General features: G+C 37.9%; 9 protein-coding genes and 1 long non-coding RNA gene across 14 annotated transcripts; 3 read left to right on the top strand and 7 right to left on the bottom strand.

Moving 5' to 3' along the window:
• Positions 1-5,606: 5,606 nt before the first annotated feature.
• Positions 5,607-8,399, top strand: LOC148842457 (GDSL esterase/lipase APG-like). The gene is made up of 5 exons (XM_088957726.1): positions 5,607-6,113; positions 6,430-6,560; positions 6,679-6,912; positions 7,105-7,360; positions 7,996-8,399. Exons 1-5 carry the CDS (start codon positions 5,855-5,857, stop codon positions 8,190-8,192), a joined length of 1,077 nt encoding a protein of 358 aa, XP_088813852.1. The 5' UTR covers positions 5,607-5,854; the 3' UTR covers positions 8,193-8,399.
• A 31-nt stretch (positions 8,400-8,430) lies between these two features.
• Positions 8,431-11,846, bottom strand: LOC148842458 (polyadenylate-binding protein 6-like). The gene is made up of 8 exons (XM_088957725.1): positions 11,539-11,846; positions 10,858-11,167; positions 10,412-10,668; positions 10,000-10,296; positions 9,631-9,905; positions 9,393-9,518; positions 9,070-9,249; positions 8,431-8,749 (listed from the first exon to the last, which is right to left on the bottom strand). Exons 1-8 carry the CDS (start codon positions 11,744-11,746, stop codon positions 8,654-8,656), a joined length of 1,749 nt encoding a protein of 582 aa, XP_088813851.1. The 5' UTR covers positions 11,747-11,846; the 3' UTR covers positions 8,431-8,653.
• Positions 11,847-16,202: 4,356 nt separating this feature from the next.
• LOC148842459 (protein CHUP1, chloroplastic-like) lies at positions 16,203-20,154 on the bottom strand. 2 transcript variants are annotated; one of them, XM_088957728.1, is made up of 5 exons: positions 19,432-20,154; positions 19,052-19,292; positions 18,832-18,944; positions 17,501-18,265; positions 16,203-17,410 (listed from the first exon to the last, which is right to left on the bottom strand). In XM_088957728.1, exons 2-5 carry the CDS (start codon positions 19,194-19,196, stop codon positions 16,454-16,456), a joined length of 1,980 nt encoding a protein of 659 aa, XP_088813854.1. In that variant the 5' UTR covers positions 19,197-19,292; positions 19,432-20,154; the 3' UTR covers positions 16,203-16,453. The 2 variants fall into 2 exon arrangements, with proteins under 2 accessions (XP_088813854.1, XP_088813855.1); XM_088957729.1 differs by lacking the exon at positions 19,432-20,154 and having other exon boundaries at positions 19,052-19,332.
• A 4,601-nt stretch (positions 20,155-24,755) lies between these two features.
• Positions 24,756-31,274, bottom strand: LOC148842460 (glutamyl-tRNA(Gln) amidotransferase subunit C). Of its 3 annotated transcripts, none has more exons than XM_088957731.1 (6): positions 31,024-31,274; positions 30,914-30,954; positions 27,748-27,803; positions 26,721-26,772; positions 26,522-26,607; positions 24,756-25,078 (listed from the first exon to the last, which is right to left on the bottom strand). In XM_088957731.1, exons 1-5 carry the CDS (start codon positions 31,189-31,191, stop codon positions 26,532-26,534), a joined length of 393 nt encoding a protein of 130 aa, XP_088813857.1. In that variant the 5' UTR covers positions 31,192-31,274; the 3' UTR covers positions 24,756-25,078; positions 26,522-26,531. The 3 variants fall into 3 exon arrangements, 2 of the variants coding, with proteins under 2 accessions (XP_088813857.1, XP_088813856.1); XM_088957730.1 differs by having other exon boundaries at positions 30,866-30,954; positions 31,024-31,259; XR_016103257.1 differs by lacking the exon at positions 27,748-27,803 and having other exon boundaries at positions 30,871-30,954; positions 31,024-31,259.
• A 1,247-nt stretch (positions 31,275-32,521) lies between these two features.
• LOC148842461 (Tetratricopeptide repeat (TPR)-like superfamily protein) lies at positions 32,522-48,005 on the bottom strand. Its single transcript, XM_088957732.1, has 19 exons — positions 47,821-48,005; positions 47,583-47,657; positions 46,285-46,404; positions 46,155-46,195; positions 44,436-44,647; positions 39,972-42,064; positions 39,214-39,429; positions 38,447-39,121; positions 38,085-38,320; positions 37,733-37,943; positions 37,428-37,583; positions 37,123-37,280; positions 36,837-37,029; positions 34,674-35,068; positions 34,350-34,530; positions 34,002-34,234; positions 33,258-33,921; positions 33,035-33,113; positions 32,522-32,942 (listed from the first exon to the last, which is right to left on the bottom strand). Exons 1-19 carry the CDS (start codon positions 47,821-47,823, stop codon positions 32,698-32,700), a joined length of 6,186 nt encoding a protein of 2,061 aa, XP_088813858.1. The 5' UTR covers positions 47,824-48,005; the 3' UTR covers positions 32,522-32,697.
• Positions 48,006-60,574: 12,569 nt separating this feature from the next.
• Positions 60,575-65,399, top strand: GGT4 (gamma-glutamyl transpeptidase 4). The gene is made up of 7 exons (XM_088957733.1): positions 60,575-60,797; positions 62,045-62,379; positions 63,203-63,721; positions 63,867-64,102; positions 64,245-64,509; positions 64,643-64,780; positions 64,914-65,399. The coding sequence occupies exons 1-7, from the start codon at positions 60,689-60,691 to the stop codon at positions 65,190-65,192; spliced, it is 1,881 nt and encodes a 626-aa protein (XP_088813859.1). The 5' UTR covers positions 60,575-60,688; the 3' UTR covers positions 65,193-65,399.
• Positions 65,400-66,063: 664 nt separating this feature from the next.
• Positions 66,064-66,764, bottom strand: LOC148842464 (oleosin Ara h 15.0101-like). The gene has a single exon (XM_088957736.1). The coding sequence runs from the start codon at positions 66,762-66,764 to the stop codon at positions 66,333-66,335; it is 432 nt and encodes a 143-aa protein (XP_088813862.1). The 3' UTR covers positions 66,064-66,332.
• On the bottom strand, positions 66,064-81,184 carry LOC148842463 (SNARE-like superfamily protein). 2 transcript variants are annotated; one of them, XM_088957735.1, is made up of 5 exons: positions 80,796-81,171; positions 80,210-80,296; positions 69,622-69,690; positions 69,315-69,470; positions 66,064-68,444 (listed from the first exon to the last, which is right to left on the bottom strand). In XM_088957735.1, exons 1-4 carry the CDS (start codon positions 80,934-80,936, stop codon positions 69,336-69,338), a joined length of 432 nt encoding a protein of 143 aa, XP_088813861.1. In that variant the 5' UTR covers positions 80,937-81,171; the 3' UTR covers positions 66,064-68,444; positions 69,315-69,335. The 2 variants fall into 2 exon arrangements, with proteins under 2 accessions (XP_088813861.1, XP_088813860.1); XM_088957734.1 differs by lacking the exon at positions 66,064-68,444 and adding an exon at positions 69,054-69,196 and having other exon boundaries at positions 80,796-81,184.
• On the top strand, positions 81,137-82,197 carry LOC148842465 (uncharacterized). Its single transcript, XR_016103258.1, has 3 exons — positions 81,137-81,207; positions 81,390-81,518; positions 81,665-82,197. It is a non-coding gene; the product is annotated as an uncharacterized LOC148842465 (long non-coding RNA).
• A 15,644-nt stretch (positions 82,198-97,841) lies between these two features.
• LOC148842466 (uncharacterized) lies at positions 97,842-98,294 on the bottom strand. The gene has a single exon (XM_088957852.1). The coding sequence runs from the start codon at positions 98,292-98,294 to the stop codon at positions 97,842-97,844; it is 453 nt and encodes a 150-aa protein (XP_088813978.1).
• Between the last annotated feature and the right edge of the window lie 12,907 nt (positions 98,295-111,201).

The raw sequence follows: 111,201 nt of genomic DNA on the forward strand, positions 1-111,201 counted from the left end.
AAGGCAATGAATATGATTGTTGGTTAGTGGTTACCATATAGCCTGTCCTAATCTCCTCTCAACATGGTTTTTAAAATCGACTCGGTGATTGAACCTGTTAGGGGTCTGGTTACCGGGTTGAACGGTCCGATTGTTCTTATTGAACACTTAGCCCGTTCTGACATAAAAAAGAAAAAAATTCAAAAAAACAAAAAATGGTCAAAATCGTTCGAATGGTTAACCTCTTGGTTCAACGATTCATTGACCAAAATCAACGATTTTGGGGGGAATCTAGTTTTTGGGGGAAAACAAAACCGGTCACCAGACCGGTTTTTGATTTTTTTGGTTCAATCGTCCGGTCCTATCCGGTTTTGAAAACCATGTCTCTCAGTCTTAAGGTGAGATGTGAGGATACATATCATGTTGGAACATGGAAGTGCATTGGGACAGATTTTGGGAGGAGACCCCAACTTTTGTATAATAGTCAATGTTTGGTATGTTACCGTTTTTTAATACAGGTAATATTTGAATAATTCACCAATGACCATTAAGGGTTTTCCCTTTAGGCTCAGTTTGGAAGGAGTACAAATACAAATATAGAGTGCAAAACATTGTATTTTATATTAGTAGTGAACATGTACGTGCATTTGCATGTGACAATATCTCTAAGACAAAACTATTTACAATTCATGAACAGTTTTGAACAGTTATATGTAAGTGGACAATTTTTTAACTATTATAAGTGAGCAGTTTTTGGAGTGAAAGTAAATGACATATATGCTATTTTTTATGCCCATTGTATGTTGCTTAGATAAGGGGTAAAAATGTGTAATGAAAATTTCAGAAAATAAGATTATTCACTAATATAGATTTTGTATGTATTTGCACCGTATATATTTATATTTGTATTGCCCTCATAACTTTTCAATAAAGACAAGGAAACTACAATAATCTCTTTTGAATCATTGTAACTAGTTCTTGACATCGTATTCATTCACTTCTGTGGGAGTTGAGATGTGTGGAGGGGCATACGGACTCTCGAATTGACTAGATGGCCATGATTGTCTGATTGAGAAGCTGATGGTGATACTGGTACGATATCTTTAAGTTTTCTACCATATTGACCATTTGAGTTGAAAACTTTGGGAAGCCCCCAAGATAGTCCATTTCCATTGCTATCTTATGATATATATACAAATTCGATCGAAGTTCTTGCTCCTCAAAACTTTCTAAAAACCAACTGCTAATCCAAAAGAAAATACAGAACTTCTAAATCCTAACTGTATAGGGAATATACAAATCCGGGATGAGGATGAGCCTTGTCTTCGTCCAATACTCCCCCTCAAGGTGGTGTATGAGAACTGCGAATGCCCAGCTTGGGAAGGAAAAAATCAAACTGTTTTTGTCCAAGAGCTTTTGTGAAAATATCGGTAACTTGTTCACTGGTACGAACATAAAATGGCGCAATTGTGCCGGCTTGGAGTTCATTGCGAATGAAACGACAATCAACTTCAATATGTTTGGTTCGCTCATGGAAGACAGGGTTTGCAGCAATGTGCAGAGTAGCTTGATTGTCACAAAACAAGCGTATAGGTTGAGGATGAGATATACCCAAGGACGATAGCAGACCTTTTTAGCCACTTCAACTCACAACCGGCAGTAGCCATTGACCGGTATTTAGCCTCGGCAGAGGAACGAGAGATAGTATGTTGTTTCTTAGTCTTCCAGGAGATGGGGGAATGTTCGAACATGACAAAATACCTAGTAAGAGAGCGATGAGTTAGAGGACAATTCGCCCAGTCGGAATCACAATAGGCATACAATTGCAGATCACTATCAGAACGCAAAAATATTCATTGACCAAGACGTCCTTTCAGATAACGAACCACACGTAATGCTGCCTCCCAATGACAAACACGAGGACACTGCATAAATTGAACCAGGACATGGATGCAATAACTGAGCTCCGGCTGTGTAATGGTTAAATAAATCAAACAGCCGACAAGACATCGATATCATTTAGGGTCATCCAGGAGTGCTCCGTCAGCAAGGGCAAGTTTATGATTCTGAGTAATGGGTAAGTGAGCAGGTTTGGATCCCAATAACCCAGCTTCTAGAATAATATAAAGTGCATTTTTTCTATGGCAAAGAAATATCCCTGTTGATCCGCGAGTCACTTCGATGCCCAAAAAATATTTAAGAACACACAAGTCCTTCATGCGAAAATACCGGTTCATATACTATTTAAATTTGCGTATGAACTCTGGGTTATTCCCACCAACAATTAAGTCATCAACATAAACCAGGACATGCAAGACAACCCCATTCTTGCTATATGTAAATAAGGAATAATCGAAGTAGGACTGTTCAAACCCAAAAGTTTTCAAGGCAGCACCTAACTTGGAGAACCAGTTCTGAGGGGCTTGCCGCAGACCATACAAAGATTTCTAGAGTTTGCATACCTTTCTAGTCCCGGAGGTCGAAAAACCTAGAGGAGGTTTCATATAGACCTCCTCATGGAGATCACCGTGTAGAAAAGCATTGTGGACATCCATTTGATGCAATTCCCAATGTTGGGCCGCAACAACTACTAAGGATGTTTGAACTGTGACCATTTTAGCCACAGGAGCAAAGGTCTTGTTATAATCAAGACCTTCAACTTGAGTGTTGCCCAGGACTACCAATCGTGCTTTAAATATTTCAATGGATCCATCAGAGTTGTACTTGATTCTATAGACCCATTTACACCCGATTGCCTTTTTTCTAGGTGGGAGGTCTTCCAAGGTCCGTGTCCCATTGTCTTCCAAAGCCTGTATCTCTTGGCGCATAGCCTCGCACCACCGAGCATAAGTCATTGCTTCAAAAAAACGAGTAGATTCTCGACCTACGGTAACAACTACCAAGAAATGTCTATGTTTCACAGAAAAATTATCATACATCATATAATGAGTTATGAGATAAGGAGTACCTGAGGATTGAGATGATGCATGAGAAACAACGGAGGGGTCTACACAATGAGCTGAGTGTGTGACAAAATCCTATACATAGCTGGGGGTCCGCTTTTCTCGATATTCGTGGCCTAATACCTCCATGGTGGGCTGAGGAGTAACTGGAGTTTCATTATCTCTGTAATCTGTATGGTTCATTGTCTCATCAAGAGGACCTGCCTCCTCATCATTACCCGTGTTCGGATGTCCTTCATTGATCGTTCGCTCCCTCTGACTTCTATATGAGGTGACTCAGATACCATGTCAGGAGGAGTGGCCCAAGACAATCCAATATTTTCTTTGGCTACGGGAGGACTGGTTACAAAGGGTTGATGCTCCGGAGTGGCAAAGGGAAACTTGGCTTCACTAAACACCACGTCTCGTGAGACGAAGTAATCACCAGACTCAAGATCGTACAATTTCCACACCTTTTTCCCAAAAGGGTACCCAATAAAGACACATTTCCTACTCCTAGCGGCAAACTTGTCATGATCCCGAGTATGCGAGAAACATAAGCAACCAAAAACTCTGAGATGTTTATAAGGACTTTGTCCAAATAGCATCTCGTAAGGTGTTTTACCACCAAGAATGGTCGAAGGTGTACAGTTAATCAAGTACCCTCGATCAAAACACTCTCACCCCAGAAATTGATTGGAATATGTGCTTGAAACCAGAGCGCTCTGGCCACATTCAAAATATGACGATGCTTTCTCTCCACACCACCATTTTGTTGTGGTGTCCCAACACAAGAAGTTTGAAATAAAATTCCTTGTTCGTCAAAGTATGACTTCAAGGATTTAAACTCTGTTCCCTTATCACTTCTTACCACCTTAACCTTCTTATTAAATTATCGTTCAATCATGACAAAAAAATTTTTAAGTGTTCTACCAACTTCACTTTTTTCAGCCAGCAAATAAATCCAAATCGCTTGAGAATAATCATCAACACTTGTCAGAAAATATACCGCACCACAAGATGTAGGTACTCTATAAGCACCCAATAAGTTGCAATGAATTAATGCAAAACAATCAGTCACCTTATTGCTGTTTTGAATAAAAACATCTCTACTTTGTTTTGCCTTCAAACAAACATCAGAGGTTTTGTTCTTACTATTACTGATATTAAGAAGTAAGCTAACCGTTTGATAAGAAGGGTGTCCCAATCTCCGATGCCACAAATCGCATGAACCAATTCCATCTGTCTTGTAAGCTCGAACCGGCGCCACACCCTTGAAGACATAGACCCCATCAAGCTGTTCACCCGCACCAATCAGAGTCCTCGAGATGCGGTCATGTATCACACAACTTATTAGTAAAGGTCACAATATAATCTGTGTCACGAAGTAACTGACCTACTAACAATAAATTACAATTGAGTTTTGGGACATATAATACGTACAACAATTTAAAATTATTTCCAAGTTCAACAGTGCCTTCTTTCATGGCCTCGGTGTGCGCACCATTGGGTAATCTAACAGGACAATGTGCAACATAATAGGTGTCGACGAGCACATTTAAATTCCCTGTCATGTGATGCGATGCCCTAGAGTCAACAATCCATTCAGTGGAGTAATTCTTTCCAGAGAGTTTTTCTTTAGTCCTGGTTTTATAAGCATTAAGCATGCTTACAAGAGTCTGCCATTGCTCGTCATCAAGCCCATTCAGTCCGGTCCTGTCTCCGTCAGTCACGGCTGCATTGGCAGCTACCTCACGCCTCGAGCTCTCACCGTTCATCTCGGTGTTGGCAGCCATGGTGACCGATCAACAAGATTCGTCTGAGCAAGAAACACGTCTAGATGGACGATCCTAATGAGGCTCATGAAGAAATCAGAACAAGCGAGCCCACCAATTCCGAGTCAAACCCGATCTCCTTCTTGTTCAGCTCTTCCTTCTCCCTGAAGGCGTACGACAAGCTCTTACCTCTCTATAAAATTGTTGGATTTGAGCATTGCTGTGGCAAAATGGAGTTATTCTCTATGATCCTTGAAGTCAACTCAATCAGCCGTTTATGGCATCCTCGAACGCTGCTGTCGCAAAATGGAGTGTTGGAATGGGAGGGCAGCTCAGATCAGTCGTTCCATTTCCAGGTGTCGATCGAAGATCGATTAAAGCGGCTTGGAACGACGAGAAAACTTTTGGAAGCCCCCAAAATAGTCCCTTTCCATTGATATCTTATGATATATATACAAGTTCCATTGGAGTTGTTGCTCCTCAAAACTTTCTAAAAACCAACTCCTAATCCAAAAGAAAATACAGAAATTCTAAAACTTCTAAATCCTAGTTGTATAGGGAATATATAAATCTTGGATGAAGATGAGCTTCAAATCCGAGATGAGACGAATTCAGATCTGCTGACCACAATACATTGCTAGCCATCCTCATCCAGCCGCGCGTTAAAATCAGTGAAGAGAGCACAACCGATGTTTCATATATGTGGATGGATGAATGTGTTGTGGTTAGGAGAGACTTCCTTAAGACACTGAAATAGGAAACTTATAAAAAACAATTATGCACCATGACTTCAATTAATATGCACTTGCAGTTTCTCGTGGTTCTCACCATCCACAACTTCCCAACTACCACGGTAAAGCCACGCCCGTGCGAAATAATGTTCCGCTTTTATGGTTAGAGTGGGAGAAAGCTCACATTATATGTTAGTCTATAGATAAGTCCGCGGAGTCTGAACTAATTGGACTATAGACTGAAAATAGAATCATCCAAACTTATCTATATACATATATATTTCTCTGTATGTCGTATGCTTTGAATGATGCTTGACAACACAATTCCATTGTGAGTTCTCTCGTTATTATAAATTCTTTGTTCAAGCGGAAGAAGTATTCTTCTCTAGGGTGTGAATTTCAGCCGCAGCACCCGCTTCAAGAGAAGATGGGTCTCTACCTTGGTGGAACCCAGGTTCCAGTCTTGTTGATCTTATCATCGGTACTCGTCATCGGTGTGTATGGACAAGGATCCACCACACTTGTTCCGGCTATCATCACGTTCGGTGATTCGTCAGTGGATGTGGGCAACAATGACTATATTACAACCTTCTTCAAAGCTAATTACCCTCCCTATGGCAGAGATTTCATCAACCGTAAACCCACTGGAAGGTTCTGCAATGGAAAACTAGCCACTGACATCACTGGTGATTAATTATGCGAACCTCTCTCTCTCTCTCTCTCTCTCTCTCTCTCTCTCTCCAGGCTCTTCAATCAGTGGATCATCTCATAAATGGTGGGTTGTATTTGTATCTCAAAAATCATACCAACCCATCGTCCTCTATTATGCAACAAACAGATTTTTTTGTTGATTGAAGAGTCAATGTGGTAATAATATGCATTGGGACTGAGTGTTCATTATCAACCTCTATGATCGATGTTTCATAATTCATAGATATCCTGCTATATATCTCTCTAAGAAGCTAAGTTATCCTTTTCTTTTCGAACTTTTGATTGCTGCAGCTGAGACTCTGGGCTTCACCACGTACCCTCCAGCCTATCTTAGCCCCCAGGCGTCCGGGAAGAACCTTCTAATTGGAGCAAACTTTGCCTCCGCTGGATCCGGCTACGATGACAAAACCGCTTTGTTAAGTGTAAGATTCATGCCCATTCTGCTCCAATCTACACGACAAAAACCGGTTTTTTTTGGATCCTGTTTTCTTTTTTTCGTTGGTTGGTTAAGCTGTTAATGATTATGATTGTGGCGAGCAGCACGTGATCCCATTGTCACAACAATTGGAGTATTTCAAGGAATACCGGAGGAAGCTAACCAAGGTGGCTGGTATCGGAAAAGTGGCGTCCATAACCAAGGACGCACTGTACCTAGTGAGCGCCGGTCCCAGTGACTTTCTTCAGAATTACTACGTCAATCCCTACGTTAACAAAGTTTATACTCCCGATGAGTACGCATCGTACCTTGTCGGCATCTTCTCCAGCTTCATAAAGGTTTTTGTTTTCTCTTTCTATTGGTGATAACTGTGTGTGTGTGTGTATTTGACATTTGAGAGAGAGAGAGAGAGAGAAAGAGAGAGTTATGGCCTTATGGGTTACTTCTGACTTGACATGCATATTGGCATACTGTAATATTTTGAATTATTAGATGGATGTGTTATTGGGTTGTTTTTGTGTGACGAACAGAACTTGTATGGGTTGGGAGCTAGAAGAATTGGCGTGACTTCACTCCCTCCGTTGGGCTGCCTTCCAGCTGCGATCACTTTGTTTGGGTTTGGAAACAATGGGTGTGTCACGAAGATCAATACGAATGCCCTTGGCTTCAATAAGAAGATTAATGCAGCCATGACACAGCTTAAGAAGGAACACTCTGACCTCAAAATTGCCGTCTTCGACATTTACAAGCCTTTATATGATGTCATTCGATCTCCTTCTAAATATGGTACTAATTAATGCTTCTATGTCTAACTGCTGCCTGCCTCTGGTCTTAATTATCTGTTACTAATTTAATTAAACAGGTTATGTAAATTTGATATCAGTTCTACTCTGAACAGTCTGGTCATCGTTCCGATAGTACGTATAACTGATCTGAACCACCACTCTGGCAGGGGGGGAGGGGGGAAGCCGGACATTCACTATTTCCGTTCAGACCTTTTCTGAAATGCAGCTAGGGAATTTAATTTAGAAAAGCACACATTTCAACCACTCTTCACCTATCTGTAAACAAATCACCACTTAAACTATGTTTATGTTGATTCACCCAGGAAATTAGACTGAGCTCTAAGTTAGATAACGTACATGTGCATTAACTAGGCTTGACCTCCCCTATGTATGAAATATGAATAGCTTGATGGTGACTATAATTAATGTCCATTATTATATCATACATACAACCATTACATATGCCAACCCTTGTTATTTTTCTTGTGCACCACCTACTAGAAATGCAATAAATATATAAATGAATTGAATTCGATGGTTGGTAGCATTATGTGTTAATTAGGTGGCACTCAATAAATAATGGCGGGTCATGATGATCCGCTGCTGTTGATCCTTGTGTTGGGGGTGTATGAACAGGATTTTTCGAGACAAGGAAAGGTTGCTGTGGAACAGGAATCATAGAGACGACATCGTTTTTGTGCAATCCCAAGTCACCGGGGACATGCCCCAATGCCACCCAGTACGTGTTCTGGGACAGCGTCCACCCATCTGAGGCTGCCAATCAGGTTCTCGCAGATGCGTTGGTTCTCCAAGGCATCTCACTTATCGGATAACCCAAGTCCTAAATTGATTATATTATTTCTTAGTGTACTGCTTTCCTTTTCTTTTTTCTAGTCTGCTAGCTGGGTGTGAATGTCTTTAATTTGTATGAAGAAAGATGTGGAAATATCTTTATATCTGTTTGTCTCTTTCTTTCTTTTTTATGAAAATCTGTTATTGTCTTTTTGGAATTAAAGATGAAAATCTGCTATTGTCTGTTATCGTCTTTTTGGAATTAAAGATGTGGAAATATCGTAATAACAGTGGAATTAAAGATGAAAAAAGAATTCTACTTGGGATATGATGATACATTTGATACTGTAACGTAACTGAACAATGGTATCCGTCCCCTTCAGACAAAATAATAAACCAAAACGAACGAGTCAAAATGGAAACAGCAAAGTCGCCAGAAGTCGCTGACAATCGGAATACAACAGTAGAGGGTGGAATTCGGTATGTCACTTCTGACCTTAGGTCAGCACCGTGATGAGGTGGTATCTTGCAAAGCTCCACTACAGCCCAAACCAACCCGAGCATTTCCCTGCTTCAGCATTCGAACTCCTTTATCAGCCTGCACAGAAATTCCATCGAGTCCAGTAATTTAACAAGATCAAAGTAATTAAGTCCAGTACTGTTAGTGCTTTCCTCCTTCCTGGTGCCAATTATTAACTTTTGGCCTTGAGAAATCAGGCCGACTAATTGCCCGACACTGCTTTTTGTACACACACAGAGAGAGAGAGAGAGAGAGAGAGAGAGAGAGAGAGAACCCTCTCTTCAGTTAATTTGCTGTGAAGGCGGAATTCTTAAGTGAAGGATTCCGTTCTAAAAATTACTATATTTGTGAAGTGCACAAGTGTTTTAAACATGAGGGCGAACAGAATTCCCAATAACCTGTTTGTGGTTCCAAGGATCAGTAGCATCAACCAGACTTTTTATCTTCCGTTTTTCTTCGAATACTGTTTCTACACGGAAGTTGCTTTTCTTCCTCACTTTCTCAAACAAGTGCGGTTTCTGATTCTCAGAAGCCCCATGTTTCAGCTCTTCATAAGGGATATTTGTAGTTGCAGGAGCCTTCACCGTTCGCAAAAGGAAAAGGTAAAGTGATAATTAAGAAGTGCATCAGAATGTAAACAATGGAATGCAGCAACAGATGACATTTGCGGAACATGGGTACAGGACAGGTTGACAATAAAATTGAAGAGAAATTAAGTTACAGGTTGTTTCTGAATCCCTTGCAGTGTAGTAATGGGTTGAATGCCAGAAAGCAAATAAGGATCATATGGACCATGAAGAATTGATGGGCCCATGGTTTGCCTCTGCTGTGTTTGCTTGCACTGAAACTGAGAAATGCATTTAATTGGTTCATGTAAACGATTGAAAGAAAAACAGATTGTTAAATACAAAGTAATTGTTAGTAATTGTTTGGAAATATACCAATTAGATAATCCTTACCGACGTGGGAAGCATTGTTCCGTAGTACTGTTCTTTAGGGGGAAACAGAGCAGCCATATTCATACCAATTTGTTGATACATAATCGGCTGATGTGGTATTTTGTAGGAGACACCATGAAGGGTTGGAAGTAATTCAGGAGCAAAATTAGAGACAGAAGAGGGCAAAAATCCAGAAGGATGTTGGGCAAATTGAAGGTGCGATGCAGATGAAGTACGATGGTTTTCCTTGCATTGAACCATGGTAACATAGAGTGACCTCCCTTCAAACATTTTTCCTGCACAGATAAAGAATTAAAGATTCAGACTTAACAACTAAGAAATGGTTGCATTTATATTATCAGCAAGAGAAACAAAGAAATTTAAGCTTACCATTAAGTGTATCCAAAGCCTTCTTTGCTTCCTTAGGAGTGGAGAAGCTTACAAAGCCAAACCCCTTGCTCCTCCCATCGTCATAGTGCATCACTCTTGCTGAAGTTATTTTACCACAGCTACTGAAAAGTTCTTGAAGCTTGCTATCATCAACAGACACATCAAGATTCTTGACACATACGTTTGAATTCTTCATGTTGTCAGTCTGTTTATTTTGCAACTCCTCATACGTATGCTTTAGAATCTTCTCCCGTTCAGCCTTCTTTTGAGCCCTTCCTACATAAAGGGTTTTTGATCCTAATTCACATATGGAAATGGCATTAAAACGATCATACAAAAATCAGTCTATTATGAATCAACAATCCAAATAATTATAAGTGAATAAAAAAGATTAAAAGAAATGTAGCATTACCTAGTTTTGCACCATTCATGGCCTCCACAGCCTTTTTAGCATCTTCTGCTGATTCAAAATTTATGAACCCAAAGCCCTTTGATTTCCCTTGATTATCTTTCATGATCACAACATTGCAGACCTTCCCAAAGTCAGAGAACTTGTCAAGAAGAAGATCTTCAGTCAAATCGTGATCCAGATTCTTCACATATAGATTTGTATATTTGAGTTCGCATGTGTTTTGCCTGTCGCTCTTCTTGATAAATTTAGATACGTATCTGGGAGGGAAGTTGAACAAAAGGCTCAAGACAATAACAGAGAAAAGAAATAATGGAATAACGTAAACATAACAGAGAAAAAGAAAACGAGAATTCTTAGCCTACAATGTTGTTCAAATAATTAATAACCAATAAATAATGGAAACTAAGATATTATACATGAAGACAAAAGGAGAAAAGAAATCGTACAGTTTCTTCCCATGAAGTAGAGTATCATGAAGAGCCTTGATAGCAGCTAGGGCAGATTCCTCTGAATCAAATTGAACAAACCCAAAACCCTTACTTTGCCCATTTTCCTCAGCCACCTTGCAAGAAAGAATATTACCGAATTTGCTGAAGATCTCCTGCAAGCCAGCACTGTCTACAGAGTGGTCGAGGTTCTTAACGAAGAGATTTGCGACTCCACTTTTTCTTGGAAGAGGGTCTTTCTGCGACCACATGATCCGCACTGGTTTCCCAATCAAGTATGTGTGATTTAGAGAATCTAAGGCCTTTGAAGCTGATTAGAAGAGAAGGGAAATCACCATTAACGCGATAGAAGATAGAGAAAGAAAAAAAAAAAAAGTTTAATAAACAACAGCAAGATTTTCTTTTAAAAATGACGAGCATTACAAAATTAACAAAACATGATAATAAGACCGAATTCACCATAAAAGGAGCAGAAACGAAAACGAGACCAGAAGAATGATGGAGTGAAGCAATCTAAAGAGAGAATAAATAATGCACAGTTCACCACAAAGACGTACAAAACCAAAGAGACCGAAAAAAATAATAACAAGAGCTCGAGAGCTCAATGTAACAGAAGAAACAACACCATATTAACGATAGACCATCCAAGAAAGAGATGGAGAATAAAGAATTCGAGATTACCTTTATCATGGGAAATGAAGTTGACATAGGCGTATCTAAGGGATCTCCCGGAGGAATCCCTGCAAAGGTGAATAGAGGTAATAGAACTGGAGAGGCTAGTGAAGGCCTCGTAGAGCTCCCTTTCAGACACTCGGGGGTCAAGATCTCCGACATAAAGCGAAGTAACCTGCAGATGAGTAGGAGGCGGATGAGCTTCCGCGGCCGCCATATTTGCTACTCTTGTTCTCGTATGAAACTCTAATGTTTGTAGAGAGAGAGAGAGATGCCGAGACAAGTTTTTTGAGCGCCAAATTAGACTCTTTTTGCTTATTTGAGAGAGAGAGAGAGAGAGAGACGATGCATATATAACTGTCACGAGGGGAAGCAGTTACTTTGTAAATTACGAATTTGCCACTATTAAACAAATAAATAATTTAGGCCGCGTTTGGTTTTTCAGAAATTAATGTAAGAAAATATTGTGAAAAAAAGGTAAAAGACTTAAGCATACCCTCAATTTTCATAAATTGAGTTAAATATATATCTTATGACTCTTTTATCTGTTTTTTTCTTTCAAATTTTTAAAATACTCCCTGAAATTTTCAAATTCATGTGAGTAATGGGCATATGGATAAAAAACACCAAAAGCTAACAAATGACATTTTGTTCATTTCAATGGGTTACTCTGTCTTAGAGGGGGAGAGAGAGAGAGAGAGAGAGTAAAACGCATTTCTTGGGGCAAGGAGTACCCAATTTGAAAGTTGAAACAATCCCCTCTCTCTTTTCTTTTTCCTCCATGTTCTTTTTCTACATCACTTCTCTTGTTTCCTGTCTAAAAGGGCACAATAGCATTTTAGAAAATTTAAATGAATTCATGTGATGTTTTATTGATGGAAGCTATGTTTAATTACAACGAGATCAGCCCACAAGGTATATTTAATTCAATTAATGAAAACTCAAGGTATTTTTAAGTCTTTTATCCATGGTTTTTAAAATCAAACCGGACCAAATGGTTGGACCAAAAAAACCAGTTTTTCTTTTTTTATATTTTTGTTAAAGTGGGCCAACTGTTGGGTTCGAATGGTCGGACCATTCAACCCGATAACCAGACCCCTAACTAGTTCGGTCTTCAGGTTGATTTTAAAAACCATGCTTTTACCCCAAAAAAAAAAGTAAAAGACCTGAAGATAGTTATTGAAATCCCTTCCCACACAACTTTTCGATTTATTTATACGAATACAATGGTCGGTTGGAGCATGGTTGGCATTGTGTGTTGGTTAGCTGATTTGAACTCTGAAGATACTACTCAATTAGAAGGGCAAAAATGTCCTTGAGAAAATATATTCAACTAAGGAGTAAGGCCATGTTTGGAAATGCTTATTCAAAATAAGTGCTTATTTGGGCCATTAAGCACTTATTGGCATTTGGGAAATAAGCCTGAAATAAGTGATTATTTTAAAAATAAGGCTTATTTTTTAAGCCCAAATTTCCAGCTTATTTTAAGCGCTTATCGTATAAGTACATTCAATTTTTTCTTTCAAAATTATCCCTACTTGGATTTTAAAATACCACTTATAAAATTATCCATAGTTGAATTTTATAAAAATACTTTTATGAAAATAATAAAATAAAAGTGTTTTCATAAAAGTGCTTTCATAAAAGTGTTTTTATAAAAGTAATTTAATAAAAATGCTTTGAAAGGGTATATTTTGAAAATTTGAAAGAAAATGAAGAACAAAATAATTACAAATGCTTATTTAAGTGCTTATTAGAAAAAAAGACTACCAAATGCCCAATATAAAATGAGTGCTTGTTTTAAAAAGTAAACACTTGAAAATATTAGGTGCCAAATGCAAATAAGTGATTATTCGAATAAACACTTATTTTTAACTTAAATACTCCCAAACATGACCTAACTGTCTTTGTTGTACTATTTTGTACGAGTTAATTAGAAATATCAATAAATTCACTTTTTTCACTTAGTATGAACTCAAATGGAGTCTCCGAGTCCCTCTCCTCAAGTCTTTAGGTACAAACCACATTTCCACATTTGAAAACTGCCCACTCTAGAAAATTAGTTTTGTACATATCAGAGAGCCCGGGAGATGAATCATGTCAGGGGACTCGGACGGTCAAGTTAGCACCAAATTGACAAAGTAGAGAGAATTAGGTGAAAGAAAATCAAAACAGATGTAGTAAGTTTGTTAAGAAATGAGTGTACCTTATGAGGGTAAGGGGTCGCCCTTATATTAGACCTATGAGGTCTGGTGTAGCAGGCCCAACAAGTTTGGAGATGATAAGACTTATCCGCTCGTTGTTTATGGAGAACTCCCACATGGCGCCATGGTTGCCCTTATTCGGTTCCCCATGAAGCAGAGGAAATTGGGCTTATCGCTACTAGAAGGGCATCGTGTCCGCATGCTTTTTGGAGGCGTTAAGTAGTGCGAACAGATAAAGGAGAACATGCCACATAGGTCAGAATGGTCCTGAAGTCAGCATGATCCCCTAGGTTGTGGGTTGTCCAGGTCAGAGAGGTAGTTCGACACTCATGGCAATTAGTGGACGTACGTGTCCGGTCACATGGACCCTGTTATATTAGTCTACCTTCCAGCCAGGTCAGGTCTTGTTCAAGCTGCATGAGCTGATCTGTTGAGGATGTTCGAGTGATGTTGTCGAGGTGTCGTAAGACGATTCTTGGTCACCACATGACAGTTCATGATTGGAGGGTCATTTTACCCTTCATCAATACAAAATAAGCTTATTTTTATATTAAAAATTAAAACCTTAATTGTTTAATATTAGTTTTGTGAAAACAACATTGTGAAGTGGGCCATATACTCAATATGGATTGTGGGGTTGAACATGTGGCAAATCCAAGGATCAAAATTTCGCAATGTACAGGTTAATATATATTGTATCGCTGGGTCACTTCCACCAATACATAAAATATGAGAAGTTTTGGAGTATGACCAGTTTCAAGGTGTATCCAGGCCTTATACTGACCTAGTATTTTGAACCTCGCAAACCTAATGTTTGATTACGATTTGGATTGGCCACAACATCCCTCTACACATAGCAGAAACAATTAATGAAAAAGCTATTTATGAGTAAGGAAGACCCTAAAAACAAAAAGAGAATCTTTTTTTTTTATATTTACATATATACATATCTTTCACTATAATTGTTAAAGTAAATTAAAACTATTTACGAGTAAGAATGTTTTTCCTTTCTTTCATTTTTTATTATACTAATTACTGTCGATACTAGTTATATATCATCATTTGTTTCATTTCTTATATCTCATATTTACTTAAAACACCATAAAACAATTGTTCAACGATATTTCATGACTTTTTTCTTAAATTCTTTCATGGTCCTCTGACACAAAAGTTATTGGGTGGAAGGGGGTCTTTAGACCTTGGGCCCCCAAACTTTTTTTTTTTTCCAATAAGAAAGAAAGAAAGAAATATATATATACCTCCCCCCGATTCGACTTGTTGAAACATCAATTCCAACTTTAACCTAATTCATTGTTATTTCTGAGTCAATCCAATTTATTTGGATTAGATTTTCAGGTTGGGGTTCAATTGGAACGACTTATTTAGTTTATTTTGGAGGATCGGACGATACCTCAATCTTAACCAGCCCGAAGTTAAATAGGGATCATATTTATATTTTTTAATATTAACGTGAAATAATAATAATAATAATAAAAAAAAAAAAAAACTTTAAACCAATTTTTTTGGACTGGATTTGAGATGGACAATACTTCAAAGAGAAAATTCCTAGCTCCCCACTGCTCAGACAACTTTTTTATCAGTCCAAATGCGCATATCTAAAGCCTCTTATCAAATTCCTATTCAACTTCACGGATCACTTGCTACTCACTAATAACAAGAAGATGTCTTAAGCGCTTGTTAGCAATGCTTATTCGTACCCAAAAGAGGATATTCTCATTTTCTTTTAGAACGGTGAATCATACTCACGAATCATGACTCCTATGGGCTGAACTGAAAGTGTTGGTAATTTAGATGATGATTTTCTCATCTTCATTTCCTATGAAAAGCTAGACATGGAAATACGTTCAACGACATTTAACTAAGCTCCATCTCGTCGCTAACAAAGCTACCTTAGCCGTGGTGAGCTTATGGACCGCATATTAACAGAAGCTTGAAAAAATTCAAAAAGCTTACTGTTAAATTAAGCTAATGAAGCCGCTCTTTTTGCTCCTTTGCAATTGCAATTTTAGTAAGAATCAAGGTTTCTAAGGCGGATTAAGCAACTTGGGCTGCGAAGGAAACGGATTAATACTGTTATCTATAGTTCTGTACTGCTAGAACAATTCCTGGACGGTAATGTTTGTCTGGTTATTACCATAGCAACCAATGTATTTGTAGAAACATCGCTTTTTTTTTTGGCATGCTTCATGGGGCTACACAACAGGGGGTAGCCCATCCCCCATCTCCTTAACCCCCAACCCTGGTGGCAGCACGATTTGATCCTAGATCTTCGATACAAGTCAGAGATCCTACATTCCTACCAACTGAGCCACCATCAGTTGGTGCAATTTTTCTGACAATGTAGATCAAGGAATTTAGTAGCATCGTTATGTTCCTTAACAATGTTAAATAAGAATGATTTCTATCACATAAGTTTACAATGGAAAATGCTATAACTTAGAGCTACAGTCATGGTCGAGTGGATAGACTGGCTTTTATTGCAAACCAGGTTGTTTTAGGTAAATTTGAACAATGAAGTGATCTTTCAGTACTATCGATTCATTACACTAGAAGATTTGAGTGAGTGTATTTTGTAACTCCCAGGATTCCCCAACTATCCAATGCTATTAAAATAAATACAGTGGCAATGGAGAAGGGGAAAAAATTCAAGGCAATCTTCTGCTATAGAGATGGAGAAAGGTTGAAGCCTCTACTGCACATCAATGACAACTGAATGATGCTGCCTTTCGGTGTGAGGTTTGAGTCCCATGAGAACTATTCAAAATTTCAGCAAGTTCCATAAACTCTAACTTCTCAATCGTATCTTGGTCATGAACAAACTGATCTTCTTGAGCCAAGACAAAAGCACTTCCATTACCCAGAGCAACCTTGTTCCCCCATGAGGATCCTAAATCACTGTTGCTCCGTAGACATTCTACTTCACTTGCATCTTCCAGGGACAAATTCCTTGACCTTTGAATATCCAAAGAATTCCTTGATGAACCCTGAGAATGAAGGATTCTATTCCTCTGTCCATAATTTCTTGTTTCAGTTGCTCTAAGAGGGGTTGCCACAATACTTGAGACGTGGTGAGGAGAAAGGGTGTCACAAGAATAAGTCCCCATCATATCCTCAAATGTAGTGGTGGAGACAGATTCCCTCCTTCCTGATGCAGTAAAACTGACAGGATTTCTGTCCATCGAGGAAGTCTGCTCACTGTTATTCATGCTGTTTCCCAGTACTAAATTCTTAAGCTTCCTAAAGAATTTCCTTTTGGATGAACTGTTGGTCTTCGTGGCAGATGAAATGTCACAGGAAGAATCATCAAAATCACCACATTCTGTGTTATTGGAGACCTGGGATGATGACCAATATTCAGCATCAAAGTCTACAGGGATGCTCTTTTCACGAATCCCCTCCGAATTCGCATATTCAAGTACAAGCTGCTTAACCTTTTCCTCTGACTTAGGACTCAAAGTCTTGCTTAGGTCCCTTGCTACTGTTTTACCATGAGGCTGATAATTTCTTAACTCATATCGCAGGCAAGCATTCACCCACCTGAGATAGACCAACTCCTCAACATCTGCATAGCGACCTGTTTGGAGTCTCTCAAGCTCATTTTTTAAATCTTCATTTTCCTGTCTCAAGCGGTGGTTATCTTCATGCAATGCTTCAACCTGTAATGAAAAAATAGCTCAATCAATACAAGACTAATAAAAAAACAAGAAAACTGACAACAAAGATCAAATAATGAATGAGTTAATTGCCTCTGGATCCTCTAGAACAGAAGAGGCAAGTATTTGAGTGGACTCCAACTTCCTAGCCAACTCGGAATTCTCGCACCATAGTCTTGAGTTATCTTCCTTGAGCTTTGTTAATTCATCCTCTAAATCCTCTAACCTCTGCAGCTTCTTTTGGATATCAACATCAATCTGGGTGGCATTTTGTTCCTGGTCTTGTAAATTGGCAACCCTCTGCTTAAGAGTGTAAAGCTGTTCCCTATATTGCTCTGCATCAGACCTTATCTTCCTTTTCAGCAACTTTAATTGTGCTCTTGCAGATTCAAGCTCAGATATCACTCTTGCATAATCAGCCACTTGTGCCTCCAGGCTCTTGTTATCGGCTTGCAAGGACTCAATCTTGAGAGTGAGAAGCTTGGACTCTGTGTTGCTAATCCTTAACCGATTCTGGAGCTCCATCACAATAGCCTCTTGTTCCTTAAGGCCATGGTACTCCAATAATTGAATCTCAAGGTTCTTCTCTCTCTCCCTTAGGACTCTGACCATATTTCTCAGGTTGATGATCTCATGCTCAGTTTCCTCCTTGTTTTCTGCTTTTTTAAATGTTATAGCTGACTTTTCATCATTCCTTGGAGAAATACCAGAATTGGTGGCAGGTAACTCAAACGCCTTGAGCACAAGCTCGTTAAACCCTGGCAAAAGTAGTCCCTCTTCATCTCCAGAATGTCTACTGCTTGGAGAGAGGTCAACAGTGTAATTATCAAATATTATCTTCTGATGAGATTGGGCCTCCTGTAACAGGGCTGATGGTTAGTAGTTGATTTGCATCAACCAGTTATATGTGCAGTCACAATTCACTACTGTCTAGGTGGTATTAACCAGACGAAAAGGAAGAAGAAACACAACTTTTTTATCAGTTCAAAGAAAATATAACTTTATTACTTTGTTTTAATCAGGCCAAGATTCTTGTTTTTTTGGAAATTGAGTAGAAGGACAAGAAAAAAAAGGAAAAAAGAGAAACCTAAATCTCTTACTTTAATTCACAGTCTCAGCCAATAATTCAGGTTTATTTTAGAGAAATTACTAAAGATGGTCTGTGCTAAAAACCAAGGTTGATAGTCAAAAGTCCGGTAAAAGTCGCCCTATAACGTTTCAATGTAATTGAGTAATTCCTTGCTGAACACAGAAAATTCCCTGTAAACTCGTATGGCAACCAGAACCACCCATAATTGGAAACAATCTAGAAACACAATTGAATCTATATCCATTCACAGTAGCTAATTGCTCCAAGAACAATAACGTAATTGAGTGTGTTGCCATTGATTTCGAAGGGGTGGTAAAAAGAAAAGGAACCTTACATGGTTTTGGGATGCAACAACAGCAACATCACAGGAACTGAGCGTTGTTTGAGCGCAACAAGTATCATCCTCCATACCGGCTTTTCCACTTGAATTAACTTTTTTCCCGTCAACTGAACGAAAAAAAAATTATGGGATCATCATCAGTAATGGGCCAAAAAAAAAACTAAAAAGCAAAGACATAAATAGATATCAAAGGATAAACATAAAAATAAGGAACCTGAAGATGGAGAGGAGGGAGGAGAGGAAGAGGGACGGATCCTTTTAGTTCTGAGATGGGAATAGAGAAGCCCAGCAAAAGAGAGAGCTAAAGCCACTCCGAATTTCAAAAGCAGAGGACTTATGCCCCTCTTATCATTCATCATCGCATAATCATCACGACAGCAATCTCCAGTTATAGTTAATTGTTACCATATAAAAACCAGATATCATATACCCTTGTCGCCTTCCTCGTCGCCCATCTACATACGCAGGAGTAGAAATTTCTTACAACCTATTCTAAATTAAACCAAAACTAGCGGAGAAAAAAAAGAGAATTATATTCCCCCGTTGATTCTGTACTAGAGAGTAGAGAAGAGAATAAGAAGAAAGAATATTCACCTTTTTACACACTGGCTAAATTAAATGGAGATGTACAGTAAGAGCAAAAAAAAAGCAGGAAGAGAGGCCTCTGAGTCTAGGGTCGATCACGATCACTTGGGTATGGATTCTCTTGTCTTTACAATATGATCGTCGTCCCTTCCTGTCTCCCTTTTTATAATTTGGTAACTTGGAGGCAACAGTTGGGTAGGAACTAGAAAGTCCCAAAATAGGAGAACCAAATCAAAAAAGAAACAATAACAACAACTATTGGATGTAAAACGTGAATGAAAAGAGTTACTTCACGGTGCATCACATCTGCTCTGAGTTGTCAACACTCAACAGCATCTAAACAAAGATGGCAATCAACTTCCAGCTCTTCTGTCTTTCTCTCTCCTAATTTTAGTGAAGGGGGAACCGTTTGGGGTTGGTTCTAACTTCTAACTTTCAAACGCGGGGAAGGGGACGCCAACCTACATGGCTGCACCGATCTCTCCATTCCTTCCTCCACTCTGATAAAGTTTATATGGAGACATACACGGGTCCATCAGATCCGACCCACATCCAACAAACAAAATTAAAAAAAGAAAAAATAAACAACCAGGCGAGGCAAGAGACAGCCACAGCCAACTATATGCAACTTTAAAATGTATGATGGGCTCAGCATCAGGCCATCATCAGCTATGCATGAAAATTTTGTCTATCCCTGAAGTTTTGACCAAACTGTATCAACTCAACTCCCGTGTCCCTAAAGCACTCTGGAATCTGGATTCTGGGATTAATTCTCTTCTCTACTTCTTTTCTAGAGTTATCGCGAGATGACTTTATACTTCCCAATCAAACCGAAACTGCAATAATGTAAAGTTATCATCATCCTCTCCCCTGACGTTTGTTGTATTAGCTTTACTAAAAAAAGACAAAAGGAAAGACGGTTAGGGCACGAGAGAGAGAGAGATTCCAGGTGCGAACTGTGAAGCAAAGGGATAAAATAAAAGCATAAAGAACGCAAATTTTTGAGTGAGACATAATCTGCTGCTGCTGCGACCGTAGTCGGTCGCACGCGGCTCCCGGTGAATGGCGCAAACGCCCACGTTTAAAATTAAAAAAGCGTAAATTACACCGTACTATGGTCTATGGCGCGCAGTGACAGACAGGTATCCCTGAATTTTCATTTGCAATAAAAACTCCTGAACTTTTACTACATCATAAATACCTTCTTCCATTATAGTTCCATCAATTAACTTTCATAGAGATTTTTATTCAGTTGTTTATTTTTTTTTTAAATTCATAAATTATCTTTTTGTTATTTATTTAAATGATTTATTATTCAATTGGTTTTTTTTTTTAATATAACATTGAAATCATCTTGGTTGCTCCAATAGATTCTTATAGATTTTTTGTGACATTCAATATTTAAATGAGATTTCTTTTTTTATAGGTATAAATTTATGGTTTCATTTGGTTTTATTTGATTCAGTGAAATGAATCAAGAATTAAAAAAAAACAGTAAAAATGATTTTAGAGAAATGGAGATATTTGCTTAATGAAAGTTTAAAAGAAAAGGATAAGAAAAAAAAAGAAGAAAAGTTTAGATGGATATTTTGATAACTTTAACGCATTCTATAATTTGATTTAACGTTTGGAAGGGAGAGGTCATTATCGCAAATAAAAATTCAAGGGGATATTTCTCATTTACACAATTTACCCAATGAAAAACCTATGAATGTGATGCCTCAAATTTGCATGCCCATGGTGTTTGCATGCAACTACAGTCATATCAGATTTCTTCACGGCCAAAGCCTGATATGAATGAGGCTGGCTACATAAAATTGGTTTCAGAAGCGATTTGAAAATACCTTTGACCTCTCCATGAATTTAGTGTATATAAATAGGATTTTACTAAGTTGAATAATTATAGGAGATTTGTGCTCATTCCAGGAAGGAGGAAGGAAAAGTAATAGCATATTCCTTGATTATTAAAAGCTCTAATATTACGTTACATATCGTATCGTATCGTTATCATGCTTTGTAAGCTTCTTTGGCCAAAAGTCAAATTAACCAGAATAAATAGCGGATCACTGCAATACTGTATGCTTCCGGCCCATAGATCATATTTATATATTTCCTTCGACTTTTTTTCTTTGCACCAAATGGTTGTGATCTTCTGATGGTTGACCTTTACTTTGACCAGTCGGTTGCACGAGTAGGACACATTGAGCTCATCCATGGCATCAGACGGACCCGATAAAAATCTAATTCTATATATAAAACTCCAATTAGGGTTTTAGGATTTACCCTAAATGTTAATATTTAAGCAAAAGAAACCCACTTCATGGATTAATACTAATTTGTTAAATATTAACAGTTGTCAACATTTATTGTTAATGGAATTTAATAAATAAATAAATGAAGTGGACAGAAGGATTATATAGTTTCACGTGTAGGCCACCTACTTACCCTCCACGCCAGTGTTTCCAATCCCTCAAGTTGTTAACACCCTTAAAATGAAACTTGCTTGACCTACCTCAAATTGAATGCTCACGACAGCACAACATGCCATCACCAGGTTCAAAGTAATTATAAGAGACTAGTGTAAGAGAATGTGATATGCATGTATCTAATTATCGTCTTTTTCGTTTTAAAAAGTCATTTTACATTTTACATGGAGAACCGTAAAATGTCATTATTAAAAAGGGGGTAATATTGTCTTATCCACCCAAGGGCGGAGCTAAGAAATTTTTGGGAGTAAAAACCTAAGGTGAGTTGGAGGGAAAAATAAATATGGATGGTCATAGGGGGGGCCAACCCATTGGGGTGGGGAGTGGGGGAGGGGAAAATGTACATAGAACAGTGTATTGCAAGTGGGGATTTTTGGAACCATAAGGGGGGCATGGCTCCCCTGGGTCCCCCTGGCTCCGCACCTATATCCACCTAAGATAGGTAAAAGAAACTTACCATGGATTCCATAGGGTAATTGCAAAGGAAACCAAAAAATACACAAGGATTGTTGGTCAAGGGAAACCACAATCCATTGACCAACTTCCACCCCCCTTCTTTTACTGAAAAACCAAATGGGACCTAAGGACTAAGCATATATGATATATGGTATTTGGATTTAATTTATTACACTCAAACATTATGCATGTGAAAGTGAAGAGTAAATATATAAGTTAATGTTATATAATGGAATTTAACATTTTATGGTCTGCACCAAAATTGAGGCAAGCATTCACTTTATTTAGTCTAAATATCTGAATAAGCTTTGGAAATGATAAAAATAATTCATAAATATAAATCTTTTACTCAAATTCTACAACACAATCAATTGTAAATAAGGTATAAATATATAAGAAATGCATGCTTATTAAGTAACAACATATAACCTTAGCTATCACAAGAAAACTAATCTTTGGCAGTGTATGTTCAACAGTTTTGGCTGTGAACAGGGCTCTTCCTATATTGACATGCTAGTAGTTTGCCCAGTCATGCATTCGTCATGAATGTTGTTTTTCTTTTTTTTTTTTTTGTAAGCTTGTCATGAATATTGTTATACTGAGTTTACATGAACTAATATGAGGGTGCTTGGTTCTGTTTACGTCTTTTCAGTAAACATTTTGTATTTGTGTGACTGCAAAACCGAAAAACATATTTAATGAGGGCGTTTATGACACATAGGTGCCATTAGGCACCATATCAGCAAAATGCCAATAAACACCAACCTGCTTCAGGAAACTCCAAAGTGAAACTTATTGAAATGGGAGAAACGCACAGAAACCAAAGTTTATTTTTACAAACTTCAATACACACAAATGCAATTAATGAGGCATTTGCTGGCGAGTCACCTATGTGGCACCATCAATAAATGTAAAACCAAACATTTACTATGTCTTAAGGGGGAGTCCGTGGACAGTCAGGCTGTCAAACTTGGACAGCCAAATTTTTCTCGGCTACGGCTCCATCTTATTTGGAAAGCGAAATGCATAGATTTGATTAGGTTCAATCATATATAGGACCTACTAGCTGGTCACAGCTTGCGTCTCCTTGTAAAATCCGACGGAGAAAGGAAAAAAAAAAAAAAGGCTGTCTAAATTCAACAGCCGACAGAGCTTTTCCTACACCGTAGTTCACTCTCTTTGACCTTGTAACGGTATCAATGTTGAATACGTTGCTGGAGCTCACATTACCTAGATCACACAACAATTCAGCTCCAACCCTCAGTGAAAATGGAACATGCCCTGGTCTGAAATAAATTCAATATATCAGATCAGTTAGGTTTTTTATTTCAAATGAGAGTGGTGGCATAGCTGAGCTATTGATCAGTGATCAGAAGATCTAGCTATTAAGCATGGCCTATAGAGTACACCAACACAATAGAGATGGTGGAGCGGAATATCACTATATCAGACAGTTGAAGGAAATAGAGAAATATCACATTCCAGAGATATCTCAAGAGGCAACATTCGTTGTATTTCTTCCAGCATTTACTACTGTTTTGCTTCAGGATAGACATAGTAGAACACAAAATGGGCTAACTTGCGTCACGGGCCTTGCATTTAAATTGTTGATGTTACAGACCAAAGTTGAAATTTATACCAAATTCTGTGGCTCCAACTACTTCATTTATGAGCTTCTTCTCATCAACCATAATTGTCCATCGCCTTTCCAAGAACTCTTGTGATCCAGGTTTCTTCACGTTTGCAGTGGAGAAGGCAGAAATGTTGTCGGCCAGATTGTGCTGCTTAATTAGCTGAGTGATTGTATAACGTCAGGATCATTGGGGTTTGTCAAGAGTAAAATCCAGATTTCGTCCTCACAAAAATGTTCTCACAACACTTCACAGTTGTGCATTGATAATAGTCTAATATCTTCCCATGAATGAAAACATGTAAGTGCGGAGATGTTTCCAATGCACAGCTGCAAAATGTTGTGAGGAGGATGATGAGAACACCATTTTTGTGAGGATGAAATCCCATCTCTCCAGAACGTGGCAGCTCCTCGCCCCTCGGTAGCCATTTTCTAGTCACGTAGGAGCAACTTAAATGAGGATAGTTGGGTCCAAGCCTTACAAAGCACCCTTCGTTTTCCTAGAATGATAAATGAAGACGGTGTTTTGCTTAGATTGACAAACAATACCAACCAAACTTTTCATCTAAATCTAATGCTGGGACCGGAAGACCCATCAAATCTAACCCCAACACAAGGGCAATTGAAGCATCCCAGACAGATACTTCAACAAACCCATGTTTAAGCAATTGTGCTTGCAAAGTAAGAAGCCTAAATCCAATGGATAGAACAAAGCATAGCGGTAGGTATATTTTAAACCCTAATGGATAGAACCAATAAAGTAAGAAGCCTAAATCCAATGGTCCCTTAGTCATATTCAATTGTGCTTGCAAAGCATACATAAATTCGATTACTAAACAAAAAAATTCAATTTCTAAAGAACCTGTACGCTAATTCTGGGTGACTCAAACAATTAAACAGATCAAAATGTCAAGATTTTTCAGCATTAATTTCATGGAAAAGGAAATTGAAGAATGAGGCAAATTGTGAACCACGTAAATCAAATAGAACCAAGTGCTAGGTTGCGGTAGATCAAGAGATTGCAACCTTCATCTCCATAAATGTTTTTGTTGTGGCCCAGTAGTTGTGTCTTCCGGATGAAGACCTGACAAGTGTTCACATGATACAAAATGAATTAAGAGAAATTAGTTCATCCTCAAAGACAAGAAAAGAATAAAAAACAATGACAGTGGAAGCTTCACAACAAAGAAGTTAAAAAAACCGTACATCACTATTTTCCAAATTAAATTGTCTTAATGATCAAAATATGTGAATTTCAATATCCAGAACATTATAATTGTTTAAATATAAGACACGCTTTAGTAATTCCTCAGATGTTATAACGAACATAGACTATTCTGGAGACAGAGAATTTGGAAAGATGACACAAATAAATCAAGTAGAACCTAAGTCCTTTTCCACAAAGAATCACAAATGTGATACAGTGATAACTCCCAGATACCATTCAAATGTGTTGAGAATTCCAATTTCTAGGCCATTACTAATGCAGGCATTGACACAAGTAGGGGTGGACATGAATCAAGCTTTTCACGAGCTATTCAAACTCGGCTCGTAAAAAGCTTGACTTGGCTCACAGTCAAGCTCGAACATTTGAGATTTTGAGCTCAAGTTTCTAGCTCAAATCGAGCCAAGCCTCAGTTTTTTTATGAGCCGAGCTCGAATAGCCAAATTCAGCTCAGCTCAGCTCGAATCCACCCCTAGACACAAGGAAGAACCAATGTAGAGTTTTTTTAGGTACTATATAGTACACATTAGAGGGGAACCAAGTGTCAGGATAGAACAAAGTGCACGTGAAGCCCACTGGCCATACCACAAAGGGTTTGCAGTTCTGCGGGTTTGATCCCACACCTCCTATTTTAGAGGGATACTAACTGGCCATCTCACCTACTGGGTCATTGGAAAAGAACCAATGGAGAGAGAAACCAGTTTTCCCAATTACCCAACCAATGGCAACTTTGTAATTTTAGGATGTTTTGAATTTAAGGTTTTTTCAGTTTTTAATTTATTTTCTATTTTTTTTGTCTCGAGAACAAGGCTTTAAGTCCTTGAAGTTTTCTATTCTTGGGAAAAATTAAAATCACAACTTATGGTAATTTACCATTGATTGTCATTCCCATGATTACTACTTATAGTAAAATTGTAATTTATTATTTTTAGTGATTCCTAGGACCAACATTGGGTAATGGCCTTTTAATTTCTGGTTTCTATAAAATAAGCTAATTGCGGTAGAATTAGTGAAGTGCTATTGAAGTTATTTTAGGTGTTGGAGTCCTTATTTGAGTTTCCCTATGGGTTATCTATTGGATTACCTAAGCAGTTGGAATTGGTCTTAGATCAGTCTCCCTCCCTCCCTTCCTCTCCTAAAGGTGCATCTTTCTTTTCTTTCTCTATATTTCAATCTAAATCTCTACAGTTCAGGTCATTAATTCTCCAGTATTTATTTCAAATTTCAAGGACATAATGTAAGAGCTAGAGCAGAAAATGTGTTGATTACGGAATGGAATCCAAGGGAAAAATGAACAGTTACCTAAACAGCACTATTCTTTGTTCAAGACCTTGGGAACTTTGATATATGGCTCCTCAAAGCTTGGAACTGCAGCTAACATGGCCTCCCTGTTTCCCAAAAGCGAAGTTACATTGAGCTTGATTAAGGCATAATAATGCTCATCAAATTATGCTGGTAACGTGTTAAAGTGCTCAAGAAATAAGATTAAAATCTTCACCACCTATTCTCAAATGTTTCAGGCACATCATTCCGCAGATTGTCACCTTCAGTATCTGTAAACAAAGAATATAGAAGCTTAGCATGAGGGACCAGAGCCACATCAAATTGCTTGTACATAAGTCACCTAAGGCATTAATTTTCGTGAATGCATAAACACAAAACAAACTTTGGCAGGGTGGCATCAGATACATAATAGAACATAACCTGGTGTAATCTGACCAAATGAACATGGAGAAGACAATGACAAAAAATGGGGATGCTTCACATGAAGGGCACATGGTATCTGATTTGTGTCTGAAGTCTAAACTATGGAGACAAATGAGATATGAGCCATTAGCTAAAGTTAAATGAATCACAAGATTATATTATCTCTGTTAGTATCATAATGAAGAAGGCATTCCTTGTTCAAAAATGACAATGGGCACCAATTACTTCTTGAAAAATCAATTGACAAAAGTTAGTGCAAATTATCCAATACCATATTCCCTTCAAAAGAAATCCATGGTTTAACTAAGCTGTCAAGACAGACAAAACCAGACAGATGGACCAGAACTGGGAACCAGCAGCTAAAACAGATTTTAGGCTGGCTGGTTTTTAGAAATCTTGATCAAACCTACCTCATCATCACCATCCATGCCTTATCCCCACTATATGGGGTTGGCTATCAAACCTACCTCATATAGGTTGGTTAATACCTATTATAAGCTGGAATTATTTGCTATTTTTTCCTTTTTTTTATGCTTATTTTGATATAAAATAACTTTAAAAGATAATCTGGAATTATTTTATTTTTTTTCCTTTTTTGCATTTTTTATTTGAGCAAGTTGAATGGTTGAACATGACAATTGGACAGTTTGATACCATGATCCAGTGATCAAAACAGTTTCACATCCAGTCCAATTCTGACATTGGTATGTAGTTAACAGAATTTGTTACCAACAGGAGGCAGACACCCTTGTCAACTAAAACTGAGTTCCTAATCAACTTGTGCATACGTAATATATGAGCAGAGTTGATTGTCAAAAAACCTGCTCTAAGTGCAGGCTCAATGCTTTGAAGATCAACAGCTTGGAGTTGTCCAAACCTGTCATAAGAAGCAAAAATCAGTGATAATAACCATCACAATTGTAAGAATGAGCCAAAATTCTTTATAACTGTGGCAAAGGTTTAAAATAATTAGTAATGACCATAAGTTCTCCCCTCAACAAGTTCCCATTTTCATTTTTTAATGCAATTAGTTCTTTTAATTATTTTATGTATTTTACCAAGGTTTTAAAAGGCAAGAGGCCAAAGTGAAGCAGTTGGGCTCAGAGTGTCAAAGCATAAATAAGCGTGAACAAAGTTTGGAGTGCCCCACTCCTGGCCAGGGGAGCCATGCCCCCCCCCCCCCTGGTCCACAGAAATGTCCACTTTTAATACAGTCATTCATGTACCCTCCCCCCACTCCCCATCCCAATGGTTGCCCCTCCCCCCCCCCCCCATGGTCCACAGAAATGTCCACTTTTAATGCAGTCATTCATGTACCCACCCCCGACTCCCCATCCCAATGGTTGCCCCCCCACCCACCCACCCATGGGCACGTCCATATTTATCCCCCTGCCTCCCACAATCCACTTTAGGTTTTGGCTCCCCTCATGAAAAATTCCTGGTTCCACCCCTTCTCCTGTCCCCATTTCCCCCACAAAGAACTTCATATGCAGCAAATTTTTGAATTTTTGTTTCCATAAGTTTCAAATCTTGACATTTGAATTTGAGAAGTTTTAACTGCTTGGAAAGCATGAACAAAATTTGGAATGCTCCACTCCTGGCCCCATTTTCCCCCACAAAGAACTTTATATACAGCAAAATTTTGAATTTTTATTTCCATAAATTTTGAATCTTGATATTTAAATTTGAAGTTTTAACTGCTTAGGATATAATCCTAGCTCAATTGGACCTGCCCAGGAATTTGCATCTAATAAAGAAGTGGTCCAAAGTCCTATCCTTCTTGCCACAGAAAAGGCTTTTTTTGGGCCATCCAGTCCTATCCTCCACCGTCCTCATTGGAGAACAGCACTTACAGGAAGTGCAATCAAGAGAGTTTATATCAAATAATAACTTGCAGTTTTTACTAGCTAAAAGTACCCCAACACATTAGAAATTTTCAAAATCTTGACAGAGTATCTGCCACTTAAATGCTGTAAATATGTCTCCTTGCAGGGGGTTGCACAAGCTATTTTTCGAAACCCCACCAAGGAGATTTTGTGTAGGTTAAAGGAAGCAAAATATAATTAAGTACTAAGCAAATTAACAATAAAGCCAATCTTTACACTGCCAACCCCTATTTTTGTCTAATAAGAGCAAGATGAAGTAAGGGGTGTAGACCCTTCCCCCAGATTCTTGTTCTAAAGGAGAACATAAAAGGGGCAGCACCTCCCTGTTTTTTCTTATTTGAAGAAGAACATGAAAACTCTGGGTTTCCACTCAAATCTCAAAGTCTCAAATTCCCAAACTCTTGGTCAAACAAGAGATCTCCAGTTTATCAGTAATCCAGTTTCCTTCTTGTAATCAAATGAAAATTACATTTTCACCTTTACATATATAATCTAACCATCAGTTTTGTTTTACAGGGCCATCCATTGAGGCATCTGTGTCCTGCAACCTGAGGCAAAAGGCACAAGGCATATACCTCTTCTCATATTATCATATTCTTCAATTTTACCCTTGATTACTATGGTGTATACTCACAAAGCAAGTATGTCCTGAGAAGTATAGAGTACCAAAATTGACGAATCAACATGGTCATGAGTCAATCCATGTTCAAACAAGAAAGAACTAAAATGTGTAAATTGCACAATAGAGATTCCTTGACCATTGAGTTGGTGTACTGTGGATCAACAAAACCTAGGAATTTGCATGTAGAGTATCTCAAATAGCCATGTCAAATGCAATTTACAGACCAACAGTGGATGCAATGAAGAGAATAGATCTGGTGGTGGAGGTAGACAACTTGATTGAGACTGAAGTTCCTCCAAAACAGAAACCCATTTGTTGGACATACTTCTAGGCAACAAGCTTTCCTTTGAATATTTCAATGAAGCCATTGGAATTTTATTTTAATATGAGTACCCAATGGGAACCTAGCATAGCCTTGGAGGGAAGAATTGCCAATACCAGTGATGGTACACGCTATTCAGGGTGTTGAGAGGGATGGACCGATGGAGTGGGTACAACCTCACCTCAGCATTGTCTTACATTAATTGGAAGTTCTCAGACGTGACCCATATTCTCATGCTTGTCATCCCAAGAATCAAGACACAAGTTATATATAATTTTCCCAATCATGGATGAGAAAAGAACCAATACACTTTGCGGTTTGCACTATATTCCAAAAACAACCTGATGAAATTTAGGTAGGATTTGGAGCATGACCAATATTAAACATATAGACAAAAGGGAAAAGGCAGAAATATAAGTTCTCATTAACACAATCAGTTTGAAGAAACTGAAGGAGAATTTAAGTCTTTGAGATGACTTTGTCGACTGCAATTTAAAGGTGTAAAATTATATATCAAAAGTTACATATTCTTAAAACACTGAATACAATTTACAATCATGTAGACTGACATAACTGGCCACATATTAATGTAAATAGTTAAGAGCCTAAACCATGCAGGATCACAAAGTTCATCCTAGTCTAATGCCCTCAGTAAACATATTCACTAAGAGGGTATTCGTCAATGTGTATGAATTTTGTTTTTTCAAACAATAGTAACTGCAACATCAGCAAAAACATGAAAAACAAAATCATACATATTGGAAAACACCCCCTAAGACCTAAGTGTATAAAAAGTGTAGGTATTAACTCGGATCACATTGCGTAGAACTGAGATGGACTTCTAATACGCTCAATTAATCAAATACAGATTGATGGGATTTGTGTATCATAATAGGAAAAACAAAATCCCTCCAACCCGATTCTTAATTAGTGGAACCGTCCATTATAATTACCACGAACCAGTTTCTATCATCTTGCCATGGTGGTGATAGTACGATGTTTTATGACATATATTTCCGAAGCTACTGAAGTATGTGATTCTATATAGACTATTGTAATCAAATAGTATTTAAAGGCAATTCATAGCTATCAAAGAAAATAAGAAGTACCATACATATATAGCTAATGATGAGAGATGAACCACATAAGAGAAGTACCAATCTATAACTTGTCGAATCTTGGGGGCGAATTCCTCCACCTGCAGTTTCATGGAAGAGTTCATAGTTAAATTTAAGCGAGTGGGAAAAGTTTAGTTTGAAGCTATTACCTCTTTGGGAGTGAGAGAGATGCGAGCGGTCTCTGCTAAAAGAGGCAAGTCAGGGGGAAGAAGAGCGGAGCGAACAGAGTAGTTCCGAGCTCTCCACTGGGATGACCAAAGGCATCTGCTTTGTAGAAGAGATGATACTCCCATTACAAATGATGCTCTGGTGCTCATTGTTGGGTGAATGACTCGCTCGTCCAAGGCCCAACTACAGTTACTAAACGCAGGCTATTATCCGAAACAAAGCATAAGTGCTCACGGTTCGGTTAAGTTTTTTTTTTTTAACCGAACCGACCAGTTCGGTTTTTTTTCAAAAACCAAACCGATGTACCGGTAACCCACATTACAGTTTTCGGTTTTTTATACTAATATAACTTTGCATTCAAAAATTAAAAAGAAAAATAAAAAAAAAAGTCTAAGCGAAATTTCTGACAAGTCGTAACTATAATTACATTATAAAACATTAAATGTCTTAAAAACATTAGGGATGAAGGGAAAATCTATGATACTAGAAAGACGTGGTACTAGAAAAGCTTTGATCAATCAAAGCACTCTCATGAATTTTGATTAATACCACCTGATTGATCACCTCTTTTGTGATACCAGCTGATTGACCATAACTTTTCTGATGTCATATCTTTTTGGTATTATAGTTGAACCCTTCAAATTTATAGCTGAATAGGAACTAAAACATTATTTGATGCATTATTAGTAATGACATTACAAGGTGTTTACATGAACATGTGATTCTTAAGAATTTTAGGATTTACAAGAATCGACTTAACATGCGTATCTTAATTTTTCAATCTACATCTCTTAAAATTATCTTTCTAATACTCTCTTTTTTTTACACTTCCAATAATTTTAACGTTAATTGTATTCAAATTTTATTGATTTTGGAGGAAACCATAAGAAATGGGAGATTCTTTTGGGTTGAGACAAATATAGGAGAGATTTTTGGGTGTGTTATTTGATTTTATTGGTATTAATCTATAGTTAAAGATCACATAACCAAACAGCCAAGTATAGAGCTTTCTTATATTTAGTTTCCTGAGAAAAACATACATTGATATATTTTAAATGTCTTTTTTTTTCCATTTTATTTGACTAACAAAATGAGGCTTGTGCCTCGACAAATTGAGGCCAAAGGCAGAGAGCCCTTTGCTGATTGGGAGCCGACCTAAACCAACAAAATGTTTAGGATGTATACCTTTTGCTTGATTCGTATGGGGTACAAATCCATGATTAAACCAAGTTCTAAATATCAATACGCCGGCATATCAGGTGATATCGATACTTTTTTTTACTTTTTTTATTTTTTTCAAAACCGGTTTATGGGGGCAGTTTAAGACTCCACCCCCTGAACCAATCAACCCCGATACATTCTCTGTAGGGGCATATCAGGAAGCTCCCGAAATGATATGTATTGGCCGATACTTTGAACCTTGGATTAAACTAATGAAAAAAAAGGGTTGGTAATTATACTGAAATTTCACACTTCGTATACGGGATTGATTTTGCTTTTCTCTGAATTAGGCCGCTTGTTACAATGTTTTGTTGCTTATCTGTACATACAATGAGACTGAACCGTCCATAGAACTTTTTGACGTGCATACTGCACGAGAGCCCCACCATTATGGCGCCATCCAAACGAATCAGTAACCTGACAGCGTTTGGCAGTCACTGTTTTAAGCTGTCATTGTCTCCTCCCTCTTGCAAGTTGGAAGTGTTCCTTTCACTGATGGTGTTGCTACATTGTTGGAGTTGTGGAGCAACCAGTGAAGTTTTATGGGACCCGCTGGAACAAGAGGGCTTTGAGTCTCGATCACCCTCAACCTCAGGCAAAGTAGCAGAAACCACTTTAGTTGACTGGTTATCCTCAGCTTCAACACATTCCTCATGACTAACTCTCTCTTTACCACCACCTGTATGCAATTTGTATAGATGCCAACATGCGTTTAAGTGTAAATCAACGCATAAAGGGACTGACGAAATTAATTTAGCATACTAGGGATACCTGTATTAGCAGCAGCAGCAGATGGAACCGTTGTATGTGAGGACGCAGATGATGCCCCAATTCCCCTTTTCATCCTTGACTGTGTTATTGCCACCAAAGCCAGAATAATTATAACTTAGATGACAAGTTTTAAATTCTTCCATCAAACTTGTGGAAGATGTCACTGTATAACTCAAAGAAGCATTAGAGTATTTTATTAAACTTAAGATATTAAGTCACAAACCTTTGCATTTTCTTCGCAATGCTTTACAACAGCCAATATGTTTGAGTAACGACCATGCACCAGCGTATATGCCCATAGAAGAAGCTTTCTAGGGATGCTGAGATCAACAATGTCAACCCCATCCATGCCTGGTTGAAATGGGCCTTCTACTGTCAACCGAGATGGCACTGTATACAGGTTAATGCCTGATGGAAGAATACCACAGGAACTCTCCCGATAGAAATTGTATGAACATCTTAATAAAGCATTGGCAGTATCCATATTTTCCTCGGATGCTTTCTTTATTATGATGTTCTTGATTTTGGACAAGACATGGTTCCATTTTGTTTCAAGGTCCTTTAAAGTAGCTGGGTCTTCAAATGATGAATGCCATAGCTCATTCTCTTGAAGATCAACACAAAGGTGTACATTATTTTCTGAGCCACCAGCTGCTGGATCAGAAACCTGAGCTCCATTTGAGCCTTCAGCACGCAATGGAGTGATCAGGACCAAGCTCACCACAATAGATCGACACCAAGCTACAGAAGCATGCCTGCATACTTTAGCACAATTACTATTTGAAAGTTTAGGGTTCTTAAAACGCTTCCGGATCTTCTCATTTATTCCTTCAAGAATATCCAATTTGACATCCCTCTCTAATGACTTGATATACTGATGGAGGTATCTGCCATGAGGAAACAGCCGTCAAAAAGCATATACACCAAATTGAACCATAGAGGAATGCATAGCATTCATGTCACTTACCCATAGAAACTATTCTCAAATAACTCTGAACTCTTGATTTCAGGTAAACTGCTTATATCTGTACACAAGTTTCCCTGGTCCATGAATAAGTTGAACATCCTCTCCATCAGATGCTCAACAGAGCTACTGACAGCACAAGATCCAAGGTTCTCAGCTTGACGAATAGCTGCAATTTGTGCTTGAATATATCTTCCAAGGGCAACTGGAACAATATCTTCAAGACACAATGAAAACTGCATTCAAACATGAAACTGCTTGGTGAAATTTTCTAAACTGAGTTGCCGTTGAACCTTCCTACAAAACCTTCTGCAGTAAAACATACTTGAATAGAAGTAATTCATCCCTTACCCTCTTATCTGACCGAAGAGATACGTAAGCGCGGTCAAGGGTACACAAGTCTTCAGTCTCTTCCAACAATTTCAAATAGAGCAATGTGTACTTCCGAATGCAGGTAATAAATTTCCGAGAACTTTCTGGTAAGTTAACTTCCAGTGCCCTTTTGCTTCCGGTAAGGCCTGGTGTTTTTCGCCTTATAGCCAAAAAGAAATTAAAGTTAGGTACATTAATTGCATATGATACTCAAAAAGCCATTTCTACCAACACTTCTGAGAAAATATGAAACATTTAGTTTGACTTCAATTTAGAAAATAGAAATGAAGGAAACCTCTATACCTTCCCTTTTTTACCATGCCATCAATCTCCCACATATTAATCGTAAAGGAGGAGCGAGATGATTTGAAGCAAAATGAAAGTTCCTCCTTTGCCCTCTCCAAATCCCCACTCTCCCCCCTTCTATAAAATCCTTGGGCAAGCATATATCTTGCCTTATGGAAATGCTTGAGATCCCCTTCTATACAGATGTCAAGGGCAGAAAGGCAATCATTGTATAGAATGTACCATACTTTGTCCTTATCAGAAGATTCCACATGCTTTCTCTCCTCCAAAGCAACTTGTTTGCTTTCATCCTTATCATCCATTGGCAACTGCGGAATGTCAACAGCAGTTCCACCTAAGATATTCATTACAGTCTCCTTCGTTGATTGACTAAAGCAATACTTTGCAACAACCTGAAATGAACAAAGAAAACACTAATCAATTATGTAATCAGTGATTGATCAGATAACTAAATATTTGCTTATATTTTAATAATTTAGTCTGAGAAAAGGTTTCCTAATCAGGCCAATTAGGCTTCTCCACTACAAAAATGGCGATGTTGTAGCCAATTTATACATCCTCCAGTATTGGATTGGCCAAAACTTCGCAACTATGCACTACATTATCCCTAGAGCCCACTTTATTTTGGAGTTTTCAATGGTGATATTGGGCATCCAGACTTCCAAGTAATGCAAAAATTTACTCAAAATGGTGTTTTATTTTGGATACCATGGAAAGAGATTTTGAGCTGTAAATAGATGTAAAAGGAGGTATATGACGGTTCCAACTGGCTCAGTTGGTAAGATCTCTGGCTAGTTGTAGGCTTATAGCAGAGAGCCAGAGACTTGGGATCAAATCCCACTGTCACCAGAGTTGGGGGTTATGAGTAGGGGGACAGGCTACCCCCATTGTGTAGCCCCAAGAACATAAAAATAAAAAGGTAGATAAAGTCCTTTTAGGTCCCCAACACTGTTGACATTCAAATGTTTCTGGATTCTTTTGGATTGCCTAAACAACTCATCTAGCAAATGTTTCTCTTCTGACATTGATGATATAAATATTTTTATAAGAAACAGAGGATAAATAACTTTATTAAGAAGCAAGCAGAAAAAGCTCCAAGACCCAGACACTTTTGTCAACAGAAGATAAATATTTTAAGACCAAGTATTTACAAATTTTCTCCAGGCCCCAGTACAACCCATCTAAGGTTATCCCTTGGGACTCCTATTGTCACTAGTGTCCTCTAGGACTGTTTGCAGTTATTGGAATCCACCTGAAGAAGAAGTTCAAGTATGTTGCCAATGATCTTGCTTCTCTTACCAGAAATCTTAATCGCCATAGTACTTCTCTTCATAGCATCCAGTTTTAAGCCAGTTGACAATTCCTTTCTGCTAATAGATTTACCCACTTGGTTACAAGAGGATATTTCAAACCTTGCAGAAATGCCAAAAATTCTGCTGACTAGATAACCATCTGCAACTGATCCTAAGGTACTGAAAAGTTTTCCATCAAGATCATTGAATACACCCATGCCCAACACTCCTGGATTTTACCAAGCAGCACCAGTCAAAATTTAACCTTAACTTATGACATAAATATGTTGACTTTGTGACATTCCCAGTGAATTGTCCAGGACACAGGACAAACAATGACAAGGGTTGTACTAATAGGGGAGCATCCTTACTTGTTGTCCCATCTGAAAAGGACAGAAACAGAAAGAACTTTGTTAAAAGGTCCTTTACTCATATATGTGCATATGCTTGCAGCTTTCTCATGGATTGGGCTTTGGTTTGTCTGACTTAAAAAAAAAAAAAAAAAAAAAAAAAAAAAAAAAAGAAAGAAAGAAAGAAAGAAAGAAAAGAGAAGGGACTTTGTTTTTACCTGGTGTTCTTTTTGGGGAATAGAGGTGGTACATTTAAAGATTTCAGGGACCTTTTTTTTTTCTTTTTTCTTCCCTTTGTTTTGCATATCCCTCCACAATCCACATATGCTTAGTATTTTTTTTTTTTGTTTATTCACTGAAAATATCAAGAAAAAACTCAAGTTGTGGGGAAAAAAACTTTCAAGAAAACAACAAAATGCAAAATGGATTAGACAAAAGCAAGATATAATTACCAATGAAAAAGAGGGGAAAAGGATAAGAAATAAAGATAGAAGAAAAGACATGCTCAGAGCAGTAACCTGGAGGGCTTCTAGATCCTGTTTACCGCATGAACAAAGTAACTTGAGACGTGATGCGTGCATCCTGTACACAGGATCTACTGCCGACAAATTCAAAGTGAGAGCCTTGTCATAATATGAAAAAGATTTCTCATGTGAATATCCTAGCTTTTCACAAAGCTTCCCCAAGTAGAATGCATATGACCATTCTTGCCTACATTCAGAAAGAATATCAAATACTCTTGTCAAAATATTTAATAACTTAAAGAGTCAAAACAAGAAAATAGTTGAGGACAAGCTGAAGTACTTCTGTGCAAAAGCCTTCTCAAAGTGTTTCATTGCATTCTGACAGAACATCATCCATTCTGTGTCTCTTGTAGGTGTAACAGATCGCTGATCATAGAATGGTACAACATTCTGAATGCCATCATAGTAAACTAATGCCAATAACTCATGTATCTCACTCTGGAACAGTGGAACCAAACAAATTTCATCAGAATGGTGAGTAACAGTATCCTATAATATTAGTATTTTAACGTAAAAAGGGGGCATGACCACTGGCAGGCATAAATTGCCAAGAATATCATTGCAGCAACATGGACAGAGAATGACCTGCTGAACTGGAGTCCTTGCCAAAGCCAAACTCATTAATAAACATCGCCTGCTCCTTCTTCGACTTGTCTCAACCCTTTGAGGCAGAGTAGAATTTTTCCTCCATCCCACAACATTTATGTGTTTACTGCCATCATTCAGCAACAAGTCCACCTCCTGTTTCAAAGAAACAAAGGAGTTTTTTTTTTCTGAAAAAAAAAACAAGGAGCACTGTAGCTCGAAATTGCCAACTACACCAAAGTGGGGTTTAAATAAAGTGCACTTTTTACAGAGTAATGCAAACTACTTGTAACAATATATCTTACTTCATCATAGATGTTTGCAAGTCGTTGCCAGCTCTCAAAGCGTAAAGGATTGTACAGTAAATCATATTTGAAGAGGTTCGTATTTTGCTCTACAAATTCTTCACCTTCCTTGGTGAGTACAAAACCAGGCCATTTATCAGTTGCACTCATTTCCTCAGCTTGAGCAAGAAAATAATACAAGTTACCATAAACTTCTGAATATGGCTCAGAGCTGCAATGAGATAATATTAACACATCAATAAGATGAAGTATCAAGCATAATAATCGGAGAAGTGAGTGGTCATAGATGAGATGAGAAAAATACATGAATTGCACAAAACATAGAGAAACAAAGCTACACATGCAGGTATACCTCCATACAGATAATGACTTGCACTGTTTGAGGGTTCTTCCTTTAGGAAACATTATACTCATTACAGACTCAAGAAACCCATCAGAACCAGCCTCTTCTGAGAGCTTATCTTCACATAAATCAGGATTATCTAAAAAGTTATCAATTGAATTTTCAGCCAAAATGTCTTGTGGTGGTTGCGGAAAGTGTTTACGTATAGCTCTTAATACTCTTCGAAGTTTCACCAAGCCTGCTCTCTGAGGCAGAGAAATGAAATTGTTGCTCAGAAAATTAAAGGGAAGGAAAATTGGGTTATGGCGTCCACAAGAAACTTTTTATGTCCTTGTTCAGTAAAGAAAATTAAAACACAAAGAACTACTTACAGATGAAGCCTTTGCATAAGGTAATATATACTGAAAAACATCAGCACACTGTTCCTTGGTCTGATAGTCTCCACGACTAGTATTTTTGTGTATGGCTAGGTCATCTTCATTGGATGAATCTGGAGATCTGAGGTTCAGACCATATAGACAGAAAAAGCTCTGGTCTAAAGCATTATCTATTCCCAATTCAATCTTCTTCCTCTCAACATCAACAAGATGGTTTCCACATTCAGTAATTGGATCTCTCACTTGTTCTCCTTTAAGATGTTGGAATTTGCCATCATTGTCATGCTTTCCACATTCTCTTCCTGCATTTTCCTTCTCTAGACTATCATGAGCCAAGACACCTTCTGAAGTCATTTCTTCCAGAACATCCTTCTCAGCTCCACCAGTTTCATGTTTTCCAATAAGTACTGCTTCCACACCTAAAGGAGCACTCAACGGTAATTCATTTTGTGATATCGTTACATGATAACTATGGGAAAGCAACTCATCACACTGAGTTCCATCCAATCCCTTATTTGAATGGAAACCAGACTTGAGCTTCATATCCAATGCTAAGAGATGCTTTATAGCAAGCTTAAGAAACGTTCCTTCCTCCCCCTCACTATCTTTACCAGCACAACAGAGTCCATATTCAGCTAGCAAGTCATGGATCGCCACAATTAGCTCAACCTAGGATAATAAATCAAAACAAAAGCTGATTAAAAGGATAATAAAAGACTAACCTAAATGGGAAGTCATATCTAAATCAGGATAAGGCTTACCTGACTTTTAACAGGTACAGTTTGGTCAAGGTGTTGAAGTTTGCAAAATGCAATGGCTGCATCTACAAAACAACGGCTTTCCTGTTGTTCAGTTTGATCCACAGTTCCTAACCCAGAGGATTTCTTACACAGGAGTATGCTCACAATGTTGCACATTACTGTCAAGAGCAAGGATTGAATATTGCCAATACTACCAACAGGAACACAAAAACCTTCCTGCAAGCAGAGAGTGATTATCATTCAACAGACCCTATATACTAAAGAAGTCAGAAAATAGTTAGAACTCATGATTTGAAGTGATGCCTATTCTAACTAAACCAAATAACGAAACTTCATGCTCCATATCCCCTAGGGAGATCTTCAAGAAGTTGCTCTGGGAACAAATATAGTGTATATACTAAGAAACATAGGCAAGAAACTATTTGAATGAATTCTCAACTAATGACACATGGATGGTGAAAGAAAGAGAGGTGGATTGAAGACATAGCATGGCATAAGAATTCCCAATGTTTGGCCCCACTCAATATAAATCAATGTTCAACTACCTAATAACACCTAAAGGGGAACACTTTGATGCCTAAGATTTGAGCTAAGTATTAGTAGTGCAAGTATGGTAGCATTTGTAATCACCTCATTTCACATCTATCTAAGGTGTTTTTTATTTGTTTCACCATCTACAATTAAATTCTGACCCTATTCAGAGAAAAGACCATAACTACAGACTAAAATCATAATTATTAGGAAAACAGTAAACTTACAGAAGTGCCTGATTGATCAATGAAATTCTTCACTTGTGACACACTTTGGGATATTGCCTTAACTTCCTCTACAACCAAGTTATACCAGTACTTGCCTGTGGATTCTACTGATTCTAATTCAGAAGTAAGAACTGTTTTTGACATCGACTTCTTGTTGAGGGCTTTACATGAAGCAGGATATTCTGCCATACCAGCAGCAACAGTAAGAACTTGAAGTTTCCGCTTGTGACAATTCAAATATGCTTCAATAGCCATTGGTTTTGCCTTTTCACATGCTGAGATTAAAACATCTAATGCCAATAATTCAATTGATGCTACTCCCTCGTTTTCTTTATAGGCAATAGGTAATAAGTCAAGGTAAACATCTTTAGTAGAGAGGAGAAGTGGAGAAAGCAAGCTTACACATTCCAAATACATTTCTTTATCAATCATCTCACCAATAGTCTTCTTCAATAAGGAATCAACTTTCAATAGGTGAATTTCATGAAGAATTCTTTCAGGGGATAACTCTCTGACAAGCTTGCAATGTGGGAGGACCACAGAACCTGGAGGATTATGTGTACTTGTATTATTGCTCAGAAGTGACAATGAAATACAAAATTCTTCATGAGCTTTTGCCTTTTCACCAGACAAAACGGATAAGCGACCACTTAGCCAGAAAAAACGGACCCAAAAGGAACTTTTACCGCTTAAGATAGAACCATGCAAATGTGTCTCCTTATGAACAAAACTATTTGCCAATAACCTGCCAATGTCATGATAACTATCATTTTCATTCCAAGATAAATGCTCTGACTGCACTACACTTTTGTTAAGATCACTTATGCTAGTGCCCATCTTTGAATCACTGTCAACATTAAGTGCAAAACTCGAGTATACTGGATAATCTACTGCTACCATCTCAACAACCTTACAGAGATGATAAGGTGCTTCACATATGAACTCTGAACGCCTGGACTCATTGGCAGAACATGATCCAAGATCATAATATAGTTCAGCAAGAAAAAGACTACATTCAGGAGTCCTGTCCTGTCCCCAGTGCCGTGTCAACTTCTCCAACTCCAGAAGTTTGAGGAAGGCTTCCTGGTATGGAGGGAGTCTATGTGCTATATCTTCCAAGAGCAAGTGGCCCATATGGTATGCACCATAATTTTTTTTGGTTTCCATGACAAACCTTCCGATGTCATTATGTTCGGTAAATAAGGTATTGTCCAGATTATCAGGACAAGGAACGCATCTTGCAGCATGATCAGAATTTTTGGTTACTGATTTGCCAACAACAAAAGGTTCTAGAAATTGAATAACAACTTTTGCCATATCCTTGCTGGTGGCAAAGTCCAGCTCTTCTTTCCCTGGTTTACGACTTCTAAGCCTTTCAAGACGAGAACTTCGCCTTTCATGAGGATGTTCTTCATATACACCACCTTCTTTTTCTTTCACAGTAGTAGATTTGTCAGTGTTATAATCACTCGGATGCACATTTTCACCAACTGGGATGACACTCAGTCCTTTTCCTTCTGTAGATCCCATAATAACATCTGAAGGATGCAAGTGTATGCTCAATCTGATATCCCCACTTCGATCCAACTCCCCCCCACTGTTGCTTTCTGATGCTTCATGAATCTCCAAACTACTTCCACTTGCATCTGCATTGGGCACAGGAACCTTAGCACGTTTTGAGATGAGCTTGTCATTTACTTGATCATCTTGATTATGCCCAGCCTCTGGCTCAGAGCCATGCCTATTTACTGGGAGTAAGGCTCCCAAAATAGCATCTGCAAGAGCTGCCCAGGATGCTTCTGCTAAATGCAATTCTATATTCTGACTACACCTTTTCGATGCAACCCCTTCACTTATATCCTCATCCATTGCTTTTCTCTTCTCAGGAAACTTCAGCCTGACATGCTTTGGTTCCAATTTATCTATACCTCTTGGTGCAAAGGGAACTGGTTCTGACTCCTCAATGGTATTTTTGACATGCAAAGCACGAGAATGTGATGGCCAATGCCTCAAAATCAACTCCGCCACAGAAAGACAAGAAACCTCATCACCAATAGCAATCAGGACTTCTAACAGCTTCTCCATGCAGTTCCCTGCACCCACCATCCAAATATGACAGTTATTTAAGAAAAACGATAATGATGAGCTAATAATAGAGCTACTTGCAAATTTATTCAACAATAAATAAATATGGTAGTTATCTAAGAAAAAAAGGGCAATGATACATGGGAACTTTTTTTTGTAAAACAGGGTGGGAGGTTGTTGAAGGATTTTTTTTAATCCAAATAATATTTAAATAATTTATAACCCAAATAAGCGGGTTGGCTAGTCTGCTAGCTAAATCATCAAAACTAAAAACAGATGTCCCATATGGGAGTTCCCTCTCTTTAAGTGGGAGGGGCAGGTGTCCTTCACCTAGGGGGAGGAAGTAGTTGCATAACTACCCCACTCCCTATTTAAGCACCTTGAGGGGAAATTAAGAGTCTCTTCTCTTCGGAGAAAACTGTGTCTCAAGGGATTCTTAAGAAAGGCCAAGATAAAGAGAGAAGAAAAGAGAAGTTTTCAAGGAATAACAGGGAAGAAAAAGAAGTCTCACTAATACAAGTAGGAAAAGGAAAGTCCTCTCCGTGAATACTTCCCATATATGTCTTCTTCTATGTATCACTCTTCCTCTCTCTTTTGTTTTTACTTTTAAGAAAGGAAATATAGGGAAATAAACCATCTACAACCAGGTGCTTTTACTTAGTTGATTATGGTCCCTTTATCAAGACAAGTTAGGAATTGAACCATCTATAGTCTAATTCCTAAGGGCTGATTATGGTTCCCTTCAAATGAAAATGAAGCACAAAGGGATAAAAACCGTCTACTATTAAATATTCAACTTGATTGACTGCGGTTCCCTTCTTGTATACAAAACCCAGAGGATTAAGGCTGTCTCAGAATTTCATCTGATTGACTACAGCTTATTGTGAAGGAAGAAGTGAGAAGGAAATCTTCTTTGCATCAAAAAGAAAAGAAAGAAAGAAATGTATTGTTGTAGAGTTTCTCGATTGTGTTTTCTTTTTTCTTCTCATTCTTGTACACTTGATGTAAAAGAAATGTAAATGAAAAGTTCTTTTTTTAAGAAGTACTCTATTGTTCATTTCTTTTGTTCTATGTAGTCATTTCTCTAAGTTAAGGTATTTTCTACTTTCTTGTGGAGATGTAACTAAGGGGAACAATCCGTATGATTCCCTGAATGGGCTTACCCAAAATAATAAAAACTCAATCACTTGATTGAGTGAATTATGTTGCATGATAATTTATTAAAATTTTCAAACCAACAAGCATATAGTGCTGCCAGGACAGTTTCTGATCAGTCCTGTGCATCTTCTTTTTTTGATCAACTTGTGTGCATCATCTTGTTGTACATGTTTTGGTTTTCTCATTAATATAATCATACTTTACCTTCTCTCAAAAAAAGAGTAAAAAGAAGACTACTGGCTATCGGCAATTCAAGGAATTCATGGGAAATCAGCAGTTGTCATCATGGTGTTAGGAGGTGATAATTGGTCATAATTCATTCTAGAAATATACTATTTTAGTAAAAATAATCATACTATTTATCGTAATCTTCAGACTTACAATTTACAGTTATCATATATATTAGTTACCATAAGGCCATAACTACTATTTATAGTAAACTCACAGTTTGTTATTTTTAGTAATTTCTCGTTCCTATGATATTAGGTCAGAAAAGTGTTCTTGGTTTAAAAATTCGTGTGAGCTTAGAAGTTCTTGAGTGTTGATCAATCCTTTTTTCAGTCATCAAGTATTTCATTCTGTTCAGCTTACCTCAGAGCTTTATAAATCTATTATATGTCTTTAATTAAGAGATGAAATGGATGTGATTTGAGTAGAAATTGTGTCCTGCTATTCCTTATGAATTATGATACCCCTAATCTCAGCTTGTATTTTTGAGCACAAGCACCACATGCTTCTCCCATCTTGTGCTACTAATGGTTGCAGCTGCAACTGATTTTGCTCCCCTACCTAAAAACCTTTAAAACACAACTTTTTTTCAGCACATGATATTACCATCCTAAATTAATTCCCAAACACCCAATAGCGTATTTACCTCTATAATCTACAAATTCCATTGCTTCTCCATTCAGCCCACTACATGTTTGATTTGTAGGATTGCTCTTATCTGTCCAAAGAGTGTTGGTTGGGCTGATTGAGACTGGGCTCCTTTCCTATTTTTAGGAGCTCTTGCATTTTGTACAGTATTTTGTTGTATATTGGGGTTATTCCCTGTTTTATTAATGCAAATGCTTTTTATCTAAAAAAAAAAAAAGATTTTCTCAGGAAAAAAAAAGAATATATTATCATCAGGAAGGCACTATCAAACATTAGCAATGGAAATAGAAAGCAGTTCATAGATCCATCAAATCATAGAGGCAAAAGAACTAAATGAATCCTTACAATTGTTGGGGCTGCAAGAAAGCCCCTGCTCAAATGCCCAACGTGAAATACTCAATAAACCCATAGAACATGATAATGTTCCAAGCTGATTCCAGACAACAGAGTCTTTGGTATCAATCTCTACTGCTTGAAGATAGCAATGAAGGGCACTCTCATAATGCAGAGAGCCTTGTTGAACAAAAACAGTGGCAAGATTCTTCAGTGCCAAAAACCTGTAAAGAACTTATGAATAGAAAAGAAGAGGAAAATAGATGGGAGGGAATATTACAATAAAAAAACAAATATTTGAATTTATGCCCACATAATCATCTCCAAGGATGTGGCTAGATACCAGACACAAGGAAAAATAAAAAATAAAAGCAGATGCGCTAATTTCTGTGTTCTATAGCTTTACTTCAAAAGTAGAGCATTGGAATCCAGAGAGCAGTATGCTTTTCTGACGAGATTTTCATTAGTATAGCAGATTTTTAAATACTTTTTTTTGGGGGGTGGGAGACTAATTATTCTAAAATCCATTATTTTTTCTTAATTTTCTATCACATTAACAGCCTAAAGGAAATTCAAGTAAAGCAAACCCTGGTACCTTGTATCAAGTATCAGCACTGTGACTATGACCCAGAGGTAGCCAGCACCTTCCTTACTTTTGACTTGTAGGACAGTCTTTACAAAGTTCTCAGTGTTTGGTTTAAGTCTATTATGGACCAAAATACTTTCTAATAGTAGACACACAAAGGCTTCTTTCTTGGGGGAAGAAAGACAAGACCAAAAACCAAAATACACCTTACAGGGAAAAAGCAAGCCAAATAACATATGGTATAATAGAAAGCAAGTAGAACAAAGTTTTTTTTTTTTTTTTTTTTGAAATAAATTCATCAAGACCAACTGATTAGCATACGTGCTACAAACAAGGCTCTGAATAATCAATACATCTTAAGTAACTAATTTTTGTGGAAGATATTAATAATTGGATCATAAAAAAAAAAAAAAAAAAATCATCCAATAGAACACCAGTCATGTTTCTTCCACACCCTTCCATCACAAGGGTCCTAGGGATGCTTCTGTATAGACCATGGTTCCCACTATCATCTGTCAGAGTATTTGGAAAGAAAGAAACTATAAAATTTTTGGAGTAAATAAGAAGCCTCTAGCTCATCTTTGTGCAGAAACCAGTAGCCTTCTTATGGAGTGGACTCATCTACAGATCCTTCAAGAGGAGAGATTTTATATTTAACTGGGATACTTTTGTGTATAAAGTGCAGTGCATTATAAAGCAGCTTTTGGCTTTTGGCATGCCATTTTTTATCATTCCTTTTTATCAGCAACAAAGAAAAGACAATTTTATTAATATAAACAGGAACTATACATTTTTTTACACAATTGAGAGCACAGCATTGTTATCACTCCCCAATCAACATTACAATTATGCTCAAAACAGTTGACTTCTATGCACCCCTTGTTTAGCCAAGCTATAAGCCCATTCTTTAACCAATCCTGGAACCCGTTGAATTCTCTTGGCATTTTTTATCCTAATACATGTACTTGCTAAAATATTTTAGTTAATATTCAAAAAGAAGAAAAAATACTAGTGATATTGATTCTAATGCAAAACAAGAAAACCCTACAAAAGTGTTCAAAGAAATAATAGAATAAGAAAGTAGTTTTACGATAATAGTTCAAAATAAAGGTCAAAATAGCTAAGTAATGCTTCAAATTCCAAACCTCAGCTGTAACATATGACCATCACTAGCACTGTCATCCACCTAAAAGAAACAAAAACAAAATGTCAGTAAGAAACTATTTTTGAAAATGATCATACACTTGTCTAAAGTTTAATTGAAATTAGTAGAACCTGAGCACTCGATATCAGAGGATCTTTAAGAACAGCTTCTAAAAGTTCACGAGCTTTTGCATATTCTTTGGATTGTAACTTAAGGAGTCCTTCGTGGTAAGTTTGTGAAAGATGAAATTCCTGGAACATTCAAAAAACAAAAGACATCTTTGAGGAATACAATGTAAAACGGAAAACATAAGGAATGAAAATGAAGCAAGAAAAAGAAGCAAAGAAAGAAAGAAAAAGAATCAAGAAAGCATACCACAAGAAGTTTTTCAGCACTGTCAACCAAGTAATGCAAAGAATTTCCTTTAACCATGTGCATTTATATGTTTAAAGTATATCAAATAAAAATAAAATAATACACTGAAGTATCAGGTCAACTCCATGGATCAAATTGCAGCTTTTTATCATTACCATCAAGCAAAGCATGCCATATGTTGTCAACACATAAACCAAGTAACGTATAACCATGCCAAGAGCCTTAACCATCCTACATCATAGTTTCCTTGAATTTCTAAATTAATTCTCAAATTTTTCATGCTTTTGTTCATATAATACGTTTCTCAATCAAAAGAGTATCGGTATCTAGCATGCCATTCCCTTATAGAACCCTAAGATAAAACAGTTGAGGCAATAATAAAAAGAATCCCAATAAAGGCACGACCTCTTGTTCTCTGATATAGGACAAATGATGCTTCTCTAAACTTTAATAAACACCAAATATTAAAAATACGGTACTCTAATACATTTTTGTAACAATAAAACACAGTGCAATAGCTTTTGGCTTCGTCACTCAACTCCATCCATAACATACAGCGAGTGTGACACTCCCAACAATTCTTCACGGTAGCACTAAACATCCATTTAGCACCAAATGCCACTTCGTTCAAATTAGTGCTCAACCAGTCACCTATTATACCACTGAACTTCTTACACGAAAAAATGGAAAGAAAAGAGAAAAAGCTAGTGAATCCCATATTCAACCTTGCAAATGGTGGGAACAAAATGTTCTGAGTCATATTTACAGGAAGTACTGATCGGGCATCAAGTTCAAAGTCACAATGAGTGAATTTTGTACAAAATTTTACATAATTCACCACAAGTCTTCTGGGTTTTACCTAGCTTCCGATAAATTGAACCAGTACGATTCAAAGATTAATACAATATTCTAGACAAAAACGGGTATGAAGGAATTTAAACGCAAAACGTAAGCAATTAGAGTATTAGGTATTAACTATGAGCATAGCGAGCTTAACTATGAGACGCTAAAGCAAAATAGTATGAGAAAAACGGAAAACGGAAAAAGCACACACCTGAGCTTCCTTGGTGGGGGCCAAAGGTTCCCACTGACCCCTGGAATCAGTGTCATTGATGGCAGAAATGGAAAACTGAAACAGAGAGAACCAAACCAATCGATTGAAGATCTATCATTAACAATCAGAGAACATGCAAACGGAAAAGAAAAAAATAGCGAAAATTTTACAAAGAAGAAAAATAGAGAGAGAGAGAGAGAGAGAGAGAGAGAGAGAGAGAGTGGAGTATCATGTTCACCATTGCAAATTATATGTGTGTAACTATGCGTCTGTCAGTTAGAGTTGCAGGCCCATGTTTCGTTCGCTTCGGATTTTAGGCGAGGGAATTTTCAACTCATCGAGTCATCGCTGAATTGAGATATGCTTCTTATAGAGCGCGTCTCACACTGACCTCAAAGCAACATCCCACATCCCACCCTGTATTGAAAACTTTTCCATGAATAATAAATATAAATACGAGAAATGTTTTCGATGTGCGGTCAAGATTCTGTGAAATCGGTATGAGGCGCGTATTGTAAGGAGCAGATACGGCATCTAAAGTAAGTGAAAAATTGGAACGATCAGACCGGAGCGGTCGGTCCCCAAAAATCCCTATTTTTTAATAAAATTAACCTGTCATAATAGTTTCGACAATTGCTCCCCTGAACCCTTTTTTTGGTCTGCAACCTTTCCTGAACTTTGACTTCTCTTAAACCACGGTTCATATTTCACATAAATTATACAAGCTGACCCCTCTCTGTCTCTCGTTACTTTGAAATTAAAATAATTTTGGATAAATTTTTTAAACTACTCTTATGGTTTAATAAATTGATTGAGTATATTCTTATTGTTTAAAAATTGTTTAAGGGTGTGTTTGTTTTCTCTTAACTCTTATCTCTTAAGAGAAATCATTTAACCTTAAGAGAAAAATGGTTGTTTGTTTTCTCTTATCTCTTATCTCTTAAAGTTCAATCATACAACTTTTTGTTTTCTAATAATACCCCCAAAAAGACAAACATGAACTCTCATATATGTGGTCAAAATAGATATTTGATAATTTTCAGAATTTATAATTCAGAACAACATTCTCTGCATTCAGAGTTCAGAGAAAAGAAAAGTTCACCAATACCAATATACCTCTTAATGTAATTACTGCACTTTCAGATGTCAGACTTAAGAGCAAACGAACAAGCCCTAAGTCTTACTAGTATCGTTAAATATGAACAGAATGGTTGAAATATCCATTTTACCCTTTGATTCAAATTTAAGAACAAAAATTAAATTTATCTTTTTTGTCCCTTGTTTTAAGGCATATGTGCAGGTTCACTCAACTAAATAGAACGTCCAAAAAGTAGAGACCAAGCACCATCGTCGTCACTGCAATTTCCGAACAACGGAGTTTTGGTGATAAAAAGTTTTTTATATATTTTTTTATTTAAGGTCACGGTGACCTTAACCAAGAAGAAATCATCAAGCTAGCCACCAAAACTGAAGCAACCGTCGAAATACAGTGATTTCTCCATATCAAAGTAATGGAAAACCACCAAAACTGAAGCAACCGCCGAAATACCAGTGACTTCTCCGGATCAAAGTAATGGAGAACGATCTCTCCAGTAATTCTTCCAGCCTCAACCGCTGAAGCCAGATCCAACAAAATACTATCCAAAGACCTCCCGATCTCTGTTAGTGCCAAAATTGCCTCCGTCTTGTTCTTGTCGCCAGACTCTCCTCCTTCTCCACCATGACCACCACCTCCTCCATGCACCACGGTTGTAGCTCCCACCATTTCCACCATTGCCACCATTTCTGCCCTGAGAAAACTAAAACCATAGGCTCTCGACTCTGTTTCACTTGCCATGTGAACGGGAAGCTGGAGACGGTTGCGTTGGTGGCAATGGCGACAATGCAAGGGTGGTGAAAGGAGAACCATAGGATGAACGGTGGTGATTGAGCTTTAGGAAACCAATAGAGCATGGTGGAGATCATCATGGCAGTCTCGTTCAATTGGTAGTTTCGTTGTTCTTCTCACTTGCCCAAACAGAGTTTGAGAAAGAGTAGAGAGAGAAGAGAGAGTTTGAGTTTGGTGGTGTTGTTACTTCAGTGGTTGGAGGGCAAAGAAAACAGTGGGAGAAGAAGAAGAAGATAAGAATTTGTGAACTACAAAATGCACACACACATTTGGGTTTCTTGGATCAATATTCATCATCCACTGGGTTTTTGTATCAATCGATCATTTGGGTTTTTTGGATTGAAGATGAGGGATTCAGGGAGAGTGAACAGAGCGTGGTAGAGATCGCCATGGCCATCGTAGTTTCATTGTGTCTGGTCTGTAGATGCCGGTGTCAATGCCGAAGATAACCAAGTTGAGCATGTTCCCTCCCTCTCGAGTTGATCACAAAGAATCATAAAAGGGTACTTAGGCATAATCGTCTCTCCCAAATGAAAAGGGCATTTTTGAACATAAAAGGGTAAGCTGGGTACTTTTGAAAGTTATAATAGTCACGTGATGGTACATGTGAATAGTTTATGACGAAATATTAACGATAAGGGAAGTATTAGTCAATTGTCAAAAACAGTAGGAGCACCTTAGACAAATTTCAAACAGTAGGGTATACTTAGTCAATTTGCTAAACCATAAGGGTGGTTTAAGAAATTTACCCAATAATTTTTTTTAGGCTCTGAAAAGATAAAGATAATTCGAATTAGAACAATTCTCCAACATCTAAAATTACAAAACTCATTATTTTACCCTTAAAAATAGACTATTTTATTATATAAAAAATAATGAAAAATATTAAATAAAAAATACTACCATTAAGTATTATTAATTATTTAATAATAATATTATTATTATTATTAAATAATATGTTAATAATATAAAATAATATTGTAACATCTTCCGGTCAATGGGGAATGGAGGTTCCATTAATGCCTAATGGATCCATAAATCACAGGGTTGTGTGGATTCAAACCTAAATTCTATAAAATACTTAAATATCATAAAAAATATTTAACATTATTATAAATATCTAATAACGGTGATTGGTTATGTAAAATACTTAGGGGGTGTTCTTTTTCTAGATTTCGAGAGGGGGAAAGTTGGTCAATGGGATTTTTATTCTCATTGACCAAAAATCTCATATTCTTTTTTCAGATTTATGTGGGGACCAAGGAAAGTTTATTTTCCTGAGTATCATTTACCTAGGTAAGTGGTACTCATCTCCTAGGTGGGTAAATAACTTTTCCACCTTGGGGAAAAGTTGTCAACACTTGAATGAGACAAAAAATGCCCCTTGTAATAATGGATTATTATGGCTAAAATGGCCATTGTCTTGTTTGCATGGGAAATAAAAGAACATGGGTAAATGCACTTACCTGGATAATTATTTCCCAAGAAAGAGTTACCCGGGTAAGTGCATTTACCTGGGTAAATAATTTAAGAGTTACCCGGGTAAGTGCATTTACCTGGGTAAATAATTTACCAAAAAGCGAACGAGGCCTTAAATTTTTACATGGACAACATTTATCAATCATTAGTGATGATTTAATTGAAATCTACCATAAGGTGAGTTTTGAATAATAAAACTCATGACTCCCTACACCTAAAGTTTTGAAAAGTCATGATGAACTTAAGAGACAACACCATTAAAAGAAATTTGGAAGCTACTCAAATGAACAATGTATGCCCAGTTCGTTCCATGGAGGAAGAATGAGTGCAAAACATTGTTTGAATGTGAAATAGTTTACTTGGTGTGAGTTGGGTCCCATTTGAGTATCAAAAAGAAGTCATTGTAAGAATGGCTGGTTGAGTGGAGGTTGACAATCATGGTGATAGTAGATAAATCTTTGTTGGTATATAGAGTCATCCTCACATGGAATATTTGCTCCATTCAAGAAGAATGCAAAATACAAATATCGAGTGCATTTTGGTCCATGCAAATGCAAAGTTGGTTTGTTTTGCATCGATAAATTTATTTTGGCTTTGTTTATTTGTGATACAAGCGTCGAATTGTAATATTTATGCACCTCAGTTTGGATTTGTGAGTGTTTGTTTGACATGCAGAAATGCAATGAGTAAAATGTCAAAAATGTGTTTTCTGACAGCTTTGTGTGGTGAAGAGAGAGCATTATTATACCCATTTTTTTGATACATTTTTGTATTCTTCTAATAATTGGTACATTTGACCAAAAGTTTAAGGCATTTAATGATGGGCCCCACACTTTGCATCAATTTCAAACAAACAAGAAGAATGCAAAAAAAAAAAAAAACATGTTACAATGTGAATCCACTTTGCATATTGAACGAGAAAGAGGTTATTTATGCAAAGTACATATTTGTGTTTGCATGGCAACCAAACACAACCATTATTGCTAAATGATGTTTAGTTGTGATTGGTGCCAATACAAATCCCAATACTAGAATACATCCTTTTAACATTGATCAACTTTGGGTTGCGTTTGTTTGCAATGCAAACATAAATATTTACTTTGCATAAATACCCTTTTTTTCGGTTAAAGGATGCAAAGTGGGTTCTCAATTCTAACTTGCTTTTGTTCTCTTCATGTTTGTTTTAAATCGATGCAAAAAGGTTGTACAGTGGTCTCTCTCCCTTTCGATCAACCCGAGATTCAAAAATACAAATTTATACCTAAGAAATAGGTACAATAATGCACTCTCTTCACGCAATAAAATGTCAGACCAACATTTTTCCTCTCTTAATCGTTGCACTTTTGTATTTCAAACAAACACTCACAAATCTGAACCAGGGTGAATAAATACCCCAATTTTGCATTCGTATCACAAAAAAAATGCAGCCTTAGTGCGAAGTTTACATCTGTTTTTGGATACAAACTTTACTATCATTGTTAATACACAGATGGATTTTTGTCAAACACTAATAAAACTAAACCAAAATACATATATTCAAAAATGAGTATTTGCACTCTTTGCAAAGGGAATCCCATGGAAGTGTTTGAGCAAAAATGAATTAACTTAATAAGTACCAACATCATGGTTCAGGCGCAAATAATGAGGTCATCAAGTATTGGATGATCGAGAGTGATGAAGATTCCAGGCATTATGTTGTCTATAATGAAACAACTACAGAAAGAAGGTGGACGGTGGGCCAACCCAAAAATGGAGCTTATAAAATAAATATTGACGGTGCAATAAGAGAGAATTGTTTCCGAGCAGAGATTGTCAAAGAGAAACCACGAGGGCTCCCATTACCTCTGAAAGTCCAAACTCTATCCCCCGTGTTCTGCAGCTGAGGTAGAAGTAATGCCCATTACCTCTGTAAAACCATTGCTATATATTGACGGTATCAGAGGTGACGATTATTGAAAAGTGAAAACAATGGAAAGCAAATTGTCTAGCTATATATATCTGCCAAATCTTGGTGAAGTTGCATAGGAGATCTAAGGCTCCATTTGATTCATGGGATGGGTCTTTTTTCTCTCACTTGTTTCGAGAAAAATAGGGGGATGGAATGAGAAAAAAGTGGGATGCGAGATCTCAAAATTATGGAATCGGAGTCGCATCAAAATTGTACGACCCCGGTGGAAAAACTTGAGAAAATTTGAATTTCTTCATCTTCATCCTCTGCCCCGCGCTGCTGCACCACCATTGCTGCTGGTAACCACCATCGCTGCTAATAACCACCGTTGAATATGTTTCCACCATGGTAGAATCCAGATCGACGCAAACACAGATCAGAGATTTTCTGCCATGGTAGAACTTAGATCTGGGTCTGCAAACACAGATCGGAACTTCAATTCAGTCATGGAGTTCTCTCTCTCCCTCCATCTTTCTCTTCTCTCTTCTCTCTCGTAACAGTGTTTTCCTATTATTTTCCCATATATAAAACCAAATAATAAAAAGATAATTTTTTACACTTTTTCATCCCATCCCACTCAAATCTTTTCACAAACCAAATAGAGCCTAAGTGTGTAATTGGAGATTGCTTAATTAGCACCGAACCAATGACTCAAGCGAAGTCACCTCATGATAGGTTAAATTGGGTAGTTGGAAGCAATGTTTTAACCAGCAGTACAGTTGAAAATGGTTGATTGAACCGATCAATCCGTTAGCTGGTTAGTTGAAACTGGTTGCCAAATTTTTTGACCCAGTTATGAGTTATACACTAGACATTAGCTCTCCTTGATTTTTATTAACTTTTAGTCATCTCTAGCTACCATTAACAATAATAATTCTCATTTATTAATATTTAAACACGTTTATGATTTTGTAAATTTTCTGTATTTTTTTCTATTTCTTTTATTTTATTTTCAATTTAATTTACGGTATTATGAATTGACCCATTTGATCTAACGGATGAACTATGAATTAGTGAACCCACGAAGAAAATTCGTCGATGAATTTACTATTGAATTTGCGATTTTGGATGTTGAAAAGGAAAAAGAAAATCAAATAACTCAACAACTGAAGGATCTTATTGGGACAAATTTAGGAAAAAGTGCTTCAGTACCACTGAAGGATCTTATTGGGACAAATGAAAAGATCGGTTTGATCAATTGTGTCAATGCAAATCATTTGAGAGTTGGGACGAAGTCATATTGGGCCCACAAGGTGGGCTCAGGTTCCAAGCAATACCTTCGGCTAAGATAATACCATTAACAGCAGCCTGATCCATTCATTCATCTAATCAGAGAGTTATACCTTTTCTTTGTTTTCTCCTAATTATTTAATTTTAGGAATTTATACTAGTACCCGTGTGATGTATGGACTTTATTTATAAATAAAATTGAAAATGGAGCTCTATGACATTTTCAATTATGTGGTGTTTATCTAAATTCAATTCAAGTATTATATTTTGTGGTTATGTCTAGTTTATCCATTCACAATTTAAGGTGTACTTTAGTGAGACTGGTCAATTTCCTATTCTCTAAATAAATTTGAAAAAGATTTTTTTTATTAATTTTTATTGTTTTATTATTATTTCTAGGTAAAATTATAAAAAAAAAAGCTAACATCAGCTTAAAACAATTCTATAAACCACCATTGTGTTTTGACCCTAACAAAGGCCTCTCCTATAGTTTTGAGAAGAAAAGTGCAAATACATTGAAGTCTTATCATTATTAATGCATTATCATATATAATTTAAAGTTTCAACCTTACCCTTTACTAATTTATTTTTCTATATAACTTTCAAAGAATAATTCTCCTTACTCTTCTTGGACAAAATAAGGTAAAAAAGGCTGAAGTGAAGTAGAATTAATGCATTACATCAACATTTTTTATTTTGAATGCTAGCGAAAGGAAGGCATTTGCATTTTTTTTTTTTCAAAACAATAGGGAAGGTTTTGTTAAGGTCAAAACACTGGGGAGCTTCATAGGAAAGTTAGAAAACCCAAAGAGGTTTTTATAATTTTCCTTATTTTTAAATGGAACTAAAATTGATTTTAAAATAGTTAAACTATATTTAAAATTAATATTTTTATTAATTTTTAAAATTAGTAAATTGAATTTTTAAGTATATTAATTTTTTATTAAATTTAAATTCTTATGAAATTTATATAAATTTTTATTTTTGGTGGAACTTAAGTTGGTTTTAAATTAATAAAATTTAATTATAAAACTAATAATTTCTTGATAATTTTGTATTATTTTTATAATAATTTTAAATTGATATTAGTTTTTTATTTATCTTATTCCTTATATTTATTAATAAAAATATTTTTATCAATAACAATAATTACTAATTATTTTTATTATGGTTGATTAATTTTTATTATTTTCAAATGGAATATAAATGGATTATAATTTTGAATGGAAGTAGATTATTTAGTGTAATAATATATCATTGAATATTTCAATTTCAATATAATTAATCTTTACTAATAATTGTAGTTTAATGTAAATATAACTAATGATATATATATATATATATATATATATATATATATATATATATATATAATGCAAATATAATTAATGTATTGTATGTAACTGAAATGAATATTAGTGGCATGAGTTATTGAATGAGAGAGTTAACGGCATAATTAATGAGGAGATATTATTAAAAGAGTTAATGGAAAAGAAGAGAGAGAGAGAGAGAGAGAGAGAGAGAGAGAGAGAGAGAGAGAGAGAGAGAGAGAGGGAGGGAGGGAGAGAGTTAATGATGTATTAATGAGGAGTATTAAACTTTTTAAAGGTGATTGATCACTTGAATTATTTTACTCAATTTTAAAATAAAAAAAAAAAGATAAATAACTTTGAGAATAAGCCACAAAACATAAAAGTGCCAAATTGGCACATTCCCTTTTAGTATATGTATAGATAAAATATAAATCATGTTGTAACCATTGAATTGGATCTCAAAAGAAAAATTATTGGGTGGAATCCAATGTTGGGTTGGCCCACCAAGGTTAGGATCTATCTTCACCAATGTTCAAAGTATCAACATGTATCATGATGATGGCTTCCCGATACGCCCCTCCAAGGGTTGTATCGGGTCAGACCATGGTTTAGAGGGTAGCCAGGCCTTAAATCGACCCCTCTTAATCAATTTTGAAAAAAAATAAATAAAACTTAAAAAAAGTACCGATATAGGCCGATATGCCCTACCGGCCTGTGTCGATACTTTGAACCTCGACATCCACCTACTAAAATCAACTCTTAAGTCTTAAATGTCAATTATTATTAGACCTGTTCATGGGTCGGGTAGCCCAACAGGTTTGGCCCAGCCTGGCTCGATCTAAGTTAGGCTTGGATAGGATTTCAGGCCCATAGGCTCGGGTCAAGCCTAAAATATCGGGCCCGACCTTTCTTTGGGTCAGGCTCAGGCTTTCTCAAAAAATCCTGGCTCGAGCCCAAGCTTGACTTGATAATGTATTATATAATAAAAAGTATATTTTATATAATAAAAAAACATATATATAATATTTTTCTTCTCTTTTTTCAAATAATAATGAGATCTTTCATTATTTTTTTTAAGGTTTTGAGGTCTTTTAGTATAAATAAAAGACCTACCATCTAGATGATGTTTAGATTACATAATAATTTAGTTAATATTCATTGATTAAAATCAAGGTTCAAAGTATTGATGCATATTGTATTGCATTATATGTATTGTATGAATATTTAAGGTCACGGAAACTATAGATAATAAGAGTTGGGGCATTTTTATAATTTCAAATATTAATAAGGTCATACCATCCTAAAATGCCTATCTTACAATCATTAAGCCTTGTCTCAATTATATGGAGTCGATCAGCTTATCTATATAGATCCTATTTCGCGAGTCTATTTTCTTGGGTGCTATGTCCATTTTTTGTTTATTTCCACTTAAATTCTTTTTTGTTTATATTTTGTGATATTTAAAAGAGTTCCACTATGATGCTGAAAAGACATGATAAGGAAAAAATAAAAATTTATAACCAATCAACCCATATCATAAAAAATGATAATGAGAGTTTTCATAAGGGATTTTGATTGGTAAAACCTCGCCAATATCATGTCTTTTCAACATTATATTTCTCAAAGATAAAAGTCAATTTAATACTTTTATTAATGAATTGAAAAAACCAAAAAAATAAAAAATATAACTAACTACTTTTTTCATTTTACTGCATTTTTATACAGATTGAGAAAAAGAGCCTAAAAAAAGATTAAAGAAAAGGAGAAAGAAAATAACTTTCAAGGCTTAGTATGTACCTCGAAGGCTCCAATGCCCATCTCCTTTCAATTGGAGTTGGGATCACCTGCCAATAAAATAAATTCCAACTTCCAACCCTCTACCAATATGATTTTACACCACACATCTCATACATAACAGGCCCCACTTCTATGGTGTAACCCAATCTCATTGTGAGATGTAACATTTTGTTGGAAAAACATCTCAATTCCTTCATTATAAGTAAAAAATTTATTAAAAGTTTAGCTAATTAACTATGTATACCCTTTTGAAAATTAACTAACATTACCCATTCTTTTTTTGACAATTGACTAATACTTCCCTTACCATTCCGTCAGAAACCATTTAAATATGCATCACATGACTCTTATAACTTTCAAAAATACCCAACTTACCCTTCTTATAACCATTCGAATCGCCATCATCTACAAGCCGACGACATTCTCGTGCAAGAAGCTGCCTTGCCGAACCGTCGATCAGAGCCAATGGGCGAAGCCCCATCTTACCGACCCTAGAAAAAATCAATGATAGTCTGTCTCTTGCCATACGAAGAAAACCTGAAACCCACGCAAATGCAAGTTTCACACCCAGTGAAGCAATAAACTACCAATGTGGTGTTCCGGAAACCAAAACGGTCTCGGCGATCATCAAGAAATCTTCGAGCTTGCCATCCTCGTCGAGCTTCGAGGCGAGGTCGGCATAGTATTTCAAGCGATTCTGATGGCATGGCGTCAGATCCTGACGGACATTCGTGAGCAGAGGTGGACGAGGGGCAGTAGTGGAGTCAACGGATGAGCATGATAATTTGGCGGGAGAAGGTCTGGTGGAACTCAGTAACGAGTGCTTTTGCTTGGTGGAATGGAGGGGAAGAGTTGGGCTTGGACTTGGAGGGAGAAGCATGGAAGAGCCAATGATAGCCAGCTCTTTCATTCTTGGCCAACCGTTTCTTCTGGTGAGAATTCTAGCTTTTTATACAGCTTTCGAGTTTCGGGTCAAGAACTCAGGATTGAATTTGAAAGGCGGGTCTCTTTTTTTGCCGAGGTTTGGATTAGGTTGGTTTCGATAGTTGGATTGCTAAACTGTCGATGTTGAAGGACCAAAACATTTAAGCAAATGAGTTATTTTGCCGGCTGAAGTCGGTGACGGGGGATAGAAACTGTGAGAAGAAGAGAAAAAGAGAAGAAGAAAGAGAAAAATAAGAGAGAGACAGGAGGTAGGGTTTAGGAAGAATGCAAATGCCGATGCCGAAGTTATAAGAAGGGTAAAGATGTGGTGTATTACGGTACTGTACATCGACCCTGCTTAGCTTCTTCAAGGTCGCAACACCGAACAGAGCTGGCGGCGAACCTTGTTCTGCTCTCCCATCTCTCTCCCCTTCCTGGTTCAACCTTGCGGCAGTGACAACGAAGCCTCACCATGGCTGTCTACTATTTCGTAATTTTGATTTCAGCATTGTTCATCATCGAACACTATTCATCCATCGTCCCCAATGTCCCGTAAATCTGATACTCAGTTCATTATGAGATTTTCTACCTCCTCGCAATCAGATTTTGGCATAGTTCATCGAACACTGTTCATCCATCGTCCCCAACCTCTTGCCTGATACACTGTTAATGAACTCCATTACATTATTGAACCAGAGGTGATGAGGTTCTCCGCCTCACCCAAGCATTGAACCAGCACTGTTCATCGTGCAACAATTGCCCTTGTCTTTCATGTAATCAACCTCTGTTCAAACCCACAATCAACATTTTGGGTTTTGGACTTGGTTCATCGATTCCTCTATTCATGGGAGAGACGAGGGAGAAAGAAGAGAGAGTGAGAGAGGGGGGCATAGATGGAATTGAAAATTCATCCGCTACGGCGGCAGTGGACATAAACCTCGATAATATGATGTTAAAATTTTCATTTTGAAAATTTAAAGAAGCATGATGGGCAAAATAATCTTTTTAATCCACACTTAGTCAATTCACTAAACAAGAATGATGGGCAAAATAATCTTTTTGTTAATTTATTAATGACAAAGGCAATTTCACTATCCTATAAGGATACACTTAGTCAATTCACTAAACATTAAGGGCTCCATTCCCTTTTGTTTATATTTTATGATATTTAAAAGAGTTCCACTATGATGGTGAAACGACATGATAATAAAAAAATAAAAAAATTATAATCAATCCACCGATATCATAAAAAGTGATAAGCGGGGTTTTTATAAAAATGTATGAAGGGGATTTTGATTGGTCAAACCTCGCCAATATCATGTCTTTTCAGCATTATATTTCTCAAATATAAAAGTTAATTTAATACTTTTATTAATGAATTAAAAAAACCAAAAAAATAAAAAAAGATAATTAGTTATTTTGTTCAATTTACTGCATTTGTATACAAATTGAGAAAAAGAGGCTAAAAAAAAGGAGAAAAAAAACAATTTCAAGACTTAGTACGTACCTCCAATGATTCAATGCCCATCTCTTTTCATCTTGGAGTCTGTACCCCTGCCAATAAAATAAGTTTCAACCCTCCACCAACGTGATTTTACACCGCACATTTCATACATAACAGACCCCACTTTTATGGTGTAAAATCTCATAGTGAGATGTAACGTATTTTGTTGGTAAAACATTTCAATTCCTTCATTGTAAGCTCAGGATCAGAATGGGGTGGACATTGGTGTATATAATGGGGTTTTTGATATTTTAAATATTTATAGCTCTGCATTATAATTCAAAAATTTACATTGAACCTGACCGTATTTTTCAAAAAATTTTAACTTCCATCATTTTCAATTTAAAGTGTTCATGATTATCTGTACTCTCACCTTACCAATTGAAATTTATTTTTTAAAATCAACCCAAACGAAGAAAATCACTGTGCATCCCTTCCAATTCCAATCGCCATTCTTCACGTTACCACTTACACGTTAACGGACGTTTTGTAAGCAGCACAAATATGTGATGTGACCTATTAATTCATTTTTGCCTTTTTGGACGAATCATTTACGTCACCATGAAAATTGTCAACCTTACCAGTAATAGTTGACAACTCAACCACCCTCCGTCCAGAAAATTGTTTGAGTAGAATCTTTTTTCATTACTGCTTTCGTACCCGTGCGATGGACAGTATTTATTCCAATCGAAGGGTTTTATCCGTAGGATCTTTTCGTTGCTTTCCACCAAGTACCTCTTTTGTCGTGACACCCAATCCGAATCGATTGTTGCCAAAATAAAAAATCGAGTCGATTAGTAGCTATTGGTGTCTCGCGCTCTACAGTACATCTCAACCGTGTATTAGAAATATTCTCAATAGATGCTGAAATGTGCATGTGGGGCGTTTGTGGGACGCCGGACACAAATGTCATCTGTCTTTTCAACTATTCGCTGGAAACAATTTCGTACCTGTGGGGTTACGTACCTAAGGCTTCTTCTTTTCCGTTCGATAACTCTAACACACAATCTCTCTCTCTCTCCAATGGCTCAGCAGAGGCTTCAAACTCCGCTGTTGGGATATCCCGAGCAGGTCAATAAGAAGGGTCGGAGCAGAGCGATAAGGGTTTCGTTTGCGGTCTTAACGATTATAGGTCAGTTTTACCGTCATATGTTCTTGATGTCGCAATTGTACTGTCGATTTGCATCTTTCATTTTGTGATACACGTTTCATCGTTGTTGAATTCCTTGATATAGTAAGAGCTTCTGAGTATCGATTGTTGTGAGAATAATCCTTGTTTGGTTTTACAATTGAACCTCTTTCTTTCCTTTGGTAATATAATCGAATTTCTTTGTTCCTAAGATTTCAATAGTTTTGCAGTCTTTGTATTAATCCAAGATTTACGTATTTCCCTCTTGTCCAGAATTAACACTTTTAGATAGTTATTTTTTTTTAAGCTTTACTTCGGAAAACCGATCCTAATCAAAATTGATTTTGAGAGCGCGGGCCTGTATTGATTAAGCAGATAGCAAAACGTAGATCACTCAAACTTGTTGTTCAGATCTGTCCTCTCCTCGCGCTCCCAAATGCTGGAGCAACTTGTTAATAGCCCTTATCTAAACGTATATTTTACTACTGGGTGGTGATGACGCGGAGCGAGTGGTCCCTGCCCTGTTGTGCTCTTCGTCCTGTACTGTTCACCAATCACCACTCATCAGTGTGGCCCGTATAAAGTCTGAAAATTTTAAAAAGTTTACTAAAATTCCTCAAGTTATTCTCACGCGACTGAATTCGACAAACCAATCACGCCTGAACGTGCATGTGTACGCGGGCCACACGTTAGAGTTCGTTGGAGATCCGGAATGAGTGATGAGAAGGCTATTATTCTGGCCACATGGCACCGATCTCACGAGGGAGAATCCAGATTTGCTACTCTCAATCCTCGCGCGCCTCACACTCATATTTAATATTATCATTTATGGGAAGACGTTCTCAAATCACGGATGTAATGTACTTTGATTTTTGTGAGATTGGTGTGAAGTGTGCTCTGAGGAGTAAGAATGGCAACCCTCCCGTCCCTGTAGCCAAAATCCACTATTTCAATTTCGGTGATAGCCGATGGGGAAGAGGAATTCTCAAATTTTTCCCATTCCAAAGAAATACTTAAAAATACATCAATTTTTAAGGGTATTTTAGATATAAAATTATTGGAATTTGAAGATATTTTAGAGATGTGATTATTTTTGGATGCTCTATTGCTCTTCAACAAAAAAATTGTTTTCATACATATCCGCTTTTGCAACACTTTTTGTTTTTGCTATTGCGGCTCTGTTTATTTATCTTTTTAACCGAAAATGACTACGAAAACGTAAAGCATTATTTGTTGGTGGTGAACTATAGTGGTAGGCCTTGTAGCGGACAGCAGTTTGGGTCGTTGGAGAGTGAGGAAAGAGCCCAAGAAATTGGAAGCGAGGGGAGAGACTAGTGACGTGGTTGAGTCCGAACATGGCGTTGTCGCCGCTGACGATGGCCGTTGTTCTGAAATCGGGGCTTCAATCCTCAGAAGTGGGGGCCATGCTGTTGATGCTGCAGTGGCAGTGGCATTGTGTCTTGGTGTTGTCAACCCAGCGTCAAGCGGGATTGGAGGCGGCGGTTTCATGGTCGTTTGGTCTGCGTCAACCTCAAAAGCCCTAGCTATTGACTTTCGAGAGACTGCTCCCTTAGCTGCTTCAAAGGTATCATCCCAATTGTCTCTCTTCATATTCAATTCATTTGCTGGGATAAATTAGCTAGCAGTTTTAGTAGGCTTTTAAAGATACATGACATGTCTTAATTTAGTGATGACTTGATATCCATGGATAAATTTTAAGGCATTAAACTTGCTTTGAATTCAAAAAAGATATCTAGAATCTAAGGATGGAGTTTTACTGAGACCGGTACCCAAGTTGCTTAGAGTTCAACTTCGACTTGCCAAGTTTAACCCAATAGCTTTTCAACCCAGTGGGTGTTACCCAAAAAAAAAAAAAAAAACAGTGGGATTTGTTGAGGTTCTGCTTCAATTGAGAGATTTTGGGATTTTCAACTCAATCTCCAATTCTGTACAGAATTTCTATCACTGGACTAGCAAGCTTTCTGACTTGTCCCATGTGCAATAGTGTGAATGCATATTCATATAAACACTCTTACATCGTCAGACTGGGGGGTCTGGGTCAGGTTGAACCCAAATAAAATGCTCCTAAACATGCGCTTGCTGACCGATACAATTCTTAATATTAGCTACAGCCATACCTGTAACCACATGATTCTTTAATCAAGTGAACTACTACCAGTTGGTGGAGTATAACCCGAAAATCAGACCAATCAATAGATCTTGAATCTGCAGGGCCTGTATCTCAGTCTGAAATCCAAAACCGTCTCCTTGGGATACAATTAGATTCTGGATCATGATTGTTGATTCAATAGATTATTAGATACAATGCGTACTATGTTTTTATATGAAGTATATTGATAGTTTCTGTTCATATTATGATGGTCCTGAAACTGAATTTCAACAAACAGAACATGTACGAAAAGAATCCTCAAACCAAGTATATGGGAACACTCTCAATGGGTGTTCCAGGCGAGATAGCAGGTCTTCATGAAGCATGGTTGAAACATGGACGCCTGGCTTGGAAGTCTCTGTTCCAACCCGCCATACGGCTAGCCAAAAATGGGTTCGTGATCACTTCTTATTTGAGTGCAGTCATCAAGAACCGTGAGAAGCTGATCGTTGCTGACCCAGGATTACGTCGAGTGTTCGCTCCAAATGGGAAATTGTTAGAAGCTGGGGATACCTGCTACAATGTGGAACTTGGCCATAGCTTAGAGGCAGTTGCTGAACATGGACCGCATGCATTCTATAATGGAGCCATTGCCCAGAATCTTGTAAAGGATGTGAGAGAGAATGGTGGAATTTTGACCATGGAGGACATGAGAAACTACAGAGTGGAAGTGGAGGATGCAATGGTCGTAGATGTCATGGGATACAGAATACTAGGAATGCCACTTCCTTCAAGCGGGACTCTTGGACTGTCCCTGGTGGGTGTCTTTTAACTGGTCGGTTTATTAATTATTATTTTTGCTTGTTGATACACAGGACTTAGGCTGCCCTTTGCATGTATCTAGCGTGTATGAAGTACAGTCATGGGGCTTATTTTTTCTGCTTGATAATGTTGCTGAACAGATCTTAAACATTTTAGATAGCTATGGCACGTCAGATGCAGCTAGGGGTCCTCCGGGTCTTCATCGCCTAATCGAATCGCTAAAGCACATGTTTGCCATTCGAATGAACCTTGGCGACCCTGATTTTGTTGATGTAACTAAATATGTAACTGACATGCTTTCACCATCTTATGCTAAGGAGCTCCAGCAGAAAATATTCGACAATACCACATTTCCTGCTGATTACTACATGTACAGGTATAAATTAACTGAACATATAATTCCTGAAGCTGCTGGTTTTTATACTTTATTTAATACTTCTTTCCTAACTGCTGCTGCCGCCAATGTTCCTTGTTGTTTCATTTTCACTGAAAGCTCGAGTATCCTTGAAAATTTTCAGATACAGCCAACTAAGAGACCATGGAACTAGCCATTTCTGTGTTGTAGACGCGGATAGAAATACAGTGTCCCTGACAACAACTGTTAACTATCCCTTCGGATCGGGGGTTCTTTCACCTTCTACTGGCATTGTAATCAACAACGAGATGGATGACTTCTCCACGCCCACAGAGACAACTGTCGACAAACTTCCTCCAGACCCTGCTAATTTCATAGAACCAAAGAAGAGGCCTCTTTCTTCCATGACTCCTCTTATCATTCTAAAGGTACAGCGATGGTCCTCTTCTTTGGTTCTAGGACAATGCCAATTGGGTTCAGTTTTGCTTAAGCAGAGTATACTTGGATGAAGGGATAACCCCTGATCAGGATGGACTAAACCCACTCGCCCCATTTGTGCAGGACAATCAGTTAACCGGTGTCATAGGAGGAAGTGGCGGTATGATGATCATCCCGGCGGTGGTTCAGGTCTTTATCAACCATTTTATCCTGGGAATGGAGCCTCTTGCGGCGGTGCAGTACCCAAGGGTCTATCACAAGGTATTCTTCAGGCTTTTATTTATTTTTTTTCTCAATGGCTAAGGAGTATTACATGTTTATTTTCTCTCTTTCTCTTTAGTTCTTGAGAACCGAGATTGAGAGGGTCATCCCTTACTCTTGACATACCTTGCAGGTAATCCCAAACGTAGTCTTATACGAGAACTGGACAGTGATCGACGGCGACCACATTGAACTGTCACAGGAAAATAAGATTTTCTTGGAAGAGAGGGGTCATGTACTGAAGGCGCAAGCAACTGGTGCTATCTGCCAGCTTATTGTGCAGGATCTCTCCAGGCTACCGGTTAACTCGGGAAGGAAACTGGGAGGAAGCCCGGATAATGCGCAGGTCTACCATGGAGTCCTCACCGCTGTGAGTGACCCCAGGAAAGATGGGAGACCAGCGGCCGTTTGATCTCATAGTGCCAGGTTTTCGTTCCCAATACGTTTGTCTCATCCATTAGATTGGGCTCTCATATCTCAATCGTGGAAGAAAGAAGATATATCCCTGCAGTTCTATCACCTGTGTAATACTGATGAACTACATGACTCGCTTAGGTCCGATTTGTACATAATAATCCTACGGACGCTAATTTGATATATTTTTTCTCCTTGTTTCAAATGCAAGAAATATTATTAGTAGTTAATTAATCAGCACTTCAGAGTCTCAGGCCACCAAAACGTGGTCTGTGCGGACCTGATATGCTTCGTTTGATTTTTCGGGGGACAAGTCCGAACTCGACCGGGAAGGTTGGGCGGACCATAAGAAAAGAGGGACCCGCCATTGCAATTGGATTGCATGCTCCCCAACTGTCCAAGCCCGAAGTAGCCAAGTTGTTTCCCTTCCTCACGGCCTCACGGGATGATAGTATATGTGGAGTTGTGGACCAATGCGCCAGAGCTCCTGGGGCCCATACCCTCGTTCCAAGTGGAAGTTCCTACTAGACTCAAAATCAATACATGCAAAACACAAGCAAACTCAGCATTCACAGTCACAGACTCACAGGGTGAGAAATGGAAGGGTTCCAAGTTCTATGATCAATTAACCATAATACCCCTTCTCAGGCTAACCATTTCTGTTATTTTTTTTCTTGTCAGTCAGGCTAGTTGACTTCTGAAAGGCAGCAATCCTCTACTCTATGGAGTTGGAGGGTTAGGTAAGATTCATCTACCAAAATTTGGGTGGCCCGGCTCAAAGTAAAGAACCATAAAATCCAATTAAAGACCTAGCTACGCATTGCTTACAGTGATTTCACTATCTACACCAAAGGTATGTACGCATGTAATTAATTAGTAAGAAGGAACGAAACCCCTTTAGATGACCAACATGAAGATGAAGATATAGATAAGCTACATGCTTGCCAGCTACACCTACAAGAAAGATTCAGAACAACATGCACAAACCAAGTGCATCATGATACACATGCGCATAGATCTGAGAACTAAAAAAGAGAGACGAAATTAAGCAGAAATTACAGAGAGTAGCAACTAGCAACAAGAGAGTTAAAAGGAAAGCTAATTAAGCAGAGCTAAATCTAAGCCACTCACTCGATGATCAATACCCCTGGCCCTGTCCCTGGGTAACTTCCTGTGCCTTCTGCTGCACATACTGCCCATATTCCTTAGCCTTGTTTGCAAGCGTCGTTCGTGCATAGTCAAGTTGGTCCGAACCCAGCGGGTGCTTCCCTGACATGTAGTTGTAGGTCCACGACATAACCGATAGCGCTGCTACAGCGCATCCACCTGAGAACAGAAACCCTGTAGCCACCAGGAATACAACTATCGCTGCAGGTATTAGTATGGGACTAAACAGCACCAGCAAAGGAGTTGCAATAACCAGGGATATAACTGTTCCGGTTAGGATCAGCCCCGACAAAACCAACAGTGTAGTCCCAATTGTAGCTGCTGTTAGGAATTTAACCGTCTGGCGTGAATTTGGAGCCGATTCCGATATTCTCTGGGTCACTGACTTAATTTGCTCAGCCATGATCGATCAACGACTAAGGAGAACGTAAGATTAGTATAATAGAGCACCGAGAGGCAAGTGAAAGGAAGGATAGGGAGAAGTTATACATAAAGGGGATTAAACGTCTTGGATTTAAGCAACGTGGCTGTGAGCTCAGATGGCCATGACCTCGTGATAAGTAAAGGCTCAGGCTCTGCTTGTCTGGAGTGGCTACGAGAATGACTCGTGGCGGCAGAGCAGCTGGGTCTGGAACAGTGGGCTTAGACGTTGTAAATCTTAAAGCATGCCCGGTGGTGCTTGGTTCAGCCGTTCAGGTTTGTAGTTAGTGAAGGCTCAACGGTTCTTGTTGAAGGACACTTTTTTTTTCTTTTTCTAATTTGCCGCCGTTAGGTGGCCATCAGTACGGGGTAAAACTTAAACTGTTGGCCCTATGCTGTTGTGAGATTTTATGGGAATGTCACGTTACGATGAGAATGAGTAAATTAGTAATTACCTTTTAATTTATTTTAACTAAAAACAAAAGCATGAGAGTAAATGGGTGACCTGTCCAGGACGTGCCTAGAAACTGTTTCAACAGCTGGGCCCCAACAGCCAAAGTTAACCCGTTGGTACAGAAAAGTTTTAAGAGAAAATTATAATTAATACCTCTAGTCTCTAAATTTTAAAATACGATAATTCAGTACCTGAACATTCAAAATGTGATAATCCATTATCTGACAAAAAAATTAATAGTCCTAAATTTTTGCCTTTTCTATTCAAGAAAATTAGGATCGCTATAATACCCACTCAAACATAAACCCAATTTTCTTGAATAAAAAAAGCAAGGATTTGAAATCATTAAAATTTTATCAATATTTAAATAGTTGATAAAGAAAATTAAATAACACTCGAAGAGCATTTGTATCCTTTTCAAATATCACATAACAGTAGGTTAAACGCTGATTAATGACAAGTACTAAATTGTCATATTTTGAAAGTTCAGGTATTGAATTGTCATTCAAATACCAAAATAACACTAGACACAAAATACAAGGTATTAATCAATAATTTTCCCTTTTATTAATCAATCAAGACGTCAAATGGACAGCATGGTCCAAACTTTTTCCCCGACAATTAGATTTCATATTTGGGTAGAAATAAAATAAGTTTCCATGGGTCTTACAGTAATAAGAGGAAAATCGTGAACTGAGCAACAAGGGAAGAGAAAAAGTTGAGTGTTTGTGGTTGATGTCAATGAAGAGTATATAACAAACAACGGTAAAGGATCAAGCACTGAACCATGTGATATTTATTACTTCCAAATTCAGCATCAAATAATGATAATCATAAAACATACAGAATAAAGCCTTAGAGAAATATTGGTAACAAGTTCGATAGAGCAGCGAGGATCATTTTACCATTTAGCATTTGTTGAGATTTCTAAACCTTGGACTCTTGGAGGCTTTTCTTGTTAGTAATGCAAGCGTTGATTGGATTTGCTCTAGGTCCACTCCAAACTCCTAATCTATTGCAGCCGACCTTAAGACAAATCATCAGGGTGTTTGACTTTGCTTTGCTAAAAGAGATAATAGAGGCTGAGGCTGTATATTAGTTTGGTAATTCAATAAGAAATAACCATATAATACAAACTTATCTGTTATAACTTCAGCCTGAATCCGTCTCTGGCTGTCTGCGTAAATAAGACTTAGGAGGTATGCAAATCTGTTAAAAGAATCGCAGGTGGCAACCCAAGAAGCGGAAAAACAATGGGCTGTCAGAACTCAGAAGCACTTACCCCACCTAATGAACTATTGTGTTCCATAACAATCTCAACCAGGAAAAGCAAAAGCAGTAATTATCAAAAGCAATATCTTTACCCAACAAGAGGCAAAAGCAAAAGCAATGATTATTAATCAAAGCTCCCAGTGAGCAGCATAGTACTAACTAGACTATAGTAATGTTTACAAATTATTTGCATCAGTTCGCTTTCGCTTGTAGCTATCCTTCGATTGTGTTGACAAAATAATGAAGAGGTCTACGTACCACAGATCAATGAAGGAGGTCTACGTACTTTATATATCAGATAAAACATTCGTTTCTAAACTAAACTGCCTAATAGGTCCTTCTCACTTGCTAACGAGACAAACTTTTCAAGCTTAAAAAATGTTTTAGAGAAAATTGTTTTTTCGGTAGGTAGAATCAACATTGGTTTTCATGAAAAACCGTATATTTAATGTGAAGAGATTTTTCTAAATAAGAAGCACCTAAATTAATCTGTTGCCAAACCATCGTTAAGTAATTCCAATATAACAGGAATAGAAGCTGGTCGGATGTTCTGAAATGCAATTGACTAATGTTTTTTTTTTTTTTTTTTTCTGGGCAAGTGACTGACCAATTTTTACTCAATACAAGTATGTTGTATGGATCCCCCGGGGAACACAACCCAAGCAAATGCCTCCGGCATGGCTTAGCACCTAAGAGTGTTGACATCAATAATTCAGATTATGCCAAATCAGAGATGGCATATACCATGATAAATAACATCTCAAAGTAAATGACCTCTGAAGAAGACAGAAGGAACAAACTCCTCACCCTCACATACAATTGAAACAGCTATGAAGCTTTGTCCATGAGTTGGATTGGTGTCAGAATGTTCTGTTTGCTTGTCTCAACAATACATCCATTCATGACCATTTCTTCCAACATGAAATGTGCCTTCTCTAGGTGAAACATGATATCTAGTTCACACTGAAAATTTTAACAGGAATAAAAGAAATTAAATTAATTGCGTGTTCTAGTAAATTACTTAACAAGAGAAAGCAGAAAATAGGTCTACTTTTAGTAACAACATGATTAAAAGATGGTTAACCCTGACATGATTCCAGTTATTGGGGCTTACCACATTCCCAAAATGGCGATCCATGGTTTCAACTAAAAGATGTATGAATTCCAGAATAGCCAGTTCATTCTGCAAAATAAAAGATATGGAATTGGAAGGAACATGAATTCTACTTGCAATGGCATATTAATGCAGTGGCACAGCTACTAAATTATTTAAGACAGACCGATTAAAGAAATCTAATGAAAAAGATGAAATTAATAAATCACTACTTAAACAAGCAATAATTAACTTAACTACTTGCTAACAAACTTGTGCAATGCTACTACCTGAAAAAGAAAAAAAAAAAGGTTTCATTTGAATACTTCTGAAATCCAGGTTATGTTAAGTCGCGCACAAATAAAAGAAAAGAGAAATGTTGAGGAAAAAAATCTCATATCGAAGTTTGCACTTTGCTTTTACAGTCATATAGTGGAACTTATAATCTTCTTTTCTAGTTTAGAACTTTATTGAGACTCCAAAATGCCTGTATATGTAAAGACTTAAAAGGGCAGCCTAGTATATGAGGCTCCAATGCCTGGGGAAGGACTTAATAGATGCTAAAATCCTAATAGGATCTTCACCTTTTTAACTCAACCTATGGAATCACTTGTCCAAAGAAATCCAATCAAAACAAATCCTAAAACTAGCAGGATTCTAATTTAGATAACAGAGAATAGTCAAATGAGTTTCAACTTTCAGGTACACACTTAGAAATTGAATAGTCACAATTTTTAAATGCATAATAAAACATTGTTATGGTAGGAAAAATATGGAAAAGAGTGTATTACTTTAACCATTTACATGCTCTATTTGTTTATAACAAAATTATATCTGGGATATGAGAACCCTCCAGCACCAGCATATAAAGGCCTTTGAAGATCCCTGAGAAGGGGCAGTATGAAAGTCAAAAGCAGATCTATGACTGAAAGCAAAATTTGACATGATATCTGGATTCTAATGAGATCTTTCTCACCCAGCTCCAGAGGATGGAACAGTTGATGTTTGAAAGTCAGCAATGAGAACAATATGACAAGCATTAAGAGCTAATAGTACACAGGGTAAGTTTGTTGGCTTACGATGAAAACGGGGAATTCCTCATGATGATGGGGAAGACATGATGCAGATACAGAAGCAATGAACCATGGGGAAGTATATCAGTTTTCCAATTCACACTGTCTACACCAATTTCAGAATATTTACTGTTGTTTTGAAATTACTATTTATGGTAACTTTTGGACTTACTATCCCATAATTGCCGGCGTCCTTACATTTAGTTTTAGTAGGATTAGCAAGGTGTCAATTAAGTTTATTTAGAAATTAGAGTCCCTGTTTAAGTATCCTTATGAATTACCTATATAGAGATTTGTCTTAGTTCCAAAGCAATTAGAAGTTGATTTGGGTCAGTTTCCTAATTCAAATTGGAGTCTGTAAAGGAATATCTGAGTTTATAATAAAGTCATTGTAATTGCAATTTAGAAAGGAATGATTTGATGAAATAAGTGTGTTTGGTTGTCATGAGGAATTTTTTCTCCTTTTATTACTCCGTTAGTTATTTCTTCTTCTAAGTAATCTATCTTTTTGTTTTTTGCTATAATAGAAAGAATTCTTCTCTCTTTCTAATCCTTTGTCCAATCTTTGGTGGACAGAAGAATGCCTACTTATTTATCCATCCTTATTTTTCATCCATAATCACCTATGGCCCCTCCTTCACCCCACAAAAGAAGTATTGATACTTTACTTAACACCCTCCTTTTAAAAAGGTTATATAGCTAATGAACATTCAATGCCAACTGAATTTATGTCACTATCATTGTAAAACCAGGAACTTTGTTTTTCTTAGAAAATGTGGACCTATTATCACCTAGACATGTATGTAGTTATTATTCCTCTTACTAATATAACAAAAAAGTAATAAACTATTTTCACTAGTGTACAATTCCATAGTTTTTTTTTTTTCTTTCTCTGTGACATACAGCATGTTGGTAGGGAAGAGGTCTAAAACATTGGATGGTGCTGTCCATGCTACCAAGGAGAGAAAGGAAATGGCTTCATACCTGAGAAACAAACTGAGAGAATAGAAGGAGATGGTTACTGCTGACTACTCTCTTAAAACAAAGAAAGCATGCATGAGGAGAGCGGCACCAATTCTTTCGTTTCCACTGAAGCTTCTCCTTTGTGTTGATGGCCTGCAAAGTAGCTCCCAGACGGAAAAATTTTACCTTTGGAGGGACCAGACCAATCGAAAGAGCCTTGGCTGGGAAATAGAGTGACAGATTTGCTTGGTATAGGGTTTTGAAGAAGGATGCACAAGTGAACCTGGTCCAGATTCTTTCATCTCTCCCCCCGGGATCAAGGCATACTTCTTTTAGGTTATCAAGAAGATCTATTATATCTGGAGTTCCTGACTCTCTAAGCACTCATCTATATTCATCATACAGCGAATGAATTTCCTTGTTCTAAATGTGTGACCTAGAAGTAAAAAATCATATCCATTCAAACAACAGGCTTTCTGAAGGGAACTTACTAGCAACCCAAAAAAAAAAAACGCTTTCTAAAGGGAGAAACAAAATTAATTAGAGGGTCAAGGATAAAGAGAACTTGTGTCCTTCATGTTCCTCATTCTACTCTATTCTTATCCTTCCTAAATATGAAAGTCTATATCCATTAGAAAGCAGATGGCATGCCAAATTGTGCTTTGGTCATATACCTGGCTACCTGCTTTTCATTTTCACCCTCCCAGGGGTCTTGCAAAGCATTTATATGCTGATACTGGACAGATCTTGTATCCCAGGTATCATTTGGTTTTGTCTTAGTTTAATTTCATTTTCTTTGAATATGAAAAAAAAAAGTAAAAAATTAAACTAATATTAATTATCAAAAAAGGTTAAACTAATATTCTAGTCCAAATCAAATTCTTATGCTCTTTTTCATCACTAAAACATTTTTCAGTTCAAAACTGTGAAAATTCAATAGCCAAAACTAAAGCTTGTTTGAAATGCATTTGACCATTCCTTTTTTTCTCTTTTCCTTACTATCAGATTACTTGCTTTTTGAGAAGAAGATGAGATCATTTTAGCTTGGATGTTAACATGAAAGACAAACTTATAACCCACCGGTTCATGCATCCATAGCATAATTGGGGAGAGAATATAACTAAAAGGTTTAATTAAGAACATCTAAAGTGGAATCATGTTTGCATGTAGATAGCATAAATAGTATATATTTCTTAAAGATTGAATTGTCCTAGGATTCATGGTTCTTATTCAAAAAGAAGAAGAAGAAGAAGAAAAAAGCCATTGCCTAGGCGACTAGGCAATAAGACACCCCTATTGCCTAGCTTCACCTACTTTGACAATCAAGAAATACAAAGATAGCTTAGCATGTGGAGCAATGAGTTCACATGGTCACCACACTTTCTATTGGCCCTCCAATAAAACAGTTGGAAGGTTTGGTGATGTTGAAAGAGAAGAGAAGAAGTGGTGTCGAGAATGCTTGGTGTGTCTATTCACACCAAGAGACTTCGTTTTTCTTCACAAGCAAAATTACAAAGGTGCCCTTGAATAGGCACACAACTACAAATATTCATAAAGGACAGAAATGCCCTCATACTCTTAACACTCCACCTCAAGCTGAGCATAGATATTTATCATGCCCAGCTTGTTCAAATTGTTGTTGAACTTTGATTTGGAAACACCTTTAGTAAGACAATCAACCAATAGGTCTTCAAACCTCACATAAAGTAGACAAATCTCTCCACTGGCAACTCTTTCTCTAATGAAATGTCGATCAACCTCTATATGTTTTGTAAGATCATGTTGTACAAGATTGTGAGTTATGTACATGGCAGCTTGATTGTCACAATATAATATCATTGGAGTATCAATCTACACTCCCATTTCTATCAACAAGTTCTTCAGCCACAACAATTCTGAGACACCATGTGCCATAGCTCTGTACTTTGCCTCTACACTAGATGGAGTCACAACCGATTGCTTCTTGCTTCTCCAAGGTATGACATTGCCACCCACCAAGGTACAATAGCCAAAAGTAGACCACCTATCATCAATAGAACCTGCCCAATCAACATCAAAATAGGTCTCTACCTTCAGATGCCCATGATTAGAATACAACATCCCCTTTCTTGGACATCCCTTCAAATATGCAAGTATTCTATTCACTGCTTGCATATGAGATGATCTAGGCTTGTGCATGTATTGACTGACCACACTTACAACATATGATATATCAGGTCTAGTCAAACACAAGTAGAGAAGGCAGCCGACAAGTCATTGATACACATCTTTGTCAGGAAGGATATCTCCATCATCAACTCCCAACTTATGATTGGGATCAATTGGAGTTTCAACCGGTTTATTTTCCTACCTCCTGAAGCAAATCAAGGCCACATCTGAGAAATATAAATGCCCCTCTTTGACCTTACGATCTCAAACCCTAGAAAATATCAAAGATTTCTAAGATCCTTAATTTCGAATTCAGTAGCAAGGAAAGACTTCACTTCAGGAATCACAGAGATATCATCCCCTATGATAACAATATCATTGACATATACTATCAACATAGTTATTTTTCCATTTGCTCTCCTAACAAACAGGGTATGGTTAACTTGTGATTGTGAAAAGCCAATTTTTAAGACAACTTTTCTGAATCTGTCAAACCAAGCTCTAGGGGACTGTTTAAGGCCATAAAGGGATTTCTTTAAATGGCAAACATTTCCTTCACTCCCACGGATGTTCACTCCTAGAGGAAGTTCCATGTAAACTTCTTCCTGAAGGTATCCATTAAGGAAGGTGTTCTTAACATCCATTTGATACAAGGGCCAAGAATAGTGGGCAGCAAGAGACATAATAACTCGGATTGAATTCATCTTGACTATTGGAGTAAACGTTTCTTGGTAATCAATGCCGTAAGACTAAGTGTACCCTTTTGCCACAAGTCGAGCTTTATACCTTTCAATTAAGCCATTAGCTTTATGCTTCACTGTATAAACCCATTGCATCCAAAAGGAACTTTGCCTTCTGGAAGAGAAACAATTTCCCATGTTGGTTTTTTTTCGAGTGTCTCTATTTCTTGGTTCATAACATCATTCCAACGAGGGAATTGCACTGCCTCAGTAACATTGTGAGGGATAAAAACAAAAGAAATAGAAGAGATATAGGCATAATAAGAGGGTGATAAAGTATCAATAGAGACATAATTTGAAATAAGATACTTAGCACATGTCTGTCTTGCTTTACGAATTGCAATAGGAAGGTTAAGATCAGAAACTATACGAGGAGACTCAACAACAAATTCAACACAGGCATCGAAATTAGAAAGAGGTTTAGAATCCAAATTACTTGGGTCCAGAAGGTCAGATTGTAATGGACATTCAATCTCTGGAGTTATAAGAGGACTACTACCACCACAAGGAAGTGGAGGAGAAGAAGGATTGACAACATAAGTTGTAGGAATCGACATACAAAAAGGACTCCAATCTTCACTAACATTCTCCCCCTAAAGAGTATGACAGGAGACAAAGAAGGGAGTAGACTCAAATAATGTGACATCTTTGGACACATGCCGTTTTCAGAATAAGGGTGATAACAACGACACTCCTTTTGGACTGAAGAATACCCCAAGAAGACACACTTGATAGACTTTGGATTAAATTTCAGTCTAGAATGACTCATGTCATGGACTAAGCAAACACACCCACAAACCTTGGGAGGAAGATGGAATGTACCCTCATCAAGAAAAAGCAATTGATGAGGAGACTAGAGGTGAAGGATTCGCGAGGGAAGTCTATTAATAAGATATATAACTGTTTAAGCAACATCACCCCAAAACCGAGTTGGAACATGCATCTGGGATAACAAGCCTTTGGCAACTTCAATCACATATCTGCTTTTCCTCTCCGACACCCTATTTTGTTGGGGCGTATGAGTGCAGGAACTTTGGTGAATCACTCCTTTTTTCTTCAAAGAAGGATTGTAAGTGCTTCTCAAAGTACTCCTTGGCGTTGTCAAATCTAATAATCTTGATCTTCTTCTCAAACTGTGTTTCCACCATACTAAAGAAGCCTTTCACAATGAAAGGAACTTCATCTTGGCTCTTCATCAAATACAACCAAATATACCATGAATAATATCATCAACAAAGAGAATAAAATATTTATAGCCACCCAAACATGGAATACAATAAGGTCCCCAACATCAGTATGCATTAAATGAAAAGCAACATTACTTTTGTTGCATTGCTTTGATAGTTGACAGACTTCACATTGTAGACCAGAACTAAACAAGGACTCAAACAAACTAGGAAACAAAAACTTCAAGGAACCAAAAGACACATGCCCAAGACAGTGATGCCACAATTTCAACTGACTTAGTTTCTCATTAGACCTGCTCATGGGCCGAGTAGCTTGACAGGCTAGCCCGGCTCGACCCGTTATTAAGTCAGTCTTGGTCATGATTTTAGGCCAGGCTTGGGCTCGGGCCTAAAGCACCGGTCCTGACTTTTTTCGAGCCAGGCTCGAGCTTTCTCAAAAAATCCTGGCCCAAGCCCGAGCCCGACTTGATATTATATATAAAATAATAAAAATATATTTTATTTAACAAAAAATATATATACAATATTTTTTCTTTGTTCTTCTTCTCTTTTTTCTAAGTAATAATGAAATGTTTATTATTTTTGAGTTTTAAAAGTTTTTAATATAAATAAAACACTTTTTTATTGAATAAAAAAAAGAAAAAAATCAGTTTTCAAATTTATGACTGAGCTTGGGCTTGGGCCTGAGTGTATTCTATTGATACATATACAAAGCTCCTGAGTGTATTCTATTGATACATATACAAAGCTCGGCCCAACCCATGAACATGTTTATTTCTCATCAAGTCATCATGACAAGACTCAAACTAACACATCAACCCTATCATTGGAGACTAATCAAGAAGATAAACTCCATCGGCTTCATGTCCATTGCCAGTTGTCTTCCCTATACTCAGGTCCTGAAAGACACTATGAGATGGAAAGAAGGTTACAGAGCAATTATAAGACTTTGTAAAAGAACTAACAAATAAAAGATTTCTATGCAATTGTGGAACATGGAGTACAGAATTCAAAGAAAGGTTATTGGTATGTTTAACTTCACCCAAACCCGACATTGGGGTCTAGGATCCATCGGCAATGGTAATCTTACCTTTCCTTGAAAAAAGTCCAAAGTGGTAAAGTAAGAAGGCATATCAATCATATGATAACTAGCTCCCATGTCAATTATCCAAGAGCTAGATGGAGGGGCATGACACACAAGTGCAGTACCTGATTTTGCAAAGGCACTAGAAGAAGCATTTTAACTAGTAGATGTAGGCAACCCACTCTTTTCAAGATGGAGTAAGATGCCTCTCAATTTTTCCATCACATTAGAGGTGTCATGAGTAGATGTCGGAGCAGGAGGATTCCCCTCAAGCATGAGTCTAAGAATCATGACTTGCAATAGCAACATGAGCATTTACTTTCTTTCCAGCTTTAAACTTCTCAGGTTTTAGGTGGGGATTTAGTTTCTAGCATCTCTCCTTGATATGCTTTAGCTTCTTACAGTATTCAAAAAATACCTCTTCATGTTTACCAAAACTCTACTTAGGCTTTGTGGACACAAGAGCAATGTGCTCACCTACAGACACTTGCATCATAGCATTCCTCCTACTTTCTTCATTCTGCACAAAAGAATATGTTGTATGCTGTGGAGAGTGAAAAAATATCAGCACTAAGGATGTGTTGCCTAGTGAAGTCATAATCAGCATTTAACCCAACAAGAAAATCAAAAACTCGGTTTTTTCAACGTACTTCCTGTACTGTTCAACATCAACAGGATCCTTCCACTCCAAAGCCTCAAGGTGATCAATTTCTTCCCAAATTGATGGTAAGGAGGAGAAATACATGGCCATTGATTCCTCCCCCTATCGCATATTACATACTTCTCTTTGCAACTAAAGATTCTAGTAGTGTTTTTTGCTTGAGAATAAGTTGCAATTAGTCTATTCCAAATATCTTTAGTTGTTGGAAGGAATATATAATTACGAGCAATGCGTGCCTACATAGAGTATATAGGCCATGACATAACCGACAGATTATCCTGCTCCCATTTGGAATAGTTCAGATCTTCAGGCTTCGACTTAGCTTCCTTATCGGTAATAAATCTGAGCTTACCTCTTCCATCGATTGTAAGCTTGGCTGATTGAGACCATTCAACAAAATTTGTTCCATCAAGTTTTACAATATAATCTGCCCTCCGGCATTGTCATTGCTTCCTAAGAGAACATAAGTAGGTATGCGGACGTCCTTGTGTGAATTCATCAATCACAACCCCTCAAAAAAAACATTTCTCACCAGCACCACAATATTCCAACACCAGTTGAACTCCCAAACACCTTTTCCCACAAGGTTAGACACGAGTTACAACTAAAAAACTAGGAAAAATAGGTATTGGTGGCAAAACGTGGGAAGAAAGAAATTTCCCAAAAAAATTTAGGGCTCCAAAATATTCAGGATTACTTCCTGCAGTCCCAGGGGTTTACCACAACTCAAATACAAGAGGTTTCAGCAACAACCAACCCACCATACAAGCATGCAAGCCCTAAACTCCAGATCTGGATTTTTCGCCAATTTTCATCAAAAAAATCCAAGAAAAATCCAAACAGCTTCAAACCACCATGAAACTTATACCAAAATTCCCCTAAAATCAAGGCAAATCAGCAACCATCAAAAACCCATGAGGATGCTGTCGACTATACGGACTGTTGACGTCAACCAACGACATGCTGATGTCAATAGGTCTGTCTGTGAGTCATGACTAGTAGCAGATAGTTTCCTTGACCATGTAACGCTTTGATACCAAGTTGGAAGAAGAATGCTTGGTGTGTTACTATTCACACCAAGTGTCGAGAATGCTTGGTGTGTTACTATTCACACCAAGAGACTCCATTTTTCTTCACAAGAAAAATTACAAAAGTGCCCTTGAATAGGCACCCAAATACAAATATTCATAAAGGACAGAAATGCCTGCATACCTAGGTGATTTGGTTTCAATTAGTCAACATGGTCACAATACTTTTTTGCAATCCTCCAATAAAACATAGAATCAATCAAATGAAAAGAAGAAATTACCTCATGAGTAAATGCTTGTAATTGCTACCCCAAGTGATACATGAGCTACCCGCTATCATATGATAAAATGGAGACTTCCTCTAGAATCCACTACCTTACAAGGAATATCAAGAAATACAAAGGTAGACTAACATGCGGAGCAATGAGTTCATATGAACTACCCACTATCACATGATAATCATAACACTTTTTGTGGCCTCTTAAAAAAACCAAACATGTTAAAAGTCAAAGGATAAACCAAATCACCCATTGAATACATGCCTAGTTGATTTGGTTTTTATGAGTTCACAATTCACACAATCATGATAATTTCTTGCGACCATCCAATAAAACACAAACACGCTTCCATCAATCAAATGAAAACCAAATAACCCAATGAAGGCATGTCTGCTATTGCTATACTAAATGATATAAGAACAATTTACAATCATATAAAATAGAAGCTACCTTTATGATATGCTATTTAACTAGGACAATTAGGTAATACCAAGGCAACTTCAATTCCCAAGATGGATACTTTTATATTCTTAACTTTCTGAGATTATAATAATAAAGCGGACATTATTAAACTAAATTATTCACTTTGAGTTAAAATACTAGTTTATTTTTATTATTTTCTTATTTGTTAGGGTTCAATCAAGATGCGTACTGTCTTGAACTCTCAAAAACTTTAAAACCTGAAGTAATAAGCATGGAAGAACTCAAAATTTTATTCAATCGATACATATTGATTTTCTTTTTTCATCCTTTTTTCTTCTTTTCCTAAGAAAAAAAAAAGAGGCTTAGCCCCTCTATTTTCTGAAAATTCTTTGCTTTCTTCCATTTTTTACATAAATATATTGACTTTTTATGTTTTAAATGAAGTGCATGCATTTTGTTATGAAGATTACATACAATTAATAATGAAAGATGATTGATGCTTGCCATGGAACCTAGAAAATTACCCTAGGAATAATGCTTTTTATTCAAAAAATTCCCGTCGTCTAGGCGACAAGGCGCACCCCCCCCCCCCCACCCCATCATGGAGCCTCACCACGGCGCCTTAAAAACAATGTGATTATGCAAGGAAAAACACAACAATAGTGTCTTTCTAATGCTGCAAATTTAGTTGGGAACTTTGGCTTTCACATAGAGTGCAGAGTTGCAATTATGTCCTCTACAATTCTACACTTTTTATAGCCCACGACCACTGGATAATCAAATCATCAACAAAAAAGTAACAGGACAATCCAGTTGGTTGGCTCATAATCTTGGAGCTACCTCTTTGTTCTGGTTTTTCTTCAGAATTCAGACAGATAGTTCCAGTGCTACCAAATTCACGCCCTGACTAGCATGTCATGGATGAAAACGTTGAACCATAATCTATTTGGTCGATCTTCTGAAAAAAAGCAATGACTCGAAAATGTAGAAAATATGACACAACAAGGCGATGCTAAAGATTGACCTCATCATTGTCGACCCCAACCAAGAAAAACAATGACGCGTAGCGCCTGTATACAACTTTGTAGTTCCGATGCTCCACGAACGAACACTGACCACAAAGGAAACGGTCGGTATCAGTAACAGAAGAAAGAAAATGCTACAGTATCAAATAGCACAGACTCGTCACATAACTAATATCGCTTGCAGCTCCAACAAAATTAAAGATTTTGCTAGCAATAATAATCTGAATATGCTAAACATGAAAGAAAGGGGTAAAAGGATAAGGTACGAAGAAAGGGAAGAAAATAAAATTGCCTGGAGGACATGACAATCACTGAAGAATCCATTAGTAGAAAATATCAATTCATGCTCAAACAACATGATCGTGTATGGATCAAAGACAAAAATATGCGCAATTTTCCAAAAATGCAACTCTTTGTCGAAAGCTTAGTAAATTATACAATCAAAAAGCATTTGCGATGTGTAACTCGATGCATTCAATAAGATCAGGTTCGCAATCATCCAAAGAAACTGACAAAAACTGCAAAAACAAAAAACAAAAAAAAACAAATGAAGGCATGAAAATTGGAAAATGAAGAGGGAGAGACCTGTTGCTCGGTGCGGGCAAGACATTTGCGAACAATTTCACCTTCGAGAGCTCTTCGCTGTTCGAGGGTGAGGTATTCATAGTACTGGGCAAGGCGGGTTTGGCCCTGCTTGTTCACCAACAATATGAATCGGATCCCCATTTCTCCTTCCTTTCCTTCCTCTCCGTCCTCAGTCCTCTCTCCTCTCCCACCGAGAAAACAGAGTCTTCGAGCCCGGGAGTCGCGTAAATATATGCCGGCTCATCATGTGGCGCCGTCTGGTCTAAATGATCGGACCACAGCTTGGTTTATTCTAGCCAGACACTTAAATACACGGCGGTATTGATCAAACTACAGTGGGGGTCATTGGTGACTGGTAGGCCATAAAACCATCGACAGCCGATGAAGTCAGTGATCGGTTTAAAATTTTAGGGTAAATTTTTTACCCTTATGGTTTAGTTAATTAATTAACTCTATCCTTATTATTTGAAAATTGACTATGTATATCCTTTTTTTTTACAATTGAGTAAAACACAAAAGTTTAAAATGCCCATTAAACCCCTATACAAAATTACATGTTTATCCTTGTTTTTTAATTAACTCGATCCCTATCAGATACTCGCCCTATCTGTTGAAGGGAAGAGAAGACAAGAGCGCCATCCCGACGGCTCGCCATCGCCATCTCCACTGACAACGATTGCTGCAAATAACAAATGGCGGAGGTCTGACGGAAATCCGACAGAGGTCGGCAATGGGTTTTTTATCCCTGTTCTTAACACCTCTTTTCATTTAAACCCTAAACAAAATGGAGATGGATTTTTTTTTTTTTGTTTTTTACTGAAGGAATCTGTAGTGTATGATTAGAATACAGTGTTATTTTGCTTTTGCAGTGAGTTCTACGGATGAATATTGAGGAGGGAGGGAAGGAGGAAGAATAAGAAGAAGGAGGGCGATCTGGAGCAACATCAGACCTTTTGTGCAAAATGGTGAACAAAGGGAGGCGAAAGGTTCAGGAGGGAGAAAATGAGGAAGGAGGGCGATCTGGTCAAATTTCTTCAGTTGGAAAGAGGAAGGACGATAGAACTATTTTGGGAAGTAAGAAGAAAGGAGGAAGTGAACTTGCAGATGTTCGACGAAATGCCAGAGCGATCCTAGCATAACTATGCCAACGCACACCCGCTCATGCTAGCACACGCCAGTTCTACTTTTCATTTTGTAACATGCTATCTATACGTTATAGATGCATTCGGAAGTTGTTGAGGATGTTATATTTGGCTTGGAATCAGGCATTTTATTTAGGTGCTACATCATGTCCCTCCCTTTTTTATATCACTTGGGTTTGTTAAGATTTTCTGATTCCAAGAAAGGACATATTTTGAAAATATAAGTTCACCCCTATGCTGTCTTTTAATTTCTCTTCAAATGCGACATTTATGCTAAAGGAAGGTGATGTCTTCTCACTTTATTGTGTCACGATAAAGATTAGTCTGCAGAAAGTTAAATGCATGAAATTCATTTACAGTCTAATTTTCAGCTGCCCTCTCTCACACGAAGGCTAGCTAATGCCCCATTTTAGTAACAACTAAAATCATGAATTTAGGGTTTGTATACAGATTTGATGCGGATTTGGGCCTGGTCAAATCATAAATGATCCTCTCTCTCTCTATCCTGTATTTTTAAGGATTTTAGATTTTCAAGGAATTACAAGTAAAAAAGAAGATGCAATGTTTACAACCGGATATATTTAGCAGGTCTAACTGTCTAAGGTGAACAGATGGTTTTTACTCCAGGTGATAAATCAAGAGTATGGACTGGCGGTTTGGAAACATCAGTTTTAAAAGTAGTGGACAACATGCTGGACAATGGAGATGCTAGACTTCTAGTCTTTGTCAAAATCCCGCATTGCACCATTAAAAAGGAAATGTAAAAGTAAAACAACATAATGCTAGACTTATGTTGTTATTTTACTTACAATTGTATTGCCCAAAACGCCAACATTTATAAACCATGCGATATCAGATGACCAATCCGTGATCGGTTACCACTTTTATCAATGGAAGAGCTTTGATCAATCCTCCCTCAGAATTTTCATAAATGTGATCGGTTACCACTTTTAGGATACCAAATGATTCATCACAAATTTTTAAGGTATCGATCATGTATTTTTGATATCATTGTTAAACCCTAAATTTGCATAAAATCTCAAACAGAACTGTGGAGCTAGTTACTTTTTTCGAGATGAGAAAGAAATATTTCTTTGATCAATTAAGAAGGAAAAAAAAGGCACAAATTATCACAAAATTTCATTTGTCTAAAACAAAGCCTAAATCCTAGAAAAAACAGAAAGAAAAAAAAAAAAGAAAAGATATGAAAAACATGAAGGAAAAATGTTGTAGCCTATTACAAATCAAGTTGTAGCCTGAGTACCAACACACTAGTGCATTAGATTATACATCTTTGATTCTCATATTTTTTATACGACCAATAATTTATCACAAAATTCAGACATTCTATCGAAGTTATCCTTCTCTAACTAGACAACTACTTCAACCTCATCTAGTGGGTCTTTAAAAGGTCCTTCCACATCTCCTTTGATGGTTACACTATGTTGGACTTGTGGTTTCCTTGGTATCCATGCAAAGAACTTACACCCACTTGCATCCTACAAAAAATAGTGTGCTTTAAGTGATTTAATATTTAACAAGCGTTGCACAGACAAATGACTAAGATTGAATAATCTTACTTGGGGCTTTGCGCAAACCCAAAATCATCTCCCTTCTGTATCAGGCTGTGTAGATGTGAAGACCTTGCAAACCCCATTTCCACATGGACAACACCTTATCTCATCCTTCCAACAAAAGAAATTACATTTTCTATCACCATCAAACTACAACAATAATCAAGAATTTGCGTTACATGAAACGTTATCAAACTATAGCACAAACTAAGGTTTTGTATTAACCTATGTAGTAGTGACAACCATAGAACTCCCGCCCAACATTCTCAGCCTTCCCATTTTGCGCCACGACAAGTACACACTCCCCACCACCACATGGGCAAAAAACTTTTGTGGTATCAAAGGGGTGCTTGGGTGAGCGGGGGAGTGCAAGTTGAATCAGGTTGGGCGCATGCGTGGGTGTGCGTTGGCGTAGCTACGCTATGATCGCTCTGGCATTTCGTCGAACATCTGCAAGTCCACTTCCTCCTTTCTTCCTACTTCCCAAAATAGCTCTATCGTCCTCCTTCCTCCTCTCCAACCCAAGAAATCTGACCAGATCGCCCTCCTTCCTCCTTTTCTCCCTCTTGAACCTTCCGTCTCCCTCTGTTCACCTCTTTGCACAAGAGGTCTGATGTTGCTCTAGATTGCCCTCCTTCCTCCTATTCTTCCTCCTTCCCTCCCCCCTCAATATTCATATGTAGAACTCACTGCAAAAGCAAAAAAATAACACTGTATTCTAGTCAAACACTACAGATTCTTTCAGTAAAAAACAAAAAAAAAAAAACCATCTCCGTTTTGTATAGGGTTTAAACAAAAAGGGGTGTTAAGAATAGAGATAAAAAACACATCGCCAACCTCCATCGGATTTCCATCGAACCTCCACCGTTCGTTATTTGCAGCGATCGTCGTCGATGGAGATGGCGATGGCGAACCATCGGGATGACACTCTTGTCTTCTCTTCCCTTCAATAGATAGGGCGAGTATCTGAGAGGGATCGAGTTAATTAAAAAACACAAATAAAAATGTAATTTTGTATAGGGGTATAACAGGCATTTTTAGCTTTTTTCGTCCATAGTTAACAGTTAGGGGTATACTTAGTCAATTGTTAAAAAACAATAAAGGTAAGCTTAGTCAATTTTCAAACTTAGCCAAACCATAAGAATAGTTTAAGAAATTTACCCAAAATTTTAATGGAACGTTGGAGTTTTTTATGCCATAAATTGATTATCGATGGAAAAGTTAGTCAATTAAATGATTTACATCAATTTAAACGCGTGAAAATACAATCGGATGTGGAATTTACACGTGTTTATATTTATATTAAAAACAAGGGTAAATTACAAAGACCCCTGTACTACATCGTGAGACAAAGACCCCCCTCACAAATAGTAACGGAATACATTAAATTATCAAAATACCCCACTATTTATATTTTTTTGCCCTTTTTCTCTTAAAACCTATTTAACCTATTGTTTTTCCTGCCTCACCATCCTCTCTCATTCTTTCTCTCCCAACTCTCTTCCTCTCTCATTCTTTCTCTCCCAACTCTCTAAAATGAAGGACACCCATTTGTCATCTTCTCTTCTCCGTCTTCAATCTCATCTCTGTACTCGCCGCTGACGATGGTGTGATCATGAGAAACTGCAACGCTTGATAGTCCAACAAAAGATGGCTGCCCACATCACCGAAAAGATCGTCTAATGGAAATTCTATCAATGTTTGGTATGACCAATGGATTCCCTCACTGCCAAACTTCAAGGTAGGTATGGATAAACTGGCTAACTTCATTCGACGGGAGGGCCCTGCAGCAGTGATTTTGAATTAGTTAGCAGCAGCCACGCTTCCTCCCCTCTCTCAGCAACATCCCTCCTCTACCTCTCTCTCTCTCTTCTTCTCCTTTGTTTTTTTGGCTCATCCATCATCACCGAACGAATGAACTGTTCACTCTCTTCCTCCCTTCGACGCACAACGGAGAACCAGAGCGGCGGCTGTTTTAAGTTTTCCCCCAAGTGTTTGTAGCAAAGCAAACCCTCTCATTCCCCACTTGATTCTGGCAGAAACCTAGCTTCTTCCGATCTCATTTCTTCCCTACTACTTCTCTACCGTTTTAATCTCCAACCCCTACCTCCTGTGAGTTCTGTCGTCCGAACTGGGTGGATTACTGGATCTTTGATCGGAAAATCCACCATTGATTAAAGATACTATACCTGAAACGCAACTCGCTTTACTAGTCTCCACATTATCAACCATGATGTCCATTCCTGTGTGAAAGCAATCAGTCTAAAGAAAAATGCTCTGTCGACATCCTCTTGCTGCAGCATCCGGTTTCAAGCGAAATCCGACTTAGATCTCCCTTGTTGTGGCATCTCACACCAAGCTACAGCACGACATATCTCCCATACTCCGACGACTGTGAATCAGGTCGACATATCTCCCAACTAGCTAACTGCCCTGTATCCAAAGTCTCAGATTTAATTGAGAATTGGCCCACAGTAATTAAACACAGAAAGTGATGTCACGGCCCCGTTATTGTTTGCATCTGTCTCCACATATTATTAGTTTACTCTCTCTCTTCATTTTCAAGGAACAGAAAATAGAGAAATAAATAAGAAGAAACGGGAGGAGAGAAAGGGGAAGGGGAAGAGAGAGAGGGAGGACTTTGGAAGTTCGTCGTCGCTCTGTTCGTGTATGAGAAGATGAACAGTGTTTTTCTGGTTATTACAAGGCTAGTATGAGGATTAAAAAATATTGTTGTGGCGGACTTCACAACTATGCTATAACATGTTGAGATTATTTTGGTTTTAAGCCTTTTTAAAATCAATGAGCCCACCAAATGTTGATTATTGATTTGATTTGATGTTAAAATCTAATATCTGATGGACTTTAAATTACCAAAAAAAAATAGATTTATTAATTCCTCACCACTTCCCGGATTTTTTAAAGTACATGCCAATAATTCACACTTCTCATAAACTATCAAAATACGTGTTTTTTATGTATTTTATATCTTGTTCATGATTATTTCAGCCTTTGGATTAGTATCATCGTTGGTTTATTTAATTTTTATTCCAGGAATTATACAAATTTCCCTAATGTATCCATCTTTCCCGATCATCCCACCCCATCTTAAATTTGTTGTGAATAGTTTGATCCTCGAATGGAATGAAGCTCCAGCCTTGGGATTAGTTTCATTACTCCCAAGTGACCGTTAGATCTGATTCAACTTCTCTTTTTATTAAGTTTCAATCCTTGAAGCTAACTCCAACCAGGCCAAATGGAACAAAAGGTATGAATTCAGATCTCCTGCCCACATGATACTATAGCTGTACGTTGGTTTATGGGGATACGTTCCCATGTACAGCTGTAGTGAGACTTGAGTGGGGTATATATGAACATATATATTTAAATTGAACCGAATCAGATTATAACAGATCAGATAGGGGTAAATTCATATTTGATTTAATTATAAATGGATCAAATTTGAATCAGACTTAATAGGATCAAATTCGAATTTGAAATTAGATAATCGGAGACCATTTACAGCCCTATTCTTGTGGGTAGGTTGAAACTAAAATAGCAAAAGTGGGGCCTAACTCAGAAGATCAAAAATCAATTGTTTTTTGTTTTGGCTCAGTTTGGAAAAAAGTATAAATACAAATATATACAGTGTAAATACATTTTACACTCTACATATTTGTATTTGTAGCCTTAGTAACCAAAAGCTGATAAGACCAAAAGGCATGTATAGAGAAAGACCCGAAAAAAACCAAAAACACCAAACTTTTAAAAACTTCAAATGAAGGTTCCCAATCTCTCCACTTGATAAACAGTCTCTAAAATCAAGTTTGAAAACCTGGTAGCGAAGCCACTTGCCAAACAATCTCAATATATCTTTTTGGCATATGGACTGTTGGAAGATTTTTCTAGAAAGACTTGCCAAACCGATAAATTGTCTTGTAACTTTCAGTAGCTCTTTAGTTTGAGGCTTTGAACATGTTTTGATAGCTGAATATGGTAGTTATATTGGTGGCTAACTTTAATTCCGATATCTAAACGCGTATTGCAGTCTTGATGACGGACGATCCACCTCGGATGAATCATAGCAGTGGATCAACTGGTAAATCTAAAATCATTTCGCAACGAGTATTATTTTTAACCATCTGACTTCATCCAATTTTAAACTTGAAACTTGAAAAAGTAAAGAGGGGTATCATTTCCGCTGTCCTCTTTCGGTCTTTCTCATGGCCAATGGAAGAGCTCAGATTAATCAGAGTTTACTGAACAATGATAAAGGGATGCAAACAAAAATGCCTGTAGTACTATTTATATGCCAATTGCTTAACAATTTCTGCTAGGGAGTTTTCATTCCTAATGCTTCGAACCCAATTCAATTTGATGTGAATCCATTCAAGGCTTTGCTTCAAAATCCTTGCAATTGAAGACTTCATACGACTGACAAAGAACTGCTCTACTTCTTCTGCCTTCTCGGATAAAGAAAACTGAAACAGGAAAAATTACTGATTGTGTTGATACAATTCTTTAGCAAGGCTGTATTTGGTTGCACATAAAATGAAGGAAAATGAATTATTTCCCTGGAAAATGATATTCAATAGGAAAATAAAATTATATTCTTAATTTTCTAGCCAGTTGGCTTGGTTTGAAAAACAAACATGAATAGTTGAGAATTTTACGAATGCTTTAGGATATAAATTGAGAGGATCAACCTCTTTCTGAGCAAAATGACATGGAAAACCAAAAGGAATGTCATTTCCCTATAATTAGTAGTCACTTTCTGGAAATTGTCTATTTTCTGCAGCTATTTTATTCGCAACCCAAACGAGTTCGGCTTCAGTCAGGGCAAGGCCTAATCGGACAGTTTTTTCTGCCTTGCATTGAGAATATCTCCGTACTTGTGTATTTTATTTCATGAGGAGATATTCTCAAATGCAAGATTGAAAAAGGTTGTTAGAACGGTGTGGGCACAGATTTACCCTGATAGAAGCCGATCTCCAATCAAACACCACAAAGTAGCTACTTTGAGGAAATTATCCATTTTCCTTCGTTTTATGTGCAACCAAACAGAACCTAATCTGAATAGTTGTTATATTCACTTCAAGTCTTCAACAATTAAAAATGACACAAGAGTAAACTATAAAGTGGAGTTTAATGACAGACCGGTGAAACAATGGCACTTATGAAATGGGTTATAAGAAATCCAGAACCCCAGATTGTTGAGATATGGTCCCAGTTATCCTGCATTCCAATTATGAAAGATCAATAGATAGCAGAATATAGTTATTTGTTTTTGTCTTCAATTTCCATTAAATGTGCTTCTCTTCTAATGCGAGGTTATTGCAATTTTTAATGGGCCCATCTTGGAAACATGGCTTGACAGTCAACTCACGAGTCATGATTAAGAAGTTTATCAATAAAAGTTGGGACAGCCAGAACATCCAGAAAAACCAGTAACTGAGGATTAATGCAAGTACCGACCAGGACACCCACTGGACATTTGTCCTGAAACAGAAAAGCTGGGCCCCATTCACAGTTTGATGTTCTTTTGATAATTGAAGCAAGAGGACATCAGCTTGTGTAAGAGTGGAACCCAGCATCCAGATATTAAAACAAGGCCCAACTGGCACACCCGGAGGCATTTTAGCCTGCTAAAGCAAACTAGTTTCCTATTCACAGATGAAGATTCTATGGATAATTGAAGCAAGAGGTCATCAGCTTGTGCAAGAGTTGAACCTAGCAACCAGAGATCAATACAAGGCCCAACGGGCACACTCCCTACACATTTAGGGTATGTTTGGTAACATGGTGTGTAAAGTATCAATTTTTGTACTTGAAATACTGTATTGCAAATTGGGAAAGAAACATTTTGGCACAGCATACAATGTATAATAATTTATTGTGATTTTAGGCGCTGCTAGATAGACACCATGTAGGACAACCAAAGTAGAAATGTCCCCCTGCTGGAGAAATTGTCAAATACTTACCCCAACACCTTCAGGCACATAACCCTATGCAACAAGTGGTACAACCAAACCAAATATAAATTTTATACCATTTAGTCAAATGCCTACATGACACTTATGTGGAATTTCAAGTACAAACATTGACACTCAACACACAACAGTGCTAGAAACAACTTTAGCCTGCTGAAGTAAACTAGGGTCCTTTTCATAGATGAAGGTACTTTGGACAGCTTGAGTAAGTGATAGGAATCGTTCAGCACCCTTGAAGACTTGTTCTAGACAACAGGTCCTGATATGGCATAGTGATGGTACTTGGGATTTGGACTGAATTGAACACCATAAGTATTTTTGTCATTTTGCAATTTTTATGGGGTCTAGTGATAGGGTTTAACTTATCTAGTTATAGTTTGTTTATGCTTAAAATTTCAGAGTCATTGCATAAGTAGGACTAGAGTTATTGAGTCTTCTTTGAATTGAAATAGAATATGGCAGCTTAGTTTGAGTCATACTAGAATTATTGAGTCTAACAGTTTGACTCCTAAGACTATTATGAGTATAAAAGTTTGACTCCTAGGATTATTATGAGTTTAGAGTCTATAAATATGTATGGATGTTTTACATAAATGCAATGAAGTTTATTGGGTTTTCTTCAGACTTCAGCTTATGCTAGCTATGGTGAGTGATTCTCATGCCCTAGAGTGATTCTATGCACCTTGTGAGTGATTCCAAGTATTTTCTCTCTTCTTTCTCTCCCTATTTTTTCTCTTATTCCTTTAAGAAACCATTACAGCCATTGACAACCATAAAACTCTAACCAAGAAGACCATTCAACATTCTCTAAGGACTAGAACTGAGCTGGTCCTACATCAGTTAGTATCAGAGCCAAGTGTGAGTGGTGTGGTAAGGTTACGTACAGGATTTCCTTGAAGGACGAAGGAAGGCTGAGGGCAAATGGTAGGGGCTAAAGGCTCTGAGTGACAGAATGGTAGAACAACAGAATGATATTCTCGTTATGAGTTGGACCTCTATTTATAGGGAGAGATCTTGAGGTCCCAAAAGGAATGAGCTAAAAGTGTTTTGTTCTCATTAGGAAAGAGAATCTTTTATTCAGTGTCAGTTGTTAGGGAGCAACACTAGGGTTTCGCCACGTGTCTTATGAGATATCTCGATGATGAGGTTTCCTTTAGTTTGAGGATTCTCATAATACACGTATTCTACTTCCTTTTGTGAATCTCCTAGACTGACATGGCATGGATGATGTCGATACTAATCTCATGTGTGTTTTCTAATCTTACTGAGCATTATGTCATGCGCAGTGTTAGTGAAGCACGCACTTCTTTGCTCATCTCATTGCAGGTTTGTGATGGCTCTAAGCTCATCACAGACTTGCAATGGCTCTAATCTCATTGCAGCTTCGCAATGGCCTCGTGCTCATCATGCATATGTGATGGATTCAAGCTCATCACAGCCTCGCAATGGCTTTGGGGCTGTCTTTGGTATTATGGCTTTGGGTTTGTTGCAGACCTGTGGTGACCTTGAGCTCATCGCAAGCTTGTGCAGGCTCAAACTCATCGCGGCTATGGGACGAGTCCTAAACTCGTCATAGGTATCTTTGAGGCATTGGTTTAGCACCTTCGATGCTATTACAGTTGTGGTGATCAACAAGTAACTACACCAAGGTTATAGGCTGTTATCATCATGGCTACATGTAGTGGCTGCAATCATTCATGGAGAGAGAGAGAGAGAGAGAGATGAGAGAGAAAGAGAAGAAGAGGAAGATATGATTGAAAGACAAAAAAACCAACTACTTCTGGCTGTCACCAATTTAGTTATTTATATTAACTTAATATAAAAGAAATGTGAGATTACAAGTATGCCCCTGGTGGCACTCCCTAGAAACAAACTAATAAGAAAGAAAGAAACTAACTAACTAACAACATCTTAAGCTGACAACCCACTAACAACAACTATAAAATAACAATTAAATAATCCTCACAACACTCCCCCTCAAGTTGGGCTGAATATGTCTATCATGCCCAGCTTGTCACATAACTCATTGTGCCGCGAGTATGAATGCCCTTTTGTGAGGACATCAGCGAGTTGTTCCTTGGAGTTGACATAAGGGATGCAAATTTCCCTTTTTTTCCAATTTTTCCCTATGAAGTGTTTGTCCACCTCAATATACTTGGTCCTCTCATGTAGGGCAGGGTTGCTGGCGATGTTTATGGCTGCCTTGTTGTCACAGTAAAGAGACATAGGATTATGAACAATAACTCCAAGCTCCCCTAGAAGATTTTTTTAGCCAAAAGACTTCAGCCACCCCATGTGCGATAGCTCTATATTCAGCTTCAGCACTTGACCTTGCTACCACACTTTGTTTCTTGCTTTTCCAGGTCATTAGGTTTCCTCCCACAAATGTGCAATACCCACTCGTGGACTTTCTATCATCCACAACACCTGCCCAATCAACATCTGTAAAAACTTCCACCTTTAGGTGATTATGTTTACTAAATAGTAGACCTGTTCCGGGATACTTTTTTAAGTATCTAAGAACTATCTCTGTTGCCTCCATGTGTGGTTTCTTAGGAGAGTGCATGAATTGGCTTAGAACTCCAACTGAATAGGCAATGTCTGGACGGGTCATGGACAAATAAATCAGCTTTCCCACTAACCTTTGGAACTGTTTCACATCTTTCAGATGTTCACTATCACAATCACCCAACTTGTGATCAACATCCATGGGAGTATCTGCTAGTCTTGCACCTAATTTGCCTGTGTCTTGTAATAGATCAATGGTGCATTTCCTTTGAGAAATGAAGATACCCCTTTCTGAGCGGGCGACTTCAATTCCAAGGAAATACTTCAGGGGACCTAAATCTTTCACTTCAAATTTAGATGCAAGGAATTGTTTCAATTTTTATATTTTTGAACTCCAATTTTCTGTAATGATGATATCATCCACATACACTACCAATAAAGCAACATGTTCCTGACATCTCTTCACAAAGAGTGTATGACCAGACTAACATTGTTTGAAGCCTACCTGCTGAACAACAACATGTTCCTGGCATCTCTTCACAAAGAGTGTATGATCAGATTGACATTGTTTGAAGCCTACCTACTGATGAGGGGTCATGTAGTTTAGCACTCTGGAGGGCATGCGATTGATAACATAAGCAGCTGCAAGTACAGCATCCATCCAAAACTTTTTTGGAACATTCATGTGTAACATCATCCCACGAGCTTCCTCAAGGAGGTGTTTGTTTTTTCTTTCTACAACACCATTTTGTTGTGGTGTTCTTGTGCATGAGCTCCTATGAATAGATCCGTGGGAGGCAAAGAATTCATTGAGCTCACCATGGAAATATTATTTTGCATTGTCAGATTGGAAGATTTGTATTTCAACATGGAATTGCGTAAATATCATCCTCTAGAAGTCTTTCACAATCTTTGGAACTTCGTTTCTACTACGCATAGGGAATACCCATGTATAGCGAGATTAGTCATCGATCAATGTGATAAAGTACTTATATCCACCCTTAGAGATTATAGTAGTAGGCCCCCATACATCATAATACACAACATGAAAAGGAACACTTGATCTTTTATTATTTGAGTGAAAAGTTGTTCTACATTGTTTGCTCAACTGACACATTTGACACAGGAACTTTGAATGTAGAGACCATCCACTAGGCTCCCTCTACCAATCGTTCTCCCAAAAGTTAGATCCTGAAAAACACATGAACCAGGAAAAAAGGTTACACTATAATTTAAAGAGCTTGTGATACTACTAAATGAAAGCAAATTTATAAGAAGTTGAGGGGCATGCAATGCACAATTCAGGTTAAGGCCATGGGGAAGAGATATTGATACTTGGCCTGCAATGGAGGAGAATGATACATCTGCAAGCCTCACTTTAACCCTTCCTAAAAAAAGACTATAAGTCTGAAACAAGTTCGGCTTATTGGTCATGTGGTTAGAGGCCCCTGGTTAGAGAGAAATAATTCTTTCTTATCATGATTGTTTTATTTTCTTTTTTATTTTTATTTTTGTTTTATTGTTTATTGGACAAACAATCTACAATCTTCTATCCAATATATAAATATAGATTCAAAATTCTAATCCTAAATGAGGCAATTTCTTTTGCCATTCAAAATTTTACAAAACAAGGAACCTAACATTGAATATTGCCAGCCTCCTAAAGTTTACACGAAGGGCCTAATATACATTGATGAAATTATAAAGAAGAAGCAAGGAAAAACACAATCCAGATGATTTCGACAATGTAAAGGGACCTTGTTGGTACTAATGCAAGTAAAATTGCAAGGAGGTTTCTTGATTTTTGTATCTATTTGTAAATTCCAATTTGTTGTAACCCCAATCTTAGAATATTTGTTAGGTCTAACTCAAAGGTTAATGAGGCTGTAATCATTCATGGAGAGAGAGAGACGAGAGAGAGAGAGAGAGAGAAAGAGAAGAAGAGGAAGATATGATTGGGAGACAAAAAAAACCATCTACTTCTGGCTGCCGCCAGTTTAGTTATCTATATTAACTTAATATAAAAGGAATGGGAGATTACAAGTATGCCCCTGGTGGCACTCCCTAGAAACAAACTAATAAGAAAAAAAGAAACTAAATGACTGACAACATCTTAAGCTGACAACCCACTAACAACAACTATAAAATAACAATTAAATAATCCTCACAACAGTGGCAAGCAGTACAGGGGTCGGCTAACTGATACACAAAGAGATTCATTGATTTCTACCCTTTGCATGAGAATTGAAACCCTTGAAGCACAAGTAAAAGAAGAAGAAATCCAACAAGAAGCACCTCTAATCAATGAAAGGGATGGAGGACGAAACAAGGGAACTGTCCATGAAGATGATAATGGTGAAGTTAATCTTAGAGGATGACAAAGAGCTGCAAACTACACAAGGGTACCACCTGCACAAGCTAATTGAACCCGAAATACCCATCAAGGGATTGAACAAGAAGCATCACTCACAAATCTATTTGATGTGATGATGGAACAAGCTGAAAATGGTGGTTATGCAAATGGTATAACCAAGAAGGTAAAGGTGGATGTTTCTGATTTTAATGGAGATTTAGACCCTCAATCTTTTTTAGATTGGTTGGCTGCACTAGAGGAATATTTTGATTGGTATGACATGACTGATGATCGGAGGATCAGATTTGCACGTATGAAGAGCTTGGTGGTCATGCTAAAGTATGGTGGAGAAGCATGAGGCAATGGTTGGAGAATAGAGGTGATGGTCCTATTTCTACATGGTCAGAAATGAAAAAAACATTTGAGAGACAAGTACCTCCCAATGGACTTTCAAGATGAGTTATATGAGAAATTGACTAACCTCAAGCAAGGTATGCTATCTGTAGTTGAATACATGCATAAATTTGATGAATTATCTATTAGATGTGATACTACCGAAAGTGAGAGGCAAAAGTTGGATCGATTCAAGAATGGACTACGGGCTGAAATCAAGAAAGAGATGGCAATTGCTCGAGTCTTTGATTTAGAGGATGCCTACCAAGTTGCTGTCAAAATTGAGAATAGTTTAAAGCAAACAAATAAAAGGCAATTTGTATCACAAACCGGGGAGTATGCAGCTCGTAAGCAAGTTGATGGGGGAAAGACTTCTAGGCCAGCATATTCTTGTTGGTTCGGCTGATTTAGTGTTTATGTTAGTCATATTTGTGTCTTAAATTCTTAATTATTGGGCCTAAACTTGTTTAATTTCTTATTTGTCTAGGTGTTCCATCACTAATCAGGGGCATTCTAGTTCGTTCATGTAACATTACTTTGTAAACATCTATATAATAATGTAGGGCCGACTAAAGTGTGTAAGCCACCATTCTCAAATCTTCTTCTTCTTCTTCTTCTTCTTCTTCTTCTTCTTCTTCGGCTGCTATTTTCCAGCAAACATGGTATCAGAGCACTAATCTGTCTGTCTAGTTACAATCGCCTTTTTTCTCCTCTTCTCTATTCCTTTTTTTTTCCTCTCTCTCTCTCTCTCTCTTATCTTGGCCGCTATGAAGAAACCCTAGGGCTGACCGTGGAACACAGCAAGGTCTATATCTAGGGTTTCCCTTGGTTGTAGGGCCTAAGGGGAGTTTGTTCCAGAAGATGATGCCCTACTAGACACCCTGCAACAGGTAGTAGCCATTCGGCTCCTAAGAGAGATCTGTGTGAAATAGATATAGGTGGAAGGATTGAATTAGACAGTCCTAGTACAGATCGTAAGGGTGGTCATAGTCTACAACAACAAAAGTCAAAGCCCAGCCTAGTCTAGAAGAGTTCAACACAGTACAGAGGTGGATTGTTCTTGGTTTCAGACCTGTTACAAGGGGTTCTCAGACTTGTAATAGCTTCGGTGTTTGAAATCGTGTTCTTTGTACTGAGTTTTCATTTGTGATCATTGTAATAGGAAGGAGATGTCTTCAATATCGAGAGAAGAGTCTTCTAGGGATAATAGAACTGGTGGGAGGTCTTTTAATCTAGAAAACCCAAATTTGCACAGCTTGCAGATCACCAGTGTATTGTTGGATGAATATAACTTCAGAGAATGGTCTATTTCAGCCATGCTCTTCATTACTTCCCGGGAACTTACGGGTTATTTAGATGGACAGAAGAAGGAACCTGAAGTGGGTAGTGTGGAGTACGCAATATGGCATAAGGAAAATGCTACTGTTATGTTCTAGCCACTTGCTTCGATGACTCCAAGAGTGGCTAAGACTGTTCAACACTTTTCCACTACTGCTAAGATTTGAGAGAAAGTGTCTAAAACTTATGGACAGAGAAAGAACAATGCAAGAATTTATAGGCTAAACCAATACATTGTTGTATTGAGACAAGGAGATATAACAGTTGCAACGTATTTTGCAACCCTGAAAGGACTATGGGAAGAACTTGATCATCATCTTATTCTTGGTTGGGAGAATGTAAAAGGCAAGGAGAGCCATGATAAACAAATTGAAGAGGGTAGAGCTTTTAAGTTCTTTGCTGGTTTAGACCCAATGTATGAGAGCATAAGGTCTCAAATTTTGGGAAGGGATGAAATTCCAGATTTACACCATGTCTATTATCTAGTAAGGAATGAAAAGGTTAGGAGGAAAGAGATGCAAGTTGACACTCAAATACAGTCTATTGAACATTTTGCCCCGATTTTCTTCAAACCAAAAAGGGAGCAAGCAATTCAAACAAGAGGCATCTTAAGTGCACTCATTGTGGAGGTGAAAGACATGTAAAAGAGACTTGTTGGGTTCTTTATACTCATCTGAAACCAGCTCCATTAAGGAAAGACAAGAAGTCCCAGAGGAATCAAACAACAAGTGGGAACCTTGTTACTAGTCACAGTGGTGATAGCTCAAAAAACACATCTACAGTTACACCTCTTCCCATGGGACATACTGCTAATTCCCCCACATCCGGGTCCTTGAGTTTCATTGCTGATGAGGTAGAGGTCCCTAGTCGGGCCTTAACCTGTCTAAGGACTAATTCCCTTACTTCCACCTCTCTTGCCAGATCAGGTTTTGTATTTGCTTATAGTGCAACTAGTTCTATAGACTCTACTTCTTGGATTATTGATTCCGGTGCAACTGACCACATGACACACATGTCCTCTTTATTTTCTTCTTACCATTTGATGTCTGGCCAAGATAAGATGAGAGTTGCTGACGGTTCTCTCTCTACCATCTCTGGGAGGGGGGGTTGACCTAAGCAAGGACCTCTCTCTTAAATCTATTCTATATGTTCCCAATCTTACTTCCAATCCCTTATCTGTTTGGAAGCTTACCAGGAAGTTAAACTGTAGAAAAACTTTCTTCCCTACTCATTGTGTCTTTCAAGACAAACTGACGAAGAGAACGATTGGGAGCGGTCATGATTGTGGAGGTCTTTACTATTTTGATGCAGACATCAGTTCGGCCTTACAATCATCTATTGCCAGTAGTCAGAATAATGAGGAGTCAATAGCTAGGTTACACTTGTGGCATGCAAGGGTAGGTCATTTACCTTTTTCATCATTGCAAGGGTTGTTTCTTGAATTATTCAAGGGTATTTCAAGTCAAAGTTTAGATTGTGAAGTGTGTCAGTTGTCAAAACAATGTAGAACTCTTTATCCAATTTATAGTAATGAAATTCAAACTCATTTTGATTTGGTCTATTCAGATGTTTGGGGCCCTTCACCTCTTGTTTGAGTGCTTGCTCCCTTTTTAGTTTGAAGAAATCAAGGTAGAATGTTCAATAGGATGTATTTGAGTGTCATACATTGGGTCTAAGCCAGCCAAGAACTTAAAGGCTTTACCTTCGGCAATTTGTTTATCATGCCTCTCCTTGTCTCTTATATTCCCCTAATCAAGAATAAGATGATGATCAAGTTCTTCCCATAGTCCTTCTAGGGTTGCAAAATAAGTTGCAACTGTCGTATCTCCTTGTCTCAATGCAGCAATGTCTTGGTTTAGCCTATAGATTCTTGCATTGTTCTTTCTCTGTCCATAAGTTTTAGACACTTTCTCACAAATCTTAGCAGTAATGGGAAAGTGTTGAATAGTTCTGGCCACTCTTGGAGTCATCGAAGCAAGCAACGAGGACATAACAGTAACATTTTCCTTACCCCATATTACGTACTCCACACCACCCACTTTAGGTTCCTTCTTCTGTTCATCTAAATAACCCGTAAGTTCCCAGTAAGTAATGAAGAGCATGTCTGAAACAAACCATTCTCTAAAGTTATATTCATCCAACAATACACTGGCGATCTGTGTAGAGAACACTGATGTGGGCCCCACAACTGTGATCCCCATTGTGTTCGTAGGACAGTATGTGTAATTATTTGTTTCAGTCATGGTAGTGTCAGTTGGTGGTCAGTTTGTTATTTTAGTTATTTATTTTAATTTTTTTATATGCTTTATTTGACATGTAAGTACTGAGGGCATATCTGTCCTTTCCCCTATGTACTGAACATAACCTATAAATACTAAAGAGTGGCGGCGGCAGATCATTAGAATCTATCCTTTTTTTCAAACCTATGTGTTCTCCAGTTGTTGTCCTCTCTTTTCTTTCTTCCTCTTACTTTTCTTCTACTTTTCTTAATATGAAAGCTATTAGGGTTCAAGGTTGATTGTTGCCTTGATTGTCTACTTGGTATCAGAGCCTATCTAGGGTTTCTCATGTGAGTCTTGTCCAGTCGGCCACATGAGAACTATCTAGGGCTAGAAGTTTATGAAGAAGTGTTTGTTGGCTGATTCTTGGAAGTTACCAGAAGAGTTTAGCAGTTGTTGAAGACTTGCCATGGCTTGTAGAGTGTTGGTAATCAGGAAGAATCAGAGAAGGCTAGGGTTCAGAAAACCTTGTAAGGTACGAACAACATTCTCTAGGTAAGTCTTATTTGTTTTTAGAGATTTCTATTAGTCAAGATAGGTTGGACCTATCTAGAAGGAGCGGCCGAACTGTTTTAGGGTTTTCTCTCTATTCTAGGGTTTGACATTAACCCTGCGGTAAACCTAACTGTTGGGCCAAACTTTTTTATCATCTTGGAAAATGCTTGCTTTAGGGTTCTCTATGAGGCGATCAGTTTTAGGGTTTCACATTGACCCTACGACAAGACCTAACTGTATGAACTGCTTGGAAAGTGCGACTGAGCACTTATTTCGGACCTATCTTTTGGTTTCGAGCACTTTTAGGGGGTGAAAAACTTGTACGAACTGCTTGGTACTGTGATTGCCGATTGATTTCAGATCAGGCCTGCACTACTTTCATGCATATGTCATGATTACATATTGGTTTCAGATCAGACCTGCATTGATTCCATACTGATTTCTGAATGTGATTGACTGTCCAAGTGTTGTTTTCTGTTGATGTGATCCTAACAATTCATAACTACTGATTCTTGGCCAAAGATGGAGTTTAAAAATCAGGGAGAAGGTAGTTTTGGGAACAACAGTTATGGTAGTATACCTGAAACTGGGTCTTAGATTACAACTGTGAGATTTGACGGGTCCAACTACTTGGAATGGGCCCAATCAGCCATGATGGCTATTGGGGGAAGGGGAAAACTAGGCTACGTCTGGGGAGATGTGAAAGAACCTTACAAGAAGGACCCATTGTATACCAAGTGGGTTTAAGAGAACTACTTGGTTATGGCATGACTGTGTAATTCTATGCAGCCACATATCAGCCGAAATTACTTGTTGACAAAGACAGCCAATGAGATATGGGATGTTATGAAAGAAACCTATTCCCAACCTCTTAATGTTGTCAGAGCCTATGAACTGAAGTGTGAAGTGAATAGTCTTAAACAAGGAGAGAAACCAGTTTCTGTCTACTTCTCTACCTTGAAATCCCTGTGGCATGAGATTGATCATATAGAGACTCTTGAGTCGGAGAGTCCCAAAGATGCATAGGCTCACAGAAAGCAAGTCGAGACAAATAGGGTGTTTGAATTTCTAGCTTGCCCGAATTCATAATATGACATTGTGAGGCAACAGATACTGACCAGAGATAGTGTGACCCTCTCTCAAGCATACTCCCTGGTGCATAGTGAAGAGAACAGGAGGAAAGTCATGATGCAACCTCAGCTTCTTTCCCCAGCCCTGGCACCTATTAAACCTAAGTCAGGGGGTGATCTAGAAAGGGACAGGAAGAAGGAAGATAAATGGGACCTGATATGTGAACATTGCAAGAAACCCAAACACACAAAAGATACTTGTTGGAAGCTACATCCTCATTTGGTCCCAACAAAACTGAGAAATAAGAAGGGTAATGCTCATGTGGTTGTGAATACTGATTCAACATCCTCGTCAGACACAAAAGGCAGACCACTAGAGACCTTAGTCGCGGTTCGGGCTGCCCTAATACAGTTGGAAAAGGAAGTTGGGAGTTCAGCTCAGCCATCTCAGTCACCATCAGCCCCTGCCACATCTACATTTTCACATTCAGGTACTCGAGCCTCAGCCTTCCATGCTTCAGCTCCCGGTAATACTAAACACTGTTGGGTAATAGATTTGGGTGCATCCGACCATATGACTAGTTTTCCATCATTGTTCACTACTTGTCACTTGTCCTCCGGTAGGGATAGAGTATACATTGCTGATGGCTCTCTTGTTCCCATTTCTAGCAAGGGTGACATCAAGTTATCGAATACTATCACTTTATTTTCTGTTTTGCATGTTCTTAAGCTTGATACCAACCTGCTTTCAGTCAGTAGTATTACCAAACATATGAACTGTTCAGTGACCTTTTTCCCTGACCGATGTGTTTTTCAGGACTTGAAGACGAAGAAGGTGATTGGGACTAGCCATGAGACGAATGGGATCTATCTGCTTAGAGAGAGTTCTCGTTGGGAAGAGCCAGTGGATAAGAAGTCCTTTGTTTCTCAGTTTGAGTCCGGTCATGCTTTGGCATAATCGATTAGGTTATTTATCTTTTTGGTCCTTGAAGAGTATGTTTTCTACTTTATTTGAGTTTGTTGAGTTGTCCAAGTTGAGATGTGAGAGTTGTGAGTTTACCAAACATTGTAGAACATCTTATTCTTTGAGTAATAAAATGAGTAATTATTCTTTTGATATTGTGCATACTGATGTTTGGGGGCCATATCACATCCCTTCTATGGGTGGGTACAGATATTTTCTGTTGTTTATTGATGACCATACCCATTTTTCTTGGGCCTATCTTATGTGTTCTCGAGATGAGGTTCCCGCTCTAACCCAAAACTTTCATCAGATGATTCTGACCCAGTTTGGGGCCAAAATTAAAGTTCTTAGATCTGATAATGCAAATGAATACTTTGTTAAGCCATTGACCTCTTACCTCCTTAATCATGGAGTTATTCACCAGAGCACTTGCCCCCATACATCACAGCAGAATGAGGTTGCCGAAAGGAAGAATAAACACATCTTGGAGGTGGTTAAAGCATTATGTTTACCTTCAATGTACCTATTAGCTTATGGGGTGATGCTATCCTCACGGCCGTATATCTCATTAATCGGGTTCCTTCCCGAGTTCTTGATATGAGAACCCCTTTCTCCCTACTCTACCCAAGTGAGGAGTTGTTTACAATTCCCCTTAAAACCTTTGGTTGTACTTGTTTTGTTCAGCTTCTTGGGCCCCATCATTCCAAGTTTGAACCTAAGGCCTCCAAATGCATTTTACTTGGTTATGCACAAACTCAAAGGGTTATTGCTGCTATGATCCTGTTTTAGGGAAGAAGTTTGTCTCCATGGATGTCACCTTCTTTGAGGAGACACCCTATTATCCTAGGGTTTCTCCTCAGGGGGAGAGCACAGGCGATGCAGGAGATGAGAGTCTATCACAGGTAATGCAGGTAGGTTGATCCCATTCATCGGTAGTCCAGGCCCACTCTAGTTCCTTCTGAGATTCTAGATCCAGGTATTACAGTCCTAGAGCCCACTAAGACACCTTCCACTGTTGCCACTTCCCCTCCTGCGGATGACCTTGACCTCCCTATCGTCGTTCGTAAAGAGAAACGACATTGCACCGCATCTACAGCTCACTGCATTTCCTAGTTTTTATCCTATGATCGCCTATCTCCCTCTTACCACTCCTATCTCACTTCCATTGCCAATGTCCCTATTCCAAGAATAGTGCAAGAAGCCTTATCAGTTCCAGAGTGGAAAGATGCAATGCAAGTTGAAATAGATGCCCTGTTGAAAAATAATACTTGGACGCTAGTTGATCTACCCAAAGGAAAGAAACCAGTTGGATGTAGATGGGTATTTACTGTGAAGCATAATGTTGATGGCTCCATTGAAAGGTACAAAGTCTGGCTGGTTGCAAAGGGGTTCACCCGACTTATGGTATAGACTACTTGGAGACCTTTGCCCCAGTAGCCAAGATGACCACCATCCGAGTTCTGTTATCTCCATTGAAAGGATGTTAAAAATTATTTTTAGAATGGAGACTTACAGGAAGAGGTCTACATGCAATTGCCTCCTAGATTCTGTGATACAGAGACAGGTAAGAAGGTTTGCTGATTGAACAAGGCATTGTATGGTTTGAAGCAGTCACCTAGAGCCTAGTTTGATAGATTCAGACTAGCCCTTGGAAAATTCGGTTATGTACAGGCCCAGACAGATCATACACTGTTCATTAAGAGGGTGGACTCCTCTTTGACCCTGCTTGTTGTATATGTGGATGATATTGTAGTGACAGGAAATAACAGTAGTGAGATTGAGTCCCTCAAACAACTCCTTCATCAAAAGTTTGAGGTGAAAGATCTTGGTACACTACGGTACTTTTTGGGTATTGAAGTTGCTAGATCTAAACAAGGGATCTTTACTCTTAGAGAAAATATGTTCTGGATCTGTTGGCGGAAAACTGGAAAGTTAGGTGTTAAGCCTGCTGATACACCCATTGAACAGAATCACAAGATTAGTGCAAAGGGCGGGGAGCCTCTTGAAGACAAAGTTATGTTCCAATGGTTGGTTGGAAAGCTCCTATATCTCTACCTCACTTAGCCAGATACCAGTTATGCATTTAGTATTGTCAGCCAGCACATGCATTCCCCTAGAATTACTCACCTTCTTGTGACAGAGAGAATATTAGCATACTTGAAGAGATGCCCGGGTAGAAGTATACTATTCAAGAACAATAATCGCATGAGGGTGGAGGTCTATACAAATGCCGATTGGGATGGGAGTGCTGATGATAGGAGGTCTACCTCTGGATATTGTGCCCTTGTGGGAGGTAACATTGTCTCTTGGAGGAGTAAGACGCAAAGTGTTGTTTCCCGCTCTAGTGCTGAAGCTGAATACAGGTCAATGACTAATGGAGTGGCTGAAATCCTATGGCTGAGATCACTACTTGAAGAGTTGGGTATTGATTATGAGAATCCCTTGATGTTGTATTGTGATAACTAGACGGCTATTAATATAGCCCACAATCCAATGCAGCATGACCGAACTAAGCATATTGAAGTTGATCGACATTTTGTGCGAGAGAGGGTCTCGTCACAAGAAGTGTCTCTCCCGTATATCACATCCACCATGCAGCTCGCAGATATCCTCACCAAGGTTGTACCAAGGAAGAAGTTAGAGGCAGACCTATCCAAGTTGGAAATGATAAATATCTATTCCCAACTTGAGGGGGAGTGTAGAGAACACTAATGTGGGCCCCACAACTGTGGTCCCCACTGTGTTCGTAGGACAGTATGTGTAATTATTTGTTTCAGTCATGGTAGTGTTAGTTGGTGGTCAGCTTGTTATTTCACCTTTTTATTTGCTTTGTTTGTCATGTAAGTACTGAGGGCAGGTCTGTCCTTTCCCCTATGTACTGAACATAACCTATAAATACTAAGAGAGTGGCGGTGACAGATCATTATAATCTATTCTTTCTTTCAAACCTTTGTGTTCTCCAGTTCTTCTCCTCTCTTTTCTTTCTTCCTCTTACTTTTCTTCTACTTTTCTTAATCTCAAATCTATTAGGGTTCAAGGCCGATTGTTGCCTTGATCATCTACTATCTGCAAGTTGTGCAGATTTGGGTTTTCTAGATTAGAAGACCTCACACCAGTTCTATTATCCCTAGAAGACACTTCTCCCAATATTGAAGACATCTCCTTCCTCTTATAGTGACCACAATTGAAATCTCGGTACAAAGAACACGATTTCAGACTTACCGAAGTTGTTACAAGTCTGAGAACCCCCCTGTAACAGGTCTGAAACCAAGAACAATTCACCCTCGTACTGTGCTAAACACTTCTAGACTGGGCTTTGACTTCGGTTGTCGTAGCTATAGCCGAGAGCAAAAGCTCTTTGGCACCTCCGGTGGTCGAACCTAGGCTGTGAACACCCTTATGATCTGTACTAGGACTATCCAACTCAGTCCTTCCACCTAGATCTGTTCCACATAGATCTCTCTTAGCAGCCGAATGGCGGCTACTTGCTGTAGGGTTTCTAGTAGGGCATCAACTTCTGGAACAAACTCCCCTAGGGCCCTACAACCAAGGGAAACCCTAGATACAGACCTTGTTGTGTTCTATGGTCAGCCCTAGGGTTTCTTCACAGTATTCAAGATAGGAAAGAGAAAAAAAAAGAATAGAAAAGTGGAGAAAAGAGGCAGTTGTAACCAGTCAGACCGATTAGTGCTCTAATACCATGTTTGCTAGAAAACAACTACCAAAGAAGAAGAAGAAGAAAAGAAGGAGATCTGAGAATGGCGGCTTAGTCACTTTAGTAGAGAGCTTTGGCTATGTACAGACACAGTCTGAACATACCCTCTTTGTGAAGAGGAGAGGATCCTTGGTCGTTTACCTGATTGTGTATGTTGATGATATTGTTGTGACTGGTAATGATGTCTCAAGAATCAATGATTTCAAATATTTTCTTCATACAGAGTTTGAGATCAAAGATCTAGGGGAATTGAGATACTTTCTTGGCATAAAAGTTGCTAGATCCAAGAATGGGATCCTTATCTCTCAGAAAAAGTATGTTCTTTATCTATGCATGAATCGACCAGACATTGCATACGCTATCAGTTGCATCAGTCAGTTCATGCATGCTCCCAGGGAAACTCATATGGCAACAACAATGCAGATTCTATGTTATTTGAAGGGTCCCCTAGAAAGGGAACTCTATTTGCAAAGCATGGCCATATGAAACTTGAGCCTACATAGATGTTGAATAGGCTGGAAACATTGATGACAGAAGATCTACCTCTGGGTACTATAGCTTGGTGGCAGGTAATATTGTCTCTTGGAGAAGTAAGAAATAACCAGTTGTTGCTCGATCTTCAGCCGAAGCAAAATACAGAGCCATGGCTCATGGAGTTTCTGAACTATTGTGGCTTAAATCCTTGATGGAGGAACTAGGTATTGAGCATGATAAGCCAATGATGTTATACTATGATAATTAGGCCGCCATTAACATTGCTCACAACCCAGTGCAACATGACAAAACTAAGCATATTGAAGTTGACAAACACTTCATTCGAGAAAGAGTGGCTTCTGAAGAAATGTGTCTACCTTTCATCACCTCTGAAGGACAGTTAGCAGATTTCCTCACCAAGGGCATTCCCAAGGATAAATTTCAGCATGATACTGGCAAGCTTGGCATGATTGACATCTATGCTCAGCTTGAGAGGGAGTGTAGAGAAGATGGGTTGAATGGCCCATAGGTTGTTTATTCTTTACTGTAATGGGCCTTAATCTGGGCTTATTCTTTCTTATGTTATGTCTTTTTAATTTTCTGCCCAAATAAGGGTTTCACTGTAAATTACCAAAGTTTAATTTAATAAAATAGAATTAAGGGTGTAAGAGAAGAGATTATGTTCAAAAATCTCTCTCTGAACCCAAGTTGTTGCCACCTTCTTCTTTATCTTCTCTCCTCTTGAACTCTGATTTCTGCTACTTTATTTTGATTTTTGCATCTTTCTAAATAGTCATTTCTTCTAAAAATGTTGTTTTTCTTCTAATTGCAAGCCAAGTATGCAACATGTAAACAAGGGGAAAGAAGCTTATCCACCTACTATTCTGCCCTCACATCTATCTGGAAAGAGTTAGACTACTATCAGAATATTGACTAGGAGAGTGAAGGATGCCAAAGCCTACAAACAGTTAGTGTCATAGTAGCGGGTATTTGCTTTTCAGTTAGGACTTAATCCCATATATGAACCCATTCGAGTTCAAATTTTGGGCAGCAAGGATCTTCCCTCTGTCCAAGAGGTGTATGCACTAATTCAATTCAAAGAAAGTAGGAAATCTGCCATGAATCCTCCCGAGGGGGAGACCATTGCCTTAGCCGCAAGAGGTAATATCAATTCAGCAAGAAAGGGAGATGGTAAAAAAAGGGCTGATGATAAGGATAAACCGTGGTACTCTCATTGTCAGAAATCCCAACACACACAGGAGGCATGTTGGGAATTGCATGGCAAGCCGAAGTGGGCACAAGACCTAAATAAGAAATCAGCACAAGAACAGAACAAGAAACCAAATCAGAAAAGGTCCACCTCAGCTAACCTGGCCTCTCATGAGTTGTAGAGTGGAGGAACTACTATGAACTCTCAGGATTGCCCCCCTAGGTCTGATCTTAAGGAAAATATGATCACTGCCTTTCATGACCTCTTGGAGCAATATGGTAGGGCCCACACACAAACTGATTCTGGACCAACTCCTTCAACCTCTTTTGCCTCTTCCTCAGGTAATTTAGCTTCTGCATTCCATGTGTCTACCAATACCTCTGAATTCCCATGGATTATTGATTTTGGTGCTTCCAATCACGTGACAGGTAAGTCAACCTTTTTCCAATCATACACCCTTCTTTCTAGCAAAGATAAAATGAGGTTAATTGATGGATCCTTCTCCTCCATTGTTGGTCGATGATTTATATCTTTGCCATTTGGCTTACCTCTATCAGATGTTTTATATGTTCCAAAACTACTTATTAATTTACTATCTATTAGCAGCATTACACACTCTTTGAACTGCTCAGTAACCTTTCTTCCTCAATCATGTGTCTTTCAGGATTTGGCCTCTGGGAGGATAATTGGTAAAGGGAACATGGTGAATGGCCTCTATGTGTTGGAGAATAGAGTTGGTCTTGAGGCCTCAGAGTCTTTGAGTCAGTCAAATAAGAGTTAGGTTACTTTGTGGCACAATCGTTTGGGTCATCTGTCTTTTGAGTCTTTGAAGTATTTGTTTCCAGAATTGTTTAAGTTTGTGTCTATTAATAATTTTCAATGCCAAGTGTGTCTGCTAAGCTAGCATTATAGAACTTCATTTCTTTACGGAATAAAAAATCAGATGTTTCTTTTTCCATTGTGTATTCTAATGTTTGGGGACCTGTAAATATTCCAACGGAGAATGGCTACAGATACTTCATATCTTTCATTGATTACTTCTCTTGATATACGTGGGTGTACCCTATGCACTCTCGAGACGAAGTTCCTAAACTTGTGAAAGCCTTCCAAAGTATGGTATACACACAATTTCAAATGGAGATTTGAACTTTCCAATCAGACAATGCCAAAGAGTACTTTCATGGTAACCTCACAGAATTTTTTGAAACTAGTGGCTCTATTCATTGTAGTCCTTGTGCTTGAACCCCTCAACAGAATGGGGTTGTAGAGAGAGAATCATCATCTGTTAGAGGTTGCTCGAGGGTTGTTGATACACATGAATATTCCAAAAAGGTTCTGGGTGGATGTTGTTATGACTGCGGCTTATCTTATCAATCGGATGCCATCTCGTCTCTTGGAGTACAAGTCCCCTCATCAGCTCATCTTCCCTACGGTTCCATTGTTTCCTATCCCTTTGTGTGTCTTTGGGTGTAAGTGTTTTGTCCATGATCTAGGTAAGCTAGATCCCAAAGCCATTGTTTGTGTTTTCCTTGGCTATCCCCCTTCCCAAAAAGGTTAGGGTAAATCTCTTAAACTACCCCTACTATTTAGCCTAATGACATGCGGTACCCCTACTATTTAGCTATTGTCTTGTGGTACCCTTAAGTTTTTTGACAATTGACTAGCTCTACCCCTGTCGTTAGTATTCATTAATGTTCCGTCGAAATTCAGACACACAAGACACCATGTGATGTATGACTTTTTTCAAAACCCAATTTTGCCCTTCGTCCCTCTCCCTTCTTCTTCATCATCCCTCTCCCCGATGGCAGCTACAGTGAACCACTCTGTAACCATTCCACTCCTTGTTTCTCTGCCGCCATCGCCACCATCGTCGTCGTCTGTAAATTGTCGGCAGAAGCTCATTTGAGCTCAACTTCCCTTGAGTCCAAAAGGGTCTAAGAAGCAAAGCAGAAATAATGTTTGGCAAACCCAGATCCTAGAAGTAACCCAGATCTGAGTATGTCTCATCCACCATTTTGATGTAGATACTCAAATCATGTTGTCATCCAGTGAGGAAGTTGCTACCGCCGCTAGTTCGAGTTGCAACGGTGGTGGCGGAATAGGGGAGAAAGAAAAAGAAAAAGAAGAGGAAGGAGGGAGAAAGGAAATTGCCAATGATTAAAACCCCCGCTGCAATTAAAGATTCATCGACAGAGGAGAAAAATTTTCAAAACAGAGAGAATGAGAGAACTAGAGCTTTACCATCAGGAACCTTGACATTTCAATTCCTATTATCCGCCATTAAAGGTTACTGAATCTAGAAATGTTCAAAACTGCAATAATTCGTCCAAAGAAACTAATGAATAAATTTGGCGATGGACAGCTTGTAATTCTTAGCTTTCCCCTTGTGCCAAATAACACCTCACAAATAACAAAAGCAATCAGATTCCCAAACACACTACAACAGGAACTCATGATTTTTCTTATAGTAAGTAGCGCCAGCCCGTTTCCTATAAAAGAAGGTATAAGAGGCACAACTAGGGTTACTTCAAATCCCTCTGAATCTCCATGAAAACATAAACCACGACTCAGGAAAAAAAAAGAATCGAATAAAGACTCACCTTTCTTGTACTTAGAGGGAGTCCTCTCTACTAAGAGTCATAAGAAACTCTCTGATGTTAGGGCTTAACTACGTCTTATTTCTGCAATCCCCAAAACCAGTAATACGAGACCGCCAACAAAACTGAACCTCTTCTCCTATTTCACAGTTGCAGAAGGTTCTCGTCCTCTGTTCACAAAAATTCAAATCCAAAGCTACGGTTAAGGTTTTCGCTACCTGCAAACTAAAAACAACGAAATAAGCAAAAAACAAGCTGAGAAACTTTACTAGTTATGCTTATTTTCACTCATTTCTTGGTCTCTGTGATGATGAGCAGACCAGCTTTCCCATCATCGAGCTATTCGTACAGTGGGCATGAATCTTGTTCTCGATGGATCGTTCCAATAACTCTATGGTTATGTGTTATGTAATCTTTTGTTTGTTTCAAAACTTACCAAAAATTTGAACTGTAGTATAACCTTTTTTCCTACTCATTGTGTCTTTTAGGACAGGTTGACAAGGAGAACAATTGGGAGCAGTCATGAGTATGGAGGCCTCTACTATTTTGATGCAGACATCTGTTCAGCCTTACAAGCCTTTACTGCTAATAGTCTGGAGACTGTGGAGTCAATAGCTAGGTTACATCTATGGCATGCTAGGCTAGGTCATTTACCTTTCTCTTCACTAAAAATGTTGTTTCCTGAATTGTTTAAGGGCATTTCAAGTCAAGGTTTAGTCTATGAAATATGTCAAATGTCAAAACAAGGTAGAACTGTTTATCCAATTTCCAGAAATGAAATTCAAGCTCCTTTTGATTTGGTTCATTCTGATGTTTAGGGCCCTTCACCTATTGTTTCTATTGATTGCTTTCATTACTTTATCAATTTTATTGACCACTACTCTCGATGAACATGGATCTACCTATTAAAAGGATGAGATGAAGTGTCACGGATAACTATGGCATTTTGCAAAATGATTGAAACACAATTTGATAAGAAGATTAAGCAATTCCAGTCAGATAATGCTACTGAATATTTTGAAAAATCCTTGAACTTATTCATGGAAGATGTTGGCATGTTACTTCAATCATCCAGTGCTTATACCCCTCAGCAGAATGGGGTTGCTAAGCGCAAGAATAGACATCTATTGGAGACAGCTCGAGCCTTACTATTCCAGCACAAGGTTCCCAAGCAATACTGGTCTCAAGTTGTACTTATTGCATCATATCTGATAATCTAAGGTGTTGTGTATGAAAACTCCTTTCTCTGTTCTGTGTCCTACTCTTCCTCCACGGGTCTTCGGCTGTATATGTTTCATTCATGTAAAGGATCCAAAGAAGACCAAATTGGATCATTGGGCTACAAAAGGAATATTTTTGGGGTATTCTCCTACGAAAAATGGTTACAAGTGTTATGATCCTATCTCCAAGAGAAAGTATGTCACCAGAGATGTGGTCTTTTTTGAGTCTCAACCCTATTTTCAGTCGTCTTAGAATCCTCTTCAGGGGGAGACTAGTGGGATAGAAGAGGATTCTCATTCTCCCTCTTTTTTTGTTCCCCTATCTACCTCGTGCCTTCCATCCTCTTCTTCTACTCTTAGTTGTGGCATCCCAGGTCAACCTAGTGAGGCTCCCATTGTGTCGGTTACCTCTCCTGATACTGCAGATGTCCCTGAAGGCTCCAGTGGGCAATAGAAAGAGATATGAATCACCTACAATAGAAGGAAAAATGGCCCTCAAACTCATGACAGTAACCAATTGGACTCGGATCAATCTGTCTCTACAATCCAAGGTAATTCCAACACTCATACTTCTTATTTGGATCTTCCTATTGCTCTCTATAAGCCTATCTGTTCTTGTACCACTCTGCATCCCATTATTGATTTTGTTTCTTACTCACATTTATCTCTAGCATATCACTCCTTTGTTTCTGCTCTTTCCTCTGTTCATGTTCCTTCTAGGTACTTAGAGGTCGTGTCTGATCCAAGGTGGAAAGAAGCTATGAATGAAGAAATGAAAGCCCTAATGAAGGCAAGAACTTGGGAATCAGTGGATCTGCCAGAGGGAAAGAGCATTGTTGGGTGCAAGTGGGTGTTTACTGTAAAGCATAGGGAGCACGGGTCCATTGGAAGGAACAAGGCCATGCTTGTGGCAAAGGGGTTTACTCAGAAAGAAGGGATTGACTACAAAGAAACCTTTGCCCCAGTAGCAAAGCTCAACACAATTCGGGTTCTATTGTCATTAGCAGCAAATTTTTCATGGGAACTTCATCAGTTGGATGTGAAGAATGCCTTCCTAAATGGTGACCTTCATGAAGAGGTATTT

The sequence above is a fragment of the Nelumbo lutea genome, chromosome 8 (assembly GCF_056320005.1).
Source record: "Nelumbo lutea isolate HS-2025 chromosome 8, American lotus-T2T, whole genome shotgun sequence".
NCBI lineage: Eukaryota > Viridiplantae > Streptophyta > Magnoliopsida > Proteales > Nelumbonaceae > Nelumbo > Nelumbo lutea.

Excerpts from the sequence above, each read along its gene's own strand:
- LOC148842457 (XM_088957726.1), top strand. The coding sequence starts at position 5,855 with ATGGGTCTCTACCTTGGTGGAACCCAGGTTCCAGTCTTGTTGATCTTA. Across the intron at positions 6,114-6,429 it reads ACTAGCCACTGACATCACTG|CTGAGACTCTGGGCTTCACC; the intron begins GTGATTAATTAT and ends TGATTGCTGCAG. Across the intron at positions 6,561-6,678 it reads ACAAAACCGCTTTGTTAAGT|CACGTGATCCCATTGTCACA; the intron begins GTAAGATTCATG and ends TGTGGCGAGCAG.
- LOC148842458 (XM_088957725.1), bottom strand. The coding sequence starts at position 11,746 with ATGGCGGCCGCGGAAGCTCATCCGCCTCCTACTCATCTGCAGGTTACT. Across the intron at positions 11,168-11,538 it reads CTTCATTTCCCATGATAAAG|CTTCAAAGGCCTTAGATTCT; the intron begins GTAATCTCGAAT and ends TCTTCTAATCAG. Across the intron at positions 9,250-9,392 it reads AAGGGATTCAGAAACAACCT|GCTCCTGCAACTACAAATAT; the intron begins GTAACTTAATTT and ends CGAACGGTGAAG.
- LOC148842459 (XM_088957728.1), bottom strand. The coding sequence starts at position 19,196 with ATGATGAATGATAAGAGGGGCATAAGTCCTCTGCTTTTGAAATTCGGA. Across the intron at positions 18,945-19,051 it reads TCCCTCCTCTCCATCTTCAG|TTGACGGGAAAAAAGTTAAT; the intron begins GTTCCTTATTTT and ends TTTTTCGTTCAG. Across the intron at positions 17,411-17,500 it reads CTGTTCTAGAGGATCCAGAG|GTTGAAGCATTGCATGAAGA; the intron begins GCAATTAACTCA and ends TTTTCATTACAG.
- LOC148842460 (XM_088957730.1), bottom strand. The coding sequence starts at position 31,191 with ATGAGCACCAGAGCATCATTTGTAATGGGAGTATCATCTCTTCTACAA. Across the intron at positions 30,955-31,023 it reads TCTCTCTCACTCCCAAAGAG|GTGGAGGAATTCGCCCCCAA; the intron begins GTAATAGCTTCA and ends ATGAAACTGCAG. Across the intron at positions 26,773-27,747 it reads TGAGCCTGCACTTAGAGCAG|ATACTGAAGGTGACAATCTG; the intron begins GTTTTTTGACAA and ends CTTTGTTTACAG.
- LOC148842461 (XM_088957732.1), bottom strand. Across the intron at positions 33,114-33,257 it reads ATTGCGAAGAAAATGCAAAG|TCAAGGATGAAAAGGGGAAT; the intron begins GTTTGTGACTTA and ends GCAATAACACAG. Across the intron at positions 32,943-33,034 it reads TGCTGCTGCTGCTAATACAG|GTGGTGGTAAAGAGAGAGTT; the intron begins GTATCCCTAGTA and ends AATTGCATACAG.
- GGT4 (XM_088957733.1), top strand. The coding sequence starts at position 60,689 with ATGGCTCAGCAGAGGCTTCAAACTCCGCTGTTGGGATATCCCGAGCAG. Across the intron at positions 60,798-62,044 it reads TGCGGTCTTAACGATTATAG|TGGTAGGCCTTGTAGCGGAC; the intron begins GTCAGTTTTACC and ends GGTGAACTATAG. Across the intron at positions 64,510-64,642 it reads CTCCTCTTATCATTCTAAAG|GACAATCAGTTAACCGGTGT; the intron begins GTACAGCGATGG and ends CCATTTGTGCAG.
- LOC148842464 (XM_088957736.1), bottom strand. The coding sequence starts at position 66,764 with ATGGCTGAGCAAATTAAGTCAGTGACCCAGAGAATATCGGAATCGGCT.
- LOC148842463 (XM_088957735.1), bottom strand. The coding sequence starts at position 80,936 with ATGGGGATCCGATTCATATTGTTGGTGAACAAGCAGGGCCAAACCCGC. Across the intron at positions 80,297-80,795 it reads TTGCCCGCACCGAGCAACAG|TGTTCGTTCGTGGAGCATCG; the intron begins GTCTCTCCCTCT and ends CTTTGTGGTCAG. Across the intron at positions 69,471-69,621 it reads ATCGCCATTTTGGGAATGTG|TGTGAACTAGATATCATGTT; the intron begins GTAAGCCCCAAT and ends TAAAATTTTCAG.
- LOC148842466 (XM_088957852.1), bottom strand. The coding sequence starts at position 98,294 with ATGGGGATCACAGTTGTGGGGCCCACATCAGTGTTCTCTACACAGATC.